At 33.5% G+C, this 143,299-nt stretch overlaps 14 protein-coding genes and 1 pseudogene across 29 annotated transcripts in view; 4 read left to right on the forward strand and 11 right to left on the reverse strand.

Moving 5' to 3' along the window:
- Window positions 1-2,958, reverse strand: part of LOC132254112 (uncharacterized) — a 4,211-nt gene extending 1,253 nt beyond the window's left edge. The window contains exons 1-6 of the mRNA XM_059738798.1: window positions 2,337-2,958; window positions 1,957-2,106; window positions 1,398-1,508; window positions 822-944; window positions 660-708; window positions 368-603 (exon numbers count right to left, since the gene is read on the reverse strand). Coding sequence (XP_059594781.1) covers window positions 368-603; window positions 660-708; window positions 822-944; window positions 1,398-1,508; window positions 1,957-2,106; window positions 2,337-2,853 — 1,186 coding nt within the window. The 5' untranslated portion in view covers window positions 2,854-2,958. The remainder of the gene's footprint in view (window positions 1-367; window positions 604-659; window positions 709-821; window positions 945-1,397; window positions 1,509-1,956; window positions 2,107-2,336) is intronic.
- A 763-nt stretch (window positions 2,959-3,721) lies between these two features.
- On the reverse strand, window positions 3,722-8,995 carry LOC132254113 (uncharacterized). The gene is made up of 9 exons (XM_059738799.1): window positions 8,363-8,995; window positions 8,060-8,209; window positions 7,586-7,738; window positions 7,118-7,177; window positions 6,558-6,614; window positions 5,778-5,962; window positions 5,370-5,718; window positions 4,901-5,244; window positions 3,722-4,503 (listed from the first exon to the last, which is right to left on the reverse strand). Exons 1-9 carry the CDS (start codon window positions 8,880-8,882, stop codon window positions 3,892-3,894), a joined length of 2,430 nt encoding a protein of 809 aa, XP_059594782.1. The 5' UTR covers window positions 8,883-8,995; the 3' UTR covers window positions 3,722-3,891.
- Window positions 8,996-10,744: 1,749 nt separating this feature from the next.
- Window positions 10,745-11,976, reverse strand: LOC100244179 (chlorophyllase-1). Its single transcript, XM_002273920.5, has 2 exons — window positions 11,680-11,976; window positions 10,745-11,582 (listed from the first exon to the last, which is right to left on the reverse strand). The coding sequence occupies exons 1-2, from the start codon at window positions 11,920-11,922 to the stop codon at window positions 10,878-10,880; spliced, it is 948 nt and encodes a 315-aa protein (XP_002273956.1). The 5' UTR covers window positions 11,923-11,976; the 3' UTR covers window positions 10,745-10,877.
- A 3,749-nt stretch (window positions 11,977-15,725) lies between these two features.
- LOC100249336 (chlorophyllase-1) lies at window positions 15,726-18,047 on the reverse strand. The gene is made up of 2 exons (XM_002273890.4): window positions 17,666-18,047; window positions 15,726-16,739 (listed from the first exon to the last, which is right to left on the reverse strand). The coding sequence occupies exons 1-2, from the start codon at window positions 17,942-17,944 to the stop codon at window positions 16,059-16,061; spliced, it is 960 nt and encodes a 319-aa protein (XP_002273926.1). The 5' UTR covers window positions 17,945-18,047; the 3' UTR covers window positions 15,726-16,058.
- A 9,169-nt stretch (window positions 18,048-27,216) lies between these two features.
- LOC104879757 (uncharacterized) lies at window positions 27,217-29,352 on the reverse strand. Its single transcript, XM_019221337.2, has 3 exons — window positions 28,731-29,352; window positions 28,334-28,483; window positions 27,217-27,886 (listed from the first exon to the last, which is right to left on the reverse strand). The coding sequence occupies exons 1-3, from the start codon at window positions 29,245-29,247 to the stop codon at window positions 27,738-27,740; spliced, it is 816 nt and encodes a 271-aa protein (XP_019076882.1). The 5' UTR covers window positions 29,248-29,352; the 3' UTR covers window positions 27,217-27,737.
- Window positions 29,353-30,115: 763 nt separating this feature from the next.
- LOC100259565 (uncharacterized) lies at window positions 30,116-35,319 on the reverse strand. Of its 2 annotated transcripts, XM_019220955.2 has the most exons (9): window positions 34,693-35,319; window positions 34,390-34,539; window positions 33,916-34,068; window positions 33,447-33,506; window positions 32,948-33,004; window positions 32,225-32,356; window positions 31,764-32,120; window positions 31,295-31,638; window positions 30,116-30,897 (listed from the first exon to the last, which is right to left on the reverse strand). In XM_019220955.2, exons 1-9 carry the CDS (start codon window positions 35,210-35,212, stop codon window positions 30,286-30,288), a joined length of 2,385 nt encoding a protein of 794 aa, XP_019076500.2. In that variant the 5' UTR covers window positions 35,213-35,319; the 3' UTR covers window positions 30,116-30,285. The 2 variants fall into 2 exon arrangements, with proteins under 2 accessions (XP_019076500.2, XP_059593796.1); XM_059737813.1 differs by lacking the exon at window positions 32,948-33,004.
- Window positions 35,320-37,082: 1,763 nt separating this feature from the next.
- Window positions 37,083-38,348, reverse strand: LOC100853040 (chlorophyllase-1). Its single transcript, XM_003632282.4, has 2 exons — window positions 38,035-38,348; window positions 37,083-37,936 (listed from the first exon to the last, which is right to left on the reverse strand). The coding sequence occupies exons 1-2, from the start codon at window positions 38,275-38,277 to the stop codon at window positions 37,232-37,234; spliced, it is 948 nt and encodes a 315-aa protein (XP_003632330.1). The 5' UTR covers window positions 38,278-38,348; the 3' UTR covers window positions 37,083-37,231.
- Window positions 38,349-45,979: 7,631 nt separating this feature from the next.
- LOC100854059 (chlorophyllase-1-like) lies at window positions 45,980-55,183 on the reverse strand (annotated as a pseudogene).
- Window positions 55,184-62,369: 7,186 nt separating this feature from the next.
- Window positions 62,370-65,344, forward strand: LOC100853005 (protein LIFEGUARD 2). The gene is made up of 4 exons (XM_003632281.4): window positions 62,370-62,970; window positions 63,067-63,180; window positions 64,708-64,865; window positions 64,994-65,344. The coding sequence occupies exons 1-4, from the start codon at window positions 62,721-62,723 to the stop codon at window positions 65,198-65,200; spliced, it is 729 nt and encodes a 242-aa protein (XP_003632329.1). The 5' UTR covers window positions 62,370-62,720; the 3' UTR covers window positions 65,201-65,344.
- A 474-nt stretch (window positions 65,345-65,818) lies between these two features.
- Window positions 65,819-73,931, reverse strand: LOC100854030 (VAN3-binding protein). Of its 7 annotated transcripts, none has more exons than XM_003632297.4 (11): window positions 73,583-73,929; window positions 71,951-72,506; window positions 71,360-71,753; window positions 71,013-71,182; window positions 69,172-69,484; window positions 68,945-69,085; window positions 67,121-67,553; window positions 66,643-66,873; window positions 66,502-66,551; window positions 66,340-66,397; window positions 65,819-66,262 (listed from the first exon to the last, which is right to left on the reverse strand). In XM_003632297.4, the coding sequence occupies exons 4-11, from the start codon at window positions 71,057-71,059 to the stop codon at window positions 66,042-66,044; spliced, it is 1,494 nt and encodes a 497-aa protein (XP_003632345.2). In that variant the 5' UTR covers window positions 71,060-71,182; window positions 71,360-71,753; window positions 71,951-72,506; window positions 73,583-73,929; the 3' UTR covers window positions 65,819-66,041. The 7 variants fall into 7 exon arrangements, 6 of the variants coding, with proteins under 6 accessions (XP_003632345.2, XP_019076743.1, XP_059593799.1 ...); XM_019221198.2 differs by having other exon boundaries at window positions 71,013-71,202; XM_059737816.1 differs by having other exon boundaries at window positions 71,013-71,243; window positions 71,360-72,506; window positions 73,583-73,931.
- A 312-nt stretch (window positions 73,932-74,243) lies between these two features.
- Window positions 74,244-82,768, reverse strand: LOC100852976 (serine/threonine-protein kinase Nek2). Of its 7 annotated transcripts, none has more exons than XM_010653704.3 (15): window positions 82,072-82,768; window positions 80,892-81,025; window positions 80,680-80,746; window positions 80,135-80,200; window positions 78,893-78,939; window positions 78,729-78,774; window positions 78,523-78,603; window positions 78,375-78,417; window positions 78,194-78,243; window positions 78,023-78,104; window positions 77,873-77,922; window positions 77,077-77,150; window positions 76,863-76,914; window positions 75,415-75,879; window positions 74,244-75,105 (listed from the first exon to the last, which is right to left on the reverse strand). In XM_010653704.3, exons 2-15 carry the CDS (start codon window positions 80,975-80,977, stop codon window positions 74,470-74,472), a joined length of 1,845 nt encoding a protein of 614 aa, XP_010652006.1. In that variant the 5' UTR covers window positions 80,978-81,025; window positions 82,072-82,768; the 3' UTR covers window positions 74,244-74,469. The 7 variants fall into 7 exon arrangements, with proteins under 7 accessions (XP_010652006.1, XP_003632328.1, XP_010652004.1 ...); XM_003632280.4 differs by having other exon boundaries at window positions 82,519-82,751; XM_010653702.3 differs by having other exon boundaries at window positions 82,379-82,512.
- A 21,303-nt stretch (window positions 82,769-104,071) lies between these two features.
- Window positions 104,072-109,769, forward strand: LOC100852937 (sulfate transporter 3.1). The gene is made up of 11 exons (XM_003632279.4): window positions 104,072-104,615; window positions 104,698-104,905; window positions 105,053-105,224; window positions 105,701-105,766; window positions 106,716-106,829; window positions 107,088-107,204; window positions 107,881-108,007; window positions 108,093-108,379; window positions 108,567-108,757; window positions 109,079-109,241; window positions 109,328-109,769. The coding sequence occupies exons 1-11, from the start codon at window positions 104,273-104,275 to the stop codon at window positions 109,502-109,504; spliced, it is 1,965 nt and encodes a 654-aa protein (XP_003632327.1). The 5' UTR covers window positions 104,072-104,272; the 3' UTR covers window positions 109,505-109,769.
- Window positions 109,770-112,105: 2,336 nt separating this feature from the next.
- LOC100853957 (protein ANTAGONIST OF LIKE HETEROCHROMATIN PROTEIN 1) lies at window positions 112,106-114,769 on the forward strand. Its single transcript, XM_003632295.4, has 2 exons — window positions 112,106-112,412; window positions 113,314-114,769. The coding sequence occupies exons 1-2, from the start codon at window positions 112,265-112,267 to the stop codon at window positions 114,366-114,368; spliced, it is 1,203 nt and encodes a 400-aa protein (XP_003632343.1). The 5' UTR covers window positions 112,106-112,264; the 3' UTR covers window positions 114,369-114,769.
- A 13,395-nt stretch (window positions 114,770-128,164) lies between these two features.
- On the forward strand, window positions 128,165-133,979 carry LOC100853917 (sulfate transporter 3.1). Its single transcript, XM_010653700.3, has 11 exons — window positions 128,165-128,486; window positions 128,569-128,776; window positions 128,929-129,100; window positions 129,299-129,364; window positions 130,183-130,296; window positions 131,315-131,431; window positions 132,050-132,176; window positions 132,262-132,548; window positions 132,765-132,955; window positions 133,369-133,531; window positions 133,618-133,979. The coding sequence occupies exons 1-11, from the start codon at window positions 128,165-128,167 to the stop codon at window positions 133,792-133,794; spliced, it is 1,944 nt and encodes a 647-aa protein (XP_010652002.1). The 3' UTR covers window positions 133,795-133,979.
- Window positions 133,980-135,289: 1,310 nt separating this feature from the next.
- Window positions 135,290-143,299, reverse strand: part of LOC100852899 (protein NETWORKED 1D) — a 9,305-nt gene continuing 1,295 nt past the window's right edge. For all 3 annotated transcript variants that reach the window (XM_010653699.3, XM_059737820.1, XM_059737818.1), the window contains exons 4-5: window positions 137,350-141,704; window positions 135,290-136,699 (exon numbers count right to left, since the gene is read on the reverse strand). In XM_010653699.3, coding sequence (XP_010652001.1) covers window positions 135,539-136,699; window positions 137,350-141,704 — 5,516 coding nt within the window. In that variant the 3' untranslated portion in view covers window positions 135,290-135,538. The remainder of the gene's footprint in view (window positions 136,700-137,349; window positions 141,705-143,299) is intronic.

Genomic DNA, 143,299 nt, shown 5'->3' on the forward strand with positions numbered 1-143,299 from the left:
TTCAATTCTTGAGCCAAAGTGGCCAATGTTCTGCTGTTACAATAAGTATCTTTGTTTTTCTACTTCAAATATATCTTCCTCTTCGTCAGTGATACTGAAAGTAAAAGTTGGTATTTTCTTTTTTTGGACGTCTGTGCATTAGTAACTTGCTAAATATATTGATTACATCACAAATATATGATAATAGGTTTTTCAGTTCAATCCACCAATTGCAGGGGCAGTAGGTGATTTAAGCAAGGGAAGTTAAGCTGTATCTTTCATAATTATATACCTTATATAGATAGTACATATGCTGCTAACTGCATATACATTTGGCTTTATTAAGTTATAATTTGGACTTTCATAGTAGGCAATGTGAGAAAATTACCTTCTTCCTTCTGTTTAATTTCTGAAGAATGATGTGCAGAAGCCTTCGGCCTTGGCTCTTCCTCAGACTCACTATCATCAAGGCTTGCTTCTCCATAATATGCCAAGAGTGATGTTTCCTGATCAAAAACTTTTTTATAACGTTTTCCTGGTACCATCCAATGTGATGTTGGGTCAATTTGATCATAAGGTACTGTTTCTCCAGATCTCGGTTGTGAGAGCTGGGGAATACTTCCACTATCATATTCGAAAGGTTCAACATATTTAAGCATTCATCCATGATTTGAACAGACCATGTGTGCTTTTCTTTCTTCTCTTTTATCTTATTTATATGTCTTGATCCTGTCCACCACAATCAAACACAACATACATTGAACCAATATTAGCACTTTGGATATGAACAGAATATGTGTATATCATTCTAGTGTCTAAATATATATATATGGTGATCATACCAACTATAACAGCCGGCAATGTCCATGCTTTAGCTACAAGCTTGATGAAGTTCTCATAGCAAATGCCATAATAATTTGGATGAGGCCGCTCTTGTCTTCGAGCGTTATGGCTTGATTGTTTACCTGTAAATTAAAAAGAGGTTTGGAGTATTCTCTAGTTTATTTTCAGAGCAATACTCTTACACTAGTATTCATTTGGGATCTACGTAGCACACAAATTGAGAACCCAAAAAATAAATAAGTAAATAAAGGTTCTCAAAAGAAAACATTTATGGACTAATTAAACTTGGTTGATTAGGGATACAAGCAAGAAATTTATTGGAAGATATATCTCAAGCTCAATAAATTAATGATTTAATTTGTACTCAATAAATTAATGGTTCTAAAAAAAAGTGCTCAATCAATTAAACCAGATTGTCTAAAATTGAACTTTTCATCCTAATTTGCTCTTGAGCTGAATTCAAGAAGGTTCTGGATTTACTTATTAGCCCAATGCAAATTCATGAGTAACTATCTGGTCAAAGTCTCATATGCATAACTAAAATGATGAATTAATATGGGAATCACTTAACCCACCTGATGCTTTGATCATGTTCCATAAGTTGGTTAATATATAGAAATTCTCTGTATGGTTAGGGTTCTCGTCAGCTTCATATTTCTGTGGAAGGAGCTTTTTGACAGGCACACCTTGCAAAATAACATTGCAATGAAACATTTTCACATAGTAAACTAATACATGATTGCCCCAAAATTATCCTACAAAAACCTTCATTGAAAAATAGATATGGGATTCTCAATCGCTTCAAGGCAAGTGATTTATGGATGTGCTTCTCTCACGCACACCCTAGGCTAGATTTGTGAATAAAAACTGTTATTATAATATAGTTTAGATTATTATATAAATTACAGGTACATAATGACTTAGGATAATGGGGTAGATGACTTTAAACAACAAATATCAAACATAGAGCATGAAGGTAGATCTGCATCAGGCATTGATCGGCTGGCTGTCGTCACTGGCCCTGAAAATTAGATATCAAAACCTGTGGGCAGACCTAGGTTCCAATTCAGCGACTCCTATGTCACAACTTTACAAGTTTATTGGAAATCCTTTAGTCAGTGGAAGGATACTTACAAAGATAAATGATTTCATCGAACCAATTCAGTCGAGTTCCGCTTCTGAATAAAGTAGCCTTAGAAGCAAGGAGGTGGAGAGGGGAGATTCCTCTCTCATCGACATAATTGACGAGGTCAGGATACTCATGAATAATTGTAAATGCCAAATCTATCATGCACAACATTGAAAATGTTATATAAATAAAAGCATGAGCCTTTATATATATATATCAATTGGTCAATTCTGCTGAGATGATAACATTATAACAAATGTATAGAACACAAATGAAAATATGTTACCCTAAGTTATAAGGCATGAAGCAAATAAATTATCTATTCCTATAGATGTTCAGATGAATAAATAGAAAACAATAAATGGGGCCTGAAAGCATTGCTCACCGAAGTATTCTCCGGTGATGGCACAGTGAAGACTATTTTCTCCATCACTCCTCCGAAGGTACTCATGCACTTTGTTGTTAGCAGTACTGCTACATATGTTAGAGAGGCAAAGGAAAGCGTCTTTCATGCCATGGAGAGCTGCTAAGAAGAGAGGGGTCTCATTTTCATTGTTGCGAACACCCACCAGTTCTGGATACTCAGCAGCTATGCACTTGCACATGCGAACGTTGCCTACTGACGCCGCCAAATGGAGAGGGGTGTTCCCCCGATCATTTTTTATATTAATCAGATACACGTTGCGATGGGCCATCAGTTGGACTAGTTTTACCACTACATCTTCTCTGCCATCTGATACTGCTATATGCAATGCCGTGTCCCCTGATGTAGCGGTCTTCTCATCATGAGCCCACGGATCTTCCTTGCATATATCTACAACTTTTTCCCATTTCCCTTGCATGGCATATGAAATCAAGCTTGGTCCAGTGGCCCCTTGTTCTGTGTCCACGACAAATGCCATTCTTCCTCTTCTTAGAACAACTACTACTGTTCTATTGCTGAAGGTACCAAGGATGATTATTGTATATGTAGAGCAAACAAGCTGTCCCAACTGTGGCAAGCCACCATAAACTGAAAGTGATACCTTGCTCTGGATTCGGGATGAGCACAATTTTATGGACCCCAAAAAGAGAACATCCATGTTTCATTATCCTCTTAACTATCATATTTTAAAATTTTATTTAGAAAATTTGGAAAAATAAAAATGGGATATTTAAAACGCATCAAATTACTTTTTAAATGTGAATGACTCATTCAATTATAATACTGATGAATAAAGTAAAGCTAAACTCTTGCACAGAAGGACATTCTTTTCAATGAATTCAAGGAAAGAATAATTGTGGAATAAAGTAAAATCTAGTGAGAGGATCTCTATCTGGCAACAAAAACTCAAGGAAAGTATCATCTTGAGGAAATTAAAATAAAGAAAAGAATAAATAATGAGTAAAATAAGAGAAAAATTATTTTGAGATTAATTAAAATTTTGAAAAATGAAAGAGATGTGTTGTTGCATATAAACATTTCAACAATTGAAAACCAATAAGCCACGATGGCTGAAATAAGGCTACATAAAATCATGCAAAAAGATGATGGTTTTCAATAAACCAACTCAAGGGAGCACTGTATCTATCTAGGAATGAAGTTAAATCTGTGCTAATAGAGATTTTTCTCAACAAGCGCAAGAAAAGCATAAGGAAAAACTCAAAACACATATATTCATACCTAAATAAATAAATAAATAAATCCCTGATCTTCCTTTTCCCTGGGGCATCTTGCTTTTTGTAAGCAAGGCTTATAATGGCTCAATTCAATTGTAACCACAAATTCAATAGTCCATCATATCATTTAATCACATAACATTTAATATAGAAGAAGACACTTGTACATAAACTTAATATCAATAAAATCTCTTCTCACCATCACTAAGAAGAAACCACCCGCTAAAACATGGAATCCACAAGCCCAAAACAACGAAGTCAAATCTATGTAAGGCAAAACATTAGAGAGGAGCCACCTTGTAGCTTCGCTGTGGCACCTTCTTAAAAGTGGCCCACATAAGATCGAAGTACAGAGGAAACTGTGCCACGGCAAAGAAGATTACTGGAAGGCAGGTTACTGCATATACAAGAATGGCAGTGTATTGCAGTTTATCCATAAGGACAAAGTAATGTCCGGCACAGAAAGAGATTAGCATCGAAGCTATGGACACAAAGAGCGATGTCAAGCCTACTAGAAGTTTCCTTGGCAAGTAGATGCGAAAATCTCTCTCTTGGTATCGAGAGGTTAGAATGGCAAGAAACATGATCACAGCATTGACTGAGAAACAAAGCGCGACAAGAGAAGATATGGCAAAAATGTCAAATGCCGGCTCGTCTTCTAGCGTTGGTGTTCCAACTTTTTCTTTCACCCCACCTGGCACAGTGGAAGACGTTGCAAAGGCCACGGTTGCAATGAGGGCTGCCACCACGGAGCATGACTCAGAGGTTTTGAATAGCCATTCACCACCAGCTTGGACAAGATCCATGTGTTTCTCGGTGAAGATATCCTTTGCAGTCTCACCCTTCTGGTTGCAGCGTACAAAGAAATGTTGTGGCACGGACCTCTTAACAAACTGCATAGTTCAAAGTTCAAATTAACAAGGAAAAGGAAGAGTTCTTCATAAGTTTCTCCATCCGTTTTCTTTTTTTCTATATAGCAATATATCATATAATTTTACAAAATTAAAAACATTTACGCATTTTGTCTGATCATAACTTTAAATATTCTAATTAATTTTCTTAAGAATCTGGTATTACTCGATTATCTAGAATGATGCAGCCAACAGAATGTAAACTTCTGAACCTCACATTGTTCAGGCAATCATTTCAACCACAATTAGTAGTGTCCCTGAGAGTAGCAGGTTTAGGGTTTAATCCTCCTACCCCAATATATCGTACCCTTCATTTCTTATGGTCTACACCTTTTAAAATGGAAAGTTAATACTGAAATCATAATGGATAATTGCATACCTCGTACCACTTTATTTCCCACTGCATCTGCAAAGCGGCACCAGGTATAAGCCAAGGCTTATTCTCTCCAAGCATTGCAGCCAGATGTAGTGCACTATTGCCATCTATGTCCACGTGCCGAAACACGGCGTCCTTGAGGACTTTTCTTTTGACTAACAGCTCATAAACATGGGGTTGCCTGTACTCCACTGCCAACAACACAATGTTCTTTTTTTGGTAATCCTTGTCATGGATGGCCACTGGAAAAAGTTCTAGAATTCTCTCCACAATTTCCACCACACCATTCTTTGCTGCAACTAATAAGGGTGTCTCTTTTCTCTCCATTTCCGATGGTTTCTTCTTATCTGCCAATATCAGATGATTAAATTTTATTTATTAAGAAATTCTGACCACATAATGGATGACAAGTATTAGATCAAAGATAAAACTCTTGCCAAGAATAAATATAATTGCTAGAGATAACTGTTACCTTGTTCATTTTTCTTATTTTTACCATTGTCATTCTGTTTTCGCTGAGCTTCTGGTGAGCTTCGATCAGCGGGAGCTCCTTTATCTTCACCCTGTTGATTAGTTGCTGAAGAAGGTTGAGCTGCTGTGCCTCCCGGTAGATGCTGACTTTCTAAGGTGTTGTCAAAAGAAACACCATGATCATCCGAGATGCTGTAAGGTGTTGTGTCAGCATCTTTCTTCTGTGATGGTTGTTGAGGATTTCTTCCATTATCTTCGTACTCATAAAAAGAAGCATGACAAAGAAGTTCATCCAAGATCTGTGCAGCCCATACGTGCTTCTCTTTTTTCTGCCGGACCTTCTTTACGGCCTTAAATCCTTAGTACCATCAGATATAACAACCTTTGAGAAAATTGAAGTCCTGCATACTGGACAATTGAAGTCTAAAGGATTGGTGTAAAGGATGGTATGGAAAGGCTTACCAAATCCGAGAATTACTAATATTGCCTTGAATACAAACTTGATTATATTAAAGCAAGTGTGGTAATTGGAGGGAATCAGTTGATGCCCTTGTGACTGCAATTCTCCTTTCGCCTTCATGTTTGATTGGTTTCCTGAACAAAATAATTGGAAAATTCTATTTGAATTGTCACAACACAAAAATTAAAAAGGAAACATAGAGATCATTACAAGCAACCTATAATGTGCAGAAACTTAGGCTATTTTACTAGCGGAAACCAACCCAAATGGTTCTTTCAGAGATCTTGTAATTGTTTTTTATATAATAAAAAAAATGACGCATTCAAAAGATATAGCCCAAAACAAATTTTAGAAACGTGTTGCTGAACATGTTCCTGCATTATTTTCACTTTTCATGTTCCTGGAAATGGAAGACAGTAGTATGCACTTCCTCTAGGAGATTGGTCCTTTACATTGCAAAATTGGATACAACCATGTGAGAGCTAGCAGAAAAATCTATCCCTTTTTTTGTTGCATGTTGGCTCATTTTAATGTCTCAAAATATTCTTTTTCTGATCTTACAAAGGTTCTGAAGTGACATTTAATTTCAATGTAGGCTGCCCCCCATGCACAAGACAATGGTCCATAAGCTGCTCTGAGTATACTGTGATAATGCATATAGGAACAGCTCATGCTTTTTTTCTGAAGCCCATTAAACATAGATGCCAGATAGAGAAGATGATTGCTAACCACTGGGATCCTCCAGATCAGCTTGCCCACCAGTTCCTGGATCTTTTCCGGTATTAGCTGAAAATGGGAAGTAGCTTAATGACTACTTTTAGCATAGAGGGAAGTCGTAACAGAACATTCAAAAAGCAAGGCATCAGTTTAATGCTGCCAATTCACAGATCCATGGATATCACCATGCAAATAAGCCTATTGCTAAAGAGTACTACTACATGTACAGAGGCTTCGCATAAGAGATTCTCCGCGCTACACTCAATGAAAAGTGTCACCCTCTATTTTGCAGAAGATTATTTTATGTTCCCGAGTCTGTGAGAGAATCAATAGAGAGAACCTCTAAAACAAACTTTATTCCTCCTACCACTAAATATGTATCTTTCTAGGCCAACATGCATAATTTACCTCAACTTAGGCTTGCACTGACTTCTTGCATTTCACGTTTCTATGATAGCTAAGCTGCTAACATCTCAGCAAAATAATTTATAACTGGGGATTTTTTTTTTCCTTTATAATGTTTTTAAAATTTTAAAACATAGTTAATGTACAACAAAAGAGATGATACTTACCATTGGTAGTCTTCTGATCTGATTGCTCAAGATTTGTGTTTGGACGGTTTCCAGGATCAACTGAAAATGGGGAGAGGCTCAGTGAGGGCTTTTTTATTAGAATACAGGAAATGGAAGTGCCAAGACAAATATATAAGAACAGTGCCTAATCCAGACCCGAATGAATTTAAGCCTGAAAGCCTAGCAAGAAATAACTTCAGTGAATTGGCCTGATGGCCCTAACTTCGAATGGAAGTAGACTGATTTTGATTTGTATTTGCAGTCTTCATAGAATATGTGAATTCAGGGTCGCATGCTTCGATGGTGCTCATCTAGTCTAAGATTAATAGATGGGAGGTCCCAGAAAAATCACCTCCCAAAGCAAAATTACTTATATGGTAAAACACTAAAACTACTTAGTTGGGACAACATAAAATATGATTAAACAAATAAAAAGAAAAAGTGTAGTTCTATGATATCGTCACCCACATAGTATTGTCAAGGCCGACCAGGGCAATCGGAGGAAATTGATGCATGTTTGGTAGTTCTCTGGACATAGAGGATCCTTTTCTTCATCAAAAGTTTTTACGATAGCTTCCTCCTGCTTGAATGTTTCCTCCTCAAGCTTTTCAACAAATATACCTTGAAAATAACAGTCAATAGAGCAAAGTGAAAACTGTAGTTATGAGACAATGTTCATCATTGCCAAAATACATTTAAGGCCTTGTTTGTACAGGCTTTCAAAGAGAGAAAAGCTCTTTTACTCAAATGGAGTGTCAAAAAGATAAAATCCTATTCCCATGAAATCCACTTGATTTGCCACCAATCCCGTGCAGAGGATTGTGCTTAATTCACGTCTAGGCAGAACTGGAATACCAAAGTAAGGCCTATTGAGGAAAGGGAAATGTGCTGCCAGACATTATTTGAGGAAGGAAGTAGTTTTGAAGGAAAAGTGATTCTTACAGTGATATATGATGTTGGTGAACCATCGAAAATGACTCCCGCTTCTGAAAGCAGAATGTTTGGTGGCCAGGAGATGGAGAGGCGACAATCCTTGCTCATTTACGGAGTTAACAAGATTCTTGTACCGGCTAATTATTTGAAAAGCCAAATCTATCAAACACAATGATAAATCTTTAATCAGATTATTTTCAAAGGATAAGATATACTTTAATCAGATTGAGTTGCTTATCGATATAGAGTTATTTTCAAAGGATAAGATATACTTTAATCAGATCATGAACAAGATTCTAGCAAAGCACTCACCAAAGTATTCTCCCGCGATGGCACAATGAAGAATGGTATCACCATCATTCCTCCTACAGTAAGTGTTGCCCTTATCCAATCCGCATATTTCATCGAGGCAAATAAAAGCTTCTTTCTTCCCATGTAGTGCAGCCAAGAAGAGAGGAGTCTCACTGTCATGGTTGCGGGCGCCAATCAGGTCCGGGAGTGCATCAGCAATGCACTTACACATCTCCATGCTCCCCATAGATGCTGCTAAATGGAGAATGGTATTCCCTCGCTCATTTTGTATCTTGAGAACCTCCTTGACCTTAGCTTTACCCCGGATAATGAGTAGTAGCTGTTCCACAATACGCGCTTGGTCATCAGAAACTGCTACATGTAATGCTGTGTCCCCTGATTTTGTGATTTTGGCCATGTGAACTTCTTCATTTTCCTTATATATGTTCACAACTTCATCCCATTTACCCTGCATGGCACTTCTGAACAGTTTCTTTTTAATCACCTCCATATTTTGTCTTGTCTCCCGAGTAGAAGCCATTTTTCCTGTCTTCTTCTTAATGTAAACTACTTCTGGGAACTTAATTTGGATGGAAAAGAATGGGGTAAGGATGATGATATTTATGCTGTTTAGTAAAGTATGTTTGGATTATAAAATTCAAAAGAAGTTAGCATGGTAGGACTGAGATAAAAGGATTTCTACTTTATCTTGCATCGAAATGGCTAAAGAACATATGATGAAATATTCCTAACTGCTAAACCAAGAAACCTTTCTGCTTTAGCCACAATCCTCTTGACGTGTCACCCACATTTAAATACAAAAGTCTGCTGTTCACAACCGTTTTTTTTTTTTTTTTACTATTAATTGCATATTGTCTTTACTCTCTCTCTCTCTCTCTCCCACATATAAATACAAAAGTCTGCCGTTCACAACCTTTTTTTTTTTTTTTTTACTATTAATTGCATATTGTTTTTACTCTCTCTCTCTCTCTCTCTCCCACATATAAATACAAAAGTCTGCAGTTCACAACCTTTTTTTTTTTTTTTTACTATTAATTGCATATTGTTTTTACTCTCTCTCACCCACATTTAAATACAAAAGTCTGCAGTTCACAACCTTTTTTTTTTTACTATTAATTGCATATTGTTTTTATTCTCTCTCTCTCCCACATTTAAATACAGAAGTATGCAGTTCACAACCTTTTTTTATACTATTAATTGCATATTTTTTTTACTCTCTCTCTCTCTATATATATATACTTTTTAGATTTAGAGCTAGCTAAGATCTTGACGTACATTATTTTTTATATTCATGCACTTGATTGATTTTCCCCTATTAATTAAACTCATAATATTTCAAATTTATTTTCTTCAACATCATGACTGTGTGGCCTTTTTCTTTTCCAAAATGCATCCTTATCTCATTTAAAGTAAGATAAGAGAAATAAAAAGAAAGTGAATGCAACAGAAGCTTTGCAATGCACATAGTCAAAAGCAAATGTCTAGTGCAATTAATAAAATGGTGGAATATGTGAATGGGAAGCAGGGCTTTAGATTGGCTACCTTTCTTTTCTTTTGATTTTATCACCTTCTCTCCCTTTTTCTGGTCAAAGAAAGGGCAGTGTCATATTCTTAGACTTGATTTACATGATCTGTTGAATATATAAATATTTATACCTACCTGCACACCATAGTGATAGATGAAGATATGACCATATCACCATGCAACTTGGGGGAATTGGTAAAGTTGATTATTAACGCAAGCCCAATCTTATTGAAGAAACAATCAAATTCAATTTAAATTCAACCCAAACTCTAATATAAGGTACTTGACCCTAGTTTAACCCAATCTCATTTTTCTAAATTCGGTTTAAATTCGAGTTAGTCAAGTTAAACTCAGATTGATCGAGTTAAATTCAAATTGGTTGTATTGATTAGGTTATAAGATTCAAAATACATTCATAGTGGTGTAAAAAAAAATCTATATATTTATATCAAAATTTAAAAATATAAATAATATAAAATTTTAATATAATAATAAAATAATAAAAATAAACTTATATATTTTTTATTAAAAATGTAAAAGCACATAATATAAGTATAATTTGGTTTTTTTTTCTTTAAAATCTAAAAGAAAAATGAATATTATCATATAAGATAATAAAATTATAAATATTATAAAAATATTAAATCAAATTCGAGTTAAACTCGATTTGTTTGAATATTGACCCAAACTCAATCCAAATTGAGTTTCAATTGTAAAAACTTAACTCAATTTCAATTTGAATAATGAAAATGTTTATCCAAATCCATCCGAGCATCGGGTCCGACTCATGTTGGGTATCAGGTTGGGTTGGGTTAACACTTCGAAATTGCACCCCTAGCTATGGAGCAAAGAAAACAAACCGCAACAAATATTGAGATATAGGACAAAGGAAAAAAAACAACTAGCAACAAATTTGGAAGTTTATCTATCCCCAAAATACTAAAAACCTCAATAGCCACACCCATTAGGGCATTCCTCATGAACATTAACTTATGGTTCTGAGTCCTCCATAACCTCAAGCTTGACAGGAGCAATACCAGGTTCATCAACAATGGCGTCCAGGTCTCCAGTCTCCCCTTCCAAATGAGCCATCAGCATGGCCACGACAAGCCCACCTACACACTCCATCATCGATGTTTTATCACCCTTCCCACTCTTGCACATGGAACCCATAATCGCCCCAATGGATGTTCCAATGCAATTGGTGCAATAATCATCATCTAACATGTCCATGTGACCATAATCTGGAATAACAAAGCCAAGGCAATTATCCTTGCACTCGTTGAAAAACTCCGCGTAGTTGAGCCCATCAGGAGCACAAGAACATGGTATGCAGCCGATGACAGACTCGCCCCCAAGACCCGTACCGATTACCATAACCGGGATATCCAGAATGAAGGAATGAGGGACACCAGTTAGGATCTTTGGACACATTTTCATGCATTTATTTGCCCCAGCAACCGGGTCTATACCTATTAGGGTTAAGAACTTGAGATTCATGGATACGTTGGCATTCCCCAGTGCAAGAGCAAATGCTAGATAACCCCCTCTGCTATGGCCTGCAAGGGCGAGCCTGCTTAGGTCTGGAACAACATTTTCTGGGAGCACAGATTGAAGGCCTGAGCTTAACCAGTTGGCGACTTCCGCTGCAGAGTTGATATCCGGTCGGCCGTACAAAGAACATAGGCTGAGTAACTAGACAAACCATCAACCATTGCATAATATTAGTTGATTTTGAAAGAATGTAAAAAAAAAAATAAAAAAATAAGGGAAAAGGGAGTTGGACAGATACCCTAGGAGCCACAACAATATCTCCATGAGAAGAAATATGCTCAAGGAGGTTCGTATAGCAGCAGGGGCAGATGTTGTAGCCATGAAGAAACAGGAGAACTGGGTATGTTCCTTCAGTGTCTGGTGTTACAATAAACAATGTCTTTGGAGCGTTACAAGTTGTTATGGGTTTCGCTGTGTAGTTTCCTCGCTTAAAAACATCTGTTGCTGCCGCCGGTGCAGGCCTAGCTTCTAACGCTGCCATTGCTCTCCCTCTCCCTCTCTCTCGGCATGTTGAAACACACAGGCGGTCTTATCCTATAATGGGTGGAGGATCGGCGTTCACGCCCCACATGGTGATCCAGTGCCATATTTTTCTATTCTAAATAATAAAAAATATGTTGATTGATAATAAAGGGTTTTGTCAAAAATATACTGATTCTAAATACTAATAGCATTCATATAAAAAATAGATTATTCTTCAAACAATAACATAGAAAATGTCAAATTCAAATGAGAATTATTTCATTCCTTTTAACCAATTAATTCTAATAAAAAAACATGTTTAAGCTCCAATCACCCGATATTTCCTTCACACGCAACCTTGCGACATGAGTTTGAAGAAATATGCAATAGAGCTTCAAACTATCAGAAGTGTAGAACTTAGAACACGCAAAATATGTAGTGTTTGTGCTGCATTCAATCTGCATAATTAATGGGATTCAGCAAAACCCCATTAGTTATACTTATACCTTTATCTCCATCTCCATTTATATTTGTTTGAGGTTTTAGCTCAAACTCTTATGATTTAACTAATGTTTGGTTGGCGAAAAATTTGAGGAAAAATGTAAAAGAAAAAAAATAAAGATGAAAAGTATTAAAAAAAAAATTAAAAAAGTAGATTTAAAGTCATAAATTTTTTTTTAAGTGTTACTTTAAACCCATTTAACTTACTTTTCCACTTCTACGTGAACATAAAATAATTTTAAAGTGAATAAAATTTTAATTAATTTTAAATATATTTTAATTTATTTCATATTTTTTCATAATAAAACTAAACATAAAAAAATTATTTTCATAGGTATTTTTTTTCTTTGCTTTGTACTATTAAGAACTAAACACACCCTAAATGAACTTGGGGGAATATTCTTGGCTAAAATGTCACCTTAAACTTTATTTTTAAAAACATAGCATCTATGTTTCAATTAAAGATTAATCTTTGAAATGGTCCCCACCCCAAAATTTAAAAAAAAAAAAAAACTTTATTTTTAAAAACATAGCATCTATATTTCAATTAAAGATTAACCTTTGAAATGGTCCCCCCACCCCGAAACAAAACTAGGAAAGTGACCCAAGCCAAGAATGACAAATTTTAATAAAGACAGTTTGGCTGCACTTTGCAATGAGCTAGGACAGTATTATTGATCTTCATGCAACAATTCCTAGTGAAAAAATTAGAGGGAAAAAAAAAAAGACACAAATTTAACGTGGTTAGATAGATTGCCTACGTCTACAAGAATAGGAAAGAAGATTTTCAGTATATTTAAATTAGGGTTACATAAAAGGGTATTTATACTAACCCTCAGGTATTAAAATTTCAAAAATACTCTTGAACTATACTACATGGGTATTTGCCCCTTTTTCTCTATATGTTTTTCACTCAATATAAGCCACATACTACAAGTATCTTGGGTTTCATCTTCAATGGGTGTGTCCTTTTCTTTCTTTGAACAGAAAGAATAATAATAAGTATAGACAAAAGCATATTGTATGGATGATATGGATCGATCCTTTCATATTTGCATTCTCTGATTTCTCTTTCAGATATTTTAGCACCTATATATTGGTTAACCTTGAAGGGGACACAAAGGATTTGGGTGTCATTCTCAAAAGAATTAACCTTTCTTGTCTCTCATAAAATTTGTGCTAAATCCAAGTAATCATCTTGGATTCATAAATAATGGTTAATTTTAAGTGATCTTAGACTCACAATGCGATAAGGAAAGGTTTAGTAAGAGCAAGTTTAAAAGCTTCGAGGGGTTAGCACCTCCCAATACAACCCTGAGATGAGATGATAAATAAGTTTGATGGATGTCTTACTTTTCATGGAGCAAGTGTTTAAATACAAAAAAATACTCACACAAATGACCACTAAAATAGAAACAAACCAACTACGTAAATGAATGACCCATATCTCATGCAGCTCACTAGCAACTAAAGACTAGGACAAATAATTAAAATGTAATGAATGCATATCTTCATCTATTTAATTAATAAAATAAAAGTTATAAAAAAATACTTAATACATATTCTTAAGCCCATGAGCAGGTTATCTTTTATCATAGACTACCTTAATCTTCGACCATCCTAAAGCATTTCGTCTTGATCATTTGACTATCCATCAAGTGAAACGGTTCCTCACTAAAGAAAACCAAAGTTCCACTCCAACCAAGGAAAGAGATAAATCACATCTTGGCCAAATGTCAATCCTCCTAGTTTGACTATATGATGAAGTTACTCAATATATATATATATATTATGTTTTTCATCAATTATTAATTTATATTTTTTGGGGCCTTCAAATATTTTTGAAAATATTATTATTTTATGTATTTAGTGAGTTATTAACTTAGTATACTAGTCCAAGTTGGAATCGAAAAAATTCATTATTTAAATGAAATTATTAATTTATGAAGGTTTTACTGTAATGTTTCAATCGTACATATAGGGAGCAAAGGTTTCATATTGTTATAGTTTATTTGGTTGACTACAAATAACTCATCAATAGAGAGCATTACCCCCCTAAAGAAAAATAGTTCTTAGTCTTTTACAAATTTTTACTTATGTCATTAATTTGGTAAATTCTCATCTCATCTATAGAAAATATTGTTAATAAAACAAGCTCATAGTATTATAGCATAAGATTGTACTTCTACATGGTAGCATACTATTATTGTCGACAATTACACTTTAGTCCATTATTTTTGAAAAATTATACCAACACCCGATGAGCAGCCTGATTAGAGCAAGACCACGCTTTTGACCAACTATGACCATTGACGTATAGGTGATTGTTAATTGTCGCCATTGAAAATTTAATGAAAATCCTTAAAATACCCTCAATTACCTTATTTAATATAAAATGCCTAAAATACCCCTTAAACCTTATCTTACATAACCTTACCTCATCACATTAATAAAATTTTATTCCAAAAGAATTGAAATTAAAATTTTGACAAATATAATGATTAAATGAAGTTAATATTTGGACAAATATCATGAACGTCTTCCTCGATTCCTCTCCTGTAACAAAAGAAGAAGGATGTTTGTAGTCATCTAACTAGCAAACCTATTTCCAACGTTACCCCACCAACGACAATTTTCACCAACACACAACTTTAGTGTATAAATTTTGATGGCCCATAGCCTTATAAGCTAGAGGAATTAATGAACAAAGGAAAGCCCCATATGAATGTTGACGACCATTGTGCTCGGCAAATTAGGTCCTACTTAATAACCATCTTTTAAAATAGTTTCCTATTTCTCCAAAAAAAAAAAAAAGGAAAAAAATATATTTAACAACCAAAAAAACAGGAAACAATTTTTTTATTTCTAAAAACATAAAACAATTTTCTATTTCTAAAACCAGAAAATATAATATTTTAAAATAATACATTTTAATTGTTTTAAGTTTTTTTTTTTTTTCTTTTTTAAGATTGTTTAAAAATAATTATATAAATATAAAGAATAACTAAAAATAAAGTATTATGGATAAAAATTATTTTTAAAAACATATTTAAAAACAAAGAAAATTAACAAGTTAAAAATATTTCAAGGTTTCAAATAAAATTTTGATTTACAAAATATGATAAAATTATTTTTCTAAACCGTTTCCAAAAATACTCCTCAAACATAGTCTTTCCACACGCCTTCATATGTTATTTGCTCCCAAAGGTATATATACCAAGTACTAGAATAATGCAAATTCCAATTAATCAATGGTGCTTTAGCTGAGTTGGATGGCAGTGTACTGCCAAGTGAAACCTCCAAAAGTATTGATCACAGTACTGAAAGCCAAGAATCATTGTACTGCATTTTTATTATCAATTAAGCATTGCCATGTAAGAGAAAAAACAAACATAATAATTGGAAACAATTAATGATCATCTATTGAGACCCTATCAAAAATGACCTAATCCACATGTGATGTTCTTATAATATGGAACACCCAATCCCCCATTCTTAGTCTAACACAAATGATGGGTCTTGAGAATAGTAGAGGTCATTAGCAATACAACACAGTTTCGTTTATTTGAATCTTTGTTCCCAAAGACGAACCGAAAAAAAAAAAAAAAAAATCTGCTGTCACACTCCTTATAGCATTACAAAGAATCCATGATTTCATGCTTCTATGAACTCAACAGGATCAAGCTTCACAGGAGCCAGATCAGGTTCATCAACAATGGCTTTGAAATCTCCAGTCTGACCTTCCAAATAAGCCTTCAAGAATGCAACAAAAAGGCCACCCACACATCTCCTCATGGGGTCCCTAGGACCCTTCCCACTCTTGCAGATATAACCCGAAATCGCCCCAATGCAGCCTGAAAGATGATCATCTAACATGTCCAAGTGACCATATTCAGTAGTCACAAAGTGGGAACAAGGAGGTTTACACTCACTGAAAAACTCTACATGGTTCACTCCATCTGGGGCACATGGACATGTTAGGCAGTTCCTTGGCTCATCGCCCAACCCCGTGCCGATTACGCAAACTGGGATTGCTAGATTGAAGGAATGAGGAACATAGGTTAGGATTTTGGGAACTGTTTGGCTACATTTACTCAACCCACCAACAGGGTCTAGTCCTAGTAGGGCTGAGAAGTTGAGGGATGTATCAGCATACCCTAGTGCCAGAGCAAATGCTGTCTTTCCCCCTCTGCTGTGGCCTGAAAGAGCAAGCTTGAGTAGGTCTGGTTTCACATTTTCTGGGAGCACAGATTGAAGGCCTGAGGATAGCCAATTTGTGACTGCTGCTGCTGATTTGATCTCTTGAATTCCAGAAGGAGGTAATAGTCCGTATAACTATATAGAAAACCATTTCACAGTACTGCATGTCAGAGATTGGAGATTAATAGAAAATGTGTTTGTGCATGCGGTTATTAATTGAAAGTTCTCCCAAATGCCTTGCAATCTTTCGGATGAACTTGATTAAAAATATTAAATCAAGTTTGGGTTAGGTTCAATTTCCTAAACTTTGGTCCAGAATAATTCAAATTGAGTTCAAGATTGAAAAACCCTAATATAAGATCAACCTAGATGTCAAAATGATTACCAAAGCTCATCTAAACATTGGGTTAGGTTGGATTTCATTCGGGTCAACCTGTTAAACAGGTTGCACCTCTATTATTATGTCAATATATAAATATATTGAACTAATTTGGATTGCAATACTTCAATTACAAAGATCATTACCTTTAATTTTATAATTATATATAGAGATGACAATATGACAGGTTTTTTTTAGTACCAATCTCACCACCCTGCCCCTAGTGGAACATGTTTAAAATTTAAATAAATGGATTCGAGACAAATTTAGAATTTTTTTAAAACCCGAGGCAGGCTCAAAATGGATTTAGGTATTGTCTAATCTTATCTCGTTCCATCACATTCAAAATAAAATAAGTTATAAAAAATTATATTATTTTTATTATTTATAAAATATATTTATTTTAATATAATTAAAATAAATAATTTTTTTCAAAAAAAAGTTAAATAGTCGGGCAAGGCGAGTATGGTAAATTCGTATGCCCACCCTACCCATTTAACTTTTTTAATAGGATGGAGATGGAAACTATTTTGGATAAACATAACTCACCCTGAACCTGAAACCATCCTCTTATCATCTCCAACTATATATTAAGTACAATTAAATGGGAAACGAGTAGAAGAAGAAAAAGAAAAATAGGGGGAGGAGGATAGTTAACAGGGAAGAGAGGTTGAGAAAGCACCTGAGGAGCCACCACTATGTATCCATGGGAAGAAATGAGTTGAAGGAGCTGGGTGTAGAAGGTGTTGCGGAGCTCGAAGCCATGAAGAAACAAGAGAACTGGGTATGTCCCTTGAATGGTTGGTGTAACAATCAACAATGGCTTGGGAGGGGAAGCGATGTTTGAAGTCTCCACTCGAATGCAAGTCACACTCAAATTTCCTGGCTCAAAAACACTGGTTGTTGTCTTCAAATCAAGCTTGATTCCCTGGGTTGAAGGATTACCTCCTAATAGTGCCATTGCCCCCTTTTAGAGTGTGTGGAAATCAAGGTATAGATCTCTCATTTTATAATTGGAGAGAATGATGAATTGCAGCCATTGGGCAGCTATGCAGCTGGGCCCTAGAGGAAGAGTCCCCGACTCCAAATAATTGTAGCAGCCTTCGAGTCAATCAATACTAGTCAAGTACACCAACTAACAAAAAGATATTTCAAACAAATTTCATTTAACTATTAGACTTAAAACTTAAATAATTCAAAAATACATAAATTTTTAACTAATTTTAATTAAATTTTATTTTATTTCATATTTTTTATAATGCAATTAAATATAAGAAATTCATTTTTCTTAATTTTTTTTTTTTAGTATTTTAAGGACTGGTAAAAAAAAAATTAAAGGCTAACTAAAATAATTTTAAAAACTATTTTTAAATTTTCAAATAGGGGTTTGTTTTATAAAATATAAAAAAAAACAATTACGACAACAAAACCTAATAGGATACAACCTGTAGACCCTCAATTTTGTCCCTTTAGCACATGTCTTTAAATTTGTTTTCAGTGCTCCATAGTAGTTCCTTGGTGGCCCATTATTACTCGCATAAAAGGTGGAAGACCAGATCCTTAAAAAAGAAGGAGAAAAAGATACCAAAAGCAGAAGAGGAGATATAGTAAAGAAGGGGGGGTTTTTCAGAGAGGATTTTCAGCACACATAAAAAAAACGTGGGGAAAGAGATTCATCCTGGAGAGGGGAATTGGAAAAGAGAAGCAGTACTTCTTTAGAAAAGTTCTAAGGTAAGCTTTCTGATTATTTTTCTGGCTCACCTTCCCAATCTATATTCTTCATTCTCTCCTTTTATGATCGGGAACACTGTTTGCTTGTTGGGTTGAGGATGGTGGAAACTCTATGTGAACGTTTCTGATTTCTAGTTTTTGCATATGCTTACAAATATTGTTTCATTCCCTATTACTATATTCATTTATTTATTTTTGATCATTCGAACTCAGTGAGACTCTGTTTTATGGTATATTATTTGATGACATTGTTTGCCCTATCTCTCTTTTACTCTTCCCACCAATCTAAGCCCATGGATTAACACTTGAAATGAGGCTACGTTAATTGGCATCCTCTGCTTATTCCTTCCCCGGTTTTTACTATGTGTCTATCCATGTCCTCTGTTCCCCTATTCATACTACCTTCCAGTCTTTGTCTATATATTTGGGTGTGTATTCGGGACTGATAGAAGTGCTGATATGAAAGATAAAGTGTGTTGCAAACGCGGTGTACTCAGTGTATTCCTGGTGGACTGTGAAGAATGAAGGGTAGTGATGGAGATTCATATCGTGTGAATTTGGTTGAATAACAGAAGAAGGGTTGCATGGAAACAGCAAAGAGAGAGGGATCTTCAGGAATTTCTACTATGGAAAAGGACTTATGATTACACAGTCCAACTGTTGGCAAGATCTCTGGTCACAATATTCGATCAAATCAATTATGTTTTTGGAATTACTCAGATGACGGATGTTGAGGAAGACATAGATTCGAGGATAATGAACTTTGATTATATTAATCGCAACCAGTCAGTTTCTGCATTAATGCTATCTTCAGTTTATCCATCTGAGAATAGTAGAGCCAAATTTACTTCAAGTCCACTATCTTGGGACTAGAAGCTCTTCACTTATTCATTATCCACTTAAAATCCAAGTGGCTTTCCACGACTCGTAGACAAGTTACAGGCGTCATCCTTTTCTCACATGATTTCTACATCCAAAGCCTTCCGTGGCATGCATCATAATACATCAAGTGGCTAGTTTAAAATATCGTTAATTATCAGAGGAGCTTTCTGGTATTTGTTAACATAGCACACACCCTGCAATCTACTCACATGGATGATCATGACCTTCTAGTTGGGTCCAAGAACGCTCATTGAGTTCAAAGTTAGGCAGAGAATGCATTGGATCGAATTGACGGGTTTGAAAAGATTGTTAGAGCAATTTCTATTGTTGTTAGGTTCCTTGTAACCTTGAAGACCGTGCGCATCATACCTTCACTTGCACTTTTAATGAAATCTGATGAAGTGATTGACAGATCCTTTGTTGCCCAGGCTGATTAGTCTTGTTTGTAATGGAAGTCGGGGAATAAATCTTATAATTGCAAATTCAGGTGCAGTTGCTGGGTTGATAACCCTAATGGATTATATAGAATAAGATCCGCCAAACCATAATTGTTTTATCTAGAGAGTGCATGCAAGATGGATCTTAAACGTGGATAGTTTCCAGTTGTTTCTGCGTATTCTAATGGAGATGGATGTTCTGATGGTGGAGCTTTTGACAATGGACCTTGTTTTTTTAGGTGCAACATCTGGCTGGAGATCAGTTTCATGAACATAAATCTAAGATCTACTTACCTTATGTGTCAGGAAGTCCACTTCTTGTCAATGAGTTAGTTTATGATGATGCTCCCTAGCTGTTTGGTTCCTAAAGATGAATGTCTGCCTGCAAAAGAGATGAAGCAGCCCCTAATGCTGCTGATTCTGATACAGCAAGAAACTTCTCATGAAGTCACTCTTATGACACTGCTGATGAGGAACTCGGTTAGAAGTTCATGACACTTGTCAGGGATTGAAGTTCTATTCAAACTACTTTCATGACTTAATTTTTCCTGATTTTCTGAAATAATGCCTATTGCTCTACATAATATCTCGGTTTACGAAAAGCTTTACTCAACATCATCCAACATTAGTACTCCATGAAAGATCAACAATTCTACAAGTCTCCAAGGCTTCCTTGTTATCAATGCTAATGGTTTCCCCGGGATTAAAAATTCATGAACAAGGACTTTCTGGATCATCTAAATTTTCCTAGTCATATTCCTAAAGATTCTAATGAAATGGAAAAGGAGATTTTTCCCAGATCAGCTGGTATCTATATCCGAAATGAGACAGCTCGATCAAGTCAGAACGTGCTTGAACTTCTTTGTAAAGCGGATCAACTAAGGGATCAAAATGCAGCATGCTCAGTTCAGATCTCAGAGAGGAAGCCATTATCTGAAATATCAGAATCAGAAATTTTTATGGTTCTATAGGTCACCTTCAGCGAAATCAGTCCTCCGCTTCTTAAATCAGTTAATTCGCTCAACTCACATACCTCTCCTGAGATAGAAGATAAGAGTCATGCATGGTTGACATCCGTTCCTCCTGTTCGGTTTTTACCTCATTCCTATGAAGCGTCTCAAAGAGAGTCGGGGTATAATGAATTCTTGGGGAAAAGAGCATCCGAGACCGTATGCAAGGCATTTGATGAAGTAGATGGAATAGAACTCGCATGGGGTCAAGTGGAAATTAAGGATTTATTACAGTCCTTTCAACAGCTAGAAAGATTATATTCAGAAGTTCATTTACTGATGTCACCGAAACACGATACATCATCAAGTTCTATAACACTTGGGTTGATGATATGAATAGGACTATTAACTTGATTACAGAGTTATTCACTTCCAGGAGTTTGAGACAATATCGGAAGAAGTATCAGCATATTGACTTCAAAGTTCCCAATCCGTTTCAAGTCCCACGGATGCCCAAGCTGTCTTTGAAACTCTGACAAGAAGGAGTAGCTATTCAAACCATCTCCAACAGTACACCTAGTGCTGATAGTTTCTGGTGTATAACAGGGATCATTACAAGGAAATAGGAAGGTGCTGATGCTGTTTTTCTAAGGGAACTGAACCGAATGACACCAGCATGCTATTATTGCCCAAGAGTATCAAAAGAACATGAACTCTTATCATCTCATCATGGAACAGCCTCCACGCTCTCTATAAAACTCTTAATTGATACAAATCTGGGAACATAGACTTCGTTTGCTATCCGCGATCATTGCCAATGCTCTTATCTTGGCCCAAGATCCATTTGGGAATTATGTTGTGTAATATGTATTTGAATTTGAGGGTTCATGGGCAAGAACAGAAACGCTCAACCAATCAGAGGGTTAATATAGGCACCTCTCCATGCAGAAGTACAGCAGCAATGTCGTTGAGAAGTACCTGAAATATACTGGGGAAGAGCAGTTTGCTTGTATCATTTAAAGAATTCATAGACCATATATCCCTAATTAGATCGGATGATGCTGGACCCATATGTCAATTATGTCATTCAAACTACATTAAACCACTCCAAGGAAGACATGGATAGGGAAAGTTGGTTACTCCAAGGTCCGTATTTCTCAAGAGCAACCCAAGGTTGCTGGAATTCTCCATCCCTCACTAGAAGTCACCAAAACTTTGAACAACAGGAAGCTTCGGAAGGTGCCAAAAGAGGGCAGAATGCATTTTGGAGTTCAACGCCAGCACTGCAGTCTCAAATCTCATTCACAAGCTCCACTCCATCATAGCAACCGTGCTACAAGCATCTTCTCCCCTACTTGCTTCTTTGATTGAGAATTTACTGTTTTAAATTGAATTTCAAAACCATTGTTCAACTAAACATTATCAACTTTGAAAAATTCATCTTTAGATCTTATCTAGGCTATAAAATCCAGATTTCAACACTCTTTTGTTGTCATTTTCCTTCCGGCACGCATTTTCACTATTTTATTTGATTTTCAACTAATTTTCTCGATTTTTTCTAAGCATGAATAAATTTTATGATTCCAAACAATGAAATTCATGGAATCAACTCATGCGAAATTAATTAGGGCTTTGGTGGGAGGCCCGACATTCATGATACCTTCTTCAATATTGTTTGCTTGATATGTTGATTTTTTATTCTTCTTGATGATATACATGAATTTGTTTCGTATTTATTGTTGAGATGCTCTTGATTCCCATAGAGGAGTACTAGCTTGCTATCCTGGTGCGCTCTCTTCTCATCTATTTTTTAGAACTCTATGGACTTGTATGTCATTAATGACCATATCCATATTTGACGTGATTCTTGGATGTCTTGATATATGTCTGATTTGCTTGAATAAAACAAATGTTGTGTGCTACATTTCTACACTAACTTTTATGTTTTATGATAGCGTTTGAAGAGTGGTTCAGGTACGCACCCTAACTCTCCTTTATTGTAATTTGATTGTGTTTGGCATGTCACTCTTTAAAATCACCTAACCTATTTAGGTATCTATAATTAACTGATTAATTGTCACACTTCCATTAACTTTGTCAGTAGAGACCTTTAAAGGGCTTAGAGGGGTGCTACCTTTTAAAGATACCTTCCCAATAGGTAACCTGATCCCCGAACTTAAACTCAGGTTTTTCAAAGACATGCTTTTTCCAAAAATTATGGAGTCATATTTAGGGTTTTTTTTTCTTGTTTTATTTTCCCTTTAAAATAAAAATAAAATAAGTAGCGGCTTCAACTTTTTTTTAAAAATTAATTTTTCACAAATAAAAAACGAGTCTCGCCGATCGAGTGGGGGTGCACGTGAAAAATGCGGGTCATACAACCCCACTTGCTTTTCTCACGATTTTAGCAAGACATTAGTGGTTGAATCTTTGTCCGTACATGGCTGCTTTATCATCAGCCGCCCTATGGTTTGTAGTGATAAATTGATAACATGCGGTTTGTGTACACGGCTTTAGCAAGAAAAAGGAGGAAAATTCCACGTGGAAGTTCATTTTTTGCCAGAAAGTCAAGCGACGACTCCACTAGTCTCCGTTGGGTGCGTTTGGTATTTCAAGATTAGGTACGGATGATCTTATCCAACGATTCCAACCATCCTCCCTTTATTTAAAATAAGTTTTATTCATGTTTAATCGAAAAAATTAAATAGTACCCATCCTTTAACTTTTTTCTGAAAATTTTTTAAATTTTTTCACAAAAATTTATTTTTAAAATTTTTTAATTACATTAAAATAAGTAAACTTTATAAATAATTAAAATATTATAAATTTTTATAACTTATTTTATTAAAAAGCATTTATTATTATTATTATTATTATTATTATTATTATTATTATTATATTAAAAATAAGAAAATACAAATTAAATTAAATTAATTTTTAAAGTCAATTATTTGTCATCCCTGTTTAAGCTCAATATGGAGTTGATGAGTGTACTTAATTGTATACCATATGTATTTATTACCAATAAAAGTTTCTTAAGTATGATTGAATGAAAAAGAATTTCTACCATAACAAATACTTTCCTAACTTTATATTAAGGTTATGTTGAATTCCCAAAATGTATCAAAGAAAGAAAAAATATTAAGCAAAATTATTTTCTCATTTTGTTGTGATATGAAAAATATAAATAAAAAAGATTCGAATATAATTAATACTAGTTACAAACTTATACATTTTCAAATTAGTTAATTTTTACATTGATAGGTTAAAATAAATTAAATAAATTTACAATAGCAAATAATATATAATTTGTTGACTTTGAATCCAATCTTTATTTTTCTTCACTTTTTCTTTTCTTCTATTTTTTCCCTTACATTTTTTTTCAAATTTTTTTAAAACCAAACATAGTCTAAGAATTCTTTCTTAGAGAAAATGTATTATAATAAAATTATTTAAATAAGTTATAAAAATATTGCTTCTTGTTGAATGTTTATCATGACTTAAACCAAAAGTTGCTACTGATTTGAAACTCAATATCACTAGCTCTTTCAAATCTATAAAATTTGAATTTTACGAGTGAATTTTAATTGTGGATTATAGCTAACAAAGAGTAAACCAATGTTATAAAAATCTCAAAGAGTACCTCACAATTTTAATATTCTCCGTTTTTCTCTTAATTTTTTAGCAAATACATAAGAAACATGCAAGGGAAATCGTTGTTCTAATATGGACTTATTTACAAATATGAAATTCATGCTCTAACTATATTAAAAGAAAAATATAAAGAAAATTAGAGATACAAAAACACAATAATATAATGTGGAAATCTTTGAAGAGATTAAAAAAAATGCACAAAATTTACTATAAAAAAAATACTAAATACAAATTTTACTTCATCGAATACTTTTAATCCCTCTCATGGACTACTTGAAACTTTACTTCTCAGTTTTTCATATAGAACTCTTTGGAATCCTTCTAAACATGATTTTGGCTTATTCCTAATAAAGACTCTTAGTTTGACATTAGTCATTTTGGTACAAGCAAGTAAATGCTCGATGTATCAACATTGGGAGAAAAGGAGCTCATGTTCATACGGAACAACCTCCACACGAAGAAAATAGTCAAAAGGTCCAAGGTCCTTAAGAGAAAACCGTTGGGTTTCTGTGAAAAGGTTGTGTTATTTATGCAGTACTTCTAACCATAGACTCCTCATTCACAATAACTCTTACCATTTCGCTTCATGCCTTCTCTGATGTAAATTGGGCTAGTAATAAGGATGGCTTCACTTCAACAAAGTGAGTGTTTATATTGTTTATCTGGGTCGCAATCTCATCTTATGGAGTAATAAGAAACAGTGTATTATTGTTTGTTCCTCTGCAGGAGCTGAATATAGGTCGATGGCTACTACAATTATCAAAATCAATTAGGTGTGCTCTCTTCTCACTAAGCTTAGCATTCAGCTTCCCCAAGCACTTGGGATTTATTGTGACAATGTTAGTGATATTCATGTTAACCAAACATTTATAAACTTTATGCGGAAATAATTATTTTAAAAACAATTTTGGATGCATAAAACAAAATAAATGTAAGTACTAAAATAATGATCATATTCTTACCTTGATCCATGATACCAATAACACTTTTAAAGTGAGATTGAGTCACCTTGTGAATTGGATTGTCAAGGTTTTCAACTTACTACTCTCATATAATGGATGGGTCACTTGTGTGGTGTATGTTGTTAAAAATAAAACAACAAAAAAGACATGAGAATGAGAGTGTGGCTTGGGACCTCAACTTATAAAAAATTGTGCATCTCTTAGTCTTCCCATCAAAGACTATATGGGAGTTATACTCATTATTTACACCCATTATGTACAAATTAATGGGTAATGGTGGGTTATTAACTTGAATGCATCTCTATAATTGCATAGGTTATACTTTTCCATTTTCTTCCATTACTCATAAACAGAATGTACCAAATAAATTTCATAATGATGGGGTTACAAAAGTTGTAACACCACATTCATATAAATTAAATTTTCTAACTCCCTATTTTTAATTTGAGTCTTTCATACATAAGACTCTTTAATGCTCAATCAATTGATTCACCTACCTATCAATTGATACCCTTAAATAATATTTACAATGGTCACACATTATAGGAAAAAAACTAACAATCTCACACTTGGCCTACATAATTATATTTGTAATAGATTAAAACATAATGTGGTCATAACAATTTCTCAAAAATAAGCATCCCTTACGTTAAGATTATGTTTCATGGAACCACTAACACCAACTCATTGAAATGATTGGATCACAAAACGATCCAATATTCTTCAAGGATTATAGTACTAGCACCTCCGTTAACATGAATCAATGACTTTTATGACATTAGCAACATTAAGGTGATAATGCTAATTCATTCACATAATGGTCCCATCAACTTTTAAACATTTAGATTGTGCACAAAATGGATGTATAAAAGTAACATAATAATCATCAATATATCATAATCAAAAACTTTATTCTCATTATAATGTGATCACATACATTACACTCTCAATCAATCTAAAATTGACAAACTTGCCACCAAGCCCATGCGCGCAACATGATCCATAAAAAGCTTAGGTAGAAGACCTTTTGTCAATGGATCTACCAACATGAGTGTATTTTTAATATGTTCAATAGAGACAACTCCATTTTGAACTTTCTCCCTTACAACCAGATACTTAATATCAATGTGCTTCATAGTAGGCAATGTGAGAAAATTACCTTCTTCCTTCTGTTTAATTTCTGAAGAATGATGTGCAGAAGCCTTCGACCTTGGCTCTTCCTCAGACTCACTATCATCAGGGCTTGCTTCTCCATAATATGCCAAGAGTGATGTTTCCTGATCAAAAACTTTTTTATAACGTTTTCCTGGTACCATCCAATGTGATGTTGGGTCAATTTGATCATAAGGTACTGTCTCTCCAGATCTCGGTTGTGAGAGCTAGGGAATACTTCCACTATCATATTCGAAAGGTTCAACATATTTAAGCATTTCATCCATGACTTGAACAGGCCAGGTGTGCTTTTCTTTCTTCTCTTTTATCTTATTTATGTCTTGACCCTGTCCACCACAATAAAACACAACATACATTGAACCAATATTAGCACTTTGGATATGAACAGAATATGTGCATATCATTCTAGTGTGTACATATATATATATGGTGATCATACCAACTATAACAGCCGGCAATGCCCATACTTTAGCTATAAGCTTGATGAAGTTCTCATAGCAAATGCCATAATAATTTGGATGAGGCTGCTCTTGTCTTCGAGCGTTATTTGATTATTTACCTGTAAATTAAAAAGAGGTTTGGAGTATTCTCAGAGCAAGACTCTTACACTAGTGTTCATTTGGGATATAAGTAGCACACAAATTGAGAACCCAAAAAATAAATAAATAAAGGTTCTCAAAAGAAAACATTTATGGACTAATTAAACTTGGTTGATTAGGTGATACAAGCAAGAAATTTATTGGAAGATATATCTCAAGCTCAATAAATTAATGATTTAATTTGTACTCAATAAATTTATGGTTCTAAAAAAAAGTGCTCAATCAATTAAAGTTTAACCAGATTGTCTAGAATTGAACTTTTCATCCTAATTTGCTCTTGAGCTGAATTCAAGAAGGTTCTGGATTTACTTATTAGCCCAATGCAAATTCATGAGTAACTATCTGGTCGAAGTCTCATATGCATAACTAAAATGATGAATTAATATGGGAATCACTTAACCCACCTGATGCTTTGATCATGTTCCATAAGTTGGTTAATATATAGAAATTCTCTGTATGGTTAGGGTTCTCGGCAGCTTCATATTTCTGTGGAAGGAGCTTTTTGACAGGCACACCTTGCAAAATAACATTGGAATGAAACATTTTCACATAGTAAACTAATACATGATTGCCCTAAAATTATCCTACAAAAACCTTCATTGAAAAATAGATATGGGATTCTCAATTGCTTCAAGGCAAGTGATTTATGGATGTGCTTCTCTCACGCACACCCTAGGCTAGATTTGTGAATAAAAACTGTTATTATAATATAGTTTAGATTATTATATAAATTACAGGTAAATAATGACTTAGGATAATGGGGTAGATGACTTTAAACAATAAATATCAAACATAGAGCATGAAGTAGATCTGCATCAGGCATTGATCGGCTGGCTGTCGTCACTGGCCCTGAAAATTAGATATCAAAACCTGTGGGCAGCCCTAGGTTCCAATTCAGCGACTCCTATGTCACAACTTTACAAGTTTATTGGAAATCCTTTAGTCAGTGGAAGGATACTTACAAAGATAAATGATTTCGTTGAACCAATTCAGTCGAGTTCCGCTTCTGAATAAAGTAGCCTTAGAAGCAAGGAGGTGGAGAGGGGAGATTCCTCTCTCATCGACATAATTGACGAGGTCAGGATACTCGTGAATAATTGTAAATGCCAAATCTATCATGCACAACAATGAAAATGTTATATAAATAAAAGCATGAGCCTTTCGTTATATATATATATATATATCAATTGGTCAATTCTGTTGAAATGATAACATTATAACAAATGTATAAAACACAAATGAAAATAGAAAATATGTTACCCTAAGTTATAAGGCATGAAGCAAATAGATTATCTATTCCTATCGATGTTCAGATGAATGAATAGAAAACAATAAATAGGGCCTGAAAGCATTGCTCACCGAAGTATTCTCCGGTGATGGCACAGTGAAGACTATTTTCTCCATCACTCCTCCGAAGGTACTCATACACTTTGTTGTTAGCAGTACTGCTACATATGTTAGAGAGGCAAAGGAAAGCGTCTTTCATACCATGGAGAGCTGCTAAGAAGAGAGGGGTCTCATTTTCATTGTTGCGAACACCCACCAGTTCTGGATACTCAGCAGCTATGCACTTGCACATGCGAACGTTGCCTACTGACGCCGCCAAATGGAGAGGGGTGTTCCCTCGATCATTTTTTATATTAATCAGATACACGTTGCGATGGGCCATCAGTTGGACTAGTTTTACCACTACATCTTCTCTGCCATCTGATACTGCTATATGCAATGCCGTGTCCCCTGATGTAGCGGTCTTCTCATCATGAGCCCACGGATCTTCCTTGCATATATCTACAACTTTTTCCCATTTCCCTTGCATGGCATATGAAATCAAGCTTGGTCCAGTGGCCCCTTGTTCTGTGTCCACGACAAATGCCATTCTTCCTCTTCTTAGAACAACTACTACTGTTCTATTGCTGAAGGTACCAAGGATGATTATTGTATATGTAGAGCAAACAAGCTGTCCCAACTGTGGCAAGCCACCATAAACTGAAAGTGATACCTTGCTCTGGATTCGGGATGAGCACAATTTTATGGACCCCAAAAAGAGAACATCCATGTTTCATTATCCTCTTAACTATCATATTTTAAAATTTTATTTAGAAAATTTGAAAAAATAAAAATGGGATATTTAAAACGCATCAAATTACTTTTTAATTGTGAATGACTCATTCAATTATAATACTGATGAATAAAGTAAAGCTAAACTCTTGCACAGAAGGACATTCTTTTCAATGAATTCAAGGAAAGAATAATTGAGGAATAAAGTAAAATCTAGTGAGAGGATCTCTATCTGGCAACAAAAACTCAAGGAAAGTATCATCTTGAGGAAATTAAAATAAAGAAAAGAATAAATAATGAGTAAAATAAGAGAAAAATTATTTTGAGATTAATTAAAATTTTGAAAAATGAAAGAGATGTGTTTTTGCATATAAACATTTCAACAATTGAAAACCAATAAGCCACGATGGCTGAAATAAGGCTACATAAAATCATGCAAAAAGATGATGGTTTTCAATAAACCAACTCAAGGGAGCACTGTATCTATCTAGGAATGAAGTTAAATCTGTGCTAATAGAGATTTTTCTCAACTAGCGCAAGAAAAGCATAAGGAAAAACTCAAAACACATATATTCATACCTAAAAAAATAAATAAATAAATCCCTGATCTTCCTTTTCCCTGGGGCATCTTGCTTTTTGTAAGCAAGGTTTATAATGGCTCAATTCAATTGTAACCACAAATTCAATAGTCCATCATATCATTTAATCACATAACATTTAATATAGAAGAAGACACTTGTACATAAACTTAATATCAATAAAATCTCTTCTCACCATCACTAAGAAGAAACCACCCGCTAAAACATGGAATCCACAAGCCCAAAACAACGAAGTCAAATCTATGTAAGGCAAAACATTAGAGAGGAGCCACCTTGTAGCTTCGCTGTGGCACCTTCTTAAAAGTGGCCCACATAAGATCGAAGTACAGAGGAAACTGTGCCACGGCAAAGAAGATTACTGGAAGGCAGGTTACTGCATATACAAGAATGGCAGTGTATTGCAGTTTATCCATAAGGACAAAGTAATGTCCGGCACAGAAAGAGATTAGCATCGAAGCTATGGACACAAAGAGCGATGTCAAGCCTACTAGAAGTTTCCTTGGCAAGTAGATGCGAAAATCTCTCTCTTGGTATCGAGAGGTTAGAATGGCAAGAAACATGATCACAGCATTGACTGAGAAACAAAGCGCAACAAGAGAAGATATGGCAAAAATGTCAAATGCCGGCTCGTCTTCTAGCGTCGGTGTTCCAACTTTTTCTTTCACCCCACCTGGCACAGTGGAAGACGTTGCAAAGGCCACGGTTGCAATGAGGGCTGCCACCACGGAGCATGACTCAGAGGTTTTGAACAGCCATTCACCACCAGCTTGGACAAGATCCATGTGTTTCTCGGTGAAGATATCCTTTGCAGTCTCACCCTTCTGGTTGCAGCGTACAAAGAAATGTTGTGGCACGGACCTCTTAACAAACTGCATAGTTCAAAGTTCAAATTAACAAGGAAAAGGAAGAGTTCTTCATAAGTTTCTCCATCCGTTTTCTTTTTTTCTATATAGCAATATATCATATAATTTTACAAAATTAAAAACATTTACGCATTTTGTCTGATCATAACTTTAAATATTCTAATTAATTTTCTTAAGAATCTGGTATTACTCGATTATCTAGAATGATGCAGCCAACAGAATGTAAACTTCTGAACCTCACATTGTTCAGGCAAGCATTTCAACCACAATTAGTAGTGTCCCTGAGAGTAGCAGGTTTAGGGTTTAATCCTTCTACCCCAATATATCGTACCCTTCAGTTCTTATGGTCTACACCATTTAAAATGGAAAGTTAATGCTGAAATCATAATGGATAATTGCATACCTCGTACCACTTTATTTCCCACTGCATCTGCAAAGCGGCACCAGGTATAAGCCAAGGCTTATTCTCTCCAAGCATTGCAGCCAGATGTAGTGCACTATTGCCATCTATGTCCACGTGCCGAAACACGGCGTCTTTGAGGACTTTTCTTTTGACTAACAGCTCATAAACATGGGGTTGCCTGTACTCCACTGCCAACAACACAATGTTCTTTTTTTGGTAATCCTTGTCATGGATGGCCACTGGAAAAAGTTCTAGAATTCTCTCCACAATTTCCACCACACCATTCTTTGCTGCAACTAATAAGGGTGTCTCTTTTCTCTCCATTTCCGATGGTTTCTTCTTATCTGCCAACATCAGATGATTAAATTTTATTTATTAAGAAATTCTGACCACATAATGGATGACAAGTATTCGATCAAAGATAAAACTCTTGCCAAGAATAAATATAATTGCTAGAGATAACTGTTACCTTGTTCATTTTTCTTATTTTTACCATTGTCATTCTGTTTTCGCTGAGCTTCTGGTGAGCTTTGATCTGCGGGAGCTCCTTTATCTTCACCCTGTTGATTAGTTGCTGAAGAAGGTTGAGCTGCTGTGCCTCCCGGTAGATGCTGACTTTCTAAGGTGTTGTCAAAAGAAACACCATGATCATCCGAGATGCTATAAGGTGTTGTGTCAGCATCCTTCTTCTGTGATGGTTGTTGAGGATTTCTTCCATTATCTTCGTACTCATAAAAAGAAGCATGACAAAGAAGTTCATCCAATATCTGTGCAGCCCATACGTGCTTCTCTTTTTTCTGCCGTACCTTCTTTACGGCCTTAAATCCTTAGTACCATCAGATATAACAACCTTTGAGAAAATTGAAGTCCTGCATACTAGACAATTGAAGTCTAAAGGATTGGTGTAAAGGATGGTATGGAAAGGCTTACCAAATCCGAGAATTACTAATATTGCCTTGAATACAAACTTGATTATATTAAAGCAAGTGTGGTAATTGGAGGGAATCAGTTGATGCCCTTGTGACTGCAGTTCTCCTTTCGCCTTCATGTTTGATTGGTTTCCTGCACAAAATAATTGGAAAATTCTATTTGAATTGTCACAACACAAAAATTAAAAAGGAAACATAGAGATCATTACAATCAACCTATAATGTGCAGAAACTTAGGCTATTTTACTAGCGGAAACCAACCCGAATGGTTCTTTCAGAGATCTTGTAATTGTTTTTTATATAAAAAAATGACGCATTCAAAAGATATAGCCCAAAACAAATTTTACAAACGTGTTGCTGAACATGTTCCTGCATTATTTTCACTTTTCATGTTCCTGGAAATGGAAGACAGTAGTATGCACTTCCTCTAGGAGATTGGTCCTTTACATAGCAAAATTGGATACAACCATGTGAGAGCTAGCAGAAAAATCTATCCCTTTTTTTGTTGCATGTTGGCTCATTTTAATGTCTCAAAATATTCTTTTTCTGATCTTACAAAGGTTCTGAAGTGACATTTAATTTCAATGTAGGCTGCCCCCCATGCACAAGACAATGCTCCATAAGCTGCTCTGAGTATACTGTGATAATGCATATAGGAATAGCTCATGCTTTTTTTCTGAAGCCCATTAAACATAGATGCCAGATAAAGAAGATGATTGCTAACCACTGGGATCCTCCAGATCAGCTTGCCCACCAGTTCTTGGATCTTTTCCGGTATTAGCTGAAAATGGGAAGTAGCTTAATGACTACTTTTAGCATATAGGGAAGTCGTAACAGAACATTCAAAAAGCAAGGCATCAGCTTAATGCTGCCAATTCACAGATCCATGGATATCACCATGCAAATAAGCCTATTGCTAAAGAGTATTACTACATGTACAGAGGCTTCGCATAAGAGATTCTCCGCGCTACACTCAATGAAAAGTGTCAACCTCTAAAACAAACTTTATTCCTCCTACTACTAAATATGTATCTTTCTAGGCCAACATGCATAATTTACCTCAACTTAGGCTTGCACTGACTTCTTGCATTTCACGTTTCTATGATAGCTAAGCTGCTAACATCTCAGCAAAATGATTTATAACTGGGGATTTTTTTTTTCCTTTATAATGTTTTTAAAATTTTAAAACATAGTTAATGCACAACAAAAGAGATGATACTTACCATTGGTAGTCTTCTGATCTGATTGCTCAAGATTTGTGTTTGGACGGTTTCCAGGATCAACTGAAAATGGGGAGAGGCTCAGTGAGGGCCTTTTTATTAGAATACAGGAAATGGAAGTGCCAAAGACAAATATATAAGAACAGTGCCAAATCCAGACCCGAATGAATTTAAGCCTGAAAGCCTAGCAAGAAATAACTTCAGTGAATTGGCCTGATGGCCCTAACTTCGGATGGAAGTAGACTGATTCTGATTTGTATTCGCAGTCTTCATAGAATATGTGAATTCAGGGTCGCATGCTTCGATGGTGCTCATCTAGTCTAAGATTAATAGATGGGAGGTCCCAGAAAAATCACCTCCCAAAGCAAAATTACTTATATGGTAAAACACTAAAACTACTTAGTTGGGACAACATAAAATATGATTAAACAAATAAAAAGAAAAAGTGTAGTTCTATGATATCGTCACCCACATAGTATTGTCAAGGCCGACCAGGGCAATCGGAGGAAATTGATGCATGTTTGGTAGTTCTCTGGACATAGAGGATCCTTTTCTTCATCAAAAGCTTTTACGATAGCTTCCTCCTGCTTGAATGTTTCCTCCTTAAGCTTTTCAACAAATATACCTTGAAAATAACAGTCAATAGAGCAAAGTGAAAACTGTAGTTATGAGACAATGTTCATCATTGCCAAAATACATTTAAGGCCTTGTTTGTACAGGCTTTCAAAGAGAGAAAAGCTCTTTTACTCAAATGGAGTGTCAAAAAGATAAAATCCTATTCCCATGAAATCCACTTGATTTGCCACCAATCCCGTGCAGAGGATTGTGCTTAATTCACGTCTAGGCAGAACTGGAATACCAAAGTAAGGCCTATTGAGGAAAGGGAAATGTGCTGCCAGACATTATTTGAGGAAGGAAGTAGTTTTGAAGGAAAAGTGATTCTTACAGTGATATATGATGTTGGTGAACCATCGAAAATGACTCCCGCTTCTGAAAGCAGAATGTTTGGTGGCCAGGAGATGGAGAGGCGACAATCCTTGCTCATTTACGGAGTTAACAAGATTCTTGTACCGGCTAATTATTTGAAAAGCCAAATCTATCAAACACAATGATAAATCTTTAATCAGATTATTTTCAAAGGATAAGATATACTTTAATCAGATTGAGTTGCTTATCGATATAGAGTTATTTTCAAAGGATAAGATATACTTTAATCAGATCATGAACAAGATTCTAGCAAAGCACTCACCAAAGTATTCTCCCGCGATGGCACAATGAAGAATGGTATCACCATCATTCCTCCTACAGTAAGTGTTGCCCTTATCCAATCCGCATATTTCATCGAGGCAAATAAAAGCTTCTTTCTTCCCATGTAGTGCAGCCAAGAAGAGAGGAGTCTCACTGTCATGGTTGCGGGCGCCAATCAGGTCCGGGAGTGCATCAGCAATGCACTTACACATCTCCATGCTCCCCATAGATGCTGCTAAATGGAGAATGGTATTCCCTCGCTCATTTTGTATCTTGAGAACCTCCTTGACCTTAGCTTTACCCCGGATAATGAGTAGTAGCTGTTCCACAATACGCGCTTGGTCATCAGAAACTGCTACATGTAATGCTGTGTCCCCTGATTTTGTGATTTTGGCCATGTGAACTTCTTCATTTTCCTTATATATGTTCACAACTTCATCCCATTTACCCTGCATGGCACTTCTGAACAGTTTCTTTTTAATCACCTCCATATTTTGTCTTGTCTCCCGAGTAGAAGCCATTTTTCCTGTCTTCTTCTTAATGTAAACTACTTCTGGGAACTTAATTTGGATGGAAAAGAATGGGGTAAGGATGATGATATTTATGCTGTTTAGTAAAGTATGTTTGGATTATAAAATTCAAAAGAAGTTAGCATGGTAGGACTGAGATAATAGGATTTCTACTTTATCTTGCATCGAAATGGCTAAAGAACATATGATGAAATATTCCTAACTGCTAAACCAAGAAACCTTTCTGCTTTAGCCACAATCCTCTTGACGTGTCACCCACATTTAAATACAAAAGTCTGCAGTTCACAACCTTTTTTTTTTTTTTTACTATTAATTGCATATTGTCTTTACTCTCTCTCTCTCTCTCTCCCACATATAAATACAAAAGTCTGCCGTTCACAACCTTTTTTTTTTTTTTTTACTATTAATTGCATATTGTTTTTACTCTCTCTCTCTCTCTCTCTCTCCCACATATAAATACAAAAGTCTGCAGTTCACAACCTTTTTTTTTTTTTTTACTATTAATTGCATATTGTTTTTACTCTCTCTCACCCACATTTAAATACAAAAGTCTGCAGTTCACAACCTTTTTTTTTTTACTATTAATTGCATATTGTTTTTATTCCCTCTCTCTCCCACATTTAAATACAGAAGTCTGCAGTTCACAACCTTTTTTTATACTATTAATTGCATATTTTTTTTACTCTCTCTCTCTCTCTCTCTATATATATATATATATATTAACTCGTATTACTTTTTAGATTTAGAGCTAGCTAAGATCTTGACGTACATTATTTTTTATATTCATGCACTAGATTGATTTTCCCCTATTAATTAAACTCATAATATTTCAAATTTATTTTCTTCAACATCATGACTGTGTGGCCTTTTTCTTTTCCAAAATGCATCCTTATCTCATTTAAAGTAAGATAAGAGAAATAAAAAGAAAGTGAATGCAACAGAAGCTTTGCAATGCACATAGTCAAAAGCAAATGTCTAGTGCAATTAATAAAATGGTGGAATATGTGAATGGGAAGTAGGGCTTTAGATTGGCTACCTTTCTTTTCTTTTGATTTTATCACCTTCTCTCCCTTTTTCTGGTCAAAGAAAGGGCAGTGTCATATTCTTAGACTTGATTTACATGATCTGTTGAATATATAAATATTTATACCTACCTGCACACCATAGTGATAGATGAAGATATGACCATATCACCATGCAACTTGGGGGAATTGGTAAAGTTGATTATTAACGCAAGCCCAATCTTATTGAAGAAACAATCAAATTCAATTTAAATTCAACCCAAACTCTAATATAAGGTACTTGACCCTAGTTTAACCCAACCTCATTTTTCTAAATTCGGTTTAAATTCGAGTTAGTCAAGTTAAACTCAGATTGATCGAGTTAAATTCAAATTGGTTGTATTGATTAGGTTATAAGATTCAAAATACATTCATAGTGGTGTAAAAAAAAAATCTATATATTTATATCAAAATTTAAAAATATAAATAATATAAAACTTTAATATAATAATAAAATAGTAAAAATAAACTTATATATTTTTTATTAAAAATGTAAAAGCACATAATATAAGTATAATTTGGTATTTTTTTCTTTAAAATCTAAAAGAAAAATGAATATTATCATATAAGATAATAAAATTATAAATATTATAAAAATATTAAATCAAATTCGAGTTAAACTCAATTTGTTTGAATATTGACCCAAACTCAATCCAAATTAAGTTTCAATTGTAAAAACTTAACTCAATTTCAATTCGAATAATGAAAATGTTTATCCAAATCCATCCGAGTATCGGGTCCGACTCAAGTTGGGTATCAGGTTGGGTTAGGTTAACACTTCGAAATTGCACCCCTAGCTATGGAGCAAAGAAAACAAACCGCAACAAATATTGAGATATAGGACAAAGGAAAAAAAACAACTAGCAACAAATTTGGAAGTTCATCTATCCCCAAAATACTAAAAACCTCAATAGCCACACCCATTAGGGCATTCTTCATGAACATTAACTTATGGTTCTGAGTCCTCCATAACCTCAAGCTTGACAGGAGCAATACCAGGTTCATCAACAATGGCGTCCAGGTCTCCAGTCTCCCCTTCCAAATGAGCCATCAGCATGGCCACGACAAGCCCACCTACACACTCCATCATCGATGTTTTATCACCCTTCCCACTCTTGCACATGGAACCCATAATCGCCCCAATGGATGTTCCAATGCAATTGGTGCAATAATCATCATCTAACATGTCCATGTGACCATAATCTGGAATAACAAAGCCAAGGCAATTATCCTTGCACTCGTTGAAAAACTCCGCGTAGTTGAGCCCATCAGGAGCACAAGAACATGGTATGCAGCCGATGACAGACTCGCCCCCAAGACCCGTACCGATTACCATAACCGGGATATCCAGATTGAAGGAATGAGGGACACCAGTTAGGATCTTTGGACACATTTTCATGCATTTATTTGCCCCAGCAACCGGGTCTATACCTATTAGGGTTAAGAACTTGAGATTCATGGATACGTTGGCATTCCCCAGTGCAAGAGCAAATGCTAGATAACCTCCTCTGCTATGGCCTGCAAGGGCGAGCCTGCTTAGGTCTGGAACAACATTTTCTGGGAGCACAGGTTGAAGGCCCGAGCTTAACCAGTTGGTGACTTCCGCTGCAGAGTTGATATCCGGTCGGCCGTACAGAGAACATAGGCTGAGTAACTAGACAAACCATCAACCATTGCACAATATTAGTTGGTTATGAAAGAATGTAAAAATAAAAAATAAAAAATTAAGGGAAGGGGGAGTTGGACAGATACCCGAGGAGCCACAACAATATATCCATGAGAAGAAATATGCTCAAGGAGATTCATATAGCAGCAGGGGCAGATGTTGTAGCCATGAAGAAACAGGAGAACTGGGTATGTTCCTTCAGTGTCTGGTGTTACAATAAACAATGTCTTTGGAGCGTTACAAGTTGTTATGGGTTTCGCTGCGTACTTTCCTCGCTTAAAAACATCTGTTGCTGCCGCCGGTGCAGGCCTAGCTTCTAACGTTGCCATTGCTCTCCCTCTCCCTCTCTCTCGGCATGTTAAAACACACAGGCGGTCTTATCCTATAATGGGTGGAGGATCGGCGTTCACCCCCCACATGGTGATCCAGTACCATATTTTTCATATTTTTCTATTCTGAATAATAAAAAATATGTTGATCGATAATGAAAGGGTTTATGTCAAAAATCTACTGATTGTAAATACTTAATAATGAGAATTATTTTATCCCTTTTAACCAATTATTTCTAATAAAAAAACACGTTTGAAATCCGATCACCCAATATTTCCTTCACACGTGGCCTTGCCACACGAGTTTGAAGAAATATGCAATAGAGCTTCAAACTATCAGAAGTGTAGAACTTAGAACACGCAAAATATGTAGTGTTTGTGCTGCATTCAATCTGCATAATTAATGGGATTCAGCAAAACCCCATTAGTTATACTTATACCTTTATCTCCATCTCCATTTATATTTTTTTGAGGTTTTAGCTCAAACTCTTATGATTTTACTATAAAATCCAATGTTTGGTTGGCAAAAATTTAAGGAAAAATGTGAAGGAAAAAAAAATAGAAATGAAATATATATATATGAAAGAAGATTTTAAAAAGTATATTTAAAGTCATAAATTTTTTTTAAGTTTTACTTTAAACCCGTTTAACTTACTTTTTCACTTCTATGTAAAGATAAAATAATTTTAAAGTGAATAAAATTTTAATTAATTTTAAATATATTTTATTTTATTTCAATTAAAGATTAATCTTAGAAATGGTCCCCCACCCAAAAAAAAAAAAAGAAAAAAAAAACTTTATTTTTAAAAACATAGCATCTATATTTCAATTAAAGATTAACCTTTGAAATGGTCCCCCACCCCCAAAAAAAACTCAGGAAAGTGACCCAAGCTAAGAATGACAAATTTTAATAAAGACAGTTTGGCTGCACTTTGCAGCGAGCTGGGACAAAATATTGTCGATCTTCGTGCAATGATTCCTAGTAAAGAAATTAAAGAAAAAGAAAAACAAAAGAAAACGTACACAAATTTAACGTGATTCGACAGATTGTCCACGTCCATAAGAATAGGAAAGAAGACTTTCACTATATCTCAATTAGGGTTACATAAAATGGTATTTATACTAACCCTCAAGTATTGAAATTTCAAAAATACCCCTAAACCATATTGCAGAAGTATTTGTCATTTTTTTTCCATGTCTTTCATTCAATATGAGCCACATACTACAACAAATATCTTAGGTTTCAACTTCAATGGGTGTGTCCTTTTCTTTCTTTGAACAGAAAGAATAATAATAAGTATAGACAAAAGCATATTATATGGACAATATGGATCGGTCCTTTCATATTTGCATTCTTTGATTTCTCTTTCAAATATTTTAGCACCTATATATTGGTTAACCTTCAAAGGGGACACAAATGATTTGGGTGTCATTCTCTAAAGAATTAACCTTTCTTGTCTCTCATAAAATTTGTGCTAAATCCAAGTAATCTTGGATTCATAAATAATGGTTAGTTTTTAAGTGATGTTGTTAGACTCACAATGCGATAAAGAAAGGTTTAGTAAGAGCAGGTTTAAAAGCTTCAAGGGGTTAGCACCTCCCAATACAACCCTAAGATGATAAATAAGTTTGATGGATGTCTTACTTTTCATGGAGCAAGTCTTTAAATACAAAAAAAATACTAACACTAATGACCAATGAAATAGATACAATTAAACCAACTACCCAACTTCGTAAATGAATAATCCATATCTCATGCAACTCACTAGCAACTAAAGATTAGGACAAATAGTTAAAATGTAATCAATGCATATCTTCATCTATTTAATTAATAAAATAAAAGTTATAAAAAATTACTTAATACATAGTCTTAAGCCCAAGAGAGGATTGTCTCTTATCATAGACTACCCTAATCTTCGACCATCTTAAAGCATTTCATCTTGATCATTTGACTATCCATCAAGTGAAATGGTTCTCATTAAAGAAAACCAAAGCTCCACACCAACCAAGGAAAGAGATAAATCACATCTTGGCCAAATGTCAATCCTCCTAGTTTGTCTACACAATGAAGTTACTCAATATATATTATGTTTTTCATCAATTATTAATTTATATTTTTTTAGGCCTTTAAGGATTTCTAAAAATATTATTATTTTATGCATTTAGTGAGTTATTAACTTAGTATATTGGTCCAACTTGAAATCGAAAAAAATTATTATTTAAATGAAGTTATTAATTTATGAAGGTTTTACTGTAATTTTCAATCATACATATAAGGTTTCATATTGTTATAGTTTGTTTGGTTGTCTAGAAATAACTCATCAATAGAGAGAATTACGCTTTAAAGAAAAATAGTTCTTAGTCTTTTTCAAATTTTTGTTTGTCATTAATTTGGAAAATTCCCATCTCATCTATAGAAAATATTGCTAATAAAACAAGCTCATAGTATTATAGTATAAGATTGTACTTCTACATGGTAGCATTCTATTACAGTCGACAATTACACTTTAGTCCATTAATTTTGAAAAATTACACCAACACCCCATGACCAGCCTGATTAGAGCAAGACCACCCTTTTGACCAACTATGACCATTGACGTATAGGAGATTGTTAATTGTCGCCATTGAAAATTTAATGAAAAGCCTTAAAATACCCTTAAACCTTATCTTACATAAACTTACCTCATCACATTAATAAAATTTTGTTTCAAAAGAATTGAAATTAAAATTTTGCCAAATATAATGATTAAATGAAGTTAATATTTGGACAAATATCATTGACGTCTTCCTCAATTCCTCTCAAACTATAACAAAAGAAGATGGATGTTTGTAGTCATCTAACTAGCAAACCTATTTCCAAAGCTACCCCACCAACAACAATTTTCACCAACACACAACTTTATATTATGTTTGGTAACCGGAAAGTATCAAGGAAAAAAAAAATGTAAAAAAAAATGATTTTCTCATGTTTGATTTCACTATAAAAAAATTTTAAAAATTAAATTAAATATGATTAAAATTAGTTAGAAATTTATACATTTTAAAATTATTTAATCTTTATATAACGAAGAAAATTAAATTAAATGAGTTTGAAGAAATATATAAAAATAATTTTATTTTATTTTTTTCATTTCACTTTTCCTTTTTATTTTCTTTCTTTCAAATTTTTTAAGAACCAAACATAGCCTAGTGTATAAATTTTGATGGCCCATAGCCTTATAAGCTATAGGAATTAATGAACAAAGGAAAGCCCCATATGAATGTTGACGACCATTGTGCATCTTCCCCATCAACTCCTCACCAAGTGAATTTCAAATGTCAAAGTTTAGAGGTCGGCAAATTAGGTCCCACTTGATAACCATCTTTTAAAATAGTTTCCCATTTCTCCAAAAAGAAATTGAAAAAAATATGTTTAACGACCCAAAAACAGGAAGCAATTTTCTATTTCTAAAATCAGAAAATATAATATTTTAAAATAATATATTTTAATTGTTTTAAGTTATTTTTCTTATTTTTTTAATATTTTAAAAAATATAATTATATAAATATAAAGAATAACTAAAAATAAAGTATTATGGATAAAAATTATTTTTAAAATATATTTAAAAACATAGAAAATAAATTAAAAATATTTCAAGTTCTCAAATAAAATTTTGTTTTACAAAATATGATAAAATTATTTTAAAAAATTATTTTTCAAGACGGTTTCCAAAAATCTCTAACATTGTCTTTCCACACGCCTTCATATGTTATTTGCTCCCAAAGGTATATATACCAAGTACTAGAATAATGCAAATTCCAATTAATCAATGGTGCTTTAGCTGAGTTGGATGGCAGTGTACTGCCAAGTGAAACCTCCAAAAGTATTGATCACAGTACTGAAAGCCAAGAATCATTGTACTGCATTTTTATTATGGGAGAATTGTGTTTTACCTCGGGGTGGATAATTGAGTTAAAGTCCTTCTATTACTCATAATTGATTACAAGGATTTCTAGATACACTATTTAAATTAAATAAAAAACACTATTTTATTTTCTTTTATAAAATAAAAAGTTCAATTTTTTTTTAAAGAAAAAATTATTTCTTTCTTATTTTAATAACTTTTTGAACATGACTTTTAGTAATAAGTTGTATAAAATGTTACAAATTTGTTTAATAAGGATTTTTTTTTTTAATGATTTGAATTAATTGAAAATTTATCAAAAAAAAAAAAGTAAAAGAAAGAAATAGGATGGATGAAGAGTTTTTGTTTTAAATATACAATTTAAATGTTTTTGTATGACTTAATTTTAGAAGTGAATTATATCTATATATAGTAGATATTGAATTTTTCTTAAATAAAATGGTTAAAATGTATATATACTCATTTTAGATAAAAACAAGAAGTTAAAAATTACATAGATTGTGTTTGAGTTTGGTTTAAAAATATTTTTCTACTTTTTATTTCTTTTTATTTTTTTAATATTTTTTATTTTCTATTTGGTCTCTTTTAGAAAATACGTTTAATTAAAAAATGAAAACTATTTTTAAAAATAAAAATTGAAAACCTTGTTTAATACTATTTTTTCATATGAAAATAATAAAAAAAAACTCAAAAGAGTTTAACCCTGAGTTATACGTTTTATTTAACTTCCACATGGAAATTTCAATACTTTCTACAGTAATGAAGTTTGGAGAAAAAAAAAATTGACCCTAAGTCATCCACCATTTTGTCAAGCAAACCATTGGAAATATGATTACCACACCTACGTGAACACATAACTTAGAGAGATATGAAATTTGTATCACTGTACAAGGGTATTACACTAACTGTACAATGAAAATGTACTAAGTATATAAGGGTGTATAAGGCTACCTTTTGTGAAATATTTCAATCGATTATGAACCACTCCATTTTACTTTCCTTGTTACCCACATATTGTACACTCATGCCATACACTTTATTTAACTCTCACATAAAAATTTCAATATTTTCCCTAATAATGATGTTTAGGGAAAAAAAAAATTTGACCTGAAGTCATCCAATATTTTCTCAACCAAACAATTAGAACATGGTTAACATACCTACATGGATACATAATTTAGGAGGGATATGAAATTTGTAACACTGTACAAGAGTGTTACATTAACTATACAAAGGTATTATACTAATTATACAAAGGAAATATACTAAGTATACAAGGGTGTACAAGGTTGCCATTTGTGAAAAATTTCAATCGATTCTGAATTATTTCTTTATTTTCCTTGTCACCCAAGAATTGTATACCCATGTCATACACTTTATTTAATTCTCATATGGAAATTCTAATTGTTAGAAAAATTAGGCTAATCCAACCTATGGTAATCACTCTAAAGGAGGGGGTGAATAGGGTGATGGTTTCTTTTTGCAAATTTAAACTATGTAAATGTAAGATACAATTATATGCAAGTATATAATAAATAATATAAAGACAATTGCATATAAATTAAAAGAGTAGGGAAGAGAGAATGCAAACACAAGATTTTACAGTGATTCGGCGCAACCCGGCCTATCCACACTCCTCTAGCTTCAATCCCAAGCTTGAGGTTCCACTAATTCAAGGTTTCCAAACTAAGCATTCAAGCAATACAATTGGATTATGATTCCAATTCACCTTCTTGGACTTTTGACTCCAAGCACCTTTTACACTTCTCAAGAGATATCTCACTCTTGAACAACCCCTCAAGTGATACCACACACTTGAGAAACTTCCTCTCAAAGATTTACAAATAAAAGATCTCACAAATCCTAGTACAAAAACTTTAAGCTCAAATGATACAAGAAAATTAGGATTGAATGGTATACTAAAGATATGCAAGTTTTAGAACAATGGTACACTCAAAAACACTCTTCCAAGGCTCAAATATATTCAAGAAAGGATTTGGAAGGTTAAGCTCATGAAACAATAAAGATTGAAGTCTTTTTATAGAAAAAAAAAGTCAAACTAGCCATTGAAGGTTCGACCGGTCGAGCTGGGGGTCGATCGGTTGACTAGCCGTTAGCATTTAATGCTTGGCAGGTGACCGTTGGTCCTCGACTAAATCTCAACCGGACCTCAATTGAACCTCGATCGGACCTCAACCGATTGAGGTTCAACCTTGACCGGTTGAACAACTGTTCTGGAAGAAAGAGAAAAAATTTTGCACCCTCGACCGGTTGAGTTGGGGGTCGACCGATAACTATTCATCCGGTTCAACCGGTTGAGCGGTTTTTGACTCAACAACCAACTTTTTTAACTTAAAACCTTTTAAACAAGTTTGAAACTATATTTGACACAAGGTTTTAGTTGAAAACATGAAATCATCTAATTTTAAAAATATTTAAAACAAAATAACTCTTTGATGATTTCGTTGCATAAGTAAAGAATGTAATGCATGGAAATCCTAGTGCACCAACAATCTTACAAAGAGATCTTATGAAGCTTGGGTCTTGAAAAACGCTTCTCTTTGAGGTGGTCTTCTTCGTCATGATTTCTCTTTGACTTGATTTGTCTGTATGATTGCTACTTTGGAAATCATCTTGCCTAATCACACTTGAAATATAATCATTAGTTTTGAACTTTGTTTTGTTATCATCAAAATCGAGATTAACCAAACATTGGTTTCATACTAATGTTTTCCCCAATAATGATGTTTGGGGAAAAAAAATTGACCATAAGTCATCCACCATTTTCTTAACCAAATAATTAAAAACATGTTTAACACACCTACATGGACACATAATTTTAGGAGGGAAATGAAATTTGCACCACTATACAATATTACACTAATTGTACAAAGGAAATGTGTCAAGTGTATAAGGGTGTATAAGACTCCTAATAGATTTTGTATGATTTTTAATCAACTTGAACTTGACATTAGAATGATTATCGATAAATTTTTTTTTTTACCAAACTATGCCATTAAGACCAATGAGAAATAATATATATATATATATATATATATATATATATATATATTTGCTAAGGTATTTAAAAAATATTTATTATATATTTTATAAGTTTGAAAAAAAAATTAATGATGTCTAATTTGCAAGTTAGAACAAATAAATAATACTAATATTTTATGAGAGGTTTAAAAATTGTTTAATATATATGAGAAATAATGCAAGTTTGAAATAAATAATAATATTTATTATATATTATGTAAGTTTGAAAAAAAAGAATAAATGTTCAATTTAAAAATTATTTACTTTAAAAATGCATTTGACAATAATAATTTTTAACTATTTATCTTTCATGTTCAATTTGCTAGAGAAAAATGATTGATAAATCATTCAACTTGGTCTCACTGATAAATAAGTGAGAGAATGGTGAAAAAGTCAAAGAGAAAATGAGAAAGGTAGGAGTGGCTAGTAACTTTTTCATTTGATAGTTCCTTCCTCTTAATTTATATTCTTTCATTGGGTTTTGAATTTAATTATGGGTGATAGGAGGATCTTAACTCAATTATCCAACCCAACGGGGTGGAAACACAACTCTCCCTTTTAATATCAATTAAGCAGTCATGTATGAGAAAAAACAAACATAATAATTGGAAACAATTAATGATCATCTATTGAGACCCCATCAAAAATGACCCTGGTCTCACATGTGATGTTCTTATAATATGGAACACCTCATCCCCCATTCTTAGTCTAACACAAATGATGGGTCTTGAGAATATTAGAGGTCATTAGCAATACAACATAGTTTCGTTTATTTGAATCTTTGTTCCCAAAGAGGAACAAAAAAAAAAAAAAATCTGCTGTCACACTTTTTATAGCATAGCAAAGAATCCATGATTTCATGCTTCTATGAACTCAACAGGATCAAGCTTCACAGGAGCCAGATCAGGTTCATCAACAATGGCTTTGAAATCTCCACTCTGACCTTCCAAATAAGCCTTCAAGAATGCAACAAAAAGGCCACCCACACATCTCCTCATGGGGTCCCTTGGACCCTTCCCACTCTTGCAGATATAACCCGAAATCGCCCCAATGCAGCCTGAAAGATGATCATCTAACATGTCCAAGTGACCATATTCAGCAGTCACAAAGTGGGAACAAGGAGGTTTACACTACTGAAAAACTCTACATGGTTCACTCCATCTGGGGCACATGGACATGTTAGGCAGATCCTTGGCTCATCGCCCAACCCGGTGCCGATTACACAAACTGGGATTGCTAGATTGAAGGAATGAGGAACATAGGTTAGGATTTTGGGAACTGTTTGGCAACATTTACTCAATCCACCAACAGGGTCTAGTCCTAGTAGGGCTGAGAAGTTGAGGGATGTATCAGCATACCCTAGTGCCAGAGCAAATGCTGTCTTTCCCCCTCTGCTGTGGCCTGAAAGAGCAAGCTTGAGTAGGTCTGGTTTCACGTTTTCTGGGAGCACAGATTGAAGGCCTGAGGATAGCCAATTTGTGACTGTTGCTGCTGATTTGATCTCTTGAATTCCAGAAGGAGGTAATAATCCGTATAACTATATAGAAAACCAATTCACAGTACTGCATGTCAGAGACTGGAAACTAATAGAAAAGGGAGAATTACTCAATACGTCGGCTGGGCATACCACTTACTAGAAAAGTATTGGGAGAATTACCGAATAGGGTAGGCTGAAAAAAATAATTACTATAAAGGCTCACTTCTTTAAAGGATAATTTTACCCTTAAATATGTTTTTTATATTATTTATAAAATAAATTGAGATTGTTAATGATGTGAGGCCTATACATGATGATAAGTACATGTTGATAGATAATCAACAATACATTTCAATTGACTAACACACACTTATTAAATGGAATAACTTACAATTATTCATTGGGCAATATAACAAGTGAAAAAATTAAATAAAAATAAATTAAATTATGTTGTAATATATTGTAATGATAGTGTATTTATATTGTAAGTATAGTGCATTTATGTTGTACTTATATTTCATTACAAAAATAATAATTTTAAAAATGTTTATACATACCCTATTGGTATTAACATATCGTATCAATATATTAACAACATTTATTTAGTGTTTTGAAATTATTTAATAATTTTTGTATATATATAAAAAAAACCACGCGTCTCGAAAATTCAAATTAGTATTTCATTTGGTTTCAGAAATTATTTATGACATAGGTATGTTGTAAAATATGGTATGATTATACAAAATTATCATTTTTATAAAGAATTTTAAAAATTTCCTAATTAGGTTTTATTGTAATGTAAGTGTATTTATATTGTAATTATAACATATTTTTGTTGTACCTATATTTTATAATAAAAGTAATAATATTGAGGATCACCTTTTATATCTTATTAATATTTAACATATAAAATATATTAACATCATTCACTTGATGCAGTGAGAAAAAAAAATTATATGAAAATTAAAATAAAAAAAATACTATGCAAAGGAAAAAAAAATTATATAATTTTTTTTAATTTTTTTTTCATTATAAAAATAAAATATGATTAAACATTCTCTATCATTTCCTTATTCTTTTTAGAGAATCTGAATAAAAAATTAAACACTTTATTTTTCTTAAATTTAATACAAAAACATAATTTATCATTTTAAAATTATAATATATATATATATATATATATATATATATATATATATATGAAAAAATCATCAGTTTTATCATATAATTATAAAACTTATTTTTTTGGTAATAAAATTAAAAATTAGAATAAAAATAAAAAAATGTAAAAAAAACAATAAATGATATTTTGAAAATATTTTTTAAAAGTATTTTTGTTTTAAATAGTAAATTTAAATAACATATTATATATAATTGTAAGGGTTAAACCCAAAATTTTAATTTAAAATTTGAATATCAATAATTACAATAAATATGGAACTCATATATCATAAATGTATTGACAAATCAAATGAAGTATTTTAAATGCTTTGAATTTTAAAAATTTTAGTTAAATGACAGTTTTAATATATTAAACCTATTAAAGTCCTTCCTAATAATTATTAGAAGGGAATACTTTTGGGAGAATTATGTTTTGGGTCCAGTTATGCTCAAAAATTAATATTTAGACCTTCAATCACCCATATTTAAGCCCAAGACCCAAACAAAGTATGAAAATTAAAATGAAGGATATTGTCTTTGATTAATTCCTAGAATACCCTTATCCCTTATATGCCTATAAATGAGTGTGAATTTTAATTTTTTTGTGTTTTTTTCCTTTTCTATTCCTTATTAAATATTACTCATTTTTAACTTTTTTTTTCCTTTTTATTCCAATATAAATTTCTATTTTATGTCAAATAAAAAGCAATAATATTTTTTTATTTTTCATTTTTAAAGATATTGAATCTTTTTGCTCTTATTAAAAGCAATGATAAAAATTTTGAGATTTTTCATCCAAATATTTTTTATCTTTTTGTATTTATCTTTTAGTTTAATTTTAATTTTTTATTTTAAATTTATATTACCCTTTCATCTATATTTTTCTCTTATTTTTAATAATTTTTTATATTTTCTACATTAACCATATTTTAAAAAATTTTAAAATTAACTATCACTTCACTTTATTATATATATATATATATATATATATATATATATATTTTAGATTTTTAATTTTTAATGTTTTTATTTTAAAATTTTTAAAAAGATAAATTTGTTGAAAAAAAAATAACTAAGATATGAAGTTCTAATATTATATTAATAATTTTTCTTATCTGGATAGACTAATGCAAAGTATTTTGACCCACAACAAGAAAATTGTCAATACAATTTTTTAGTTAAACTTTAAAAATTAAGTTTCAAATAAAATATATTATATAAAATTTTATCTAAAAATTATTGAAAGTGGTATTTAATTTTTTTATTTATTGACTTTCAAACTTATCTAATTTTTTACTTGAAAGGTAATAGAATATGTTTACAAAAAAAAATAGTTTTTCATTTTTTAAATAAATGAGTATAAATATATAAAAAGAATTAAAGATAATCTTAGTAAAAATTTTGATAAATATGATTATAATTTTAAATATAGATTCATTTGGATAAAATTTCACAAAAAAAAAAAAAAAATAGTGAAAAGAAAGAACATTGCTAAAACTACAAAAACAAAATATGCAATTAAAAAATTTTGATGATGAAATTTAAAAATAAAATTCGAAATAATTCTTGAGTGAGAGAATTTGAGTGGGGGAAAAATCTTTAAGTGGAAAAAAATAGGAAAGTTTTTCAAAATCACTTGAAATCCTTAACAAAAAGTAGTCTTGTACACCCTTGTACAATTAGTGAATTTGTCTTATACAGTTAGTGTAATACCCTTATACAATAACTCAAATAACTCAAAATTTTATTTCTTATGTGTTAATTTTTGTAGGGAATGTCTTAATGACATAGTTTGGTAAAAAAAAGAAAAAAAAATTATCAATAATCGTCTTAATATCAAATTCAAGTTGTTTAAAAATCGTACAAAACCTATTAGGAGCCTTGTACACTCTTGTACACTTAGCACATTTCCCTTGTACAATTAGTGTAATACCCTTGTACAATGACACAAATTTCATATTTGTCATAACTTAAACGTATTTTCAAAAAGAGATAATATAGAAAATAAAAATAAATAAAAATAAAAACTAGAAAAATATTTTAAAACCAAACTCAAATATAATCTATATAATTTTTAGTTACTTGTTTTCATCTAAAACAAGTAAATATACCTTTCAACCCTTTTATATATATAAAAAAAAATCAATCTCTACTATGTATTGATATAATCCACTTCTAGAATTAGGTTATATGAAAACATTTTAATTGAGTACTTAAAATAAAAACTCTCCATCCATTCTCATTTTAATCGAGTACTTAAAATAAAAACTCTTAATCCATCCCCTTTTTTTATTTTTCTTTTTCTTATTTTAATAAATTTTCAATTAATTCAAATAATTAAAAAAAAATCCTTAATAAACAAATTTGTAGCATTTCATATAACTTATTACTAAAAGTCATGTTCAAAATTTTATTAAAATAAGGAAGGAAGAAGATTAAAAAAATAAATTTTGAACTTTTTATTTTATAATAGTAAAAAAAAACTTTAAAATACTTTTTAGTATAAAAAAAATTAAAATAGTGAATATATTTATTTTAAATGGTATTTTAATCATTAAATTATTTACTTCTAAAATGTAAACGATAAAAATAAATGTAAAAGATAATTTTTATTTATTTAAATTAATATTTTTTTAGAAAGTATTTTCCAAAATAGTCTTTGAATCATTAATGTAATTTTTTTTATTTATAATTTAAAAATAAAAAATAATGTAATTTTTCAATTATTTATAAAAGAGTTTTAAAAAAATGAAAAATCCAAAAATGGTTAAATAAGAAAGAAGAGTGGTAAGTAATAGAATAAAGACAAAAATGAGTCAAGTGAGTATTTTTGTCAATTACTATCTCATATCCTTGAGCTTAAATATGGGTGGTTGGAAGACCAAATGTTAATTTTTAAGCCCAGCTGGGCCAAAAACACAATTCTCCCTATCTATTACATCAGCGATTTATCACTTGGAGCTCATGTATCGGTGATTTTTTGACGATTTTTACAGAAATTTCTTTCCGATCTTTCTCTACAAAATATCGTGTCGACCCCTCCCGATACACGATATATCATCGATATATCCCGACATTTTCCTCCTTGGGTATGGTAGGATTGGGTACGAATGATCTTATCCAACGATTCCAACCCTCCTCCCTTTATTTAAAATAATTTTTATTCATGTTTAATCAAAAAAATTAAATAGGCAGGATATGGAAAATTCTATTTTCTGAAAAAATTTAAATTTTCTCAAAAAAATTTATTTAAAAAATTTTTTAATTACATTAAAATAAGTAAACTTTATAAATAATTAAAATATTATAAATTTTTATAACTTATTTTATTAAAAAAAAACATTTTTTATTATTATTACTATTAATATTATTATTATATTAAAAATAAGAAAATACAAATTAAATTAAATTATTTTTTAAAATCAATTATTTGTCATCCGTGTTTAAGCTCAATATGGAGTTGATGAGTGTACTTAATTGTATACCATATGTATTTATTACCAATAAAAGCTTCTTAAGTATGATTGAATGAAAAAGAATTTCTACCATAACAAACATTTTCCTAACTTTATATTAAGGTTATGTTGAATTCCCAAAATGTATCAAAGAAAGAAAAAATATTAAGCAAAATTATTTTCTCATTTGGTTGTAGTATGAAAAATATAAATAAAAAAGATCGAATACAATTAATACTAGTTACAAACTTATACATTTTCAAATTAGTTAATCTTTACATTGATGGGTTAAAATAAATTAAATAAATTTACAATAGTAAATAAAAATAATTTGTTGACTTTGAATCCAATTTTTATTTTTCTTCTCTTTTTCTTTTCTTCTATTTTTTCCCTTATATTTTCTTTCAAATTATTTTAGAACCAAAACATAGTCTAAGAATTCTTTCTTAGAGAAAATGTATTATAATAAAATTATTTAAATAAGTTATAAAAATATTGCTTCTTGTTGAATGTTTATCATGACTTAAACCAAAAGTAGCTACTTATTTGAGAAGGAACTTTTGCTATCTCGATATCACTAGCTCTTTCAAATCTATAAAATTTGAATTTTACGAGTAAATTTTAATAGTGGATTATAGCTAACAAGGAGTAAACCAATGTTATAAAAATCTCAAAGAGTACCTCACAATTTTAATCTTCTTCGTTTTTCTTTTTCTTAATTTTTTAACAAATACATAAGAAACATGCAAGGGAAATCGTCATTCTAATATGGACTTACTTACAAATATGAAATTCATGCTCTAACTATATTAAAAGAAAAATGTAAAGGAAATTAGAGATACAAAAATACAATAATATAATGTGGAAATCTTTGAAGAGATCAAAAAAAATGCACAAAATTTAATATAAAAAAAAATACTTAATACAAATTTTACTTCATCGAATACTTTTAATCCCTCTCATGGACTACTTGAAACTTTACTTCTCATGGTTTTCATATAGAACTCTTTGGAATCCTTCTAAACATGATTTTGGCTCATTCCTAATAAAGACTCTTAGTTTGACATTAGTCATTTTGGTACAAGCAAGTAAATGCTCAATGTATCAACATCGGGAGAGGAGCTCATGTTCATACGGAACAACCTCCACACCAAGAAAGTAGTCAAAAGGTCCAAAGTCCTTAAGAGAAAACCGTTGGGTTTCTGTGAAAAGGTTGTGTTATTTATGCAGTACTTTTAACCATGGACTCCTTCTCCACAATAACTATACCATATCGCTTCATGCCTTCTCTGATGCAAATTGGGCTAGTAATAAGGATGTCTTCACTTCAACAAAGTGAGTGTTTATATTGTTTATCTGGGTCCCAATTTTATCTTGTGGAGTAATAAGAAACAACGTATTATTGTTTGTTCCTCTGTAAAAGCTAAATATAGGTTGATTGCTACTACAATTATCGAAATCAATTAGGTGTGCTCTATTCTCACTAAGCTTATCATTCAGCTTCCCCAAGCACCTGGGATTTATTGTGACAATGTTAGTGATATTCATGTTAACCAAACATTTGTAAACTTTATGCGGAAATAATTATTTTAAAAAACAATTTTGGATGCATAAAACAAAATAAATGTAAGTATTAAAATAATGATCATATTCTTACCTTAATCCATGATACCAATAACACTTTTGAAGTGAGATTGAGCCACCTTGTGAATTGGATTGTCAAGGTTTTCAACTCACTACTCTCATATAGTGGATGGGTCACTTGTGGTGTATGTTGTTAAAAATAAAATAACAAAAAAGACATGAGAATGAGAGTGTGGCTCAGAACCTCAACTTATAAAAAATTGTACATCTCTTAGTCTTCCCATCAAAGACTATATGGGAGTTATACTCATTATTTACACCCATTATGTACAAATTAATGGGTAATTAATGGGTAATGGTGGGTTATTAACTTGAATGCATCTTTATAATGGCATAGGTTATACTTTTCCATTTTCCTCCATTACTCATAAACAGAATGTACCAAATAAATTTCATAATGATGGGGTTACAAAAGTTGTAACACCACATTCATATAAATTAAATTTTCCAACTCCCCATTTTTAATTTGAGTCTTCCATACATAAGACTCTTGGATGCCCAATCAATTGATTCACCTACCTATCAATTGATACCCTTAAATAATATTTACAATGGTCACACATTATAGGAAAAAAGCTAACAATCTCCCACTTGGCCTACATAATTATATTTGTAATAGATTAAAACATAATGTGGTCATAACAATTTCTCAAAAATAAGCATCCCTTACGTTAAGATTATGTTTCATGGAACCACTAACACCAAATCATTGAAATGATTGGATCACACAACGATCCAATATTCTTCAAGAATTATAGTACTAGCACCTCCATTAACATGAATCAATGACTTTTATGACATTAGTAACATTAAGGTGATAATGCTAATTCATTCACATAATGGTCCCCTCAACTTTTAAACATCTAGATTGTGCACAAAATGGATGTATAAAAGTAACATAATAATCATCAATATATCATAATCAAGAACTTTATTCTCATTATAATGTGATCACATACATTACACTCTCAATCAATCTAAAATTGACAAACTTGCCACCAAGCCCATGCGCACAACATAATCCATAAAAAGCTTAGGTGGAAGACCTTTTGTCAATGGATCTACCAACATGAGTGTATTTTTAATATGTTCAAAAGAGACAACTCCATTTTGAACTTTATCCCTGACAACCAGATACTTAATATCAATGTGCTTTGATCCTCTTGTAGTTTTATTATTTTTAGAGAATCGCACAACAACACTATTATCACAATATATTCTCAATGGTCTCATTATCGAATCAATAACATGAAGCCCTGAGACAAAGTTTCTCAACCATATTGCATGACATGTGGATTCATAACATACTACATATTATGTCTCCATTGTAGAAAAAGCTATTAATGATTGTTTATGGCTCTTCCATGAAATAGGTCCATTTGATAACATAAAAATATAGTCAGATGTAGACTTTCTGGTATCCTTACGGTCGGCATAATCAGAATCAAAATAACCAATAATCTCTAGATTATTTGTTCTTCTATATGTAAGAATGTAGTATTTAGTCTCTTGCAAATAACGCAATACTTTCTTAACTACTTTCCAATGATCAATACTTGGATTACTTTGGTATCGACCAAGTAGGCCTACCACATAAGCTATGTTTGGTCGAGTGTAAACTTGAGCATACATGATACTCCCTACTGCATAAGCATAAGGAATTTTATCCATTTGTTTCTTTTCAAGATCATTTTTAGGACATTGAAGTTCATGAAATAAGTCCTCTTTCACAATAGGAGCAACACTGCTATAACAATTTTGCATGTTGAATCTTTTAATAATTTTTCAATATAGTTCTTTTGGGATAATCCTAATAATCCACATGACCTATCTCGATGAATTTCAATTTCTATCACATAGAATGCTTCACCAAGATCTTTCATATCAAAATTCTTGGATAAAAATTGCTTGGTCTCAAAAATAATTCCCACATTGTTGCTAGCAAGCAACATATCATCAACATACAATACAATAATACAAATTTTGCTCCCACTAATCTTAAGGTGTATACATTGATTCACTAGATTCTCTTTGAAACCAAAAGTGATGAGAATTTCATGGAACTTAAGATACCATTGTCTAGAAGCCTGCTTTAAACCATATATGGACTTTTTAAGTTTACATACCATATGTGTCTTGCTTTTATCCTGAAAACCCTCAAGTTGATCCATATAAACCTCTTCATGCAAGTCATCATTCAAAAAGGCAGTTTTAACGTCCATCTAATGTAACTCTCGGTCCAAATGAGCTACTAAAGTCATGACTATTCTTAAGGAATCTTTCTTGGAAACAAGAGAAAATGTTTCCTTATAGTTGATTCCTTCTTTTTTAGTGTATCCTTTTGCAACTAACCTGGCCTTGTATCTTTAGACATTGCCCTTAGAATCATGTTTGGTTTTAAAAATCCATTGCAACCAATAGTTTTAATTCCTTTGGGCAATTTTATAAGATCTCAAACTTCATTATCTTTCATTGATTTCAACTGTTCTTCCATAGCATAAATCCATAGAGTTGAATTTTCACTATTGATGGTTTGACCATAAGAAGTAGGATCACTTTCCAAGCCAACATCATAATCACACTCATTAAGATAAACTTCATAGTCATTTGATATAGCAGGTTTTTTCTTTTTTTGTGATCTACGTAAAGATACTTCTGTAGTTGGTACATTCTCATTTTCAGTACGAGAAACCTCTTGAGTTACACGATATTCCATCATTGGTGTTGATACTTCATTAGAGGTTAACTTTTTAAGCTTAGTTCTCCCACTAAAATATTCATTTTCTAAAAACACAGTATGTCTAGTTTCAACAATTTTAGGGCCCTAACCATGACAATAAAATCTAAAACTTTTTGATTTTTTAGGATAGTCAATGAAATTACAACTTATGGTTTTATAATCCAATTTTTTTATTTGAGGGTTAAAAAATTTAGCTTCAGTTGGACATCCTCATACATGTAAATAATTCAAAGTCAGTTTCCTACCCACCCATAACTCGTAAGGAGTTTTGGGTACAACCTTACTAGGAACACGATTAAGAATGTGAACAATAGTTTTCAATGCTTCACCCCACAAAAATTCAGGCAAGGTTGAGTTACTCATCATACTTCTAACCATGTCAATTAGAGTACGATTTCGTCGCTCTACTACACCATTTTGCTCTGGTGTTCCAGGCATTGTGTAGTTTGCAATGATACCATGTTCTCTTAAAAATAAGGCAAAAGCACTAAGATGTTGACCTGATTCGGTGAACCTACCATAATATTCACCACATCTATCAGATCTTACACTTTTAATTCGCCGATTGAGTTAATTTTCAACCCCAACTTTATAAATCTTAAAAACATCTAATGCTTCAGATTTTTCACAAATAAGATACACATAAGAATCCCTTGAAAAGTCATCAATAAAACTAAAAAAGTACTTATGTCCATTGATAGTTGGAATTAAATAAGGTCTCCAAATGTTAGAATGAATACATTCTAACAATTCAGTAGCCCTTGAGGCACCCTTTTTCTTAACCTTAATGTATTTTCCTTTTATGCATTCAACACAACTAGTAAAATTAGAAAAATCAAGTGAAGTCAAAATTTTATCTTTAATAAGACGTTCCATCATTTCTCTTGAAATGTGACCCAATCACTTATGCCACAATATGGATGAATTTTCATTCACTCGATTTCGCTTTTTAAAGAATTCATACACATTATAAGATAAAAGAGACTGTAAATATTTGCAATCTAAATTCAATGAATAAAGATTACCATGTAAAGTGCTAGAGCCAACCAAACAAGAATTATAGAACAAGGAAACTCCATTATTTCCAAACTTTAATTCATATCCATAAGAATCAAGTCTTGAAACTGAAATTAGGTTTCTAGTAAAAATAGGAACATAAATTGTATCTACTAAATCCATAATGAAACCAATATCCAAAATTAAACGAAGAGTGTCTATAGCCTCAATTTCCACTTCTATTCCATTTCCCAAAGTAATGGTTCGCTCTCATTTACTTAGTGTCTTGCTTGTAAGGTATCCCTATAATGAATTCGTTATGTGAATGCTTGCACCAGTGTCAATCTACCAAGAGTTTGGTGGTATATCAACTAAATAAGATTCATAAGACACTAAGCATTAAGTTTTACATTTCTTTTCCAACCAAGCTTTAAAGCCAGAACAATCTCTTCTTTTGTAACCTTTCTTGTGGCAAAAATGACATTGTATCTTATTTTTGTCCTTTTGCCCATTGTGAGATACATCATTACCTTGCTTTTTTTTTTCTTATCTTTACCTTTCTTGAATGATTTTTTATTTGGACCAATAGTGAAGTGAGCTATATCAAGTTTTTCCACTTTAAGTCTCTCTTTTTCTTGAACACACATGACAATTAGTTTACTCATTTTTCACTTATCCTTCTGAGTATTATAATTAATTTTGAAATGACCAAATTGTAAAAGAATGGAAGTCATTATGAAGTGAACAAAAAAACCTTCAGAAACTGTCATGTTCATTCCTTTCAATTGAGAAGTCATGTCACTCATCTTCATGATGTGCTCATGTACACCACTATGACGATCATATTTCATTGTTATCATTTTGATCATAAGAGTACTTGCCAAGGGCTTGGAAGTTCCTAAGAATTGTTCTTCAACTGATTTAGTATAGCTCATTGCATTATTTGAATCCGAGATTGCTTCATGAATTGCAGGAGTGATTGAACCTTTCATAATCATTAGACTCATGCAATTAAAGCGCTCCCACTTTTCATACAAAGCCTTTTGTTCATAAGTACTTTCAGGAATAGGCTTTGTGGGTGTAGGCTCTCTTAAGGCATAGTCCAAATCCATGCAACCAAGAACAATTCCAATTTGTTCCTTCCATTTTTTAAAATTTGCCCCACTTAATTGTTCAATACCAGACAAATAGCATGTAATAGCACTAAGATTCATTGCTGCAAAATAAAATTTAATTCAAAAGGAAAATTATTTTATGTCATGACAATATTTAACACCACACTTTACAATAATCTAACTACAACAAAAATTAAGTTAGATATCACATTAATCATAAACATAAGAGATCATATCATAGTTCTTTCGTTGGACTGAACTACAATCATATAATTCAAAAGTACATTATTATAATCCCCCCGTTGGGTTGAATTATAATAATTCATAAATTATATAGATATGACATAATTATTAAAATAAAAGTATTGAAACGTAGAGAAGTTTAATACCATTGGGGAAAAACTTCATCAACCTTTTATTATTAAACTCTTGTCATATAATCAAACATAGTGATAATCCTCCGTTGGGTTGATCAACACTTGTTTCATAAGTTGAACAACACACACATACACACGTATATATATGATCATTTTCAAATAAACAAGTAAATAAACATACATACTAGAACAATTATTTCTTGAGATTTCCATAATCACACATTTAAATTACTAATCATATTTTTGCAACTTTCATAAAATCATGCAATAGATATGATTGAAATCATGAAACATTGAAAATGTGTGTTACTACATCATTCATATGCATCACATCATATATATTTTAGTTGTCCATAAGATCAAACAATAGTCAAAAAATGAAAAATATGTTTTATGATCCAAAATTGGTTAGATCTTATACCAATTGTTAACCAAACATTTATAAACTTTATGCGGAAATAATTATTTTAAAAAACAATTTTGGATGGATAAAACAAAATAAATGTAAGTACTAAAATAATTATCATATTCTTACATTGATCCATGATACCAACAACATGCACTTTTGAAGTGAGATTGAGTCATCTTGTGAATTAGATTGTCAAGGTTTTTAACTCACTACTCTCATATAGTGGATAGGTCACTTGTGTGGTGTATGTTGTTAAAAATAAAACAACAAAAAAAACATGAGAATGAGAGTGTGGCTTAGGACCTCAACTTATAAAAAATTGTACATCTCTTAGTCTTCCCATCAAAGACTATATGGGAGTTATACTCATTATTTACACTCATTGTGTACAAATTAATGGGTAATGATGGGTTATTAACTTGAATGCATCTCTATAATTGCATAAGTTATACTTTTCCATTTTCCTCCATTACTCATAAACAAAATTTATCAAATAAATTTCATAATGATGGGGTTACAAAAGTTATAACGCCACATTCATATAAATTAAATTTTCTAACTCCCCATTTTTAATTTGAGTCTTCCATACATAAGACTCTTGGATGCCCAATCAATTGATTCACTTACCTATCAATTGATACCCTTAAATAATATTTACACAAATATAATTATATATGGCCACACATTATAGGAAAAAAGCTAAAAATTCATCTTTACTCTAACCAATTTTTCTTTCATGTATGAAACATATGGCCATTGATTTTAACTTCATTCATGACCAAGCTCGAAACGGTGCTCTTCACGTTGCTCATGTATCATTTGAAAATCAACTAGTGGATGCTCTAATGAAACCACTTCCATGTGCCCACTTTGTTTCTCTCATGTTCAAGATTAGACTCTCCACCTGGCGGGGGCATGATAAAGGAAGTTAATATATTCTCTTCCAATCACTAATTTGTTTCCTTTTGTAAATAAAATATTGACTATAAATAAGTTATATTCTAAGTTATGATTTTAGGTAATTAGGAAACTTTATATATATATATATAAGAAAAAATATATAATAATTTACCATTCTCATTCATCTTCAACAATCCCAATAGATGAAGAGCAAGAGTAGCTAGTAAGGAAAGGAAACCAAAAATGAATCAACACATTTTATTGAAAAACTTCTCATTGGTCAAATTTAATATTCAACTCAAATATCTAAATTTTTTCTAAAAATGAAAAATAAACACACCTCATTGATGTAGAAAAGTTTTGAAGCTTCACCATAACTCTCTAATATGACAATAAGTTTAAATAATAGGTTTTCAACCCTAATTCAATAGCTTAGATTGAATCAAGAATTCTATACAATGTAATCAAAACATGATCAATCCAATAAAAGACGAACACATTTTAAGTAATAGTTAATCTATGATCCTTAAGTTGTTGACTCTATTTTTATAAAAATATAACAATTTAAAACTTAGTTAATCAATTTTTTTTTATTTCATCTACCATCTCAACATACCTACCGTTACCTCTAACTTTCTTTAATTATGTCCATATTTGAAATGATAAGAGTTTGAAGGGTTTAAAACATCTCAACAGAGAATATAATAATAGGATGATCCAAAATTATTAACACACAAAGGCATTCACAAATTCAATTATTTTCTAATTGAAATTGAAAATTTAAAAAATCATCATAAACAAAATCTTATAACTTCTTTCAAAACAATTTATTAGAAGTCAACTTTCTATTGGATATGAAATTTTGAAATAGTTTAGTTGATACAATTCACTCACAAGAATAATTCAAGTGAAATTGTCTTTGAGTTCAAAGATGTCCCCCCATATTTAGGAGAATGTCTCTACTTCAGTTTCATAATCAAATTCATGGTAGACAATTCGTAGCAGACATTTTTTTAGCCTTGTTTACATTTGTTCCTATTCGTTTAGTTTTTTAAAAAGAAAAATCTATGAGCGAAGTTTTTAGGTGTGTAGATTAACACAAGGAAACCACTGGCTTTCCTTATAAGCTATTATGCAACTTTTATTAGATAAAAGCGAAGTCTAATTGTTTCAATTAGACCGAAATCGACTCACAATGTGGAAAAACACTTTTTTTACCTATAAAAAAAATGAGGAACTTTCAATAGCTCTAGTGATAATCCTCTTCAAATTTCATACGTTTATAGTTTTATATTTTAATATCATTTATTTACATCTTTCGTGTAACGATTTATATTGGTCCTAAAAATGAATTTCACTTACATTAATTGGATTTAGTTTTTTTTTTTGAAAATGATGTTATTAATTTGTAAAATAAAAGGTGAAGTGAAAGAGACTCATCTAAATTATGGACATGTTCCACCGAGGACTCTTCCTTTGTCGATTCATCATTTAAAAAATTCAAAATTTTGAAAACTATCCGTTAAGACTCCTCTTCGTCTTATCACGTGATTGTCAATTTCCATGGGCCTTTTTTTTTTTCTCTTTTGAAAAAGTAGACTACTATACTTTATTTTGAGACTGAAATGTAACGCTTACTTTAATATAAAATAGGACATTTACTTTAATATTTACTTTAATATAAAATATAAAATATGATTGATCCTGCTAGTTTTATTTTCTAAATGGTCTTCTTTCGCTAGTCAATATTTAACAATTTTTATAAATAAATAAAAATTTAAAAAAAAAATCTGCTTTACTATTAGTTCAGGCATATTTAATTTTAATTTATAATTAAAATTTTGAAAATATGTTAATGATTTAGGTCTTGTTTGGTAATGATTTTAAAAATTAGTTTTAAAAAATAATTTTTAATGATAATTTTCAAAAACTGTTCTATGATGTTTTGTTTGAGAATCTCAAATACTTTTAACCCATTTTAATTATTTTTAAAAAATAATTTTTATATTTGGTGTTTTTTTTAATCATTCTATATATTTGTATTATGAAAAATAATTAAAAGTGTCTTGTTGAAGAAAATAAAAAGAACAAGATTGTTGCAGAAAACAAAGTGCAAACCGAAAAAACAAAGTATTAGAAAATTCTGGATTGAAAGAGTGGAAACGTGTTCTGTTCTTTTATCATCCGATTGCTTTACATGTGTTTTTATATCTACAATCTAACTCTGGTTACCAACTAATGGTTACTAATTGACCATAGTTATAGTTACATAGGTTAACTAACTTCCTAACTAAATATGATTAGCTTAACAAAAAGATATTATCTAAAAATGTCTTAAATTTTTTAGACAACTATTTTTAAGAATAATTTTCTATTTTTTAAAACAGAAAAACAAATTTGAGAAAAACGGTTTTTTATTCTTAAAATATAAAATATGGTGTTTTTAAATAACATTTTTTAATTGTTTTTATTTTTTAAGAGTTGTTTTAAAAACTAATTATATAAATATGTAAAATTATTAAAAATAAAACACTAGATATAAAAATTAATTTTAAAAATATTAAAATTTTTAAAAAATATTTCAAGTTTTCAAATTGGCTTTTGTTCTAGAATAATTTTTAAAAATTATTTTACAAATCTATTTTCAAAAACAAATGGCAAATAAGCCTGATCTCTTTGTTTTATATTTTTAAAAATAGAAAATAAAAAATAATTTGAAAATATAGTGTTGTAGTTGTTACACCTGTTTTTTTATTTTTTGGAGAAAGAAATTTTTTCTCAAAAATAATAGATAATAATTATTAAATATTTTTGTTTTTTTATTTTAAAAATAAAATATAAAGTTAGACTACCAGACATTAATTCCTTAATCGAGAAGCCATTACCGAAAACCTCCCAGAAAGAGAATCACAGCACTAAGTATTTTCTTTTCTTCCAAACAAGGGTAAAGTGATTTCGCCTGAAAGGTCCAGAAAGTCCAGATTCATCCACGTTGGACTGGGCTCTTTCTCCCACGTGTCAACTTGCTTACACGGGCGCGATGATTCAAGAACCTTCCCATCTCTTCTCGCCATAATCCCCAGAACGGCTTATTTTACATTCTCCAAACCCCCAACTTTCTCACTCAAATTTTCTCACACTTTCTCGCCAAGGTATTCTGATTCATTCTCTTGATTTCAGTGATTTGAGTGTGGTGGATTGTGATTGTTTCAATCTGCGAAGATGTGGCAACGGACGTTTCCGAAATCTGACGTGGAGGCCGGAGCGCGGCCACTATATCCGATGATGCTGGAGAATCCACAACTCCGGTGGGCGTTTATTCGGAAGATATACTCTATCGTGGCGGTACAGTTGCTTCTCACAATCGCCGTCGCCGCCGTCGTAGTTACTGTACATCCGATCGCTTACTTCTTTGTCTCCACCGGGGCCGGACTGGCTCTCTACATTGTTCTTATCTTCGTTCCTTTTATCGGTATGTTTTGTACCATTTGCTTTTGTTTTTCCTGTTTTCTTTTGTTTTGGACTCGTGGTTTGACTTTTTGGTTTTTTGGATTTTGAATTATTGCAGTGTTGTGTCCATTGTATTACTATCACCAGCGGCATCCGGTGAACTATCTTCTTCTTGGAGTTTTTACGGTTTCTCTCGCTTTTGTTGTTGGATTGACATGTGCATTTACGAGTGGTAAGAACTCTTAAATTTTGATGTTTGTTAAACTGATTGAATTGATGGAACCCTAGTTCTTATTTTTCTTTATTTTGTTTGAATGAAAGAAATCATAGTTTGTGGTGAGAGGATCTCAGTTGTGATTTTTGATCTTAAGTTAATGGGTCCTAATGTTATTTTGTATATGAATCTTGAAACAAACCATTCGTTTTAACTGTTTATACAAATGCTTTTGGTGTTCATCATTAAAGACCTCTGTTGTTAATGAGATTGATTCCACAAAACAGAGTATTAAATGTGGTGAAGCAAAGACATCCTTGTTTTGCCCGCGGCACCAACAGAAGATGTTAAGTTAAATTTGCGATCAGGGAATAATGCTGTGTTTATACACATGAGAAGGGCAATCCTCTTTTTTTTTCTTTTCTTTTTTTATTTCTTGATTTGTAAATTTTTTGTCCCCATCAGGACTTGAATCTGGAACCACCCACGAACCCTCCCCAACCCTATGCTGTGTTTACACACATGAGAAGGGTAATCCTCTATTTTTTTATTTTTTTTTCTTGATTTGTAAGTTTTTTGTCCCCGTCAGGACTTGAATCTGGAACCACCCACAAACCCTCCCCAACCCTTTACCACTTGAGCCAGGCCTCAAAGGCTACACATGAAGGGTAATTCTTTGCAACTTCATTCTTAAAATTGAAGTTTCAAACAAGATTTCCCATGTGTAGGTCTTTTTGTTGGTTTGTGCACCGTTTTCTTTTTTCAAAAAATCGAAATGTTTTATCCATGCTTACTGTAAACAGTAAGCTTTTATAAACAGGAAATGAAAGACAATTGAGTGCCAAAATTCCAGGCAAAGGCTCTTTGGAAGCGAAATTGCATAAACCTACTAGTCATAAACTTTTAGGAGGGAATTGCATAAACAAATCCATTAGTTATAAACTATTGGACTTTTAGGTACTTGTAGAAGGGGTATGGTTTGATAACGTCTAACTGCTAATATTTTTGGTTCCTTGGTCTTGGATTTCATCTTGGTTGTGGTATTGGATGCTGACTTCTGGAGGCAGTAAAGTAGGTAAGTTTTCGGCAAGTTCTTGTGACATTTCTAAATGTCACCCCTGTGGCTTTCTTACTTATTTGTACAGCAGCCAATTAAGTAGATATCCAGGTTTTGTGAATTAAGGGTTAGGATTTGGGAGGAGCAAATGGTAGATTGTTGTCTTCACCTTATTGAGATTAAGAACTGGACATATGGATTATGTGGATTAAGGGCTAGGGTTTATGAGGGGTGAGAACTAGGTTGTCGTCTTCAAAACTTTTTTAATGCCCAAGTCTATGGAAAATCTTGCTAATGTGAATGTGATTTGTTGAATGTGATTTGTTGTACGATTTTATACCACAATATGAGTCATCATTATTTTAAGTTTGATTCACGTTGTTTCCACATGGACAGACTTGTAATTGAAGTTTGAAAATCTATCAGCGAACGAATTTAATGATTAGTCAGATGACCTCTTAAACTCTATTTGTTTCCATTGGCAACAGGCAAGGTTATTCTGGAATCTGTCATTCTAACAACTGTTGTAGTTGTAAGTCTCACTCTCTACACATTCTGGGCGGCAAAGAGAGGCTATGATTTCAATTTCTTGGGTCCCTTCTTGTTTGGTGCCATTCTTGTGCTTATGGTCTTTGCTTTGATTCAGGTACATTGTTCTCTCTTTGCCCATTTTCTTCTTGTGCAAACCCTCAGGAAAAACTCAAAATTTACATGTCCAATGGTTAGATGGGTATACTGAATATGCCAATGTCATCCTTATTTCTCGTCTTGCAGATACTTTTTCCCCTGGGTAGACTCTCAGTGATGATATATGGTTTGTTGGCATCACTCATATTTTGTGGCTACATTATATATGACACGGACAACCTGATCAAACGTTACTCCTATGATGAATACATCTGGGCTGCAGTCTCTCTGTACCTAGACGTCATCAACCTCTTCCTTGCCCTGCTAACTGTTTTCAGAGCTGCTGACAGTTAAGAGGACTTATTTCCCCATCTCTGTTTTCTTTTCTGCCCCTTTGGGATGAAAAGAAATTGGTATGAAGCATGTAATGTCACAATTTTCTGTTGGCTTTTGTAATTTTTCTCGCCACTAAATACAATGAATTTTCCTACTTAGTAATTCCTCTCCCCTTTTTGTATCTGGTAACAGTAAATAGAAGATTGGACTAAATACATTTAACTATCATTAGTGTAAAATTTCATCAAATACTTCTCTCATTTGTTATTTTTATTCACCTAAATTTATGGTGGTTAAATATATTTAGCTCAAATTTAAGGAAAGGTGGTGTGAAAATCTAGGCAATCTCAAAATCCTATTGCTTTATAATTAGATTTTTTCACAGATCATTGGAGTGTATGCTGTGTGCTTCTGTTATGATTCTGTTTGAGTTATTTCAGGCGATCACAACCATTCTAGAAAGAGGTAGAAAAATGTAGATAAGAATCTGAACTGACCCCAGAATATGATTCTGGGAATCAGAGTATTGATTCTGGTCCGCTGGAATTGATCCCTTGCCTACGGATCATGAAGCTTTTGAGTGTTGTACTCTTTCAATGGGCTGAGAATCTAATGCAATGACTGATACTTGTGCCAGAAGCCAAGCCACATGGTGGTTTAGAATCATTCAAAATCATTTCTCTTTCACATTCAAGCCTAAAATTAACCTCTACTACTGAACTACTTCTAAGTTTCTAGTCCTTTTTTACACAGAGAACAAGGAAAGCTACTGCCATGTTGAGTTCCTCTTAAGCTTAATTCTTAACTATCATCATCTATTGCCACTGCCTGCAACCAACGCTTGTTGCAGAGTAGTAGCTCATTTTTGTTCTCGGTATCTATTCCTTCTCTCAGCTACAATGGTGAGGAGCCTCTCAACGCCCTGAGTCCAGATATCGTATTCCCTCTGGTTCCTGCACTCGAACTCCACAACTCCACGCGGTGTTGTTTTCAACCCAAAGTAGTGGCGCTGCTCTCCACCTTCCAGCAAATGCCTCCCTGGCCATGCCGGCATATCCTTCACCACCTCCAACACTACAACTGCAAATCATGGAAAGAGATTATTTTCTCATCCTATTGCCTGCCTTTAACTAATTAAGAATGTGATTGGAACTTACTCTTTTTCTTCTTGGTGATGGTCCCAGCTACGTGTCTGCTTTTCATCTTCAGCATCACCTGAAGGAAACCGATTCGATACTGTAAAAATCAAAACAGGAATGGACCCAACAATTCTTCATTGTCACAATCATGATATTTATACATTCAATCGTAAAACCCACCTGGCCTGTTCTGTGAATGTAAACAAAGACCATTTTCCAGTGAAGATCACCTGCACCATTGAAAAACTAGTAATGAATCTGTGAATCTGTACATTTGTGAGTAGCATTTGACAGAATCTACAAAAGTGAAAGATTAATTACCGTTGCGAGTTCTCTTGAGAAGCTCAGAGCCCCTGGCAAGCAGCTCTTGACTACAGACACCAATGAAATTCTCTCTGGGAAAGGTCTCACTGCTGTTCTTACCATTAGGCTGAGTGTTATTAGCATTACCACTTACACCATTTCCGATCCCTCTCTCCACTGGTATAACTGCTGCCACATTCCACACCTCTTTCAATGCTCTCGCTTTCAGGGTCGCCGCCCCACGCAGAGCTGCAATACATCAAAAAATATGTCATTCATCTTTTGCTTAACACATTAAACTACCAATTAACTTGAAAGTTCAGACTTTATATCGGATTTTGATCATCTCATTTGAAAACTAATTGGTGTCCGATAAAGATAAGCCAAACAACGTCACACCCTGCAGACCTATTTTAAGAGTCATGGCAAGCATTGTTGCACCGCAATGGGTTCAATAATGTATATGAAGAAAGAAAAATGCCCTTTTGTGGAGTACCTGTGGCAGCTGCAGCAGTGAGAGTGAGGATATCATCATGAGAATGGACATTAACTGCAGAGCTAACAACGGAAGCAAGGTGGTGGCGCTCAGCTCCCATTGCTTCTGCAGCCTCCACACACTGTGCTGCCACCAACGTTGCAGCTGAGGCAACAGCCATGTCTGTTTTTGTCATATGCTCATCTTTCCTTGACCCAGATGAAGCCGCTGTGGCTGCAGCCATGGCTGCTATAGCAGCAGCCACACCAGCAACCGAAACAGCCGCATGGAGCTGGGCATTTTGAGCTCTGCTCTCCTCTTTCTTCTTCTCCCTCCTGTCCTTCAACCACCTCCCAACTGTCCTAGCTCCACCCCCAGGGGTGTTTCCGCCGCTGCCGGGACCACTCCGGCCCCCAAAGAACTGGGTTTGGAGGGTGTTGTTTGCACTGAAGAACTGCATGCATAATACTAATAGTGAATACGAAATGCAAAGTGACGAAGAATCCAAAGTGAACTGGAATCCTAAGAGGAGCAAAAAATGTTTTCAACAAAAAAAAACGTCTCATCACTTTAAAACTATTCAAAATAATTCAAGCATTTTGAAAAACGAATATATGTATATAACAAAAACCACAGTATGACAAAGGTGTGTTTGGACTCCTATAAAAATTGATACTATTTTAGGTTTTTTGGTGAAGTTGTTAGACAAATTCATCTCTGGAACAATGCCCACATGACAGATAAATAGTAAAGTCTTGAAACATCAAGGACATTCACAAAATTCAAACACGAGCAGCGCTATAGTAGAGATGGCTTCAATGTATAATCAGTGAGGAGACAGCGGTTGTCATCCACCCCCTCTGCCCAACCTATCACTGATATGGCTTGTGTTTGGAGTAAAAGGGAGGGAAGAGCTAGAGAACAAGGGCTCTGCCACACACACTGCAACTTCTTTCATTTGCCCAAAACAGACAAAACCGCTTTGGGAAACCTGATATGACCTTTCCCTAAATTAATCTCCTCTTACGCACCACCCTCTTCTCAATTCACCAGTAGAAAAACAACCCAATAGTCTGTATTTTCAAATCACAAAAATTGTTGAAGGGGTTTCTCCTAATGTACTATATGACCATAGAAAAGCATTTTTCCTGGGGAGTAATGCTGTAATGGTACATGTTATGACCAATCTTGTAATATTTTTAATTAAAGATATTTATTTAAGGGGTTTTTCCCATTTCAAAAATATAAAATATTTTCCTTTCTGATGTGATCCCAGTTGGGTACCATCACCAACCTATTGTTATTCACTGAAAACAATTATATCAACACGAGATAAGACGTCAGTGACGAGTCCCACACGTACATTTATCAGTACTTTGCTTATGAAAAATTGATGATTAAGTAACTTGTGAGGTTGGTTTTCCTTTTCCTCCTTTATCATCTTTTGAAGTCATGGAGCCAAAATCCACTAAAGTTTTTCGTCTGCTCAGCCAAGGAACCCTTTTCAAACCTAGAATCTCAGCCACACTACAGCTAAGCCTAATACCCATAAGTCATGGACCTCAGAATCTAAAGAGACACACCTAGCTATGTAGCCCACCTCAAAGAAGAAAAGAGAAAACAAAAAAAAAAGTGAAAGATGATAAAGTTATTGTTTTATTGGAAGAATAATGATAAAAGCAATCCCAAGTCAGTGGGCTCTGGGTATTTTCTGTAGCAGTGAAAGCTCTGTTGTCCTTGGCTCTCACTCAGCTTTGAAGCCAAGACCCCCATGTGATATCAGTGTCCCAGGAAGCAGAAAATAAACTAGAAATCAACCTAGGGATCAAAAGAAAGATGCATGACCTTAACGACGTCGTCGAACTCATCCGAAGGAGAAACTGGTGGGCTGTCTGTTTCTTCTGTAAGAGACCCTCCACAGCTCTGCCCACCGTTCAATGGTCCACTACTGTGTGATAACCTCCCAGGCGTAATTGCATTCACTTCCTGAGCAAAAATAACAAGCAGATAAATGAGAAAACTGATCAATTCAAAGCTAAAAACATCGGCAATATGTATACTAAATTACTAACTGATTGCGACATTATGCGTTCGAGGACGAGCTGAGAAGTGGCAGAGGAAGCAAAAGAGAAGGGGTTCCCGGCAATGGTGACCGGCTCCTCGGACTCTCCGGCGAGGTCTTCGTGGACGGGAATGGTGGCGGAGCTGGCAGCCTTGGAATGAAAAGAAGGATGAGGAAAAGAAAGAGGAAAAGGAGGAGGAGGGAGAGCTTTGGAGACTTGAAGAGCCGAGGCGCTCCACGACCGAGACAGGAACTCCATCGGCTCCGGTGGGGTCTCCGGCAGCCGCCCTCCGATACCGATTCCGTGGTCCATTTCCATGCAGCTAGAAAAAAAAACCAGAGAAAGAGAGAGTGAGACAGAAGTAGCTCGGCTTTGGTTTTTGAAACAGTAGTGGGGTTGGGTTATTATAGGCCTTTTTTCCTTGGTCAAAAATGGGCCAAACCACCCTTGTGGGGGGGCCCATTCAAAATCCCCAAGCCCGATGCATGGGCCCACGGGCCCACATGTGGGCGCACCCTCCACACCTGTCCACCTCCTGTTCTGTTTGGTTTATGGCACAACCCCTGAGGAGGCGTGCCCTAGAGACGTCATCATGCTCCTTTTTTTTATCTCAGCTTCTCTCCTTTTTGTTTTTTCAGGGAGAGCTGTTCTTCAAGTATGTGTAAAAGCAAGGAGAGAGAGGAGAAGATCAGCAGCTTTCTCTTTTTAAAGTCGTTTGTTTCTTACTACATCACTGCTGGCCCAAAGGGCAAGCCTTTATTCCCTTTGCCTCTTTTGCTCATTGATCAATCCACATTTCAAATGTGCTTTTCCATTTCCTCCTCATTTTTCAAAATTGGCTGAAAGGAGACTGAAACCCAGCTGGGCAAACCCCAAGCAAATACCCTTTCTATTCATATGTCCCTGAAAACAATTCCAAAAAAGATTGTCTAATCATTCTTCATAGGGGGGACTAATATCATAATTATCATTTATCTTTGTGCATTTAGATGGGTCTATGTGAAGATAGGAATTTGTGACTTGCGGGGGACAAAAGTGAGTTCATGGCTACAGGGAATTTGAATAAGGAGTGGTGATGGTCTGGTGGGTGGGATGGGGGATGATAAAGATAGCGAAGTGGGAACTGAATTGACTGTGGAGATGTTTTGTTCTACACCAACATTCTGTTTGTGCTTCTGACCCAACACCTCCCTACTGTTTTGTCTTTCTATACTTTCATTTAGCACTACTCTGGAATCTGGAATCTGCATGGTCACAGTCCAGTTTCAGGGTCACAAGTGGTTTCTTGGGGTGGGCTCCGTTCATTTGCTTCTGGGTCTTTAACAAATATGCCTGCAAGGAAGTGTAATATCATCAGCAGAGGATTAAGGACATTCATCTAGGGTTTTGTTTGTAATCCTAAGTCTCTATATATGTAAATAAACTAAAGCCTTGAGCCCATCCCCACCCTCCAGCTAAAACAAAGGACATGGTTGGCGTTTGAATTATTTACAATGACTCACATAAAACCCCAAACACGGGGCAAGAATCAATGTCTCAGCAAGGAACATCCATTTGATTTTCCTTGAATTTTAATGTGAGAGTTTCCTGGTGTATTAGACTTCTTGTTCTTCCACATGGTGATGACACAAGGACAGTTTAGTGTCATGTGCCTAGGAGTAAAGCATTGCTTCGGGATGCGGAGTTATCATAGCCCAGCTGGGAACCATAGCTTTGGGGGCCTTCTAATCCTTTTGCAGCCACAAGGCTGGCTAATCGTACACAGCAGGCTCCAAGACTCCTGGTTTTGGAAGGCACACGAGTAGAACCGCTATGTTGAATATGCAGCCAACATTACACTATGTAGGTACCTGTGCAGGTGAGGTATGGTCGGTCCTAGAAACGGCAGCAGCGGCATGAACACTAAACAAACAGACGTGCTTCCTAGGGATCACTGGGCAGCTACTTCGCTCTATACGGATCAGTGGGGAAGAGCCAATTCTTCTTGGAAGTGGCTTGGGTTTTGCCTGGGTGACTGATCCTGCCATAATGTACTCATACCTATAGCATTAGCAACCGAAGTTGAGCAAACATTCGATGATCTTCATGCATCAATAGTCAGGAGGAAAGACACAGCAGTGTAAGAAAAGGATTCAAGTTAAATTCCAGTCAAAAAAGAATCAAGTGATTTGGTACAGAATAATTACAGAGGATTTACCAAATACAGTGATTTACAGAACTGAAGACCAAGGAGCTTTTTATCTCTTTGACTGCAATCCACTGCCACCATAATATTGCTTAGTAGTTTCACGTGAGAATTCCGCAAATGTCATTTCATCCTTCAACCGTGATGCAAGTGGAGGAACTATTCTATGAATTTCTCGAGTTAGTTTACCGGGTTCCTCCCCAGCACAGTGAATTCCATCACACTGGCCACTTACCACAGAGTGGTCCATGGGATAATCTGAGATAGAGAAAGTTTTGCTCCATGCTGGCTGCAAGAAGACAACAAATGTTTCTCTGCTCAAGTTTTCTAGCTTTCCTGGTCTGCACACTGAGTGGAGGGTGGAGCGAAGTTTCCCTTTTGATAGGATATCAGCTGATTCCCCCACCTGAACAATGAAACTATCAGGAGAAGCCCTCACCATGAGGACATTATTCTTATTAGGATCAAATATTTGCAAATATGTGTGTCCACTAGGGGATGGACATTCTTGCTCACAATATTTGCAAAAATGATCTTCCATTTTTGTTGATTGTGCATGACAAGGCAAAATAAATAACGGAGCTGTCAGGACAGTGAATATACCATAGTCATAATGCCACTGCTGCCATAGGTTAGAAGGATCGCAACAATAACTACCTGCATCTCCAGTTTTACCCAAGTTGGGAAATTCTGCCGCAGTTTGCTCATTCCTTATGGGGTGTTCCTGGTCCCTTTTGTGGTTAGCCTTTTGTTTGCTAAACCCCTTTCTCCTCCCCATCTCTTTTATTATGAGGCTGTCTAACGTTGAATGATAGTGTATAAGACGCCCCTTTGCTGAGCATGATTCCAACAAACTCTGCTCAAGCTCTTCACGGTGAATGGCCCTATCACATATCCGTGCAAGATGGAGCCCCAGCTCCATCATGCAAAATCCTAAATCTTTGAAAGTACTCCCAAGATTCTTAAATTCTTCATTCTGGATTTTGCTCAAACCATAAACATCATTCCGATCTTGTTCTTGATTTCCACTGTCATTTACTTTATGACTTGGTCCACTTTGAGTGGATTTTGAACCTTGTTCATATTTGAGTTGCATAGCAAAGGAGGAGACACTTCTATCCAAATTCTTCAAAGGAACATCACTCCCCAAGCTGTGCTCCTGGAAAATCCATCAATAACAAAATTAACATTGGTAGATTCTTGCCAAAAATAAAAATTTCTAACCAAACAAACTTTGGTCCCAAAACGAGGCAAATATGTTGAGTGAAGTCTGTGTATGCTGTGTGCTTGGTAGTAGTTTTAACATCATAATCATCTAGGTCAAAGTTTCTAAACAAATGTTGCTATTGGCATTCGATAATCAACCAGAAGAACTCTTGAAGACAAGATTAGCTGAGTCGCAATCCTAAAACAAATTTGATTTTGAATAAGTGTATGTTCAGCATGTCAAAAAGGATTTAATACAAAAGCAAACCCATCACCAGAAAACAGAAAAAAAAACCCAATGTAGACGTAAATTCACAGAATTCAAGATCTTCAATGGGGCTCTATATCACAGGCTCTAAACACAACCCCACAAAACATGGTGATCAGATGATGAGAGGACGGGTCGACAAAGCTCGGATTCAGGGTAATTAAGAGTTCAAGCTTAAATAAAGGAACTACTTTTTCAGTTTATCATCCATTTCCATTGCACATCAGCAATTACATAAAGTATTTGGAACCTGGAAACATTGAAAAATTACATGAATTTTGGAAATTCTATATAAAATCAATGGAAGGGATGAAAATGAGAGAACATGATCAACACAGAAACGAAGAAAACTCATTGATATAATTAGATGTCTGTCCCAAAATACAAACAAACAAACACACGAATACGAAAAAAAAGCCAACACAGTGTTTTCACGTAAGACGAGAAACGGAGAACACAGAAACCCCAGAGGCCTCGGTTTTGCCGCTTGACAAGACTACGCGAGAAAACCAAGGCTAGGGTTTGGGACGATTGACAAAAGAAGACGAAGAAAACGCATATTCTACACAGCAACGGAGAAAACACAATCATGCTTTGTTCTGCGGTGGAGAGAAAATGAGAGAACCCTCAGGCTAAATCAGAGAACCCCCCAACCAAAACTGCACCCTTCTCAGCGGAAGGAATCGATACCCCAAAAAAGAAACTACTTTCCACCCAATTTCTGAATTGGAAAATGATTAGCGCAATTTCAATTGGGTTACCTTGAGAATGCGATTACGATCTTGGGGGTTGAGAAGCGCAAGCTTGCGGGCTAAGGGAAGAAGGCTCCGTCGGAGAGTGGAGGTATTGGGGACGCCAGTCACTGCAAGGAGACCGGGGCCGGAGGGTCCTAGGGCTTCCATTATTGAAGTAGAGATGGATTCAAGCCTTGACAGCTCTGCTGCTGATAGTGACAATGAAACCCCACCTGAAGAAGAAGAAGAAGACAGGAGGATTAGATCAGAGTACTGAACCTCGTACGCCTCCACAATTCCACCTTCTTCCATGTCGAACCCAAGCCAAAATGCTGGCAATCCATCAAAGCCGGTGGACATTACAAAATTTGGAGCACTTGGAACGACGTCGTTTTACCTATCCCTTTTGAACTATTGGGGTGCTTTTATTTTCAATTTTTTTTTTGGTTTTCAAACTTAATCTTCTTCTATTATTAACTAAATTTTATATTTGCAAATCACATTTTAAAAATTATTAAATACACAAATAATTATAATATTCCTAAAATTTTTAATTATTATGACACATTGATTTATATATATATATCAATACTTGAATTTTACGGGCACTAAACTTCCTCTTAAGTTTTAAGAGCAATGGTTCCAATGCCTGCAGAACAGATAAATAAATACTTACAAGCTCATGGACTGTGACTCCAAAAACTTCCATTTTCCTCATTTTTCCCAACACTTTCGGGTTCAAACAGAGTTGTCAATAAGGTGATATTACAATCCATATTACAAGTCTCTAAGCAGCCTTCAATTGAGAAGACACAGTTAACAGATAGTGAGATCCTATCTTTGAAGTTGGATATGTCAATGGGTAGAGGCATTGTACAAGTGGGAACATAATTAGATCGGTATTAGTATCTCTGCTAGGCTGCAGTCTCCTTGAAGCTCTTCGTCAACCATATAGCAGTTTCCCTGGGAGAAACTTTCTCTGGTCCGAATGGCTTCAGCAGCACCCCAAGTTCATCGAACCTTTCTTGTTGCAAGAGCCTTGCACTGAACTCGAGCAACCCCTCTAATGCCTCAGCGCGCTGCTGGTATGATGAGGTGTCAAACCTGCGCTGTCGTGAATCTGAAGATGAGCGGCTAGAAACACCAGTAGTTGGGTTGTGCTCTGAGCATTCACTTCCATTTCGAGGAACTCCATGGTCTGCATCAGTGAAATTCTGCCTGACAAAGGCTTTGTCCAAAATCTGTACTGTACACTTGTCCTTTGTGATTGAACAGTCACCGCTATCTGGTGAGTTAGAAGAGCATTGAGCAGATGTTGATGAAGTTTTACGGATAGGGAAAAGAGGCTCATCACAAGAGGCTAGAGGAAATTCTGCAATCCTATCAATTCTTGGGGCATTAACAGAGATATCTGGAGACTCCACGCTGCGGAGGAGGCGAACATTGGGTCTGTAAGGGGTTTCTAAGGTAGCAGCTCTTGTTGGAAATGGAAGTGATGCTCTTCGAGTTGACCAGGAAGACTTGCTCACTGGAGTATGTGACACTGGAAACTGCAGATATAAAGATACAATATAGTATATATCAACCCACAAAAAGATCATACAAAAGTTTTCAGAAACAGCTAATGGGCATGTCTTGCATCATAAGCATGGATGCTTATGCATGATATCGGAACCCTCTACAAATGCAGGGCACCATCAATGTTAGGGTCCTAACTCTAGGTGCTAGGGATGAGGTTATAGAGAAGATTTTATTTCTGAGAAGAAAATGGGGAGCTTGACATCTCATTTCTATCAATTCCCCTGTGTAAGCTAAGACAAGCAGAAGTTCAATTATATATTCTGAGCTCTAAAACTTACTGAATCATGATTTGAGCCAATCCGTGATATCTTTGATGTTGCTGTCTGTCTCCTAGGAGTAGAAGAAGTTTTTGATGGTGTTGACCTAGGGGTTTTGGTAGCACTTGAGAACTTTGTGACCACTGATTTATCAATACCAATGTCTTCATGAGTGCTGCCAACAGATAATTCAGCAAACTTCCGATTTAAATGACTGGAGAATTCCTGCATCTTTTGACTAGAACAAGGAGAGTCTTGCTCAGTTCCAGATATACTAGGATTCAAGGTCCTGTCATTGCTGAATGATCTCCGCTTCTCTCTGTCAGAGAACATAGGAACAGCTTCTGGCTCCAGGAATCTAGTTTTCTTGATGTAGTTGGAATCAGACCATTGGAAAGGAAAAGTGTTTCGTCTAGGGCTATTGGATTTCAGATGGATCTTAAGGATGTAAGGTTGAAGGTGTGAGTGAGTGAGCAACTCTGCAGCCTGGAAAAATAAAGCTACACTTCAGAATGGTGGAGACATCCAAAGAAACAAAGATTAGAATAAATTGTAAATACTATCAACAGACTATGGCACCCATACCTTTCAAATTAACAATCACACCCATGTCTGACATCACATGACAAGGATGGGTACAAGGAGATGGGTATGGGTCTGGGTGTGGACATGTGCCCAATCTTCAAAGTTGAGCCCACATTTTTCAAATGTAAACCTTATAAGATTAGAACAATGATAGTTCTCTAAAAAACAAGCCCAACACTAAGTTCATATCAAATGGCTGTAACTAGTAAGTCCCTGTGTTAAGGTAGAATATTACATGTGGATTTGTCATGCTTCTACAGTACCTTTGTAATCTAATAGAAATTTTCATGTAACTACTAGGGATAATGAAAAAACCATATGTATAGCTAGCTTATATTTGCAAAAGATATATTTTCATCTTTCTTATACACCCAAATCCAAATTCACATATTCCAACTGGATGTCAAATATCCAACATTTAGACATGCACACTTTGACTTCTGCTCCCTAGTCCATGCAACATAGTCAAGAAGCATAGAAGCATTACTCTAATGTACATGAACAACAGAAAGACATGCAACAACTATCAGAGAGAACAACCCCAAAGAATATATGGTCAATAGTATATTACAATTTTTAAATTATGGACAATCATTGTGAAAGTAAGTTTTGATCAATCTTTTAGGAAGGCAAGTTTTTCCAAAATGGATCATGTATTAGACTTCAATATCATCATTATGGAGCGATATTATACCCCAAAGATCACTTTGAGGAATCATCAGATGGTGAGTACTAAGAACTGTGGATGCAAGTACTAAGTACTATGGATGTAAGTACATTGGTAAACCATTCACTTATTTCAAGATAATATTGTATGCACATTAATGAAAATAAAAGTAAATAAAATAAAAATAAAAAGCCATATAAACCAAAATATTACATACACTTGGTCTAAGTTCAGGATTTTTCCGCAGCATGCTTTTTACAAGTCCCCGACTGCAGGAGGAAGAAAAAGAACAGAGGAAAATAGATCAGGAAAACCATTTTAGTAGTGAAAGCCACTTATATAGTGTTAGAGTGTGTGTGAGAAATGCAGGTTGTGTTAAAAGATCGCTAATATGCAGAGTATAATGTGCATGAAGTAGGGAAAAAACTCACAATGCACCAGAATACATGGTTGGAAGTGGAGCCACTATAGACTTGTTTATTTTGTTTATCAGAGCTTGCATATCCTGCTCAAAAAAGAACAAAAAAACATATTACAGTAAGTTTTTTTGCCAATGTACAAGGAGCACAAACTAGCAAATATTTCATTACTGAACCAAAAAATTGTCAAGACACATACTGAAGATGGAGAGGCAGAGATGTGGGCAGGGAACAAATCATGAATGCTACATATCAAAACTCAAAAAAATGGAATCGCAATTTAAAACAATTATAAATTGTTAGTGTTAACTTAATTGGAATCTATTTATTATTATATATAGGGTCACTTTTTAGAATTCCAAGGAAAAACCATTTATCCAATGGTGATTCTTTTTTTATGACTCTTTTTGGTAATAGATCCATTACCAATAGCAGAATTGTTCCTTCAGATGTCATGTAAACATTTCCAGTTGCATTATTTTGGACCTTAAGATAAAGTTAACCCTGGTGTAAACTAGCTAATTGGCATTAGAAAATAGAAAAGTTTAGCACCGACAATCAATGACATGAGCAGTGTATAAAAAATAAATAAAATAAAAAACCAAGAATGTGATCTGCAACAATGATAATATTAGCACTAACGCACACAATAATCAGTGCTTTCCAAACAGGAGCACAAGATGTGGTATGATAAACTACTTATACATCCTCCTAGATGAAGCATTTTAATTAGGTAATGGTTATAGAGTTTCTGAATGTCAGTCAACACTCAATCTAATAATTCTACAAACCGCAACAAGAAACTTACAAAGGCTTTAAATGCAGGCCTGTGAGCAGTCATTTCATATATACAGCACCCTGGATAAGGCATATGTTAGATGTTTATTAAATAGTCAACAAAGGAATAAACACATATCAAGGCTAGATGATCCTTGAAGCTCAAAGTGATATACTTTACCTAGAGACCAGATATCTGACTTGGAACCATATGGTATATCAGCAAGAAGCTCAGGGCACATATAACTGGGAGTCCCCACAACCTGCAAAAGGAGCAGAAACACGTGGTAATTAGATTCAGCAGGTGTATAAGTATGAAATTAAAAGTCATTCTATAAGCCATGCTACTCACAGAGGAAGCAAGATCATCAGAAGTCAACATCTTAGCAAGACCAAAATCACCTGAATCCAAAATATAATATAAACCAGTCCATACCATCCAAAATATAGAACAGAAGCAAGCATGAGTGACTGACAAGTTAACATAAGGCCTAACAGAAACAATAGAGAAGAGAGAGGAAGGATTCATTTACCTAGACGTATGTCTTGGTCCTTTGTCAAAAATATATTCGAACACTGAAGCAATTGGAGAACACCATTAGAGCAAAATAGTTTTTGATATTCACACAGATAAGAGATTAACTGATACCTCTACCAGTTGCATCAAGAGATTCCACTGACCTTGACATCACGATGAAGAATATGGTTTGCATGCAAATATTCAAGTGCCGTCAGGAGTTGAACTAGCCACTTGCAAAGTTTCTGCTCATAGTTCAAATTCAAGTATCAGACAGAAATGACACGAAGTACCATAGAGCAAGGTTTTAAAATAGGAAGGTTAAAACAATAAATCAACAGTGGATGAACTCCACTGCCAGAGTAACAACCTCTTCAGGAAAATGAACACCATTGGCTCTTTTTATAGCTTCTGCCCTGTATGAACAATGAAGAGGCAATATACAAAGTTCACACATGTAGCAAGAAATCATTATGCCAAACAGATGGTCTAAAATTTGTCAAATAACTGAACTAAACATGAAGCATAACTTACATGTCTCCTCCCTCACAGTACCCTATAACAATGCATACATAGCAACCCTGAAAGTGAAGACAAAAATTATCAATGGCAGAATCTGATAATAATAGGTTATTTCAATTTCTTATAATACATGGGTTTCATAATGGTGCAAAGATGGTAGGCTCAACATAGCATAGTTGGAATGTGATAAACTAATTCCTAATTGCAGAGTGGCACCACTAAAAACTTATCTCTTGTTCATAAAACTTTGTTTTTAATTAAAAAATTAAAATTAAAAAAAATTAAAAAACTTATCATTCTGGAACACTGCCACATTTGTTACTGTGATATCCCAATTGCAGATCACTAGAGTACAAGCCTTCATCGCAACCTAGTTTATTCCAGATGTATAGAATTCAACTCTTGGGAGTATTATGACTTATCAGTTTCTATTTCTGAACCAAACTCAGACTTGTGAACCTCCAATGCGGCTTTGGAACTTCTACCATCTCAACACTACAGCACAACTCATTCATAACTCAGTCATGTCATCCATGACCCAGCTGTACCAACCATGACTTGGCTATACCAGTCAATCTGTTGCTACAATTGGAAAATCTTGTATGACGTTCCAAAGTGTCACAGAAATAATCATTGGGATACAACTTCACCAAGTCTTATCAGACTAACCAATAATGTGACCCTTGCTCTGGGCCTGTAAGTCTACAAACCAACTTGGCTGCATACTCCATGACCCATATATAAAGGCAGTAGTTCAAGGATCTAATCCTGAAGCCCACACTTGGGATTCTCCATTTGGAACTCAGAAAAATAGAAAAATCAAGAGGTTGCTTCAAAAGCAGCAAAACAATGGAGATCAGACCAATTTTTTTGTGAATATTTATCAATTCAAAGAGGCAACCATTAATATAAAACATAGAAATAAGCCACAGAGATATGGTAGTACATAGGAAGAATGGACAAACATCATCTAGACCTCAAGGACCAAGTTGACTAAGCATCAAAGGCATAAGGCTATGCAATTTTCTCACAGTTTCAGAATAAGAAAACTATAACCAACATGTAGGGAAGATGGTGAGAGAACAAATATCAATGACAGCACCATTGTTGTGCAATTGCCAGACAAAAGGTAAGTCTTAGCTAAATGCACCAACTAAAGGAGTTAAGATAACAAAAAGGTGAAAAAGGACCAACTATAGAATGGAAAACAACAGGTCCTAACAAAAACTATTTCAAAAGAGATTATTTGCCGACCTTCTCTACCCAAGAATCTTTGTACTCAACGATAAATGGATTTCGTACTTTAGAAATCAGCTCCATCTGCAAAACAAGGAACAAATACAGCATCTTAGAATATAAAGTTCTATCATAAAGTAATGAATTTGCATCAGATTCCTATCAAAGATGACATCTATTCAAATCCATATTCAGTACTTGAACCATTAGGGGGCAATGTATGAGTTTTACCTATCTTGAAATGATATAGACTATAGGGAATCATAACCAGGTCTGGACATTGAACAACTTAATGTCAACTTTTTTTACCCACACCGAACCAACAAAGCAGTCAACATTATGTTCTCAGATTGCAAAAGGTCAAATTGTTCAGATAGTCTTTTCCTTTCTCTTTGGTATGCATGGGTTTTTTTTCTAAAGCAATCCTTCACCTTTTAAGCATGCTCCCAAATAAGAAAAGTAGTTCTGTGCATCTATTAGATTTAACTGGAAAGAAAAATAACTCAATACTTTTGTTTGCTTAAGTTTAGAGAAGGCAGGACAAAACAAATAAAAGTACTGACCTCCAGATGGGCAGATCTTCGGGTCCTATCAGTCTGGCGAGCAAGGCGGATTTTCTTCAGGACATACCTTGAGAGTATAACAGAAAATATAATTACAATCACCATATAATACACATCTACAGTAATCATGATGTTCAAATGTTTTAACATCTCAATCAAATATGAAAAACTACAGAGAGAGAAACCAAAAAAACTATAATGTGCATCCTCACTTCTTTTTTTCATGTTTATGTCTCACAAGAAGAGCAGAACCGAAGGAACCTTTCCCAATCTGCTCTAGTATCTCATACTGATCCATAGCTTGTGCTCACTCCTCCCACCTGATGTCCTCCAAAAAGTTTTAGTCCTAGCAAGTATTCACAGAACAAAATTAACAAAAAGTTCCAATTCTATCAAGCAGCCAAGAAAACGAAGATAAAATAGGAAGGACAGTGTTTGGGGGTTGAGTGTGTGGGACATACAAGAAGAACAAATATATTACAGCAAGAATCAATATTGAAATAATAAACACATATCCACCATTAGATACCATTTCTATCAGGCACACAAAACAGTAAACTTCAAACAAGTCAAGCCCAAACCCCACATCATGGGGTCACATGCTCAAAAGGGAACAGTTAAAGTTGGAATTCATGGGAGTTGCCTCAAAATGCCCTGAGAAAAGGCGTAACATGAGGAGCTAAAGGACTTACTATGACCATAAAGTAAGCATCCTCAGCTTAACCAAGCTTCGCTTACTTCCCTGCAGACATGGGCATGGGGTACAAGATGTCTGACAAGAGATCCGAACAATCAATATACCCTACAAAATCGCAGGAGACCTAATTCCAGAACACTACCACTTCCAAAAATCAATGCACTTAGACAGTTAGGACCATAACAAGAATCATATTTTGTTTTCCTATTTCCCACTCAATCGTTATCCTCCACGGCACTGTCCTACAGCTATGCAGGTTTTGTCAGCCTCAGCAAGTCCAAATCCCAAACTTGAGGTAGGCAATTAGATGAAGACATATACCCACGAAACAAATCTTTCATAATCAATACAGAAAGAAAATGCTCAATTATTTCAATGATCTCTTAGAAGTAAACAACCAAGAAAAACACAGCTTCACGATCAAAGAGTTAATATCACATCTCATAAGTGCAGCATTCTAACCTAAAACCCACAATTGAAGTCGGATAACATTTTAAATAGGCAAGTCTTTCGCCCCCTTCAAACAGATATAGTATAGTTTTCCCCAGGAACTCTCAAGAAACATATCAGAATTGGGGCTTAGTTCTAATTTGGCGGCTATGGGACGCCTTCATAGTACATTATCAAGATGTATTTTCAAATGCCCGGTGAAAGAAAAAAAAAACATAATGGGGTATTGGACATTCAAACAACACCTATCTTGAAGCAGCCCTCCGTTTGGTTGCCAAGAAAAGGAAGGAAATGAAAGCTCAAATCTCACATTTTCTACTGTTTACTTCCCAGAAATAGAAAAACCGAACTTTACTCAGCCAAATAACCAACAACACAATCGAACCGACTATTCCGCTTTTCAACATAAAGTTCCCGCTGCCCACTTACTTCTCTCACCCGACACTTTCCCAGACACCAAACAGAAACCCCCCAAAAAAGCCCAAAACAGAAATTCTTACAAAAACCCAATGCAAGAAGAAGCAAAGCAAGAAACAGTAGACAGAACATTACCGACAAATGGAGTAAAAGGCAAATCAGAACAAACCCACATAAAAAAAGAGCCAAAAAAATTCAGAAATCTTCTTGGGAAAATCCAGAGAAGAAACAAAAGAAAAGAGCAGCCACCCAAAAATTGAAAAAAGAAAAATTACCCAAAGAAGTGGAAGAAGAAGAAGAAGTAGATCTCTAGCTCAGTGGTGGTGAAAGAAAACAACAAAGGAGGAAAAACAATAATATTACTAGAAAATCTGTACTATTTAATTAATATATTTTTATAGATCCTTTGTTTTTTATAGAGAAAGGGGGCGGCAAAAGAAGAAAGAAGAAGGTGAAAGTGAGAGTGAAAAAATTCAAAGTTCAAATAAAGAGAGAGAGAGAGAGAGAAGCGTGGTGGGTCAAATGGATCTATTAATTCTTTGTTTCTTTCTGCTTTTGTGGATTCTGAAAAGTACTTCATGCATTTGGGTAAAACACACTTCATGGATTTTCAAATTTTTTTGAATTGCTTCTCATACTTTTTCCCCGTAGCAGTCTCATACTTACTAATCTTTTTATCATAAAAATTTTGAAATCTCTAATACTATAATGATAAAAAATTAATAAATATTTAAAATCATTATCAAACAAACTCTTAATTTAATAAATAATATTTTTCATATTTATACAAATATTTTCGAAATACAATATACTTTTCAAAAATTTTAAATGTCGGGAATTATATCATGCAGTTGACTAATTAAAAATGAAAAAGAAAAAAAATATATTTATGATTTGCTACTAGAGTGAGATTATCAATCTTTATTATTTTATAACCATTTTGAGTAATTGCATTAAAGTCATACCAATTCCACTAGAAAATTAAGACATCAAATTTAATGCTTTATATATAAAAGGGAAAATAAATTAATCTTAGAAAAATAATAACATTGAAGAATATTAATTTGTTTTTTGTCCCTTTTATTTACCCTAAAAATTATTATTATTTATTCATTTTTATTTGTCTAAAAGGTGTTAGGTTTGGACATTAAACTACAAAATTTCTCTATGAATTAATTTCATAAGAAAGTGATGAAAACTACTTCCTAACACATAGAGCACGCCCACACTAAAGGATTTACCCCCATAAGGTGCAAAGTCACAACCAATTAATTTTAATATCATAATTTATTTTTTTTAAATCAAGATGCTTAAACCATAATTCATTTCCCCAAAAAATAATATGATGTGAACTTTGATCAATAATTTTAATTTTTTTCTTTGTCATTATCTGAGAAATATAATAATAGGGATCTATAAAGAACAAACAAATTAAAGGGTGATTTGACTCAAAAGTTCATTGAAAATCCAATTTTAAAAATCTAACTCTTCACCCGTTTTTTGCCTCATTTAAACAAAAATACCCTTAATTTAATTTTATTTTTTTGTAAAAATTACTTTTTTTTTTAACATATATGTAAATACTTAAAATGTTGAATGACATTTATGTCAAAGGTTATCCTTCAAATAAAAAAAAATAAAATAATAAAAAAACTAAATTCATAGGGATTATTTCATCAATTTTAATCAATTAATTCAAAGTTATCACCCCTTTTTGACCTCATTTTGATAAAAATACCCTCAATTTTTTTTTGTAAAAATAACTCTTTTTTCTTAACATACATATAAATATTTAAAATGTTGAATGACATTTATATCAAAACTGGCTTATTCTTATAATAAAAATATAAAATGAACTAAATTCATAAATATAGAGATTATTTCATCATTTTTAATTAATTAATTCAAAGTTAAAGCCCTCTCTTGCAATAAAAGTAAAATGAAAAGAACAAAAATAATAAAAGAAATTAAAATAAAATATAAATTCAAATTCAATAATTTTTTTTCCTATTTCTTCAAATTTGATAATGTGACTTCTTCCTTTCTTCAATTTTCATTATGATACCAACTTGAGCTTTATCCTTATTAATAATTTTTATTTAGTTGCATTCACGGTGGGATAGTTAGTGGCTTGTCCACTAAATTAGTGGATTGAACCCTAACTTTTCTTCTCTAATTATTGTTTGGTACGATAATAATTTGAGTGGAAAAGCATATTTTGTTGTGTTTGGAGTGATTGAAAGTATGAAGTTTTTAGGTTAATTGTTGATATGATTCACTAAGTATGAAATTTTATTTTGATATACTTAATTTATCGTGTCATATTAATGTAATTATGATTTCATGTGCACAATTCATTTAATTATCATGCTTGCGAGATTGGCTTATTCTATAATCATAGGTTTTAAAAATCTTTTTTAAAATAAGATCCTTATTAATAACCTATATTAATTACATGAATGATTTTACTATATTTCCCATTTGATACAAAAAAGACTATGACATATTTTTAAGGGTACACTAAAGAACTTGCAATTTTTTATTCAATGCACTTAAATGAATAGTTTTACAAGAGATAAAATAGGTGAAAAACTATTAAATGGAAACGTTTTTTTCTCAATAAATGCAATGAAACTCTTCAATTTATAGAAAGACAACTCAACAACTAAAATAACACAAAAAAGTCTTGACTATTCAAGTTTTAGTTCAATCAATTGAATAGTCGTTGGTGTATTTAATGCACTATAAGCGACTATTGACATTTTTAAGGCTCAATCAAACCTCAACAAGACCTTGACTAATCGGACGCCAACTATTGGAAGAAAGAAAATTTTTATGAGCAAACTTGATTAGTTCTCAACCAAGAGAACCCAACTAATTGAATTGATTCTCTAATCGATTCAATTGGTTAAAGACATCTTCTACTAGTTGTACAAAAAATTGTCAAAAATGTCTTTGTTCGAGGTTTTAATCTTCCAATAGCTTAGCCATTTCTTTTAAAAACCTTTATAAAATGTTTTTGAAAGAAATAAGCTTGAGGTTTTGAAATAAAACACATAATCATCCACTTTAACAATCAAAAGTAATTAGTAGTGCATAAAATATAAAAAAATAAAAAAAATTAACCTAAGTGTACTAATGAAACACATCTTATAGAAATTCCTAGACAACTTAAATATTCAATGATCCATTTTTCATGACTTTTGAATATCTCACAAAGATACGTGAGCTTTCTTTGGAATTTATCAATAAAACCTAAAAACGTCACCTGATTTAAACATGTTAGTGCACTTAACCTTATTTTGTAATGATCAAAACGTAATTAGGAAAACCCTTAAGTTGACATAAAGCAAATAAGAAGCAATCCCACATGAGATATACGACTTATGTGGAAACCATCTACAAAGTCTATAAAAGACTTTGTAAATGTAAAAATCATGACATTTACTAATAATAAAATAAATCCACTAATTATAAAAGATCAAATACATATACTTACTTGGACCTAGACATTTCCTTTGTGATGAGTCTTACATTGGTTGTAATACCTATGTTTGTCTATACATCCTTGATATAATATCTTCGTACTCTTTAGTGAACAACTCAATGTCACGAGGCAATGAGATCAATTACCATGTTTTGGTATCTTTAAAGATAATGACAATATATTATAATTTTTTTTCTAATGCAACCAATAAATATATTTATAGGAGATAAATCTTAATAGATTGAGCATATTTTAGAAATAAAGAATAATAAGAGGTGAAATTCAGAAACAGGGAAAACACAGGAAGCTACACATGTCTAAGCACAATTCCTCTCCCTCCTAACCTCCTCTTATTTATATAAATTATTTCTCATTCTTATTCTAACAAAAAAAAAAAATTAACGTACATATATGCGATTTTTTAATTTTTAATTATGTTAAAAATAAATATATCTTATAAATAAATAAATATTATAATTTTTTTATAAGTTATTTTGTTGAAAAAATAATTTTTTATTATTATTTCTATATATTAACAATAAAAAATAAAATAATTTAAATTTAACTATATCTTAATTTAATTATACATATGATCAGGTTGGACAAAATAATACTCGAACTTGTCTCATGTTAAAGAAAAAAAAAACCTAAAAAAGTCTACCTTTTTGTTTGAATTCTAAGCCCATCGTAGTAGGTGCGGAAAGGGACAGAGTGAATACCTGAAAAATAAACGGTCGTTGCTATGCCTAGGCACACCATAAGTGCCGCGAGGGCCAACATGAAGTCATGTGAGACCATCACCCTTGCTGGCCTCAGGGCCATATATATGATTGTGTGGAGGCCACCAATGGCCCAGAATTGTATCCAGGCCCAATTAAAAGTCAATAAGGTATGCCCAACTTATTGTTCTGTTCATGATTCTCACCCAATAGGCCCAACTTGATATCATGGGCCATATTGCGGGCCAGTTAACCAGGCCATATCATAGGCTTGGTTATCCATGAATTTCCAAAACTTTAACAGTCTTTTTGTTTATTTATTATTAAATAGCTTTGAAATTTCTATCAACCAGATGTCTCCTTTTCTTGATAGAGTTCGAACCAAAGACCAAAAAAAAAAAAAAAAAGAAACAACAAAAGAAAATTCTTTCTTATGAGTTTGCTTAAAAGATTTGTCAAGAAAAAAAAAAAAGTATTTTGCAAGTTTTCTTCATTTAAAGATAAAGTTTACAGGGTTTTTAAAAACATTTCTTCAATATTTTTATAAATAAAATTTAATTTGAGACTTAAATAGGGAAAATCATTTTCATGATCTATTGGCTGACATTGTACATTTATGTACAATATAACAGGTATATTTTTTTGTCTTTTCATTTATTTCTTGTAATAATCTACAAAAGGTATAAAAATGCCTCAAATTTAGTCTAAAAAATCACCTTATTTTTAAAGAAATTGTGAATTAACTTTTTTCTTCATTTCAAAATTTGTGGATTCCACTTGGAGTTATAAAATTATTTTGTTTTGAAAAATCAAAATTATTTTTAATATGGGTTAAATACACTTTACCCTCTCAACCTTTTGTGCGTTTCATACTTTATCATTTTATATTCAAAACCCCATACTTTGCCCTTTAAACTAATTAAATACCAACACTTCACTCTCAATTACAAACCCTTTATGAAATTATAAAAGAGATCGATTTTTTTTCATATTTTGTTTTGAACACTAGTATGAAATTAGGTAAAGCCAATTTTGAAATAACAGTTTTAAAGTTGAATTTCCTATATGCCTTTAAAATATAGTAATTATTAGTTTTGATTTTTTTATTTATATTTTAAACAAGATCTTCGAATGCTCATTCATGATTTTCACAAATAACTACGAAGTGTGATGACTTCGAATGTAGGTATCATTTTTCTTTGCTTAACAAATTATTTGTTGATTTTTTAAAATAAGTTTAGGGGCTAAAATGCAATGTTTTCATAATCGGACTGGATAATGAATCAGAAAAGTTATTGGTTCATAGATCGAACCGGTGACATCATAAATATATAATTATATATTATAAAAATTGAAAATAATATATATAAAAGTATGAATATAGTAATATTTTAAATATTATTAAATACAATGTATATAGTATTTAAATGTAAATATATTAAAATTAAATTATTTAATTTTAATCAATTTTATAAATTTAAAATATATTATTTTATTTTATTTAATATTATAATTTTTTCACAAAAGAATATGTTTCTTTGTTTGAATATATTGAAATAAAAGTAAAATTAAATTGTTTAATTTTAACTAATTTTATAATTTAAAAAAATATTATATTATTTTAATTAATATTATAAATTTTTCATAAAAGAATTTGTATTTTTGTTTGTCATACTTAGCATAACAATGCATGTTGCCTGCTGGTGCTTTATGCCAGATTCATCGGATTTCGATAAGAATGAGGAGAACCTTATATACAAAACTCCTCACATGGACTAAAGAGTGGGCCATGCAAATGGCATAAAGGTTGGGCTTTTGAATCCCTTTAAAAAGGGGCAAAAGGGGCGGAATCAGAATCAGACTGGGGTGTAAGGTGTGGGCATTGGGCCCAGTCGTGTAAAAACGAGGGGCAGAGGAGGCAAGCTGGGTTCTTTTTTAGGTTTCCACTAGTCAATTCACAAAAATTTTAATTTTTTTTATACATTTAATATCAATATTTTATTTGTTCAAATCTTTACATATAAATATCTGCATGAAATGAACACAAATGTGTCCATCAAGCCCAAATTACTTGGGCTTAATTTCTAGAGCCCAAGGGCAGACCGGATTTCCACGGGCCTATGGAGTCTAGTCCAACTCTACAAGTCTGAAGACCTTATCCAATCCAACCCGAACAAACACCTAGAAACCTTGGGCCCTCCCTTCGCCCCTTCTGAGTGAAGCTACAAGCCTACAGAAATATCTTAAAGGATAGAAATTATTAACTTAATATGGTATTAGAGTTTTGATTGAACGAAGGTTATGAGTTTGAACCTTTATTGAGCTCACGTGCTAGACCAAAGAAGGTTGTCGGTATTCAAAGACGTAAAATCGAAGGACACTTTCAAGAGGATGGTTACCCACATAAAGGAGGTTATCATGAAGGTGGTTGAGGAAATAATTGAAGTTTGGATGGTTGAAGGTTGGTTGAGATCAGATTTCCAGCCGCAAGGCCCTTTTGTGAGACATTACTTTCATGGACGGCATGTCCAAATTCTGGCAAAGAAATGCAGAGCAATAGGGCCCATGAATGCAACTTGGAGATGGGCTCCATGGGCTCCATGGAGGCCCATGACCAGATTGTCAAAGTTATGGCCAAACCACAAGTGGGGACTATACACATTTCTCATCACCTTTCATAAATTCTTTTCCTTCTCTTCATGGCTAACAAACAAGTGCATGATCCAAAACAATCATGGTCACTTTATATTTTATGTGATGAAGATATTTATAAAAATTACATGACATAACACTGTATTAATAATTCTCGGATTTATGGATAATTGATGATGAAGCGATAAAAGAAAAATTATTTTAAAGGCTTAGCTAGTTTCCTTGATAGAGAAAACCATTTGTCCATGGAGTTCTGTTCATGGGTCCGAGGGAGCATGGACACCACATGGAAAAGTGAGTTTCTCTTTAATTTTGTTGCAGGAGTTCACCAATGGGGAGGCACTGAGGTACAAAAATGCATCAAGAGCCCCACATTTCACCTTCAATTATATGAACAAAGTCCATGAAATGTCTCCCCCACACTTCCAAGACATGCCCATCACCTCCATTTTGTTCTTTTTTTTTTTTTTCATTCATTGTTTTTCCTTTGAAGATTCCTTTTTTAAAAAAAAAGTAATATTCTTGTCTTTCAGGGTTATCTTTTGCTAAATCTTTTAACTTTGCCTCTATTGACATGTATCTCTGGATTGTCTTTATGTGACATCTTTGTCTTTGATCAATTTACAAGAGGCATGGTATATTAGTATTAGCTTTTATGACAAAGGGAAATGAATTTTTCCCAAGGTTTTTCCATGAATTTCAGTCCTGAATCATGATGTTTTTCTACAACTTGCTGTGTGCTAGGGCATGTGCCTGAAAAGAAAGATGACTTAACAGTAGGTTTTCTCAAGGGGAAAAAGACTAAAGAGGAGATGAAAATGGAATCACGCCATGTATGCATAGGCCTAGGGCAGACTGCACCAAAAATAATTGATCATTCTGATAAGGTGATGGCCCAAAGGAGGCACGGTTTGTCCCAAACTTCGCATGTCGGTTTCTACTTTGCCTTTAGGAATGGAACTAGGAATCTATAAAAGAAGTGGAGAAACTTCAACAAAGGTCTACAACCATGTGTTTAATTTCCAATTCAATGGAGAATAGTTGTTGACACAGGAACACTACTCCCAGACAAAAACATGTACTATTGGCACTCATTGCGAAATAAGGATTCAGCAATTCACACTTTCACTGCATAAGAATGTCCCAAGAAAATTCTACACAAAGAGTTTTTATGAATAGACTTGGAAAGATTTATCGATATGTTCAAGTGGAAGTTGAAAAGAAAGACGTGCGAGGTTTCTAGGAAATATAGGCAACTTTTAGAGGTATATCCCACCTATGAAATCAACCCTTATAGCTAGAAGTCACTGTATTATGAAGAAATAACGTCTAAACTGGTTGAGTAAGCCAATCGACCTTCATACACACTGTCTTATAATTGATCTGATATGGATATAGATGAAAGGACATCAATCAAACTTTTTCATCTTCTGTACGTTTCATTTATTTTTTAGCTGCCTTGAGCACGAACGTACGCCAGCGGATTACCACAAGACCGAAAATCTCATCGCCCACTTGCTAGTGTCTGACCATTCATCGTTAAGCTTAGCAGACACTCAATTTGGACCATGATCATATCAGTATTAGAACCACACATTTCTCCATGAAATGTGATCAACATATGTTTGAGGTGAATCCATCAGGAGATATGCCATATTGTTGTTATATAAAGTTGGTATGGGCGGTAGTGGATTTGATGCCTTCTTCACAAGATCCACTAGAAAACCTAATCTTTTGGACCACAAGTACATGACCCACATTTCCATTCAGCTAGCTTTGTCCAAAATGTATAGCTTGAGATGCTCCATCACATATAGTGGGTCAGCTGGAATCTGAAGCACAAAGTTGGCAAGACCTGGAGAAAGATGAAAGGAATATGCAAAAGGAAGGTTGAGTACTTAAAGAAGTTGGAAAGGTTTAGTTCTCAAAGGAGGACAAAAGGCTAAGAACCTTCAAGCAGGGATGGTTGTGGATGCAGTTACACAATGGCAAAAGGGATTGCAGAAGGCATGTGAACCAGCAATAATACTAGAAGAAGTGGAAGTTCCTTTCACTAAGTCACACCTTTTCTTTTGATTTTATATGATTATTTTCTGACCCCCCACATTCAGCCTTTTGTGGTATGTATGATCATCTGTAAGGTGATGAGGGACCTTCCCATTTTTCCCTTTTGTCATGTTGCAGTTCCAAAATGTGGTGTTGCTGGTTTATCCTCTGTGGCACATAGCATTATCATATGGAAAGGCCAAAGGTTTATAAAACCTGGAACTCAGCCAATAGAATTGGACAAGTTTCATCAACATCAAAACAATGTATACCTTAACTTTATTCTTGTGCATTCCTTTTCCCATAACCCAATGGCGTGAATTCTTAACCAACACAATATAACAACCCATTTCCAACCGTCTGATACCATTCGTAGACATTATTTGTTGTAATGACCCGTATTCAATAATGTAAATATTATTTGCTTTAAACTTAATGGGTCCTCACGATTTTAAAATATATCTATATAATTAAATATATATATAGTATTGAAAACTTTTTTTCCCTATCAAATGGGGAATATTATAATTTTGAAGACATTAGATAAAATTGAAATAATATAGAGAAGAAGAGCATGACCCCAATATGAGTTTTAAAGTTGTAAATAACCCTTTGGGCCCAGAATAGGTAATATCGATGCAATTTGAAGTGAGTTGTTACAAACAAAATATTAATAGGAATCAAAAATTGATATCACAATTTTAGAGACATAAAATAAAATTAGAAAAATTTAAGGAAGTTAGAATCGACCAAAGACACGTTTTTAAGTTGTGAGTAGCCTTTTGGGCGTAGAATACGTCAATTTGAGTGGATCATTACAAACAATGTCTTTATAGGAATCAAAAACCAACAAATTAGTATGCTTTGATAGGTTAACATCTCCGTTGACTCGAATAATCTGCTAATATGGACATGGTTTGAAGATCCTCATGATCACATGAGAAAATTTTCCCATGAATGGTCTGATATCTCCATCCCTGGTTAGTACCATGGGGGCCATGAGTACTTGTTTGAATCCACACATGAGGCTGGCATTATTGGCCCCCATATTTCTTCTCAGTCTTTGGGATACAACCTCAGGGATCGGCTACGTGTTCGCTCCTCCACCACCATTCATCTTCCACAGTTCTACAACTTTCTACGTCGGTATGAATGGAAATCATCCTCGGCCCTCTTGTAGGGCCTCCCACCTTTCCATATATACCTGGCAGAAACAAATAAGCAGGTTCAATGTTCTTAAGAAAACTGATCAATAATCCCAACAACTCCCCATGGAATCATGATTTTTAAGCTCAATAAAATGATCGTGATGATGTAACAGTGTTACCACGTTCTAATGGAGGGCCATATTTTTCACATGTACTGTTTGCTAAGTCAATTATCACGCAAGGATTCGCCAAGAACGGTGAAGATGTCACTGAAAACAAGAGGACAGTGGCATAATTCAGGTGGAATATTTGTTGGGTTATTAGAGTTCCAGGGCTGCCATTGGCCAATAATGGAGATACATTCTCTGTGGCCACCATAGCTGCCTTCACCAAAGATGATTCCCATGCTCTCACCCGCCTTTTTCGAAATGGATAACTCACTTATGGTGTCTTCCAAGTGCCTGAAAATTTCAATGAAAACCAACCAATAATGCAGGGAAAAGAGTGTAATTGAGTCGATGAAAACACCCCCATTCAAAGCATAATTGACGATCCCACTGCATTCTATCAGTGGAGGGGGTTATCATATCAATTTGTATAATGACATGCAACCTCCATATAGATATTATTTAGTCTTAGTCCAAAGGTTCCACATGATTTTGGACTTGCTCCCTTCATATACACCTTGTCCGTTTTGAGCTCATAAGATTTTCATGGCTTTAAATCATATTTACAAAGTTGAAAGAAGTTAATACATATAGTTAATTTTTTCCTCAATCTGATATGAGATATTACATTTTTATTGTATCTCATGAGATTATGAGACCAAACAGAGAGACAACCTTAGAAGGGTTGGAGATCGACTTTGATAACATTTATAACAATTCGCTTTCTCTTATGTAAATGTTGTCCACTCTAATCTCAAAAAATCTTCATGGTTACAAGAAGATATATATATTTATATATATATATATATAGTTTTAAAAACTTTTTTCCCAATCCGATATAAGATATCACAATTTGATTACTTTAGTAGAAGTGAAGATGACAAACCGACCTTATCACCCATGCATCTCTTTTATGATTAGACTAAAATGTGATGTCTGATTGTGTTAGGAGGTTGTCACACTGATCAAAGTGGTGCAGCTGGTAACTGCTAATATCAAGAAGATGAGGCTTTTGTTTATTCCATGTTTGTCAGCCTCTCTACCTACCAATAATTCATTGTTATCTGATTAATCAACAGTCTAACAAGTCAAATTAGCTCATTTCTTTACCAGTTTTCCTCCAACTGCTACATTGAAACTGTTCTTGCTCTCCACCAGGGGTCAACTCCTGCTACCATTTCTTCATCAACCCACATGACATCTCCCTGCGCTTGAATAAATTTATTGCATCTGTGCCATGAGTTCTACTGCATATTCCCATAAAAACAATACTTGTCAGGAAGAACAAACATAAAACATTTGTCACATACAGAAATGCCATCCAACATACAATATTAATCTCTTCATGATAAAGCAGTGCATTTTCATTAACTCAAAAGATTAAGATATATGCTTGTCTTGCTCTTCTGCAAGTCAACCTATTTGAAATCTTTACTGCCACATTATTTTTCATTTGATTTGAGTCTAGCCAGATAATGTGGATCGTAGCTGTCCCTGTTGCAGTCCTAAAGAATCCAACTAATGCGACCATACAAGCGCACTAAGGGTCATTAAAATTCCTGACTGGAATGATGTATTCACCTTTGAAGATTTTTAGTCCTGTGGGTGCTGTCCATGAGATTTTTACCAAGAATGGATTGGTCAGGTCTGCAATCAATGTCTCTAAGAATCTGTTTGGCTGCCTGGAAACGGCATGAGCAAAGACTTGGACAAAGTAGACTAGTGAACCTAAAAAGGTAAATTATATATGCCAAGAAAAAGTCGTGGCCTAACTGTTTGTTCAGACTGTATCAAGAACTCTCTTGCATATGAAAGAAAATGGTGATAAAGCTTTTGCTCAACTGATGTGTAATATCTCACGTTGATGGGAGAGAGAAGTTTCTACTGAATTTCTCTTATTGTTTTAATTAGCTAAACCCGTGTTTTAGCTAAACATGTATTTTTAAGTGGTGAGGACTTATTTGTGTCATAGCAAATAATATCTCGTATGGATATTTATGCAGGTGAGAATGCTTTGTTTTAAACTCTTTCAATCTTATGTTTGATGTGAAGTGGATCGTTATACAATAATGAGAGTAGGCAATAACAAAAAAAAAAAAAAAACATAAATTTATGTGAAAAATCTTAAACTAAAAAAACCAAGGATAAAGAAGAAGGAAATCCACTATATCAAAAGATTGGTGCAAAAGGGGAGAGTTACGAGCGATTATAATAGAAACATAATTATTATAACCTTAAAACTATCACACAAATTTACATAAAAAAACCTTAAACGGAAAAAACTACTGATAGAAATAAAAAAGGAGAGTTGTGGGCGGCTACAATAAAAACATAATCATCATAATCCTAAAACTATATTATATATAAATATATATATAAGTGATTAACAAAACAGGTCTATGGGATTGGGCCTAACAGTCTGATCCCTTCATTATTACCACAAACTCTCTAAAAATTTCATAATTACAATTTCACCATATATGTTGCACTATGAGCTTTTCAAATCAGACCAAATAGAATTCGAGTCATTAAACTTTAAAACAAGTGATATCAAAATAAAATTCTAAACTCAATACGGATTGAAATGGTTGATTCATGGCTACCAATTTCATGAGAAATGATCGATGCGTTACCCTTACATTAAAGTGATTGTGTTTTCCCCACATGGACATTACCCCACTCTTAAACTTAGAAATGATAATATTTACATTGATGAACATATTTATCATTACACGATAATAGTTAGAAACATAGGATGCCACACCATTATATATTAATATTTAAAAATACTCAATGTCACCCCGATTCAAGTGAAATTAGATGTGAGGGAATAGGCCATTACTTGATAATAGCTAGAAGCATACATTGTGGCACCACTTCAAGGCACTGTACTAAAAGTGAGGAAACTGCTTAATCGAATCTCCTTGTGCTTTTTACCATATGTGGAACATGTAGAAAAGGTCAACAAGGTAGCATTATTTGGATCAAAGTGGGGTTTCACTTAATGGAAATCTTACCATCAATTATTGTTTCACTTTCAAATATTTCATGTGAACGTAGGCCGCTGTATTGGGAAAGTGTTGGTCTTATGTCAATATTCTAGTCACTTTTCCTCTTTCCATTGACGAGGTCGTTTGCATTATCATAGGTTAAGTGGAAGACTTGGGTAGAAAGAAGGTAGAAATTTCTGCAAAAACATCCAATAATCAAGCAGCCACTCTAATGAAAAAACCTTAGAATACTCCATCATCTTTTGATCATTAAGTTGTGCTTCCCAAAAAGTACCTACAAAAGGAAAAGTCGGTGCAATAAAAATTTTAAGATGTCGTCACTGAATTCTAAATCTGAGTCATTTAGAAGATTGATTAATAAATAGGAGACTTAACCAAAAAAAAAAAATAGTTGATAAAGGTTATTTGATTAAAAGGATCTTTAAAAACCTAATTTTTGAAATTTAACCCCATACCTATTTTAGACTTCATTTGAATAAAAATACTCTTATTTATTTATTTATTTTTATAAAAAATAATCTTCTCTTTTAAATCTTATATGTAAATACTTGAAATAATAAAAAATATTTATATAAAAAATTGATTATTTTTCAAGAAAAAACAAAAAAAGTGTTAGATTCACAATTTAAGAATTATTTAATTCATTTTAACTAAATATTTCTAAGTCTTAATACAAACATATCAAATTTAAGTAAACACATAAATAAATGAGATCATTTTTACAATATGATAATTTTTCATTAGTATATATATATATATAAAAGGTTTTTATATCGATACCGTACAATGACAATTGGTCAAAAATAGTCTCGGGATTATATTTGTTTCATTTCCTTATACTTAGCAATTAATGATTTTTTTTTTCCTTTTAAATTTGGTTATGCATATTACTTAACCATTCCTCCATTTGACACGCAATGAGACCATGGAAGTTTCCATGGATATGAAATATGACTCATAGTGACAATGTTAGCTAGGGAGGTTTTCAACATTGGCAGGTAATATTTTCAACAGAGAAGTTGAAAAGAGAAGGAGCCACCAATCAACCATGTTTGAAATTTGTAAATTGAATACTTTAGAAAGTTGGCTTGTCTGGATTTTATGAGGCGTTACGTGAGGTTCACTTCAACCACGACATGGGGTTAATTTATTCTTGGTGAGTATAATTACAGGAAATCTCATATCAGATATGCTTACACATGATCCCACTATGGGGGGATGGAGAGCACTCGCATGTTCTTTTTTTGATGCAACTTCAAATTTTCTCCTGAATGATAGCCGAATTGAAAGCAAAATTGGGTGCTAAAACACCATGGCTTGTGCAACACATGTAGCTCAAGAAAAACAAGACCTCATTCAAAGATTTTTGGTTTCCAATGTGTTATATGACTTGAATTTGGTGTGTATCAGTAAATTTTTTTAAGTGCGTTTTACAGTGTTTCTATTTGAAATATCTTTAATAGTAGCGTTTTACTAAAAATGTGTTTTATAGTATAATAAGCGCTTCAAGTGATTTTTCAAAAATTTAAAAAGGTTTCCTAAATTTTACCAAATATCATATTTTTTTTCAAAACATTTTTAAGTTAAAAGTGTTTTTTTTTAAAACACTGTCAAATAGGCTCTAAGCCTCTAACTATTATTGCTATATTTGGTTTGTAAATAATAAAGGAAAAAATATTAACAAAAATAATTTTTTTGTAATTGATTTATAATTAAAAATGTGAAACAAAATCTAACATAATTAAAATTAGTCAACATTTTATGTATTTTTAAATTATTTAATATTTATATAAAAATAAATAAATAAATAAAATGAGTTTAAAAATACATCTAAAAATAATTTATGGACTTTAAATATATTTTTAATTTTTTTTTCATTATTTTTCCTTTTTATTTTTCCCTCATATTTCCTCTTAAATTTTCCAAAAATTAAACAAAGGTAAGTAATTATAATAAAGATTATTTTGGCATGGAATTGTGTTTGTGGGTAGTATGAGATTGTATTTACAGCAAAAACTATATGGTTATGTTTGATTCTTGAAAAATACAAAGAAAGAAAAAAAAAATGATTTTTTCATATTGGTTGCCTTATAAAAAATATGAAAATAAAATATAAATGAGTTAAAAAGAAATATATTTTCAAATGATTTAATCTTTATATAAATGAGTTAAAATAAGTTGAACAAATTTGAAGTAACCAATAAAAATAATTTATTAACTTTAAATCATTTTTCTTTTTGTTTTTTCTTTCCTTCTAGTTTTCCTTTTTATTTTCTTTCTTATACATTTTCCATTGGGTATGTTTGGTTCTTGGAAAATTTGAGAGAAAATGCAAGGGAAAGAAAAAGTAGAAGGAAAGACAAAGTGAAGGAAAATAAAAAATAGATTAAAAATTAATAAATTATTTTTATTTGCTATTTCAAATTTATTTTATTTATTTTAACTTATCGATATAAATATTAAATAATTTAGAAATACATAAGTTTTTAACTAATTTTAATTATATTTGATTTTCTTTGATATTTTTAATAGGACAATCAAACATGAAAATTTTATTTTTATTTACGTTTTTATCATTTTCTTAGTATTTTATAGGAAACAAACATAACCTATCTTCTAGAAAACAAACAAAGCTTATGAGAATTTTCTTACTTCTTCATACGTTTACGGATCAAAATTTTTTTATACTTAATTGGTATATAATCTTATTTCACGAGACTCGATTTTGCATATATAAATGCTCTTCATTTATGGATGATTCGAAAAAGTTGTCATATGTTACATATGGAAGCATGTTTGTTTGGTGGCATTTTTCATGATGTTAATATGGATGATTCTTCTTACCACAACTTTCATGGGAGGTATCATGAATTTTCTCCTTAAATGAAATCCAGCATGCTTTAATTAGGACTGTAAATTCATTAGTGGCATCATGAAAGAGGCATTTGTGAGAATATGGCTCAAATTTTCCCAACCCAACAAGCCAAAATGCTTTCTCACATACTTAGGAGTCAAATAGGGAAGGCTGTGATTCAATGCTGCCATCATTAATGGTCGCATGAGAAATTACACCAGAGTAAGGAATTTTCTAAGAACCAAGCATATCCCAAGCAACAAGACAAAAAGAAAAAATAAAATAAAATAAAAATATCCATAAATAATTCATAATAAAATAAAAGAGCCAGCCGTGCTAGATACCCAATGTCTAAGAGCAACATATCCAATGAACTCAGTGGGTGTTATTTTTAAATTCAAAAATAAAATAAAAAATAATCTTATTAGCAGCTATAATTTTAAAATCAATGACATGTGAGTCTGTGACCAAAGATGAATGTGTCATATATGTACAGAGACACTACTTGTTTGAAACATCCAAATCTAAAGGAAAAAAACAATAAATTTCATTCAAAAACATAATTAAACTTTTTAAGCTTGTCTGAAGCACATCTCATCCGCTTCTTCTTCTTCTTTCTCCCTTTTTTTTTTCTTTTTTCTTTTCATTTTTTTTAAAAAATTTTCCCCTTAGATTGACCTTTATTATTATTATTATTATTATTATTAATATTAAGACAAAGTAATATATTGTTGGGAAAGTTAGGATATGGTATAATAGAATAAAAGTATATAAAGGATAGTGACCATTTTTTTTTTACTTTTAAATTAAAAAGAAATAAGTGTTAAGAAATAATCTTTACCATTTTTAATCTCAAAATCTATTAAAATAATAAAATAATATAATATTTACTTATTTGATTACAATAAAAAAAATGAAATATAATAAAATTATTTTAAAATTTATATATTTTTTAAACTCTTTATTCTTTAATTAAAAATTAGATTTAAATTTTATTGTCCTCCTCCTAATTTTTCCTCTATATATATATATATATATACCACCTACCAAACCAAATCTAAAAAAAAACATGGTTTCTATATAATATATCAATTAAATCTAAAAAATACAACATATATTGTTTTTTTTTTTCTCTCAATTTCATATTTTTATTTTTAATTTATCGTAAGGTGATGAACTAAGTGGGAAAGGAAGAAAGTTTAAGGGTTTTATTCGAAGAAAGAATACAAGAATAATGATAATGATAATAATAAGTGGGAAAGGAAAAAACTTTTACTTTATGTTTGGTTATCGGAAAGTACCAAGAAAAGAAAAAAATTATTAAGAAAAATGATTTTCTCATATTTGATTGTCCTATAAAATATTACAAAGAAAATTAAATATAATAAAAATTAGTTAGAAACTTATGCATTTTAAAATTATTTAATCTTTATATTAATGAGTTAAAATAAAAAAAAATGAGTTTGAAGTAATAAATAAAAATAATTTATCATCTTTAACTCTATTTTTCTTTCCTTTTATTTTTACTTTTTATTTTCTTTCATTTACATTTTCCCTCAAATTTTCCAAGAACCAAACATAGTATTAAGGTTTTTAGGTGAGTGCCTAAAAGATGAAGATGAAAGTATTATAAGAATTTTATATAATGATAATAATAAGTGGGAAAGGGAAAAAATTTAAACTTTTTAGTTCAAGAGGCTAATATCATAACAATAATCTTTATAAGCTTTTTAACCCATTTACTACTCTTCATCTCCACATTGAAGATGAAAAGTCCTTTATCTTTTTTTATAACATACATCGGCCGGAAAAAAACAAAAGTATTATAGTAATTTTATATAATAATAATAAGTATGAAAGGAAAAAAATTTAAAGTTTTTAGTCAAGACACGTGAAAGAAGAAGATGAAAATATTATAATAATTTCATATAATAATAAAAATAAGTGGGAAAGGAAGAAAATTTAGGGTTTTTAGTCGGAGGAAGAAGACGAGAGTAAAATTTTATGTCTTTTTTTTATTTATTTTAAAGAATAGGGTCTCAATTGGAAATAAGGTAGAACCACTTGTTGAGTAGGGTTAGAGGAGACCTAGATTATATGTATATATATATATATATATATATAATGAGTAGGATGAAGATGTGGGTACATTAGTTGTCCATTTTTGTCCTATGGTAAACAACATTTTGCCCGTGACACTGAACGCATGCCATGGAAATTATTTTTTGGTTTATTATATGGTCCAAATTTGCAAGTTGCAGCACACAAGCTACCAGTTCATCCCTCTTGGAATTTTTTTTTTCCTTCTTTAATTATTGGCTTAGAATATGATCAACCCTATACTTCATCAAATTCTAGACGTACCATAGGTGTGGAATTTTCAAGAAAAAGAATCAATGAAGCAATGGATGACAATGACTTCACTAATATTTTGGTTGTTGGAAGAATAATTGGCCCTAAGATGCCTGACTTTGGGTCACAAAAGTTTGACAAAAAATTCTTTTCATATTCATGGGTGTATTTATTTTAATATTTTTATAATTCTTGCAAAAATTCTGAACTCTGAGCCATGCTGCCTTAAAAAAAAAAAAAGTTGTATCAATTAGAGAATGTTTGTACAACTATAAAAAAAAAATTGTACATTCCCCGATGTTAATTGAAAATACAATTTGAGCAACTTGTTTGTAAAAAAACATTAAATCATATTTTTAAAAAAATATTTTTGTATATGAATAATTTTTTCATATATTTAATATTTAAAGAAATTTTAATTTGTTATTTTTAATTCAGCTAATTGCTTGCTGATTAGGGTTTATGTATAAAATTTGGGTGGCATGAAATGTGGCTTGGGTGCACCTACTCTTTGTAAAAAATAAGTTTATTTAATTACAAGAAAAGAAGGTTATGATGTTTATGGGTAATAAACCTTCCATTTCATCACCTACATACAAGCATGATTGAAGCTACCATTTTAATCTTTTAAGTAGAGAGATCAACTAATTAGACTTAAGTTGTAATAGATTAATTAGGTTGATTTAGATTTTGGGTGTATTTTGTGTGTTTGGTAAATCAATTTAATTTAAATTATTAAATATGTTTGTTAAAATAATTTAATATGACAATTTAAAGTTAAAAATAACTTTAAGTATTAAGTCAAAATAATTAATTTATTTTAAGTAAATTTAAAACTATGTTTTAAAAAAAATTGAAATTGATATGACTGAATTATTTAATTATTATATTACTTTAAGTCATTTAAATTGATTTATCAAACACCTTCTTATTCTTGTACTTTTATTTATATTTTATTTGGAAGAACAGAAGTTGGACACAATGATATTAACTTATTACCTCTTATTTTAATAAATGATTTTAAGAAAAATGTAATAATGATTATTCAAAATATTTAGAGTCCATTTGATTGTGATTTTAAAAAATGTTTTTGAAAAAAATTAAGGGCATATTGGGTAATTGAAGAACGAATTTTTGTTTTTTAGAACAAAAAAATAAAATAAAATTGGAAAACACATTTGACAATTGGAAACTATTTTCTATTTTCTGTTTTTAGGACAAAAAACTTGTGTTTTCAGATAACATATTTTAATTATTTTCACTTGTTTTTTGAACATTGTTTTAAAAAATAATTATATAAACATATATACGGGTTAAAAGTAAAGTTGCAGATATAAAAAATCAAATTTAAAAATAATAAAAAATAAGTTAAAATCATTTTAGGTTCCTAAACAGATTTTTGTTTTATAAAACATCAAAGAACAATTTAAAAAAACCATTTTTAAAAAAGAGTTACAAGGCTTAAGTGTTTAGTAAATTTTAGAAAACATTTTAAAATTTTGAAAAATCACCTATGATGTTTTTTAAAGAAATACTTGATAAATGATTCTCCTAAAATCATTTAAAAATATATATATTTTTTTGTACTTAAAATAAAAATACTATCAAAGAAGATTGCAATATTTTATTATTTTATGTTAAGAGACCTTCGTCCTGGGAGCCACTAGTTTTATCTTTGAACAAGTGTCTCGATCATGTGACACCTGGAGATTAATTACATTTAATTATCTTATCTTTATTTCAAAGATTTGGTTCACTAATTGAAACATCTTAACAACCATATCCTGCAACTTGTAGGATTAATTGAAAGCACCCTGTCCTTCAATCAAAGTTTGACACATCAGCCTTGACTTGTCACTATTTTATTTTAATAATTGATTTTAAGAAATATATAAAATTTATTTGAAATATTCTAGACGTTAAAAGGCATTGTCAAGCCTTTCATGTTTGACCCAAACACCTTTCTAACCAAATGGGTGGGTGATCCAAGAGCCTTTCTTTGTGGGTGGGTCCACATGTTTTGGGTCAATTCTAAATTAATTGTATTATTTCCAGTTTGGTAACTACAATTATTGGAACATCTGTTTTTTGGAAACAATGGAAACACACAAAGTGTTTTTCATCTCTAATTGGCTTCCTCTACTTTTGGTGAATCACCTTTGGACAAGTGGACATCCACTGCCTTGCTGATCTGGTCTTTGAATCTTCAAAATCATGTGCCCTTTTGCTAATTCTGTCCACCCACAACATTTTGAAACGTTTTTGTAAAATTAGTCTAATCCATTAATAATCCAATCATATAATCATATAATGCAATGAATCTTTTCATGGCCATTGTCTCGTGATATCTTTGTTATCATTTTTTCTTCTATCTTATACGTAGTGCTTGAAATTTTTGATATCTTCATTATCATCTTTTCCTCTATTTTATATGTCGTGCTTGAAATTTTTTTGATAAAACTCGTGTCACAAAAAACATTTGTGGAAGTTTACTGTAATGTTATCATGACTAATCGAGAATTATTTTATTAATAGCTCAAAAAATATTTTAAAAACGTGAAAAATGTTTTTCCATACTTAGTATTTACACCCTAAATCTTGAGTTTTTACCTCATCGAATTTCTTCCAATTTTCTTGTATACCATTTTATGAGTTTTATAAAAATAATTATATTAAATGGATAATTTTAATTATTTCTCCAATTCCTTTTGCACAAACATAAAAAAATATAGTTAGGGAATATCAATCATTCTTAGGTACAAACTACTAGGGTAATAATTTCAATTAGGTCAAGGAAAATGATTTAGGATTGCTTTGACATTATATTACTAGTGAAAAAAAATAACCTTTTACCAAACTTCTAACCTCTTGGATTTATCAAAGTCATTATATCAACATTTGCTCAATTTTGTAATAAAGAGATGACGGGACTTTTATTTTTTAGTTGAAGAGAAAAAGTCAAAAGGTTCAATTTAATTATATTTTAATTGATATCAACATATTAATTTTAACTGAATAAAAAAATTAAATATTTTGACATTTTTTTATTCAATCAAGAAAACAAACACCATTTAATATTTAATTAAATTCATTTAAAACTATAAATAAAGAAAAAAAAAAGTGATACTAAGATATCAATAAAAATGTTTTGGGTCAAAGAATAAAATTAGCATTGAGTGATTGATTTGCATTTTTGCATCTTGGAATAGGGTAGATGGCAAAATAGTTAGGACACTAGTCCTACAAACTAAAGTATACTAGTGAAGTAGCACCAATTTGGGAAGAACTCAAAGCTAGAACTGGCCAGAAATTTGAACACCACCAAACTCATGTGGGGCCCTTTGCCCACTAAACAACTCCTTTATAAATCATGGCCACCCCTCCCTCAGTCTCAGCTCAAACCCACCACCCTCCTCCACCACCATTACCATTACCACCACCACCACCACCGTCACCACCACTGCCGGTGGCAAGATCCACCTCTGAATTTAGTATCAAAACCAGCCCTAAACACTCTCATTGCACGACATATATTTATCTGAGTGTTTGTTTGTTAGAAAACTGTGATTCCTTGGTGTAATATTTTTGGAGGTATGAGCATGGGAAACGGTGACTACAAGTACCCGGCGACGGGAGTGGAGTGTGCCCATCGTGTGGCGGTTCCACCGCCGCAACCCTTCACGAAATCGCTCAAGACGTCTCTGAAAGAGACCTTCTTCCCCGATGACCCGCTTCGGCAATTCAAGAACCAGCCTGCTTCGAGGAAATTCATACTGGGACTTCAGTACTTTTTTCCCATCCTCGAATGGGGTCCTCGCTACAGCTTCCAGTTCTTGAAGGCCGACCTGATTTCCGGCATCACCATCGCCAGCCTCGCCATCCCTCAGGGGATCAGCTACGCCAAACTCGCCAATCTACCGCCAATTCTCGGGCTATGTGAGTGTCACAGATTTTGATTCCAATTCAATCTTAACATCCTTTTCACAGTTTTGGATAATGGGTATGTCCTGAAATGCAGATTCGAGCTTCGTTCCGCCGCTGGTTTATGCTATGATGGGGAGCTCCAGAGACTTGGCGGTGGGGACAGTAGCGGTTGGATCGCTTCTGATAGCTTCCATGCTGGGGAATGAAGTGAAGGCCAATGAACATCCCCAGACTTATCTTCACCTCGCTTTCCTAGCCACATTCTTTGCTGGAGTTTTTCAAGTTTCGCTTGGCCTTCTGAGGTGATGACTCTCCATATCTCTCCGAGTATTTTTTTTGGATTTTTGCATGATTAAATTATAATAGCAATTGTCTTCTTTCATATATGGTTGGCCTACCATAAACTTGAGTTGAAAACATTAACAGAAGTGGGGTGTGGTGAATGGCAGGCTAGGGTTTGTGGTCGATTTTCTGTCGCATGCAACCATAGTGGGGTTCATGGGAGGAGCTGCAACAGTTGTGTGTCTGCAACAGCTGAAAGGGATTCTGGGTCTCGACCATTTCACCCATGGCACCGATATCGTCTCTGTCATGCGTTCTGTCTTCACCCAAACACACCAGGTTTTTCCTTCTTCCCTTCCCCACCTGCTCAATCACCCATTTCTCAAAAACACTTATAATATATTAATATTACACTTTTCCATAGGCTTTTATAAGATAATACTGTACACACATCCATCTCTCTCTCTCTAAATGCTAAGTTACACCATACTTAGAATCCGATAAAGATTTCAACTTTGGGTAAAAAAAAAATCTGGATATAAAGTAATGAGATGATTTATTAAAAAATATAAAGTAATCAAATCTGCACTACGGGGACCATAATGAGATCATTAACAAGATATGACATACTAAAATCTTCATGATAATATGATAATTATCGAGTAATAATTATTAATACTACATGTCTTTTGATTATGGTTTTCATTAGAATTACCAATAGTGATTAGTATTTTTGTTGTAGCATTGGTTGGCAGTAATTGATTAGTGGATAATATTCTCCAGCTTTAATATGTGATAGTGATGGTTCATTGCAGTGGAGATGGGAAAGTGGAGTGCTTGGATGTTGTTTCCTTTTCTTCCTCATGCTTACAAAATACTTCGTAAGTAAACCCCCAACCCATATATAACTCACTCTTGAATTTCATACTATTATGGTTACAAGTTACAACCATCCTTTCAAGTAGCCAATTAGTCAAGTATGATCACTCTAAGTAAAGGGTTAATTATTAAACAAAACAAAAAGAATGTTTAACAAATAGGGGTTGTTGTCCTTCCATGACTTCCATCAACTTCTTGCCTTTTTAAATTATTATTAATTTTTCTTGGTAAATCATGAAATGTTATTTCAACCCCGACCTGCTCCCACTTATTCCACTTGGTGGAATCTTTTTGCTGCTTTCTAGGTTGATAAGAAAGAATTTACCCAGTCAAAGATAATTATCTTGGAGGACCTTTTTCTTCTTTTAAGAGATTTTTTTTTTTTTTTTTTTGCCAAAGGAGAAGTGTTTTTCCAAAAGGGTATTTTAATTAGCATTTGCTTTCATTAAAAAAAAAATCAAATTGTTGACCAAGTAAAATATTAATCTTGCATTTTTTTTTACTTGACTAATTGGCCATTATGCTTTATAATAAAAAAATATTATTAGTTGAAATAAATTATTATTATTATTATTATTATTGAAATGAATTCTTTTAAGAAAAACCATTCATAGGACATTGATTAGAAATGAGAATAGATTGAAAAAACTTGTCTTTATAAGATTAAATTCTATTTTTTTTAAAGATTATTTGATTAAAAGGATTAATGAAAATCCAATTTTTAAAATTTAATCATTTATTATTTTGTCTGATAAAAATACCATAATTATTTTTTTTGTAAAATTAATTTTTTTTTGAAAATTTATATGTAAATAATTAAAATGATAAAGGGTATTTATGTCTCATTTTTCAAGTAAAAATATGGGAAGAATTAGATTCAGGATTATTTCATCTTTTAACTAAATATTTCCTTTTTTTTTTGTTTAAATTACTTGATTTTTTTTGTTGTAGAGCAAGAGGAGACCCAAGTTCTTTTGGGTATCAGCAATGGCACCATTGACGTCAGTGATATTAGGAAGTCTTCTCGTTTATCTCACCCACGCTGAGAGACACGGTGTCCAAGTGGTGAGCATTCCTATGTCACCCATCATATCATTTATCAGTCTCTATCTCTCATCCAAAAAAAATAAAAGCAACCGTGACCCACCAATCCTGACCGTCCAATAATGCTAGTTGGACCACCATAAATCAAATCTACTGTGGGTTCCACTACTTGGACAACTCTGATTGGTGGGTCACCCTCATTTTTGTCACTTTCTTGCCGCTATGATTTCAATTATGTGCAGGCTCTGATCTGGTGTCTATCGTTGTGATTATTCTCAGATTGGAAACTTGAAGAAAGGTCTCAATCCACCCTCCCTCAGCGACCTACCTTTTGGATCCCCGTATCTTTCGACTGCCATTAAAATCGGCATCATTATTGGCATCATCGCATTGGCAGTATGTTTCGTTTCGTAAAAAATTACATAACATATCATTGTTATATATCATATATTAATTTGTAGTATTTTTTAATATAAGATATAATAATAATTGTATCGGTTTTAATTTAGGGCTTTAGTGAATTTTTTAACCAATTTTAAAACAACCCGATCTATGTATATTATAACATATAGAATCCCATAGGACATGAAAACGTGCAAGCAACAAGGGCGTGCCCCCAATTGGCCACACTTGACTAGATGAGTTTGATTGGTGAATATGAAGTGGGGTTTTGTCACCTAATGGTCGCTAGACTTGAGCGCTAGAGGCCAATTCAATTTCACGGGTGACCTTAGCTTTAGGGTTCATATGAATATAGATATATACAGCTAAATGGTGGTTACTTGGACTCTTTAGGTACCCACTTGGTCTGACCGTATCAGGCTCTTTGTGGTAACAGCTGCATGTGAGTAGGTGAATCATGGAATCTGGGTGGGTTAACATTTCGTACATTGTTGGGTGCATTGCTGCTACCCAAATAATGCTAATGTACCCAGATGAAACTTTCTGTTTATGGGTCAGGCTTGGTCGGAGCCTCGAAAGAAAAGTTTTCCGGATTTTTGTATTATCTGAATTGTTTTTTCAACAGATATTATAAACGAGCTTTAATCGATGATGATGCTGAATAATGCAGGAAGGAATAGCAGTGGGGAGAAGCTTTGCCATGTTTAAGAACTACCATATTGATGGGAACAAAGAGATGATTGCTTTTGGGATGATGAACATTGCCGGTTCTTGCACTTCTTGCTATCTCACCACTGGTATAACTTGGCCTTTTCCCAATTATTAAGTCTGTCAGGAAAGCAAATAACAAGAATTAAGCATAGTTTGGGGATGAAATTGCAGGGCCTTTTTCGAGATCAGCAGTGAACTTCAATGCAGGGTGCAAGACAGCAGTGTCAAACATTGTGATGGCAATGGCAGTGATGATCACACTGTTGTTCCTCACACCACTGTTCCATTACACTCCCCTAGTGGTGCTGTCCTCCATTATCATAGCTGCAATGCTTGGCCTCATAGACTATGATGCAGCCATCCATCTCTGGAAGGTGGACAAATTCGACTTCATAGTCTGCATAGCCGCATACATTGGCGTGGTGTTTGGCAGCGTGGAGATCGGCCTAGTCCTAGCCGTATGACTCCGTACCATTTACTTAACTTGTCTTACTTTTGGAGTATCTGATTTTAGCAAACATTTTTAATCTTTCTTGTTAAAAATATTAAAAACACTTCTTAAAATTGGGTTCTTACTCAACCTCACATTTGAATCAATTCTAATAACTTCTACTCACTCAGCCTTACATTTGTCCCCAAATGCAGGTGGCCATATCTCTTCTCAGGATGGTTCTCTTTGTGGCCAGGCCAAGGACTACGGTGCTTGGGAACATCCCCAACTCCAAGATATACAGAAGTGTTGACCAATACCCAGCTGCAAGCACAGTTCCAGGAGTTCTCATACTTGAGATTGATGCCCCCATTTACTTCGCCAATGCAGGCTACTTGAGAGAAAGGTATGATATATATATATATAGACATTCACAAGGAGAGTGGAATAACCCGCTCCAAACTGTTTAGTTATTATTATCCACTTTCAGTTCAAACGGCTCTCATGACTTCAAAATTTCTACGACCAATCAAACCCTCACAATAGGATTGGAGATCAGGTCTAAAACTATTTCCAATAAAACTCTTCAAATCATGTAGATATTGTCCACTCTATACCTAGGAATTATGACTTTAAAATACATCTATTTGGTTAAGAAAAATTCATAAATATCATAAAGAGTTTCCATAGAAGTACTGACAAGGGGACTGGCTTTTCCCGTTGTTAGGATATCGAGATGGATCGATGAGGAGGAAGACAAGCTGAAGGCAGCTGGAGAATCCAGTTTACAGTATGTTATACTTGACATGGGGGCTGTTGGTAACATCGACACAAGTGGGATTAGCATGCTTGAGGAGGTGAAGAAGAGCATGGAAAGAAGCGGGCTCAAGGTAATTCATTACTTAATTAACCTAAATCTTCAAATTCCATCCAAGAACACAAGGCAAAACTAACACTAATTTCGGGTTTTTCACAGCTTGTACTAGCGAATCCAGGAGGGGAAGTGATGAAGAAGATGAACAAGTCCAAGTTTATAGAGGTATTAGGGCAGGAGTGGATATATCTGACAGTGGGGGAGGCTGTGGGAGCATGCAACTTCATGCTTCATACATGCAAGCCAAAAGCTATGACTGATGATTCAAGCATGGTTTGAGTTAATAGAGATCAGTGGAGAAGGAGAAACACCCCAAGAATTTGGAATAATAACTTATCAAATATAGCTCATAAAGTTGTACCAAGTTGGTGAAAGTTGGAGGTTTTTTCTCCTTCCAACTTTAGGGTTTTCAAGTAATTGTAATGTATATGGATGTAATACAGAAGATCAGTAGATATGGAAAGTAGCATTTTGGGCTTGTGTGGAGAATGTCACTGGGCTATGCTTTCCTCATCCCCATCTAAATAAATTGTAAGTTTTCTAAGATTTGTGTTATGGAAAAATCAATCATACCAAATTAGTACTCATCAAGCTTTTAATTTGGATAGTTTAAACAAGGATATAAACAAATGGAATAAGTTACAAACAATTGTGAATAAGATATATAAAACAATGGGTCAAAGTCTAAGACAATGAGATTAAGGTATAAGTGTTGGGAACCTCGCATTACTCCGTTCCCTATCCCTAGATCTCATTGGGTGTATGCAACTATTCTTAAGGCTCTTTAGATCTAACATAATGGAAACATATGACCATAAAAACCATATTAAGATAAAAGATCTAGAGAAAAAAGTGTCCATACCTATGATATGGATGTTCTCATATCAAAATTCATCTAATGAAGAACATGCTTATAAAATCTAAAGATCTTGTACACCCAAGATTTTCTACTCGATGACTCATACACTTAGCACTCCAAAGTGTGGGCAATGGAAGAGAAGAGTTTTGGGTCTCTCTCTAAAGGTGGAAGAAGACTAACTGAAAGTCGAAATTCTAACCCATAAAGGAATATTTATAAGGTTACTCATTGGGCTTAAGTCACTTAAGCCCATTAAGACTCAAGTAATTTAATGTAGTTTAAAACGAGTCATAATTTATTAATTAACCACATAAGATCATCTAATTAAATAGTTAACCCAAACTAGAAACTTTGTTTATTATCACCTATGCAATCTTACGCAATTACTAAAAAACCCCTATACACAAGAATGAACCTAGAGTCAATCCAGCCCTCATAAACCATGTCATCATGGTATATGAACTCAAAGCGGGGACCATTGGGACCCATAGGAATATTGTCTCCCTTATAATCCAATTATGAAATTGATTTAATATTCTACTAAAGAGAATCAATTGCACTCCAATACCCTATGTAAATAACAATGAGATAAAGTTTGGGTCAATGACCTGCTATTCACTGCATGCAGACTCCTTATGAACTGGTGTACATAATCTAACAAAACAGTACTATCACTTATCAAGATTACCTCTCAAATATTTAAGTTACAAATCTCACTTATTATATGATGAACTAACATACTCTAACTCCAATGACCATAAGTCAAATTTCACTAAAAGAATTACTATGACCACAAATTTTATAATCACATATCCTTTTAGATCACGTAAGGGGACACACTATTTCAATCCCATGAGATATCATTCTCTCAAGATTGAGAGTCCATATAGTATAGTAGCTTAGTAAATCATAACAATTGATAGTCTTGAATCATGATTCACCGGAAGTCATGTCTAGTGTACATCACATACACTAATGCACTTATCATGGGAAAATCATCCCAACGACCAAGATAAGTCATTCCTCCAATTAAGAGGTGGTGTACTACAATTTCTAGTGGAGTGTTCAAGTCTATAAACCGGTTGTGGACAACTTATCTACTTACAAGGAACTTATGACTTGTATCTTTTATATAACTCCTAATGCATCCAAGTCATGTACAATATAAGAGACATGAGTTGAATGTTCAAATCAATGTCAATACACCAAAATGATAGAAAATGGACATCATGTTTTAATTTTAGGAACTCAATCCCAACAATAAAATAATGAGATCATATATAAGGTGCCAAAATAATGAGATTTGGGTATATGTGGATTATGCTCTACTTGCATATCTAGCATCACTTGATTAATAATGTCTTTTATTAGTTTATTGTCTATAAAGGTACTATACATTCATATATAATACAAAAGTTTCTAACCCATTATCTATGTTTCTAATTATTTTTCAAGATGCTATAAAAAAAAAATGAAAATGTCTTAAATTTGTTATAAAAAAATCACTTTATTTTCAAAATAAAAAATCTCAAAAAATTATTTTCAATGAAAAATTCTTAAATTTGTTTTTTTAATTAAATAATTTTCAAACAAACCCAAAATAGTAGTAAAAGTATATTTTGCTTTTTATAAAAATAAATTTTTTATTTTTATTCTCGTTTTAAAAAGTAATCTAAGTAAAAATAAGCAAGATGAAATGAAATAAATTTATCATTTTCATTCTCTATTTTAACATTCCAAACATACCGAATATGGATATTTCTTTTTTCAAAGGAAATAAATTATCTATGAAACTAATTCTTCAATTTGTTTCTCTAAATAATGATGACGGACAATATAATTTTATACTAAGTTCAAAAATATTTATTATTTTGAAAATTTGGAGAGTGAATCCACTCTCCTCCAAAATATCATCTACAAGGTGATACCAAATTGGGCTTCCTAAAGCCCAAGCTCAAACCTAACTATCAAAGGACTGGTCTAATGGCCAAAACCCATCAGTAGTTGTGGTTGGACTTGGACTTGGGCCCGACCCCATTTAAATTTCGGAATATTTTTCTCGGGAAACGAACATTTCCCGACGAAAAGAACTCCAGCTCTCGTTACTTCAGATTCTTGCAACTGGCATTTGTGCAAAATTTTCCCCCAAACCAAACAGTGGAAAATCCCTCTTCTGCTCGATGGCTCCTCCCAAGAAATCCAAAAAAGCCAAACGAGAATCGAAGAAATCGAAGAAATGCAAAAGCATGAGCGTAGTTCCAATAGAGCCCAGAGCCACTGAATCTGACTGGTGGGACAGTTTCTGGCAAAAGAACTCTCCAATCCCAGGTTTTATTTTTGGTTCCGTAACACACCACCCTCCAATTGCTTCGAATTTGATATGGGAAAATTTTCAAATTTGTGAAATCAGCTCCAAGGGTATTCGCATTATTAGGTTATTTTTGGTTGTTAGAGCTTTGATTTTAGTCTCCTTGACACTGATTGTGTTTTTTTTTTTTTTTCTCTGTTTTATAGCGCAAAGCCCTTGTTTTGTTTGGTTTCTTAGAAAATGCTGGAAAAGAAGAGAAATTGCTCTTTTGAAATTCATATTTTTGGGTGTTTGGGAGCGTAGAAAAAAAAAAACAATGCTCCGTTCAGTTGAGCTTTATTTCAATTAATTTGACTTAGTTTGGGTGAATTTTCATGTTGTTTTCTCTTCTTTTCATGGAAAATCGTTCCTTGGAGGTACTATGAGCATGCGATTCACCTCCTTTTCTTTTCCTCAGTTTTCTCAGCAACAAAGTGGAGGGATGAATGCAATCCGTTCAAGAATGCTAGTGTGATGAAGATTTTTTATACAGTCAGTGATTGTAATTTTAATGATTGACAACATTCTGTATGTTGTTAGCAAACATCATGAGTTGGAAATGTTGAAGTTTACTTAATTTAAATCACCAAATTATGTAGAAATTGGGTGTACAAGTTCACAAATTCAGAAAATTGGGCAAATTTTGGAAAATCTTGGTTAAAATACCAGATAAGTCAGCCGTTAAATGTATGCTATTTAGCTGGGATGAGAATTTGAATGAATAATCTAGATATGTGGTTAAAAAGTACGTGAAATTTAGCTTAATAATTCAAATTTTTGAAAGGTTTTGGCTGTAAAGAGCTGGTTGAGAATTTGGTTTACTCTAGCCCAGGAATCAAAACCTTTTATTTAAATCTTGTTTATATAATCACTGACTTGCAGGTTCAGCCATACCCACCGACGAGGCAGAAGGATTCAAATTCTTCTTCAGGGTGTCAAAGAAGACATTTGACTACATCTGTTCACTTGTAAGACAGGATCTTGTGTCAAGGCCGCCATCGGGTCTCATCAACATTGAGGGAAGGCTTCTTAGTGTGGAGAAACAAGTTGCAATTGCCCTGAGAAGGTTGGCATCCGGTGAGTCCCAAGTCTCTGTTGGAGCTGCCTTTGGCGTTGGCCAGTCCACTGTTTCTCAGGTGACTTGGAGGTTCATTGAAGCAGTGGAAGAACGAGCTAAGCACCATCTCAGGTGGCCTGATTTCAATAGAATGGAGGAAATCAAGTCCAAGTTTGAAACATCATATGGATTGTCCAATTGTTGTGGAGCCATTGATGCAACTCACATCATTATGACCCTTCCCGCCGTTCAAACTTCAGATGATTGGTGCGACCAAGAGAATAATTACAGCATGTTCTTGCAGGGAGTTGTTGACGATGAGATGAGATTTCTAGATATTGTGACGGGTTGGCCTGGAGGCATGACTGTGTCTAGACTCTTGAAGTGTACAGGATTTTATAGAAACTGCGAGGCTGGTGAGCGCTTGAATGGGAACGTCAGAATTTTATCTGAAGGGGCGGAGATCAGAGAATATGTTGTAGGTGGGGTTGGCTATCCTCTCCTTCCATGGCTCATAACTCCTTGTGAGTATAATGACATCCCATCCTCCATGTCGGGTTTCAAGACAAACCATGAGGCTGCACGGTCGCTTGCAGTGAGGGCATTCTCACAGTTGAAGGGCACTTGGAGGATCCTTAGTAAAGTTATGTGGAGACCTGATAAACGGAAACTCCCAAGTATTATCTTGGTCTGTTGTCTGCTTCACAATATTATCATTGACAGTAAAGATAAATTGCAACCAGATGTTGCTTTGTCTAGCCATCATGACCCAGGTTATGGACAACAATGCTGTAAGCAAGTTGATCCATTGGGAAAAGCCATGAGAGAAAACATAGCCAAACACTTGCAGCATGGCAAAGAGAAGGCTCCATCAAATTGATCAATCTCCCTCGTCACTTCCAAAGCTTAATTCTTTTGACTGTGTTGGCTCAACCTATGTTTGAGCTCGAGCCTACTTAACAAGATGTCCGGGCGAAGTTCCGATGTGAGTTTCTAGACTCAGTTGATGAGAGGAAGTACCTTTAAAATGTTAAGGTTGTTATGATAGTGCCATGGGTTCTGGTAAACTTCATGAGTGTTATATCTGCTATTGGTTAACATTTCCTTTCTGATGGAACACTCAGGGACAATCTCAATGGCTGTTCTGTACAAGTCCCATGCATGGGAGGGGGGATGAACTACCCAACTAGGATGTACCCACGCTGAATGAGGATTCATTGTAATCACTATTGAACATCCATGAAAATCATTCTGCCTAGCCTTGATATGTTTCCTTTGCTATTGCACCTTGGTTTCTTCTTTAGGATTTCAAAAAATGATTTTTTTTTCTAGTGCTGTTGGAATTCAAATGTTCAAACCCAACATAAAACCCTCAATCCACTTTTTGTTCAGTTGGAAAGTCATTTCATATGATAATTAACCATGATAACTGTCACAAGCACAGAATTCATCCCAAATTTTTGGTGTTGTGTGGCCCTTACGAATCCCTTAAGCCAGTTCAAGAGTTGTATTGTTTGCTTCTACTCATGCCACCTTATCATGCTCAGCAGTCCACTCTCTCGGTCATCTCACCTTTAGCGTTCTTGTGCCTCCAACCGTCATCCTCTTAGGATCTCATAGCCCTTACTTGGTCACTTGATAACACCAAGTGCTAGATCATGTAGAGCCCATGCAGGCCACACAATCCACTAATGTATGTATAGATGGCCCCATATGTGCCAAGTCCTCTTAGCCCATATGTTTTGTTACAATGTTTGCTTCTGTGTGTTGAGCCTCAATCCATAGTCTATGTCCATTACATCGTTGGCTTATGTATATTAACCTTGCTAATTCATTTTACTTGAGGCAAGCATAGTTCATGTTGTGTGCCACAACAGGACTCCATGACATTACACTTATGGACAGCACCACATTAATGACATTGTGTCAATGTGTGCATGCTAGTAAGGCTTACCACAACCATTATCACCCATGTTCTAATGATATATAATGTTATACTTATATTTAATTTGTAAAATGAATAAAAAAAAATAGAATATACATTATTTTCCAATGTTTAAAGTAAAATTATATTGCATTTCAGTCTTTTCCATTTAAAAAAAATATGGAATTATGTTTAATAATATTCATGATTAAAATATTTAAATTTAATAAATAAAACAAATTTATATTATATCATTCAATATATAAAAATAATTTATATATATATTAATTTTATTTTACCATATATTTTATAAATATTTTTTAGTTCCTTTTTTAACCAAAAATTTAATTTTATAATAAAAATTTTATTTTATAAAATAAGTAATATAAAAATTGATAAAAAATAAATAAATTTATGATATATGAAATATGTATATCCTACGTCTTAACTTATGATTAGCGTATCATATGTAAAAGGAATATAAAAATAATAATAAATAATATATCACACCACTTATCCTATATTTAATTAAATATGAGATAGAATAAAAAAATAATAATTTATTCTATCTCATTACCAACCAAACATAGATATGATATATTATTCCCCTTCTTACCCTATCCCATATTATATCTAATCAAACTGACATAACCTAAGTAATTAGAGGTATTCTTTTTACCTTCCAATTTGTTAACTCTTTTCTTTCAGCAGCTCAATCTCCCTACTTCTAGAATTACTTATATTTTCAAGGCTCTTACATGCTTCAATAAGCTCATGCACCTTCTCCTTGAACAATGCTTCATGAACAGTGGAGATCTGAAGTTCACCAAAGAATGTTGCTGCTTGAGTTTCCCATAGCTTAATCTCCATATTTTTCAGATTACTTCTGTTTTCAAGGCCCTCACATGCTTTGATAAGCTCATGCACCTTCTCTTCAAAAAATGCTTCACGAAAAGTGGAGATTTGAAGTTCACTAAAGAATGCTGTTTCCCACAGTTCAACTTCATCTCTTCCCCTTTGCAAATCATGATTCAAGGTTTCCTCTCTTAACTTTAGCTTCTTCAATTTCTTCACACAACTTCAACAATTTGGCCTCCAAACCCCTATTTACTTCACGAAGGCATCCATTCTCCTTTTGATGATCATTCTCTTCATATAGTTTTAGGATCTGCTTCTCCCGATCTTCTCTTATCACCTTAACCTCATCACATTCACTCTTTACAACTTCCACTGTTTTATGCAACTCCACCTTCTCATCCTGCAAAGCACTGAGCTTCTGGCATGCTTCAAGAAGTTCCGTTTCCTTCCCAGACGATATATCCCTTCCATTTTCAATTTCATGATTCAACTGATCAGCGAAAGAATTGACAGTGTTCAGCTCATTCTCTGACTTCTCCAGTGAGTCCTTGAGATGAAAATTCTCCATTTCTACCATTCCCAACTTCCCCTCCATTGTCCTCACCTTCTCCTCAAGGGCATAGTTCACATTATGAAGTTCCTCAAGATTTTGACCAAGCTCTTTTAGTTGAACAGATTCTCAGTGATAAAGTCTTTGAAAATCAAAGAAAGGTTACTTAGAGATATTGTTTCACCAAAGACAACCCAATTTTCTTCTTCTAGGATGCGTTTCTCCTCCTCCAAGGATAAGAACTTCTTTGACAAAGATCTTTTTTCTTCAAGCATCAAAGAATTCTCTTTCTGCAAATTTCCATGAACTAGCCCCTTGCAATTCCAACAGCTTTCCTTGCAGAATCTCTATTTCAGCTGTCAGAACTTTCTCTTTGTGATCACCCTCCCTTACTTTCAACCTCAATTTTTCATTCACCTTCAGAAGTTGGTGGGTCTCACTCTGCAATGATGAGATCTGCTCACTCCTGATCCTGAACCCTTCATCAAGGGTGTTTCTTTCTGTTGCAAGCTCTGTTGCTTCCAGGCCCAGTTGCTCCAGCACTATAACAAGAACTAACTTCTGACATAGGGTGTCACTACAATATAGTATCACCTTATCCACTAACACCATAGATGGCACCAATTGGTGATGTATTTGAAAGCGACACCAAAGTAGATAAATGGTGACATATTCAGAAACGACATCATATATTTTTAGTGATGCTTAATTTGATATAAAGCTGTGTGAGATACATAAAGTGTCATATTAAATGCATCATCTTTGAGTTATGATGTCACGTTAAATGCATCACTTTTGAGTTATAGTATCACATCATTGTAAATGATTATAGAAGATATGGTTGTTTTTTTGTTGATTAACCTATAGAATTTTGTAATGCTTATTAATAAATAAGATTAACGTGTGTAAATTTTGTTCATAAATATAATAATTATATTACATTTAACATATATTTTCGTAATGTTTATGAATTAACTTATAATACATTACATCATCCACTAATATTTGTATATCAAATGTTTACAAAACGATAGTACATCAAACACTACAAACCCACCAAAACTAAAAAAAGAAAAGTGAATACACATTAAAACATGATTTAGAAATGTTAAGTCTCCCAACATTCATCGATACCTGCATTTCATATGCATAAAAAAGGCTAACCATAAAATGACACAAGAGTTGCATCCAAAAACCCAAAATTCTAAATTCCAAATAAAGTAACATTTATGTCGTATAATATATGACATAAGAGTCACATCTAAAAACTCAAATCTTGTTGTCTCTTTCTCATTTCTTTTTATTCTTCATACTGTCTCCCAAGAGTGTATACCTGCATTTTATAGTTTAATGAGTTTTAGAGTTCTTATTGAAAATAAAAATGTGATATTATAAAAAATAAACAAATCTAAGTACTAATGTTTTCTTTTTTCTTTTTCCTATTTTGATATAAAAATACCTCATAAAGAATAAGTAATGTTATACAATATCAATGGAAAATTTATGTAACAACTAAGGTACTCACCATGCATGATTACAATACATCAACATGATTCATGATTAGTTATAATACAAAAGTAATTCATTCTCCTCTAATTTCATCAAATTTTACTTGAGAATATGTTTTTTGTCATCAAATTAAAATCAAATGAGAATAACATTAATATCACAATAATCGGAAGTATGGAACTATGTACAATTCATTAAATGAGTAAAATCTTTAATGCAATAACCGTAGAATCAACAATTATCTCTTTAATGAATCTCATAACAAAGTAGTTGCATTTAAACTCAAATAAAAACAATTCAAGAAAATAAAAAATAAATCAAAACTATAAATCAAAATATAAATTTAAAATTTTAGAAAATACTAATCTTCCACTTAAAATCTACCCTTTTTAAATTTATTTTTTATAATTCATTACACTTTTAAAAATCATTTTTAACATCTAATTCTTCTTATATTTTTTTATTTCTTGGAAGGATTTTCTTAATTTCAATATTTTTTTAATGTTCATTTTGTAAAATAACAATGTCCATTAAATTTCATCTCAATTATATAAAATAAAATTTTAGTAACAAAATATAAAAATGTTTTCAACTACTAGTATGACAGGACATGATATTATAACAAGCATGAAAATTGTGTATATAAGATAAACAAAAACCTAATTCATTATTAAGAAATGTTAAGAGAAAAATTAGTATGAGAAAGAATTAAAGAATCTTTCATAAAAATTATTGATTTTTAAGTCATAACTCCAATTGATTTTTTTTTCTAAGTAAAATAATTAATAAAAAAAATTGGATAAGAAAAATATGTTCAAATAAAAATAATAATAAAATAAAAGCATCAAAGGAAAAAATATTCAATATTTTAAATTTTTTACTTTTAATATTCTTTAGATCAATAAATTATCAAACATCTTTTTCAGAAAAAAAAAAAAAATGAAGAGTTTTATGGAAGAAATTGGAAAAAAATTATAATAAAATGATTTTATAGAAATTTCCTAACCATGAAAGGAAAATTTCATCATCATTCTCAAATTACTTCAAAGTTTGGTCAATGTATATAAAAACAATAAGAAAAAAAAGGCAAAATTAAAACATATTTTTAGAATCCTTTTGCGGGAGATGACAATATTAAGAATAATTTTCTCAAAAATTATTTTCCAAATATCATCAACCAATATCCTCATCACAACATACTATAATATTCTTATAAAATAAACAAACAGTCCAATAAAAGGAAATTTCATAGAAAATCAAAAGAAAATTATCAAACATCTTCTTAAAAAAAAAAAAAAAGGATAAAGGAAGAGTTTTATAGAAGGAATTGAAAAAATTATGAAATAAAAGGATTTTATAGAAATTTTCTAACCTTGAAAGGAAAATTTCATCATCAATCTCAAATTACTCTAAATTTTGGTCAATGAGTATAAAAACAATAAGAAAAGAAGGTAAAAGCAAAAAACAAAAAAAAAAAATTGTTAATTCCAACATTCCAAACCGACTCCAACATGATATGGAAAGTATTTCTTTTTTCCTTTTGTGGGAGATGATAATGTTGAGAATAATTTTCTAAAAAATTAATTTTCAAATATCACCAATCAATATTCTCATCACAATAGACTATAATATTCCTTGAAAACAAACAAAAAGTCTCATCAAATGAAATTTCTTGCAAGATCAAAAGAAAATTTTATATTGTAAAATGTTTATCTCTCATTTTGAGTATGAAAAATATTAAAAAATCATTCATTTTTCTTATTTTCATTTATTTTGGGGTTTATGGGTTTAACAATGAAACAGAAGATATGGTGAAATGTTAAACCTAGTTTTTACTTTCCTACAACTCAATAAAAAAACACTATTTACACAATTCATATTACAGATATATCAAATCAATGAATATAAATCAATTGTACTAATAAAGATTTTGATATTAATAAAAAAAATGAAAATAATAGATAGAAGAGATTTTGGGTTACCTGAGAGTCAGTTGTGTGTTAACTATGGGTGTGAGAAGAGGTAAAAGAAAATTTTGGTTAGAGTTATGGAATGAGATTTTTTTTTGGATTGTGGGTATGGGAAAACAATGACTTTTTTATATACTATCATTATTCTCAAAGTGACCCCATTAAGTTATAATATTTTTTAAAAAAATTATTTTATATGGTGTCACTTTTCGAAAATTGACACTATAAACCTAAAATTAATATCATCAATCCTAATTGAAAATTTTTATATGATGTGTCATTGATTGGAGCCAAAATATGTGCTCTAATGAGCTCTTCTTGGATTCCATTATATACATACTATATATCGTTTCGAAGCTCGGGAAGTCAGGAGTCCAACGCTTGAAACAATTTGCAAATTAGAACTGAAATGAAGAAGTTATGGTCATTTGAAGACAACTGCACTATGAAACCAAGGTTTGGTTAATCTTGATTTTGATGATAACAAAACAAGGTTTAGAACTAATGACTACATTTTAAGTGTGATTAGGCAAGAGTTTTTTAAGACCAAAGCTTCTTAAGATCTCTTTGTAAGGTTGTTAGTGCACTAGGACTTTCATGCATTTCATTCTTTATTTATGCACCAAAATCATCCAAGAGTAATATTGTTTTAAATATCTTAAGAATTGGATGATTTCATGTTTTCAACTAAAACCTTGTGTTAAATGATTTTCAAACTTGTGTTAAAAGGTTTTAAGTTGAAAAAGGTTGAGTGTTGAGCCAAAAGAATGGCTCAACCGGTTCAACCAGTCGACCGGTTGTGCTCGTCCAGTCGAGGACCGATTGAGGGAGACCAAAAAGTTTCTCTCTCCCAGTGGCCTTCTCTTCCCGGTTAAGGTTGAACCTCAACTGGTTGAGGTCCGGTCGAGGACCGGTCGAGGATTGGTTGAGGATCGGTTGAGGTCCGATTGAGGCCCAATGGTCACTTTTCCTAACGGTTAGTCAACCGGTTGACCCCTAACTCGACTGGTCGAACCCCCAACGGCTAGTATGACTTTTTTCTTCTATAAAAAGGCTCCAAACTTCATTGTTTCATAAGCTAAACCTTCCCAAATCTTTCTTGATTATATTTGAGCCTTGGAAGAGTATTTTTTTAGTGCACCATTATTCCAAAACTTGCATATATTTAATGCACCATTCAATCCTAGTTTCTCTTGTATCATTTGAGCTTAAAGTTCTTGTGCTAGGATTTTTGAGAGATCATTTTATTTGTAAATCTTTGAGAGGAATTTTCTCAAGTGAAGGGTATCACTTGAGAGGTTGTTCAAGAGTGGGATAACTCTTGAGAAGTGTAAAGGGTGCTTGGAGCCAAAAGTCCAAGAGGGTGAATTGGAACCATAATCCAATTGTAAAGAGATTGGAAGCTTGGTTGAAGCTTCAAGATAGTGGAACCCTCACTCGATTAAGAGGTTGAGGAGAGTAGACGTAGGCAAGGAAGTGTCGAACCACTATAAACTCTCGTGTTTGCACTCTCTCTTCCCTAACTCTTTTAAATTATATGCAATTGTCTTTATTTTGTTTATTATATACTTGTATATAATTGTCCCTTATTTTTGCTTAGTTTAAATTTGTGAAAAAGAGACCATCACCCTATTTACCCCCCCTCTAGGGTGATTACCATAGTTTGGAGTAGTCTCAAATTCCTAACATGCACCAAGCTAGAGGGTCATTTCGAAATTCAACTTATGATTTCGAAATCCACTTCGAAATGACACCAATTTCAAATTCACCCACTGCAACTTTGATGTTCCGCCTCCTCTACCTCGGGAATTGCATCTATTCAACTTATGAATTCGAAATCCACTTCAAAATGACACCAATTTCGAATTCACCCACTGCCACTTTGATGTTTCGCCTCCTCTACCTTGGGAATTGCATCTAGGGCACTCCATCCGCCCTAAGTGGATCCCACACGACTAGAAATCACCATTTTATTATTTTTAAATCATTTTTAGGAAATTATTTTGTAATAAGTGGCCAATGAGAGTGTGTCACATGTTAGATAATTGATGATATTATATAAACTCTCTCAATTCTAGGTTTTAGAAATCTTGGATTTGTTTCTGGAAAGTTTGACATTGAAGGTGGAAGAAGACGAGAACTTTGGTTTGTTTTCTTTTTCTTCTTTATTAAATATATTGTTTTTAGTTTTTTTTATTCAAATTATGGATTTTTACCCTATTATGGATTGTGAATGTGACATCATCCCCATGAGAAGCTAAGAGCCAACTTGGGGCTTAAAGCATGAAAACCTAAGGGTTAGGAAACCTATAGGGACAATGAGTAAATTATTGTAACAATGAGATTAATTATTGTTTGGGCAACAATTTATCATTTTTTTATCCAATCCCTGTGAGTTCATTTAGGGAATGATACAGTAGGTTATTACTTGATACTAGTGATTCTTGGTAATTCTTGATCATTAGTTATCCTCGTCTTCTCTACCGTTATTTGCCCCTAAACAAAGCTATAAGGAGTAGGAATGGTTAAAAAGTCAAATCTTAAATTGATAATCAATCTCATTCATTTGATGGTTTTAGGAATCTGTTTTAAAAAGGAAAAATTAGGTTTCGGATGCAATTTTGAGTTATAGAACTCAACTTGATTGTGAGTGGCCAAGGATCCCAAAACCCTAAGATCATATTACTTAAAAGACCCTTGTTTTCTCTAATTTCTATACCCTAGGTTGGATTGTGGAAAACCCCAAACTTGAATCAATTGAATTTAAAATCAATATTCATTTTTTTATTAATTTAATTTCTTTTACTTAGTTTCACATTATTCACATATTGTTTTTCATTTTAGGATTTAAACAAAAGCAATTCATTTATTCTAGTATTGACAATTTCCATAAGTCAGTCATTGAGGACGATACCCGGAATACTATAAAAGTCATAGTGACTCTTTCTCTAATTTTTTTTCTTGACCAGAGTTGCTACGTAAAAAGGCTAAGTATTTTGGTACAATAGAGAAGTTCGGTCAGTCACCTTTATGGATTTTAAGCTATATGGTGTCATTATTTTAAAAGTGACACCATAAATTATTTTTGTTGTAGTGTTCATTTTGTGTTTTACAGAGAACTTTTTGTATTTTCTAGTTGACATATGATATCATTCAGGATTGTTTGATCTTAATCAATCTTATTTTCAGCCCTATGCTCTACATCAGTATCAAGTGCCCTCAATACATGACACATCCCCATTCTCATCATTTTTACTTCATCAAACAAGGACTTAACTTGCACCTATTGCTCAAGATTTTCATGTTCTAATTCAAAAATTATTTTCTCTGACAATTTGGACACCTTTGAGAGTTTATGGCACTTAGTTGACAAAGAGATTATTTGCTGCCAGCTCATGTACACATTTTTGACAATATATTTTTAGTGCATTACATTTAACAAGGGGCAAACTTGCCCTAGTGGTAAGATGAGTTGAACCCCAAAGTTCAAGTCCCCTCAACGGCAAAAAGAGGCATTTTTGAGGGGGCACCTTCTTCCATGGTCATAGTTGAGGTGGCGGGACGAGTGGTCTTGGAAATAGGTAGAATGGGGTGGTATGGGAGCAAAAGGGAGGTGGTTGCACTGATGTTGACCATTGGATATACATCGCTTCCATGGTCGTAGCCTTAAAAAAAAATTGAGGAAATGGGGAGACAAGTGGTTTTGGAAATAGGTGGAATGGGGTGGTACGGGAGCAAAAGACAGGGTGGGGGGACCAGTGGTCCTGGGAATGAGGTGATACAAAAGGAGAGAGAAAAATGGTGAGTGACACTTGGAGTTTAATCGAGTTTAAAATCTAAGAATAAAATAAAATTTAAAATTAAAATTAAAATAAAATAAAATTAGGATAAATTTTGGTATCGTCAAACATACTCCTATTTGAATCCCTACCAACTTGATCTTATTGCCCCTAGCAACAAACATGCATAAACCATTTCACGAAGTATGTGTCCAGATAACCCAAAATATCAATAGTTAGCTCCCGGTCTTCCGGTCAAAAAACAACGTCAATGAAGACATGTAGGTGCACTATTATGCGGTGAGGATTGTAACTTTCCATGAATTTCCCATTTGTCACTCAACAACGAAACTTTGCTTATTTCTTTTTTTGAGGATCGACGAATAAAATGGTATAGAAAGTTTGCGATGTTTTTATGAGGATCGACGAAACTTTGCTTATGACTTTTTTTGAGGATTGACGAGTCAAATGGTACAGAAAGTTTGTGATGTTTTATGAGGATTGACGAAACTTTGCTTATTTCTTTTTTCGAGGATCGACGAGTCAAATGGTATAGGAAGTTTCCGATGTTTTATGGGTAAGAGACCTTCATGGGGGCCACTAGTTTTATCTTTAAACATGTGTCTCGATTATGTGACAATTGGAGATTAATTACATTTCATTATCTTATCTTTATTTTGAAGATTTGGCTCACTTAATGAAGCATTTTCACAACCATATCCTGCAACTTGTAGGATTAATTTGAAAGCACCATTTCAATCAAAGTTTGACACATCAGTCTTGACTTGTTACTATTTTTATTTTAATAATTGATTTTGAGACATATAAAATTTATTTGAAGTATTGGAGACATTTAAACTTTCAAAAAAAAAAAAAAAAACAACAACAACAACAAAATAAGAAAGAAACTTATGCAACTCCTTATTTGGAAAAAATATGTCTACAAAAATCGAGTTCAGGTATGGTGGTAAGTCATAGCACCCCTTTAAACCTATATACATATGATTTCTACTAAATGAATTAAAGGAATTGTAACGATTAATTAATTAATCATGAATACCAAGATTAAATGAACAAATCAATATATACAAAAATGATGATAAAATCTAATTACAAGAATGTACAAAATAAATGACAAGAGAATTATATAAAATTATTTACTAAACTAATTAAAAAAATTTCAAAAAATTAATTTTCAAGAAATTTCAAAGGACTTTATTAAAAACAATTTTGAATTAATGAGTCCAATTTATTTATTTACAAAAAAAGTTTCAAATTTATTTTCAACAAATGATTTGATTTAAATTTATTTGTATCCAATTTTCAAAAAGGTTATTTACACTCATGGTCATTAAAAGAATTTATAAAAAAATTCAAATTGACTTTGTTTACAATAAAAAGATTTTTTTATTTATTTTGTTAGAAAGAAAATAAGAATTTTTATAACTTTATTTATAAAATTATTTCAATTTGATTTTATTTACAAAGGGAATTATTTTCTTTACAAACTTTATTTATGAAAATATTTTCAATCCAATTTTATTAAAAAAAAAAATTTTTACAACTTCAATTTGCAAAACATGACCCTCATCCTATTCTTATTAAAAAAATTATTGAAATCCTTTATTTCTAAAAATTACTTTGAATCTCATTTTAATTAAGAAAATAAAAATTATTTTTAAAAAAAATATTTTTTGGGACAATTTTATTAAAAAATAATTTTTGGGACAATTTTATTTACAAATCAATTTTCTAGACAACTTGTACTAAACAAATAAATTTTTGGACAGTTATCATTAAAAACAACTTCTCAAATTTTGTCACAAACAATTTTTTTTTTTTCCTAAAAACATTTTTACGGACTTTCCTAAAAACATTTTTATGAATTTTTATTAAGAAGAATATTTTAGAATTATTATTTTATTAAAACATATTTAATGAATTGTTCTTCTTATTTAAACAAAATTTCTGATTTGTTCAATATTCAATTTTATACACAATGAATAAACATATACAAGTAAATATTTTTAAAAATCGATAAAAATAAAATCAAATAATAGTGAGAAATAAAATATGTACCCAAATAAACCTATAATAAGGTTAATGTTTTCCTATAGCTTTCCAAGTTTCATTTTCTTCTACGAAATTTAATACTCCACGTATCATAAATTCGTACTTAACTAACAAAATCTCAAAGCGAATAGTGGAATAGGTCCATGCAAAAATAAAAATAAGACAAATGTAAATATTCAGAAATGTACAAAGTTCAAAACAAATATTGAAATCCAAATTCAAACTTCAAATTAGTCCAACAAATTTCATTAATTAAAAATGGGTCCAAATTAGCAAATATTACCCAATAGAAATATCTTACATGTCATACACCCTACTCGAAAATTTTAAATTAATAATCAAAATATAAATACAATCAACCAAATCTAAAATTTGATACATTAAAATAAATTCAATTATGTCTAAATTTAATATCTTATAATTCAAGTCTAATTTAATATACAAATTCAAAATAATATCCAAAATATATCACAATTATCTCATGCCCAAATTAAATATTTTTTTTAAAAAAAACTCATATAAATTATAAACTAATCTAACAAATTTCACCAAAAAAAAAAACTCAAATTCCATATTAATTCATCCATCCAAATCTCACAAAGAATAATTATTATTACAATCAAAGCAAGAAAAAAAAATAAAGATAAAACAAAATGAATTTACACCTTGTTGGAGACTACGAAGGAAATTTGGGGCAAGCAGTGGTTGGAAGGGCAAATAATGGTCTGACAAATGAAGAAAAGACAAAAATACAAAAGGGAGAAATGGGGGAAGAAAAGACAAAAAAAAAAAGGAGAGTGGGGAGGGCGGTAGAAGTAGCGTGTGTGGAAGGAAGACTACGAAGCGAAAAATTCCATCACCATCACTGGAAGACTACGAAGCGAAAAATTCCATCACCATCACTGGAAGACTACGAAGCTCCATCACCATCACTGGAAGGAAGACTACGAAGTGAAAAAACCCCTTCCACCACCACCATTGCCAGTGCCAGCCGAGACCCCCCACTGAATTTAGTATAAAAACCTAAACACTCTCATTTTCATCAATTCAAAATGGATTCAAATTAACAAATATTACCCAATAGAAATATCTTACGCATCATACACCCTACTTCAAAATTTCTAAATTAATAATCAGAACATAAGCACAATAAACCAAACCTAAATTTAATAAATTAAAATAAATTTAATTAGATCTAAATTTAATATCTTATAATTCAAATCTAATTTAATATACAAACTCAAATCCACAACCAAAATCAACTCAATTTAATATACAAATTCAAAATAACATTTAAAATATATCACAATTGTCTCATACTCAAATTAAATAATTTAAATGAGCAAAACTCATATAAGTTATAAACTAATCTAACAAATTTCACCAAAAAATATGAACTCAAATTTTATATTAATTCATCAATCCAAATCTTACAAACAATAATTATTATTACAATCAAAGCAAGAAAAAATAAAATAAAATAAAATAAAGATAACACATACCTTAACTTTTGATTTTATATCAAGCTAGCCAGCCACATTATAAATATAAATAATGTTTATTGTTTTGGATTTACACATATGTCATGCTTGCTTACATATAAATTATATGTCATTGTTGCCTGTTAAAACAACATATTAGTCAATAAAAAATATGTCATAGACCCTTTTTCTTGTAGTGTAGTCGTTAACAAACCAAGTGCGTTTCGTGAAACGGCTGTAAGAAATGGAAAGAATGGTAATGAACACAAAAAATCAAAGAATGGCTTGAACAGTGAGGCTGACTTTTAACTGATATGCGTGGTCCTTTCGCCAAACCCCTATATATCCCTCAGGCTCATCCACCACAATTACCACCACCACCACCATTACCGGTGGCCGCCGAGACCCACCTCTGTATTTAGTATCAAAACCTAAACACTCTCATTGCACGACATATATTTATCTAAGTGTTTGTTTGTTAGAAAACTGTGATTCCTTGGTGTATTTTTATTTTTATTTTTTAAGTATGAGCATGGGAAATGGTGACTACAAGTACCCAGCGGCGGGCGTGGAGTGCGCCCACCGTGTGGCGGTTCCACCTCCGCAGCCCTTCACGAAATCGCTCAAGACGTCTCTGAAAGAGACCTTCGTCCCCGATGATCCGCTTCGGCAATTCAAGAACCAGCCTGCTTCGAGGATATTCAGACTGGGACTTCAGTACCTTTTTCCCATCCTCGAATGGGGTCCTCGCTACAGCTTCCAGTTCCTCAAGGCCGACCTTATTTCCGGCATCACCATCGCCAGCCTCGCCATCCCTCACGGGATCGCCAATCAACCTCCAATTCTCGGGCTATGTGAGTGTCACAGATTTTGATTCCGATTCAATCTTAACATCCTTTTCACAGTTTTTGATAATGGGTATGTCCTGAAATGCAGATTCGAGCTTCGTACCGCCGCTGGTTTATGCTATGATGGGGAGCTCCAGAGACTTGGCTGTGGGGACAGTAGCAGTTGGATCGCTTATGATGGGTTCCATGCTGGGGAATGAAGTGAAGGCCAATGAACATCCCCAGACTTATCTTCACCTCGCTTTCCTAGCCACATTCTTTGCTGGAGTTTTTCAAGCTTCGCTTGGCCTTCTGAGGTGATGGCTCTCCATATATCTACGAGTTTTTTTTTTTTTTTTTGGATTTTTGCATGATTAAATTATAATAGCAATTGTTTTCTTTCATATATGGTTGGCTACCATAAACTTGAGTTGAAAACATTAACAGAAGTGGGTGTGGTGAATGGCAGGCTAGGGTTTGTGGTTGATTTTCTGTCGCATGGGACGAAAGTGGGTTTCATGGGAGGGGCTGCAACAGTTGTGTGTCTGCAACAGCTGAAAGGGATTCTGGGTCTCGACCATTTCACCCATGGCACTGATATCGTCTCTGTCATGCGTTCTGTCTTCACCCAAACACACCAGGTTTTTCCTTCTTCCCTTTCCCACCTGCTAAATCACCTATTTCTCAAAAACACTTATAATATTACACTTTTTCATAGGCTTACATAATAGTAATACAATACTGTACACACATCCATCTCCCTCCCTCTCTCTCTCTCTCTCCCTGTTGTAATAATTTTTAATACTACATGTGTTTTTATTATGGTTTTATTTTTGCAGTGGAGATGGGAAAGCGGAGTGATGGGGTGTTGTTTCCTTTTCTTCCTCATGCTTACAAAATACTTTGTAAGTAAACCCCCAACCCATATACCACCACTCACTCTTAAATTTCATCATTTAATTTCATATTATCAAGGTTAAAACTTACCTTTCAAGTACCCAATTAGTCTAAGTATGATCACTACAAGTGTTATTATTAAACAAAACAAAAAGAATGTTTCACAAATTTGGGGACTTCCATCAACTTCTTGCTTTTTAAGAGATTTTAATTTTTTTTTTTTTTTTTTTTTTGCAAAAGGAGAAGTGTTAAAAGGGTATTTTAATTAGCATTTGCTTTTATAAAAAAAAATAATCAAATTGTTGACCAAGTAAAATATTAATCTTGCATTTTTTTTACTTGACTAATTGGTCATTATGCTTTATAATAAAAAATATTATTAGTTGAAATAAATAATTTTTATTTATTTTTAAATAAATTCTTTTGAAAAAAAAAACCCAATATGAAACTCATTCATTGACACTTGGGATATTTATTATAAATGAGAATAGATTGAAAATTTGTCTTTATTAGATTAAATTCTATTTTCTTATAATTATTTTATCAAAAGGGTCAATAAAAACCTAATTTTTGAAATTTAATTTCTATCATTTTTTTTGGTATCATTTTGATAAAATATACATGCTATTTTCTTGTAAAAATAATTTTTTTTAAAAAAATTGTAAATAAATATTTAAAATGATAAATGACATTTATGTCAAAAAAAAAGTTATTTTTTAAGTAAAAATATGAATTATTTTATCTTTTTAATTAAATATTTATTTTCTTAATTCATTGACTTTCCTTTTTGTTTAAATTACTTGATTTTTTATTTTTATTTTTGTAGAGCAAGAGGAGACCCAAGTTCTTTTGGGTATCAGCAATGGCACCACTGACGTCAGTGATACTAGGAAGTCTTCTCGTTTATCTCACCCGCGCTGATAGACACGGTGTCCAAGTGGTATGTCACCCATGGTGTTTTTGTGTCTCTCTCCATCTCGCATCCAAACAAATAAAAGCAACGGGTGACCCCTCCACCCCCGATAATAAACCTAATTCTACCATTATAAAAATATTATAATTATAGATATATTGATATTTTAATTTTATAAATATATAGGGTATATTAAAGATGTATAAACAAATATTTTGATATAAAATATTGATTAACCTAAAATTAATTAAAACTTATAAAAATAAAAATAAAATTCTTAAAATTAAAATTAAAAGTATAATGAATATTTCAAATCATTTTATTTAAGAAATTGATATATTTATAATATAATTTATCATATTTCATATTAATATTATATAAATATAAATATATATTTATAATTAAATTATATCAAATATTATTCGATAATAATATTATGATATTTGATTATACTTTATCTAATTTAAAAATATATTTAATATTAAAATTATAATTCATTTAATATATGTATAATTTTTAATATTTAATTAATATATTAATGATATTAAAAACATTATAAAAAAATTATCATGATAATTTTTATATTTTTGATAATTAATTAAATGAAATATTAATTTGTTCATTAAAATATAATTTTAATATTATATTTATACGATGAGTTTTAGGTTATATATATTTGATGCAATATTAATTATAAGGAGTAAGCTTGGCCCGGTTGCATGTTGAATATTTTACCTTTGACCTCACCACTCCACATTGACCGTGGCAAAATGTCGTGATAAATTATGAAATATTGGCAAAATTCTCAATAAACTGACGAAATATCAGAATACCAATATTTCTCTCCTATATCGTGTCAAGATCTGCATAAATATCGTGATATTTTAATCCGTAATTGGAACACCACAAATCAAATCTACTGTGGGTTCCACTACTTGGACAACTCTGATTGGTGGGTGACCCTCATTTTTGTCACTTTCTTGCCGCTATGATTTCAATTATGTGAAGGCTCTGATCTGGTGTCTATCGTTGTGATTATCCTCAGATCGGAAACTTGAAGAAAGGTCTCAATCCACCCTCCCTCAGCGAACTACCTTTTGGATCGCCATATCTTTCAACTGCCATTAAAACCGGCATCGTCACTGGCATCATTGCTGCAGCAGTATGTTTCGTTTTATAAAAAATTACAAAACACATCATTATTATCTATCGATATTAATCTAACGTATCTTCCAGGTATAAGCTACAATAATGGTATCCGGTTTTAATTTAGGGTTTTAGTGAATTTTTTAACCAATTTTAAAACAACCCCATCTATATATATTATAATATATAGAATGCCCCCAATTGACCACGCTTGACTAGATGAGTTTGATTGGTGAATATGAAGTGGGGTTTTGTCACCTAGTGGTCACTTAGGCTTGAGCGCTAGTCCAAATTCAATTTCATGGGTGACCTTAGCTTTAAGGTTTATATAGCTAAGTGGTGGTTACTTGGACTCTTTATGCACCCACTTGGTCCGACCGCATCGGGCTCTTTATGGTAACAGCTGCAGGTGAGTGCGTGAATCATGGAACCTGGGTTAACATTTGGTATATTGTTGGGTGCATTGCCGCTACCCAAATAATGCTAATGTACCCAGATGAATCTTTCTGTTTATGGGTCAGGCTTGGTCGCAGCCTTGAAAGAAAAACTTTTCCGGATTTCTGTATTTTCTGAATTGTTTTTCCAACAGATATTTTAAACGAGCTTTAATCGATGATGATGCTGAATAATGCAGGAAGGAATAGCAGTGGGGAGAAGCTTTGCCATGTCTAAGAACTACCATATTGATGGGAACAAAGAGATGATTGCTTTTGGGATGATGAACATTGCTGGCTCTTGCACTTCTTGCTACCTCACCACGGGTATAATTTGACATTTTTTCGATTATTAAGTCTGTAGGATAAGCAAATCACGAGAATTAAGCATAGTCTGTGGATGAAATTGCAGGGCTATTTTCGAGATCAGAAGTGAACTTCAATGCAGGGTGCAAGACAGCAGTGTCAAACATTGTGATGGCAATGGCAGTGATGATCACACTGTTGTTCCTCACACCACTGCTCCATTACACTCCCATAGTGGTGCTGTCCTCCATTAGCATAGCTGCAATGCTTGGCCTCATAGACTATGATGCAGCCATCCACCTCTGGAAGGTGGACAAATTCGACTTCATAGTCTGCATGACCGCATACATTGGCGTGGGATTTGGCAGCGTGGAGATCGGCCTAGTCCTACCTGTATGACTCCATACCACTCACTTAACTTGTCTTACTCTTAGAGTAGTGCATTTGATACTGATTTTAAAAAACCTTTCTAATCTTTTTAACATTAAATGATATTAGAAAGATTAGAAACGGTTTTTAAAATCACTGTCGAGCAAACTCTTACTCAGCCCCACATTTAAATAAATTCTACTCCTACTCACTCAGCCTCACATTTGTTCCCAAACGCAGGTTGCCATATCTCTCCTCAGGATGCTTCTCTTTGTGGCCAGGCCAAGGACTTCGGTGCTTGGGAACATTCCCAACTCCAAAATATACAGAAGTGTTGATCAATACCCAGCTGCAAGCACAGTTCCAGGATTTCTCATACTTGAGATTGATGCCCCCATTTGCTTCGCCAATGCAGGCTATCTGAGAGAAAGGTATGATATATATATATATATATATATATAGACATACATAAAGAGAGTGGAATAACCCACTCAAAACTGTTTACATATTATCCGCTTTCAGTTCAAAGGGCTCTCACGGTTTTAAAAATGAGTTTTAAGTTGAGAAAATTTCATACATGTATAGTATCATTATGTCTCATTAGATTGGGGACCAATGGAAAAATACCCTAAACAAATCCTCACATCAAAGTTGGAAATTAGGTCTAAAACCATTTACAATAAAACCCTTCATATTATGTAGATATTGTCTACTCTACACCTAAGAACCTTTATGATTTTAAAATGTAATTATTTAGTTACGAAGAATTCATAAATATCATAAAAAGTTTCCATGGTTTATGAGTCAAAGAAATGACAAGGGGACTGGCTTTTCCCTTTGTTAGGATATCGAGATGGATCGAAGAGGAGGAAGACAAGCTGGAGGCAGCTGGAGAATCCAGTTTACAGTATGTTATACTTGCCATGGGGGCTGTTGGTAACATTGACACAAGTGGGATTAGCATGCTTGAGGAGGTGAAGAAGAGCACGGAAAGAAGGGGGCTCAAGGTAATTCATTACTTAATTAACCTAAATCTTCAAATTCCGCTCAAGAACACAAGGCAAAACTAACGTTAATTTTGGGTTTTTCGCAGCTTGTACTGGCAAATCCAGGAGGGGAAGTGATAAAGAAGATGAACAAGTCCAAGTTTATAGGGGTATTAGGGCACGAGTGGATATATCTGACAGTGGGAGAGGCTGTGGGAGCATGTAACTTCATGCTTCATACATGCAAGCCAGAGGCTATGGCTGATGATTCAAGCATGGTTTGAGTTAATAGAGATCAGTGGAGAAGGAACAGCACCCGAAGAATTTGGAATAATAACTTATCAGATATAGCTCATAAAGTTGTACCAAGTTGGTGAAAGTTGGAGGTTTTTTCATAACTTATCAGATATGTATGTAATACAGGAGATCAGTAGACATGGAAAGTAGCATTTTGGGGTTGTGTGGAGAATGCCACTAGGCTATGCTGTCCTCCCCATCTAAATAAATTGTAATTTTTCTAACATTTGTGTTGGTGACCATTTTCATTCTCTTTACTGTATTTGCTTGTTTAAATATTCAGTTTGGATGTGCTCAGGCTGTGAATTCAAAATTGGCAGGTTTTTGGAGTAGACAGCAAGACCATTGAGGGTGTTGTGCATTTGATTCACAAGAAATGACCAAACCACTTCAAGTGAACCTTTATGTGTTGTCCGGCCAAATCCTCCAGGTAGGGTTTATGCCCAGTTTCTAGTCTTGCAGGTGATGCTCTATGCCTGTAGATGGTACTTTCATCATCTGTGATACAGAGTGTGATCTTGAGCTGTTGCAGCTAAACATTTATTCAAATGCATCATAGAAGAACACGAGAAACCGAGGATTTTATGCAGAATTTTGCCTCTGTGGCTTAATGTTAAACCTGTCAAGCTTCCTCTCTTCCCTCACCAACTCCCCCTACAATTGTTGTTATCATCACCACCATCTTAGTAAATTCTAGTTGAAAGCTAGTCTGGGAAGGCCATTATGCACCCAGGGCCATGGCTGAAATGGTATCCTGGGTTTTGATCAGGTCCTGCAGCCTAAAATGGTCATTGAAATCACTGAGAACTTCAGAGATTAATAGAAATAATCAAAAGAAAAAGTCTATTAATCCCTAAATGATTTTGATCTTTTTCTTTCTTTGGTTCGTAACTTCATATAATGTTTTCAATTTCCTGATGTAGCTTGGTATAACCTATTTTGCAGAAACCCAAGACCCGCAAAGAGAGAATGCCTACCACCATAACTAAGTTGGAAATCCCCCCATCCCAGCACCCAAAACAAAAACAAAAGAGGTTGGGACTGATGACCACACAGGTTGATTACCACCATACCCCCTAGATGGTGCACAGAAACGAGTAAGCTCCCTCAATTAGAAGCTGCTTAATTTTGCCAAGAAATCGGAAAAACATAAAGAGAAAGTAATCTTATAACAAGTTTGGATTCATCTGGCTATTGTGGGATAGCAATGCTACCACATATACCATCTAGATTCTAGGCAATCAAACCGGCATAACATTTTTTCTCTATAAAAGAACAAAAAATTTGCATTACAAATTTAAACTCATAACAAGGGCCATTACAAGTAATTCTGCCTTAAAAATATTACCAAAATGCGTCGAATTCCCCTGCGCAAACTGGTGGGCATGAAAGAGCATTACCTTGGCAGACAGCTTTATATACAGAGTAGCAAACTGTGTAACACAGTAACACACAATTGGCATTGATAGCCTTGAAAAGAAGTTTCTGATGAAGATTTGATTCATTTATTTAAGATCAAAGGAAACAAGCTCCCTGAGAGCAGCTTCTTTTGATTAGATAGGGCCTGACATGTACAACAGTTTCTCTAAATTGATGATCGGTTTGTGTCTAAGTAAACCAAAGGAACGCATGTAGGTCTTCAACATCTCCTATGAAGGAAAATTTTAAAACAAAACTACTGTCCCATTATCTTAAACTCTACTGATTATTTGTTGATGGGAATGTATTACCTCAATCTCCAGTAGTTGGAGACTGGACACACGAACAAAAGTGAGCTTTCTTTCGCTTGTGGGTGGTTCTTCTCCCACCATAGAGATAATCTCGCAAGAGAACCCTTCTCTTTGGCTCTGAAATTCTGGTTTTGGCTTTGCTTTCTTTTTCATCATCAAGCTTCAGTAAAAGAAACTGTATTCTCTGCACTTCCAACTGCAACCGCCCAATTTTTTCAGACCCTTTTCGTGCCTGTTCTGAAATTCTCCCTCGTCTGACACTCCGACTCTCTTCCAACTCCATTGCAGGTTTCCCATCAGAAAGGGAATTATCTTCAATGTTCTTCGTTAATTTGCTATTGCTATCACACAACTTGAGGATGGCCCCCTCGACTTCTTCCAGCTGCCCCTTCACAGTATCATATTCAATACCTTTTACATTTCTGCTATCCTCAGTAAACTGCACCTTCTTTTTCAGATCTTGCACAGTTATTTGAAGGTTGGTCAATTTCTGGGCATCAGAAGCAAGTCTCTCCAGTGTCTTCCTCTTGTTCCCTTCTTGACCAGGCTCCACAAATCTCTTGGAGATCTCTAATTTGTCCACCCCCAACTCCTTCTCAACCATTATTTCTGAAGACGGATGTTCACTCTTGTGTCCCTCAGCCACAACTTGATGGTATCCAACAGGTGCAGTAGCCCCTTTATGTGCCTTGGCAACTGTCAGAGCAATACTGCCGTTCAGATCAGTGGTTTCCCACAACTCAAGCATCTGATCATCAACTTCAGCAGTCTCTCTTCTGCTTATCCCATAGGATGAACATTCAGATATCTGATCAAGCATAATGTCTTTCGTGTGCAGCTTTCGATCATCACAGGTCCCATCCCCAAGTTCCTCCTCTTCCTGTTGTGGATTAAGATGCCTGCTTGTTTGAATGTTTTCTCGACGAAAACTTCTTTGAGATTTCAACTCTTCAATCTGTTTCATTGCAGCCTCTAATTTGGCATTGGTGTCTAAGTGTTCCTCCAATGCTAGCCTTTCCATTTCAATCAATCCCTTCTCAATGGCTTTAATCCTGGTTTGCAAATCCTGCAAATCTGAATTTCCCTCTGGCACCATGGCAATTTGATTTTCGCTGCAGTCTTGACTGCGTTCAACATGCAGGTGACCCACCAATTTAGCATCCTGGAAAAGAAGTGAACAATGAATAAGACGGTTTCAATTCACCACCTAAAACCACATGTACTTTTTACAGGTAGCATGGTTGGAAACTTGGAGCCTTCGTCCTAAGTCTAAAAGCATCCCATTATCTCTGGCCCAATGTGATCAGGGTAGATCCAGCAACTGTTTCAACAAGTTTCTGGAGTGCTAAATTACTGAATTTGTTGAAATATTTACAAAGAAACCTAGACTTTAGTGAAACAAAGTAACGAATACATTGTATTTTGTTTGAAGGAGATTGAGTTATCAAGAAGCTAGACAATTTCAGCAAATCAAGTATTAGACTACTAGAGAGCCCCTAAAAATTTATAATTTCTCTGACAGCCAACCAATTCAAATTTAACTACACTAAAATTAAAAAGACTTGAATAAATAACCAAGTTTTCTGAAAGGACTGCCAGTGAGAAAAATATGGTGATGACTCGAAGGGAGCCGGAAGGGAAGCCCAAAAATTAAGAACATAAAACAAAAATGCAATAAGAGATCACTTCACATATTAGTATGGGACTTTGAGAATATTGGTTGAGGCTTGAAAAGTTCAGATCACTTCAATTTCCAGACCAAGTCAAGTTTAATTAGTGGAGCAAATTCAGAGTCAGATAAATAAGGATTACCTTTTTATCCTTGGTGTCTGCTTGATGAAGATTAGTATGTGAAAGGGTACGATTTTCCAAAGCAGCGACAGAATCCCTCAGACAAATGATGGTCGGGGTATATGCAGCCAACTGAGTTTTTAGTCCTCCATTTTCACCTTCCAATTTGTTAACTCTTTCTTTCAGCAGCTCAATCTCCCTACTTCTAGAATTACTTATATTTTCAAGGCTCTTACATGCTTCAATAAGCTCATGCACCTTCTCCTTGAACAATGCTTCATGAACAGTGGAGATCTGAAGTTCACCAAAGAATGTTGCTGCTTGAGTTTCCCATAGCTCAATCTCCATATTTTTCAGATGACTTCTGTTTTCAAGGCCCTCACATGCTATGATAAGCTCATGCACCTTCTCTTCAAAAAATGCTTCACGAACATTGGAGATTTGAAGTTCACTAAAGAATGCTGCAGCTTGAGTTTCCCACAGTTCAACTTCATCTCTTCCCCTTTGCAAATCATGATTCAAGGTTTCCTCTCTAACTTTAGCTTCTTCAATTTCTTCACACAACTTCCACAATTTGGCCTCCAAACCCCTATTCACTTCACGAAGGCATCCATTCTGCTTCTTTTGATGATCATTCTCTTCAGATAGTTTTAGGATCTGCTTCTCCTGATCTTCTCTTATCACCTTAACCTCATCACATTCACTCTTCACAACTTCCACTGTTTTATGCAACTCCGCCTTCTCATCCTGCAAAGCACTGAGCTTCTGGCCTGCTTCAAGAAGTTCCGTTTCCTTCCGAGACAATATATCCCTTCCATTTTCAATTTCATGATTCAACTGATCAGCGAAAGACCTGACAGTGTTCAGCTCATTTTCTGACTTCTCCAATGAATCCTTGAGATGAAAATTCTCCATTTCTACCATTCCCAACTTCCCCTCCATTGTCCTCACCTTCTCCTCAAGGGCATAGTTCACATTATGAAGTTCCTCAAGATTTTGACCAAGCTCTTTTAGTTGAACAGATTTCTCAGTGATAAAGTCTTTGAAAATCAAAGAAAGGTTACTTAGAGATATTGTTTCACCAAAGACAACCCAGTTTTCTTCTTCTAGGATGCGTTTCTCCTCCTCCAAGGATAAGAACTTCTTTGACAAAGATCCTTTTTCTTCAAGAATCAAAGAATTCTCTTTCTGCAAATTTCCATGAGCCTCTTGCAATTCCAACAGCTTTCCTTGCAGAATCCCTATTTCTGCTGTCAGAACTTCCTCTTTGTGATCACCCTCCCTTACTTTCAATCTCAATTTTTCACTCACCTCCAGAAGTTGGTGGGTCTCACTCTGCAATGATGAGAACTGCTCACTCCTGATCCTGCACTCTTCATCAAGGGTGTTTCTTTCTGTTGCAAGCTGTGTTGCTTCTAGGCCCAGTTGCTCCAGCACTGTAACAAGAACTAACTTCTGAACTATCGACTGCTGATTTTCATCTTGTGTTTTACACAGAGAACTTTTTGTATTTTCTAGCTGACATATGATAGCATTCAGGACTGTTTGATCTTGATCAATCTTGTCCTCAGCCCTATGCTCTGCATCAATATCAAGTGCCCTCGATACGTGATACATCCCCGTTCTCAGCATTTTCACTTGATCAACCAAGGAGTTAACTTGCACCTGTTGCTCAAGATTTTCATGTTCTAATTCAGAAATTAGTTTCTCTGACAATTTGGACACCTCTGAGAGTTTCTGGCACTCAGTCAACAGAGAGAAATTCTTTGCTGCCAGCTCCTGTACACATTTCTGGAAGATGAAGATCTCGATTTGAGAATTTACAACTTTATTTTGTTCTTCTTCAAATTCTTCCTTCCTGCATCGACCTTCCACTTGCAGGAGATGGATCTCAGATTTCATACCAGCCAATCGGGTCTCACTCAATTGGGCAAAGTTGGCCTGTTCTAGCTTTTCAGCCTCCAAGGAAACCTGCAGCTCTTCTACTTTACAGAGTGTGGATTCTTTCTCTTTCTCCAGACCGAAGTATTTCTCTTCCAATTCTGTATATCTTCTCTCCAGGTCCTCCAGTCTTTGCTGAGTAGCTTCCAACTGAGAAATTAAAGTTTCTCTCTCGCTGATGAGGCCAGATTTCTCATTATCAAGCAACTGACATGAATCTTCTAAGCCCTTTGACCTTGTCCTCAACCCTTCAAGTTCAGCATTTGCATCAGAAAGTGAATTCTCCATAAGCATGTTCTTCTCTGAGAGTTTCTCCAAATGGTTGGTCTTAGTCTGTAAGTGGGAAGTCAGAGTGGCATTCTCAGCAACAAGAATGGATTTTTCTCCAAGGAGAGATTGGTAGGATTCTTCCAATGCCTTAACTTTCTCTCTTAGCCCTTCTAATTCAGCACTCAAATCTGAGAGGGAATTTTCCAGAAGGGCATTTTTCTCAAGAAGTTTCTCCATGATTTCCAGCTTCTCCAAAAGAGCTACATTCTCACTTTTGCCCCTCTGACAGATTTCTTTTAGGTTTGAGTTCTCCTCCTGCAGTTCTTTCACAGATAGCCCAAAGCACTCTGGTTTAAGGCCCACACCCTCAACCTGATCGAGCATAGCCCGGTAGTTCTTGTTCAAGTCATTCAATTCCTCTTTCAAACAGTAAATTTCTTGCTGAAGCGCATTTCTTTGGTCCACTCGGAGTTCAACCTCCATTTCAAGTTTCGTTATAGTCTCCCTTAGGCTAAGGATCTCATCCTGCATATTTTTTATTGACACGGCTGAAGATAAGTTGAACTCATTTAGACCCCTATTCTCTTCCTTCACCTTATGGACCTCATCCTGTAAACCTTGATTATGAGTTTCCATGTCCTTCAAAATTTGACCCTTACTCTGAAGCTCTGTAGCCAGAGACCTCAATTCTTCCTGAGATTGAGAGTGCAAATGCTGCAGACTTTGGAAAGTAGTTTCAGCTTCCATAAACCGCAGGCGCTCTTCTTGTATGCTGGTCCAGAGTCTTCCCAACTCCTTCTGCTTCTCTGTGAGTTCTTCACATTGAGCCCCCAGCTTCTGTGCCAAAGACTCCAATTCAAACTGCAAAGAGTGATTGGTCCTCTCCAGCAGAAGACACTGTTCTTCAGCACCTTTTAACTTTGCAACCCCATTATCTATCTCACCATTCAGCCTCTGGGCCTCCTCTTCAGCACACGAGATTTTAAGCTCTAGACTGGCAATTGTCTCCAGGCACTGCTGATACTGGCGTGCAGCTGCTTCCTTCTCTTCAGTCAATGAGGCAACAGCTTGCTTCAGGGTTTCAACTTCTCTTTCAGCTTTTTCAGCTCGCTCATTAATCCTTCTGGAATCGTCCTCAGCTTGCACCAATTTGCTCTCCAGATCTGATATCTTCTCTAAACATTGTTTGTATTGCAGAAGAGCACCTTCTTTTTCAGATTCTACTCTAGCAAGGTCCTGCTTTAGGGCTGCAGCTTCAACTTCTGATTTACTAGCTCGCTCATTCAGTTTTCCAGCATCCTCTTGGGAATGAGAAATAGTTCTCTCCAGATCAGATATCCTCTCCAAACACTGCTGGTATTGAAGAAGACTAGTTTCCCTTTCAGCTTCCAATTTGGTAAGGGCTTCCTTCAAAGTTTGAACTTCATTTTCAGCTTTACCTGCACGTTCATTAAGTCCCTTGGAATCCTCTTGTGCACGAGAAACTTCTGCCTCTAGATTAGACAATCTCTCCAAGCTCTGTTGGTGCTGAACTCGGCCAGCCTCCTTTTCAGCTTCTAATCTGGCAAGTGATTCCTTCAAAGCCAAAATTTCTGTTGCAGTATGACTGTCAGTGTTTTGCACATTTCGTTCTTTCTCATCTGCATCATGAAAATTGAGGCCTTTTCTTGCCCTTCCTTCTGCAAACTTTGCAATGTTTGGCGCATCACCAGACCCAAATAAATCATTGAGCTGTTTCAAACCCTTTTTGCTTGATACAGAATCAGGCTCCTCAGTAAAAGCTCCATTCCGTTTGACTGCATGGAAATGCGATGAAGAGAGTCCCAAAGCATCCTTTTGCAACTCATCAGGTTCAAAGAATGCACGGACTGCGGGTGGCATCTCAGGTGTATGAGGTTCAGCTTCAGCACTAGAGCCTGCAGGTGAATCATCAGTCAAAAACGGGACTTGGTTGGGAAATGCTTCCGCCATAGTTCGTTGGGCCTGCCGCAGTGCCCCAGTTGCATGATCATATCTCTCAGCCAAAGCACGGTATGCTCGGTAGAACTCTTCAACCAATTTCATAAGCTCAGGACGTTTCTTATAGTACATCTCTGCCCTCCTTGCAAAGGAATCTGCATCTTCCTCAATAAGCTTGATCATTTGTTTGACTTTGGCATCCATATCTGTTTAAGCAAATAAGGAGGGTTTTCATAGTCAATCACATGTGTCTTGGGGGAGAAAGGCGATCGATAATGATAAAAGAAAAACATGGCACAGAACTAAAACTAGAATGACATACAAAATGTAAATATTGTGTGACAATGTATTTTGCACAGATTTTAATATTATTAAACTTAATTATGCTACCCATTTATAAACTTCCATGTTTGTATATGTGCTGAAAAACGTTCCAAGTTTATACGGATAGTTTTTTGTTGCCACGACAGATAATAATTCAGATTTTACACAATCTGTGACCACCTCCTGTGTCAAACTTTGATTTCATACCCTACAAATGCAACATTGCCTCCATGATGGGTCAACATATAAGAGTTTATATACACACAAAAATCGCACCTTCTGCAACATAAATATATACTTGTGAATGAACAAGCAGAGGGTGTTCAAACCTTCCACAAAACCAGCTTATCCTTCTACAATTGTTTTTCATAAAAATTCAGTGTATAACAAAACAACAGTAGTGTCTTTGTTTGAGAAGACTATGTCTATGTTATTCCCTAAATTCACAAATACTAAAATCAGTGTTCTGCTGAAAGGAATAAAAATCGATACTTAAGAGTTCTACGCACTTCCATATTCTTGTCCCTGAAACATTACTTTACAGCCAATAATTCCCGTGTACCCCCATGCAATTGCTCCCTTTGGCGCTGCCATTTTACATAAACATATATCCCCCTTACCTATCAAAAAATAAAATAGTTACTAAAGAAAAAACCTCAAAAACAATTGCAGAACTTTGGTCCTTCAGCATTCCATATAAACCCAACTAGCTATCCACGGCCAAATTTGGCCAAGTTCTATTCGCATTATCGTGAAAAAATAAAACCAAGGTTATGCTGAATATATACAGGAGAACATCATCTGATTGATTAATTTTTAAATAATAACCCAAATATGGATGAGAGCTCCCTAGTTGATCAAGTTGCCAAGAAAAGAAAGTAAACCATGTCGACACCTCATCCTTCCATTTGGCCCTCAAAAAGAATGAGGAAAAGTAAAGAAAAATATTTAGAAATGGTTCGGACAAAAATCAGTTTTTCTTAGCGTTTTAGCAATACTCTCATTCTTTCCAAGAACCAAAAGCAGGTTCAAAACCATTCTTCTAAAAAACTTAGGTCAGGCACTGTAAGCATATTTTTCTCCCTAGTTTATAAAAGAAAAAGTACAAAAATATCAAAATATGTTACAAAATGAGTATCAATTATATAAATCAAATAATCTACTCTCTGCTTTTGTGCTTCAAAGTAAACCTTCAACTGGAAAAACAGTTCGAGAACATGTGGAAATTGAATACACTACACTTGCCTTTCCCCAGAACACAACAAAACAGAAGTCAGCTGTATTTATGTAAATCAAATGGTGCCATTTCCATTGCATGTGTTAAGGCTAGTCTGAGGACATAGAATTATAACCGAAGTGCAGTGTGCTAAGTCTGCCTTTCCAGCTGCTATCATCATAATTCATCAAATGCATATACAAAACTACATAGAAAAGCCTCCATCACATCGAGGCATCTTAGACGGACTCTCCAATTGCT

This window comes from Vitis vinifera, chromosome 7, assembly GCF_030704535.1.
Source record: "Vitis vinifera cultivar Pinot Noir 40024 chromosome 7, ASM3070453v1".
NCBI classification, from domain to species: domain Eukaryota; kingdom Viridiplantae; phylum Streptophyta; class Magnoliopsida; order Vitales; family Vitaceae; genus Vitis; species Vitis vinifera.

Bases quoted from the DNA above. Each gene is read 5' to 3' on its own strand.
- LOC100259565 (XM_019220955.2), bottom strand. From the start codon at position 35,212: ATGGCTTCTACTCGGGAGACAAGACAAAATATGGAGGTGATTAAAAAG. The intron at 31,639-31,763 runs GTAACAGTTATC...TGATGTTGGCAG, and splicing joins AAATAAGAAAAATGAACAAG to ATAAGAAGAAACCATCGGAA. The intron at 30,898-31,294 runs GTATGCAATTAT...TGAACTATGCAG, and splicing joins GGGAAATAAAGTGGTACGAG to TTTGTTAAGAGGTCCGTGCC.
- LOC100853917 (XM_010653700.3), top strand. From the start codon at position 128,165: ATGGGAAATGGTGACTACAAGTACCCAGCGGCGGGCGTGGAGTGCGCC. The intron at 129,101-129,298 runs GTTTTTCCTTCT...TTATTTTTGCAG, and splicing joins TCTTCACCCAAACACACCAG to TGGAGATGGGAAAGCGGAGT. The intron at 133,532-133,617 runs GTAATTCATTAC...GGTTTTTCGCAG, and splicing joins CGGAAAGAAGGGGGCTCAAG to CTTGTACTGGCAAATCCAGG.
- LOC100853040 (XM_003632282.4), bottom strand. From the start codon at position 38,277: ATGGCAACGTTAGAAGCTAGGCCTGCACCGGCGGCAGCAACAGATGTT. The intron at 37,937-38,034 runs GTATCTGTCCAA...TGGTTTGTCTAG, and splicing joins ATATTGTTGTGGCTCCTCGG to TTACTCAGCCTATGTTCTCT.
- LOC100853957 (XM_003632295.4), top strand. From the start codon at position 112,265: ATGGCTCCTCCCAAGAAATCCAAAAAAGCCAAACGAGAATCGAAGAAA. The intron at 112,413-113,313 runs GTTTTATTTTTG...ACTGACTTGCAG, and splicing joins AAAGAACTCTCCAATCCCAG to GTTCAGCCATACCCACCGAC.
- LOC104879757 (XM_019221337.2), bottom strand. From the start codon at position 29,247: ATGGCATTTGTCGTGGACACAGAACAAGGGGCCACTGGACCAAGCTTG. The intron at 28,484-28,730 runs GTGAGCAATGCT...TGTGCATGATAG, and splicing joins CATCACCGGAGAATACTTCG to ATTTGGCATTTACAATTATT. The intron at 27,887-28,333 runs GTAAGTATCCTT...TTATTTTGCAAG, and splicing joins CAACGAAATCATTTATCTTT to GTGTGCCTGTCAAAAAGCTC.
- LOC100853005 (XM_003632281.4), top strand. From the start codon at position 62,721: ATGTGGCAACGGACGTTTCCGAAATCTGACGTGGAGGCCGGAGCGCGG. The intron at 62,971-63,066 runs GTATGTTTTGTA...GAATTATTGCAG, and splicing joins TATCTTCGTTCCTTTTATCG to TGTTGTGTCCATTGTATTAC. The intron at 64,866-64,993 runs GTACATTGTTCT...CTCGTCTTGCAG, and splicing joins TGGTCTTTGCTTTGATTCAG to ATACTTTTTCCCCTGGGTAG.
- LOC132254113 (XM_059738799.1), bottom strand. From the start codon at position 8,882: ATGGCTTCTACTCGGGAGACAAGACAAAATATGGAGGTGATTAAAAAG. The intron at 7,739-8,059 runs GTAAGAATCACT...GTTATTTTCAAG, and splicing joins CACCAACATCATATATCACT to GTATATTTGTTGAAAAGCTT. The intron at 4,504-4,900 runs GTATGCAATTAT...TGAACTATGCAG, and splicing joins GGGAAATAAAGTGGTACGAG to TTTGTTAAGAGGTCCGTGCC.
- LOC100249336 (XM_002273890.4), bottom strand. From the start codon at position 17,944: ATGGCACTATTAGGAGGTAATCCTTCAACCCAGGGAATCAAGCTTGAT. The intron at 16,740-17,665 runs GTGCTTTCTCAA...TTTTCTATATAG, and splicing joins ACATAGTGGTGGCTCCTCAG to TTATACGGACTATTACCTCC.
- LOC100852976 (XM_010653704.3), bottom strand. From the start codon at position 80,977: ATGGATCAGTATGAGATACTAGAGCAGATTGGGAAAGGTTCCTTCGGT. The intron at 78,244-78,374 runs GTAAATGAATCC...TTTTGGATTCAG, and splicing joins GGACCAAGACATACGTCTAG to GTGATTTTGGTCTTGCTAAG. The intron at 76,915-77,076 runs GTGAGTTTTTTC...TTCCTCCTGCAG, and splicing joins ACCATGTATTCTGGTGCATT to TCGGGGACTTGTAAAAAGCA.
- LOC100852937 (XM_003632279.4), top strand. From the start codon at position 104,273: ATGAGCATGGGAAACGGTGACTACAAGTACCCGGCGACGGGAGTGGAG. The intron at 105,767-106,715 runs GTAAGTAAACCC...TTTTTGTTGTAG, and splicing joins TCATGCTTACAAAATACTTC to AGCAAGAGGAGACCCAAGTT. The intron at 107,205-107,880 runs GTATGTTTCGTT...TGAATAATGCAG, and splicing joins TTGGCATCATCGCATTGGCA to GAAGGAATAGCAGTGGGGAG.
- LOC100244179 (XM_002273920.5), bottom strand. From the start codon at position 11,922: ATGGCAGCGTTAGAAGCTAGGCCTGCACCGGCGGCAGCAACAGATGTT. The intron at 11,583-11,679 runs GTATCTGTCCAA...TGGTTTGTCTAG, and splicing joins ATATTGTTGTGGCTCCTAGG to TTACTCAGCCTATGTTCTTT.
- LOC100854030 (XM_059737816.1), bottom strand. From the start codon at position 71,059: ATGCCGCTGCTGCCGTTTCTAGGACCGACCATACCTCACCTGCACAG. The intron at 69,485-71,012 runs GTACCTACATAG...TTTTTTTTCTAG, and splicing joins ACCATACCTCACCTGCACAG to CTGCATGGAAATGGACCACG. The intron at 67,554-68,944 runs GTCATGCATCTT...TTATGCATGCAG, and splicing joins AGTTCGACGACGTCGTTAAG to TTCTTCAGTGCAAACAACAC.